This window comes from Coenobita brevimanus, chromosome 59, assembly GCF_032717465.1.
Source record: "Coenobita brevimanus isolate Jiangsu-jjx chromosome 59, ASM3271746v2, whole genome shotgun sequence".
Classification (NCBI taxonomy): Eukaryota; Metazoa; Arthropoda; class Malacostraca; order Decapoda; family Coenobitidae; genus Coenobita; species Coenobita brevimanus.
In genome coordinates, this window is record NC_137012.1 from 1845637 (window position 1) to 1989815 (window position 144179).

The 144179-nt window shown below is 44.6% G+C and overlaps 1 protein-coding gene, 1 non-coding gene and 1 pseudogene across 2 annotated transcripts; 2 read left to right on the top strand and 1 right to left on the bottom strand.

The window, feature by feature from the left end:
* The first annotated feature begins 8432 nt into the window (after positions 1-8432).
* On the top strand, positions 8433-107012 carry LOC145402859 (uncharacterized protein F54F2.9). Its single transcript, XM_080274767.1, has 10 exons — positions 8433-8636; positions 16241-16342; positions 17885-18103; positions 33100-33212; positions 42706-42871; positions 54394-54519; positions 68909-69009; positions 75454-75607; positions 102638-102802; positions 106082-107012. Exons 1-10 carry the CDS (start codon positions 8481-8483, stop codon positions 106358-106360), a joined length of 1581 nt encoding a protein of 526 aa, XP_080130893.1. The 5' UTR covers positions 8433-8480; the 3' UTR covers positions 106361-107012.
* Positions 37241-37359, top strand: LOC145402952 (5S ribosomal RNA). Its single transcript, XR_013897890.1, has one exon. It is a non-coding gene; the product is annotated as a 5S ribosomal RNA (ribosomal RNA).
* On the bottom strand, positions 44306-44424 carry LOC145402984 (5S ribosomal RNA; annotated as a pseudogene).
* Positions 107013-144179: the final 37167 nt, after the last annotated feature.

Sequence of the window (144179 nt, forward strand, 5' to 3'; positions counted from 1 at the left end):
TCTCTCTCTCTCTCCCCTGTTGTCCTCCGCCATCTCCTTCTTGTTCACTTTCTCTCCCTCTTTTTTCCTCCTCCTCCACCTGCTCCTCCTCCTACCCAAACCCCCTCCCTCCCCCTCCCCTCCCCCCTCCCCCACACTGACCACTCGGTACAGCATCGGAAAAGGAATTCTGTTTGCCTCTCCATCCCCTCTCATCCCCTCCCCCACTCTCTAATCCCCCCTCACCCTCCACACTCATTGCCTCTCCACCCCACTCACTCACACTCTGTCACTACCCACACACACTCACTCACTCGCCTCTCTCCCCTCCTTCCATCACCCCCATATCTCCCTCTCACTTTGTTCTCCATCATCTCCATCAATTTATCCCACGTAACACATTATACACATCTCCTTCACACCTTCCTACACATACACACACACACACACAACACACATATACTACTGCATTCACATTTTACACACACACACACACACACACACACACACACACACACACACACACACACACACACACACACACACACACACACACCTCCATCAACCCCACCACTACTTACACACGCACCCCCACACCTATACCCAACCCCACACCTACACTCTCACCCAGACCCATACCACCCCACACCTACACCCACAGCCACACCCACACATACACCCACCCACACATACACCCACCCACATCTATACCCCCACACACCCCACTGCACTGACCCATGTGATAACCATTATAATTCCCTACAGTTGCTCTGAGGGTGTGGGTCTAAAAAAAAAATAAATATATAAAAAAATAGCCATAAAAATATCATATATATATAAATAACCAATAACTAAACTAATAAAAAATACCGTTATGCTGTTTATTGTGGTCAGAACCCAAAGGTGTCCAGTAACTAGATAATGACTATACCTATATCCCATAAAGTAAAAAAAAAAAAATGTTTTCAGAATAGTATGGCGGATCGTAAATGTTATACTATAAGGTCAGATATCAATGTACATGGTAGCTTTCTCTACACTCGCTCTGGAAAATAAACTGTTAGTCTTGTAAAATATATATATATTAAAGGTCTATTTTTCTTTTAAAACTCTCATTGTCTCATAAGTTGCTACTTGAATAAAAATCATCATTAAAAAAAAATCTTGTGAGTTTTATTGGCCTTTGAACCAAGATATTCTGAGAGAGAGAGAGAGAGAGAGAGAGAGAGAGAGAGAGAGAGAGAGAGAGGTTGGGGAGGGAGAATGACAGGGGCAAGGAAACTGAAGTGGAGAGGTGAAACTGGGTTAAGCACGACTGGCTTTCACACCTTGAATTCTAAGCTGTGGTTGTATAAAATCAGATGAGGTTGGAATGAATCTCCTTGGTTTCTAGTTAAATCGACCCTCAGATCTGAATACAACAGGCCATCAACCACACAAGAAGGTGTGGATATGCTAAGACCTCGCACTGGGGCCCGTACTCTCGTCGATTGAGGAAGCTGCCTAACACCTTTTCCTAAGCTATTTATTTTGCTTATTATTCCTTTACTATCCTATTTTGTGTCATTAAGTCATTCATATACAACCATACTCAGCATAAAAACATAAAGATTGATCTGGACTAGCCACATAAAAAATAAATAGCTAAGGAAAAGGTGCTAGGGTGCTTCCTTAATCGACGAGAATACGAGCCTTGGAGAGAGACAGCCCAGGAACAACCCTCTTCCCAGTTCCCTCTGAAGACATTTAACAACTGGCGAGATGCAGTGAAGGTCCCATCTCCTCCAGTGCTGGTTTTCGATGCTTCAGTTTTTCCACTGTGTATTCGTCAGACCTAAGGCAGATGTTTGTGTGTCTGTTTAGTATATTTCACCTTGTTTTCGCTACGATGACGATTTTATTCAGAATTACGGTAAGTGAGGACGCCCTTCATCCATTCGATCGGTGTTGTTATCGCCTGTCTTTACCAGGGCGAGGTGATACAGTTTTTGTCGGCGTGTGTCTGTGTGTCTGCATCTGTTGCCAAAATATCTCGAAAGGTTGTAGATGAGTTTTCACCAAACCTTCAGGGAACAGCAACTGTGTGGATGTGCAGAAGCCTATTGCATTTGGTGAGGGTTTGATCACAGACGACAAAATGCCAACCGCCATATATTTATCACCTTCCGTTAGCAAGGCGAGGAGACGTAGTTTTTGTCGACATGTGTCTGTGTGTATGTATATGTATCTGTTCCCAGCGTATCTCGAAAAGCTAACAACGAATTTTCACCAGACCTTCAGGAAATAGCAACTGTGTGGACGTTCAGACGCCTATTACTTTTGGTGAGGATTTGATCAGAGATAACCAAATGCCAGCCGCCATGTATTTACCCCCGCTAAAGAGGTTATATTTTACACCGCGTTGGTTTCTTTTCTGTGTGTTTTTCTGTTAGCAGGATTACTCAAAAAATTATGAACAGATTTTGATGAAATTTTTTGGAAGGACGCATTAAATAAGTAAATAAATAAAGAATATGCCAGGTGAGTGAAAAATTAATATTCAGCAAGGTTAGACTGGGCTGAGTTAAATTTGGCCTTGATTGGTTAGGTCTGACGGTCTGGGTCTCTGGTAAGAATTTTGTTAATATTAATTGAGACTAAAGTTAGGTTTTAATCCCTACTTTATTCACTTTAACTGGGCGAAGAATTTCCGTGTTTATGTCCAGTAATGAGCTATATGAACAAATTAATCCTAAAATGTGGCATTAGTCACGAAGAAGTGCTATGAAAGTGATGCAGGGCCTTGTCTTATTCCGTCACTGAGCTGAGGGATGTAAGCTGCAAAAGGACGAAACTCTCGGCCTTGTTAAAGTGAATGAACTACAGGCTTGTTTGTCCCCTTTACAATGACGTGGTGCTGGAGGGGACGCCTTCATGTGGTGGTGGCGGCGAAGTGAGCGGATGGGGGACCTGCCTGGTTATACAAACGTCCCTCAGCTCCCTTCCTCCTCCCATATAACAAGGACGGTGGACTACACGAGAGGGACAGCTTCAGCCTGCAGTCCACTGGGTTCACGTTTTCTTTTGAACCCCGGGCTGCTACTACTACTACTTCTACAATGACATTCTTAAATATGGGTTCTTTCTGTTTCCCAGTGATTTTATTCAGCATTTGTGGGGGAGCTCACCATCCACTCACTCGATGCAGTGCTGCTCTCCGGTGTCTAACCTTTCTTCTCTTCCTTCCTTCTTCTTCTGTCTTTATTTCCTTCATTCTTCCCTCTTCTTTATCCGTACGGGTGACTTTACACTCCCTCTTCTGTCTTTCTTTCCTTTTTTCTTTCCTCTTCTTTCTTCCTACAGGTGGCTCTACCCTGAGCGACAAGCCCAATGGTTTCCTGTACACCGGGAAACCATTTACTATGCTGGGTAGTAATCATAGAACCAATTTGGGGGGCTTGGTTGTTTATTGGATAATTAAGGCGCTCCAGTCGGATTGACCTAGAGTAAGTTTATATCCAAGGGGTGGTTGGAATTTATTGCTCACATAATGCCACTCAGGGATGAGTGAGGCTGGTCACTCTTATCTTAAATGTCAGGACCACCTTACTTAGTCCCCGGGCCCCAACGCTCCTCATGAGGCAACACAGGATTGCATGATGGATGAATGGATGGAGAGACTTCATACTTCAGCTACCCCCTCACATCAGAGTGGTTTCCTAAAGCTGCATGATATCCTGTGGAGATGGTGGTAGTAGTGGTCGTAGTAGTGGTAGTAGTAGTGATAGTAGTGGTAGTAGTAGTAGTAATAGTAGCAGCAGCAGCAGTCACAATAGTAGTAGTAGTAGCCTAGTAGTAGTAACCTGAGGCCCATCAGGCCGTGAACCCAGTGGAGTGCAGGAAACAGACACTCCCGCCCACCATCCTCCTTTCGGAAGACGGGGGAAGGGGACGTTTGTGCATCTGGGCAGGTACTCCGTCCGGGTGCATTGGTGTCACTGCGGGAAGGCTGTGAATACGGCGCTAGTCACGAAGAAGAGCCATGGAAAGGACACAGGGCATAGTGAGCCAAGGGTAATGGTCGGCAACAGGACAAAAGCTCTGCCAGGCTAAAGTGCGTGAGTCGTGTATGTGGCTGCCAGGATTGACCTCTTTATCCTGGTGACGTCTTTTATTTATTCATTTATTTATTTATTTATTTATTTACTTATTCTTGGTATCTCCTGATTTTTTTTTTTTTTCATTTTTGGGGAGATCTCTTTATGTGGATGTTAAATGAAAACAATATCTCTTTTTGTCAGTTCAGAAAATATCTCTGGAGGTTATAAATAAATAGATAGATAAATAATTAAATCAGTAAATAAATAAATAGATAAATAAAAACTCTGGAGTCTGCAGGAGTAAAATTTAAAAATCATGGAATTGAAGATGTGAAGAAATGGATATTAAAAGATAAGTGTAAATTTTGCCCCCCATTTATTGCCCCGGCTGGAGCGTAGGAACCCGCGGCTAGTCTGGTTAGTTCGAATTTTCAAGGCTGTGGTGACTAAGACCCAAATTCTTGTCGGTTAAGGGAGCTTCCTAGCACCTTTTCTTAAGAGATTTATTTTGCTTATTACATCTTACTGTCCTATTCTCTGTTATACAAAACCTTCAAACATCGCTATACTCTGCATAAACAACATACAAAAGGATATTAAATAGCCATATCTAAAAATAAATCGCAAAGGAAGAGGTGCTAGAGCGTCTTAACTCGACCACCAGGGCATGTATTCTTGTGGGGTAAGGAGGCAACACGTTTTCCTTTGCGATTTATTTTTGATATGGCTGTTGATATCTTTCTGTAAGTTATCTGTGAAGAGTATGACAAACTGAGAGGGATTTATTTAACACAGAAAAGGATAGTAAGGCGTAATAAGGAAAATAAATCCCTTAGGAAAAGGTATTAGGGAGTTCCTCAGGTAACCGGAAAAAGCGAAAACAGGAAGTGAGGAAAGCAGAGAAGAATATGTTGTTGTTGTTGTTGTTGTTCTTCTTCTTCTTCTTTTTCTTTTTTCTTCTCTCTTCTTTTCTTCTTCTTCTTCATCTTCATCTCCTTTTCATTCTTTTTCTTTTTCTACCTCTTCTTCTTCTTCTTCTCCTTATGGACCCAGGATCGTCTGAAACATGCACCCAGTGGACTACGGGCTTAAGGTGCTATTCTCCTGCCATCCATCAGCGATGCCACCACGTGAAGGCGTCCCTCCTGAAAATAAAGGAAAAACTACCATGCGAGATGTAGAATAAAATAAGAAAGCAAACTAGAGACGAAAAAAGACCAATAAAAAGAGGTAAAATAAATGATGGCATATGGAGAGTGTACGAGAAGTGAGTGAACGGTAGGAAAACTACCTGAGTTATGAGAGAGAGAGAGAGAGAGAGAGAGAGAGAGAGATGCCAAGACTTTTGTCCCTTGTTGCTAAAGGTGTCCTACGCATCGTCCACAAAGGAACAGGGAGGGTGACGCCAGCGGGTAATTCACGCCATCATCAAGCGACTGTATTCAGCTAACGTGGGGGTTTTCCAGGTGGAGGGGTTACGCACGGCCTTCATTAGCCTCTTTTGATGTGTGACGCATTTCATAACCTGAGTAAAATCGTCAGGCGGCATCAAGAATGAAATGTGAATCTGGTGACATATTTACCTCTGTCAGCGAAGTTGGATGGAGGTTAAGTATTCACCCATGTCTGTTTGTGTGCAAGATATCTGAAAAAGTTATTATCGGATATCAATGAAATCCAGTGAATAGATGGGCAGTGGGCCAGGAATGAATTCATTGGTGTTGGCGGGGTTCTGCACTCTCTCTCCAAGATTGTGTAGCAAGTCAGAGTAAGGCCGTAGAATTAACCACCTACTTGAGACCGTAAAAGTATTCGTCTGGAGGGAAAGAAAATTTACAGCAGCAAATAATATTCCACTGGCGTTGGCTGCGGTATGCCCTGCCTAAGTGCTTGCAGTTGAGTTTACTATACCCGCACTCGGAAAGAGATTTAGTGCCGAACTGGTGTGTGTGTGTGTGTGTGTGTGTGTGTGTGTGTGTGTGTGTGTGTGTGTGTGTGTGTGTATTATTTACCCTTCCGTGCAGGCCCCAACTCTCTGGGAAACGATGTCTCAAAAAGCGAAACAAGAATGAGTAGAGTATGGCAGGTAAACATCAACTGGTAAACACAAATTGCATTGACAAAGGTGAGCAACCGTACAAGCCAGCGCGTCTTTTTTTTTTTTTTTTTAAATTTGGGTTCTTTATTTACCATTCAGTACAAGCCCCAACACTCTGGGGAACACTGTCCCTAAAGGCCAAGCAGGGAGGGGTGCATGAGAGAAAAAAGAAAAATCGGTATCTTAGGGCATAGAAGATATATTGAAGTAATTATCATTACAAACACAATAATGAACAAAGACATACAATGGCACATACATGGTACCAAGTTGTTACAGTAATTATCACTGCGTGTTTTGAGATGAGTAAAGTGGTAGCCTGCATAGGTACACACACGTATGTACACCCTCTCAAAATATTTTCGGCACCCTTTGCTCTGATACCCTTTGCAACGATCACTGTTACAGACGGCGTGAATACGTGGTGTGGTTGGTACCTCTGTATCTCTCTCCCTCTCCCACTGGATTTCATCATTAGTCGACGATTTAACACACACCTGCAACACAGGGCCAGAGATAACAACCACGTACCGTAATGCAGGAGCTGATTCAGAATGTCTCGTGTGGTGTGGCATAATGCATCGTGCCATAAGGGTGCCGAAAAATTTTTTATAGCTTGTACATACGTATGCAGAGGGAGGCACCTTTTTTTTTTTTTTTTTTTTTTTTTTTTTTTTTTACCATTCAGTACAAGCCCCAACACTCTGGGGAACACTGCCTCTAAAGGCCAACAGGGAGGGGTGCATGAGGAAAACAAAATCGGTATTAGGGCATAGAAGGTACAGAAGGAATTATCATTACAATCACAATAATGAACAGACATACAATGATACATACATGGGACAAAGTTAAGGCACATCATTTCAAGTTTTATCGTAGTCATTCCTACGCTTCAAGGTATACAGTTTGTGGAAGAGTATGAGAGAAAATGTGCCATTACTTGGGGAAGTAAAGCATATTTCAGGGCGTTCCACTCACATCCTGTCTCACTGCAGCACATGTATTGTAACCTCATCAACTCACATCCTAAAATTTCCCCGGGCCACTTCATGAAATCTGTCTGTTCGGATCTCAGTGACTGTTCGACGTATTCTCGTTGGTGTAATAGATACCGTTGAACTTCATCTTCAGCAATTCATTTTCAGTATCAAACCTTCCTTTCTCTTATATTTGATGTACAGTGCATCAGTGTACTCGTATTATCGACACAGTGTGCATCAGTATCATAGAAGAGGGTTATGAAGACTCACTGTGTAAAATAAATCGCTGAGGAATAGCCGTAATAAAAATCTCTGTGATTTTTTTGCGTTTGGTGCACGTTGCACGTTCTCCCATTTTTATGTACATTTCGTCAATGATACAGTTTTTTATTTTGATTCCAATTTTGAACTTAATTTTTGGGAGAACTTATTTTTTTAAAAGTTAGGGTAGATTAGGTTAAGTTAGTTAATAATACTAATTGGGTTAGTTAATGATAACAAAAAAATATTTAAGGATAAACGAAAAAGATCCAAAATTAGAGTTATGCCGCCTTACGCATTCCATCGATGAACATAAGCATTGGCAGTGGATTGCTCGAGTGGATTTCTTTCAGGAAAGGAACGACATACAATAATTCCATTTTACTTGTAGGGGAAATACTTCGTTTGTAATAGTAAGGTTATTAATCATTCTAACAGCTTTGTTATGAATTTTGTGCAACCTCTTTACATCCATTCCACGTGGGTGAGCAATATTCGAGCTGAGAGAGCACGCAGCGACGGACTTTATCTATCTATCTATCTATAGCCCGACGCCCTAATCCCGCAAAGGGTGGCCACAGACAAAACGCCTCCAAGTCACTCTGTCACCCACCATTTGACTCCCCTCCCCCCAACTCACCCCCCCCTCCCTCATATACAGTACAATATTAATAATCCATTCTTTGAAGCGGTTTTAGCATGTGATCTAACATGAGAGGTCCAGCCGAGGTCATTGTTAAGTGAAACTCGGAGAATTTCAATACTTATAGAGACGAGAATATTAGCAGCACTGAAGGTAATATTTAGGAACCAGGTACGATAACAAAGCATTTAACGATTATTAGGGATCATCTCTAATGACACCTTTAGAGGTATGAGAGATACATTATATAGCAGCTGCAGTGAAAGAGCGCGAGATATTTCTTTGAGGGACATTTTATTTAATACTCTACTACTTACTGTAACGATGTACAACAACTCCCGGCGAAAGTACGAAGACTTGTCCAGATCAAAACACAGCTGGACGATCTCGAGTGCTGACATGAGCTGGGGCTGAATTGTGGAGTGGAATTGTTAAACCAGATGGTCCCTAAAATGGTGCTCCCAACCCGGTATATGCTCTTGTTGGTCGTGCTGGCTGCCCCGGTTGTCAGATGCTGGGACTTGAATGAAATGGAAATGTTTGATCTGGTGGAAGAAATCAACGAAAATTTTTACCAAGTGATGGGAGTCAGTCAGGTAAGTGGAAAGTGTTTATTTATTTATTTATTTTTTTTAGAAAATCGTTTGGTAGTGTTTTTACACTGCCGCATTACGTACTGGACACACCTTACCTGTACATACCTTGCATACTTTACCAGATTAATTCAGTTCACATAAGGATGCCAAGCAGATTGCATTTTTTGATGTCCAAGTGACTCGGAGGATGTGTAGCCAACCTGTACTTGGTACATAGTATGACTCCCTTCAGGTGCTTGCCAAATGGTGTCTCTTACCTTCATAAGCCATTATAGGTACATGTGTAATTCACCGGGTAATTCACCGGGTCGGTCAGGATCACTTGATGGTCGTGATCGTCAGCTTTTACCCTACCAGAAGGGAGCTGAAAGCTCATATAGTCCGATCTAAGGGCAAGGCTGTGACCTTCACACATGCACACACCCATCCCCTTGCTCAAGGGGGACAGTAACCACCCTCTCCATCAGTGAAACTTCGCAACCTGAGCGAGGTGCAAACTCCCGTCCACCAGTTGGCAAGCGGGAACTTTACCACTGCACCAGCGAGGGTGTATGTTTGATGGCATTGTCATACACCAATCATTGGCCATTATCATCAGTCCCGAAGTTTAGGTGCAGTATGAAAAAATCTTACCAGAGCTGAATAAAATCATCTGGCATTAACCTAGTCAGTTTTTGCATTCAGACAACTGTCGAATGCTGGGTTTTCTACTTGCTAACCTAGTTGATATGCTGGTGTCGTGGTGAGATTACAATTTTGTTAAGATTACGTGGTGCTGTTGTGGCCCCTTGTTATTTGGTTGCCTACCCTAACTTAACCAAGTACTGTATGGTATTTTGTGATATTTCCACTTGATTATGACATTACCATGGGTTACAACTAGACATGGACATGATTGTGATTATCAATAAAAAAGTCATAAGCCATGGCAGTGATTATGTAATCTGTCAATCTGTTGCCAGATGCCTTAATCCTGTAAGGGGTGGCCACAAACAAAGCACCTCCATGTCACCCTGTACCCTGCCATTTCACAGCCCTGCTCCCAGCTCACATATACCTCTCCACTCCATCCCTCCATCTTATCCTTGGCCTCTCCCTCCACCTCACTCACATACACTCTCCTCATCAGTCTCTTGCTCTCCATCCTGTCCACATGACCAAAATGCCTCAGTGTGTTTCTTCTAATGCCCCCTATCACATCCACATCCACACCACAATGCTCCTTCACTTCCTCATTTGTCAGTCTTTCTCTCCATGTAACTTAACCCCCTGGGGGTAGGGGGGTTTTCAAGAATACTCCCCCAGTATCCCTGCTTGTCGTAAAAGGCGACTAAAAGGGTTGGCGGAGGGTTAGTGCCCCTCCCCGGAAAACAACTAACTAAAAAAACAAACAAGAAGCCTCGGACAAGGACTGACCAAACGTTGACGACCCAGGACCGGACAAAGGACTTGGTAATGAGTACATGGAATGTAAGAGGAGCGAATGATGAGGTGAAAGAGAGAGAGATTGTCCAGGTGCTTGAGGATGCGAAAGTGGATGTATGTGGAATAACTGAAACAAAATGGAGAGGAGAAAGTGTGAGAGAATGGGAGTATGGATGGGGTATATGTGCAGGAGTAGATGAGAATGAGAGGGCAAAGGAAGGAGTGTGTATAGTTGTGAGTAAAAGATGGAAGAAGAGCATAAGACAGTATGGATCAGTTGGGTCAAGGATTGTGTGGGTAAAGTTGAAAGTTGGAATACAAATGTGGGCGATTGTGTGTGTGTATGCGCCAACGCAAGATCGTGCTAGAAGAGTGAGAGAAGAGTTCTGGACAAATGTGGAAGTGTGCATGGAAAAGTTTGGAAGGAGTGAGAGAGTGTTTTTGATTGGTGATATGAATGGTAAAGTTGGTAATGTGAAGGTGGATGGAATAGTTGGTGAGTGGGGTGTGCCTGCTGAGATAGATGAGAATGGGAGTGCGCTAGTGGACATTTGTGCTGGGAGGGGTTGGTAATAGCCAATACCCTCTTCAGGCATAAAATGATCCACAGGTATACATGGCGAGTGATGAGAAGGGTGGGTGGTGAACTGAATGAAAGGAAGGCAATGATTGATTATGTGTGTGTGGATGAAAGGATGCGAAGATGTGTAAAGGATGCAAGAGTGTATAGAGGTTGGGGGAGTGGACTTTCTGACCACTACTTGGTGGTGGCCAGAATTAGGTTGCAAGTAAGATGGAGGAATAGAAGAAGGGAAAGACGAGAGGAAGGAGTAGTTGCAAGGAGAGTGGAAAGGTTACAAGAGGATGAGAAAAAGGCAGAGTATAAGAGAGAAGTGGAGGAACGATTGGGCAAATATGAATTGGAGCAGATGGGAGACGTGGAAGGTGTGTGTAAGATATTTACAGAAGAAATATGTGCAGCATGTGATGTGGTGTGTGGAAGGAAGAGAAGACGGAGGGGGGTGCAAGGAACAGCGTGGTGGACTGAAGAGGTGAAACAGGCTGTGGCACAAAAGAAGAAAGCATACAATGAATGGATGAGAAATAGGGGCGTGGAAGAAGTTGAGAGGCGGAAGAGAGAGTTATATGTGGAAAGGAAGAGAGAGGTGAAAAGATTAGTAAGAGAGAGTAAGAAGAGAGTGGATGAGGAATTTGGAAGGAATTTGAGTGTAAAGTGGAGGGACTGTAAGAAAATGTTCTGGAGAGAAGTGAAAAGAGTAAGACAGGGTGGAAGTGAAGTTAGCAGGGGAGTGAAAGATAAAAATGGTAGATTACTAGTGGAGAAGGGAGAAAAAGTGAGCAGATGGAGAGAACACTTTAAGGAATTGTTGAACGTGGAGGATGGAAGTAATGCGAGTATAAGTGGCTGGGGAATGGCTGGGAGAAGGAGGGAGGTGAGAAGACAGGAAGAAATCAGTAGGATGGAAGTTGTGGAAGCAATGAAGAAAGTTAAATCGGGGAAAGCCCCAGGAATTGATGGAGTGTGTGGTGAAATGCTGAAGCATGGGGGAGAGATAGTAGTAGAATGGATGTGGAAGATGTGCAGATTGGCCTGGGAGGAAGGTAGAGTCCCAGAGGATTGGAAGTCAGGTATAATTATTCCCTTGTACAAAGGAAAAGGGGAAAAAGAAGTGTGTGGTAATCATAGGGGCATTTGTCTTCTTAGTATAATAGGAAAAGTGTATGGTAGGTTACTTATAGACAGAGTTAGAGAAAGAACAGAGAAATTAGTTGGAGAAGAACAGGGAGGCTTTAGGAAGGGAAGAGGTTGTGTAGATCAGATATTCATTCTTAGATCTTTAGTGGAAAAGTTTCTAGAGAAGGGAAAGAAGTTGTATGCGGCTTTCATGGATTTGGAGAAAGCATATGACAGGGTGGATAGACAAGGATTGTGGAAAGTGTTAAGAATATATGGAGTAGATGGGAAGTTGTTGAATGCTGTGAAGAGTATGTACGATGGTGCGAAGGCTGCAGTGCGTGTGGATGGTGAACTAAGTGAATTTTTCTCTGTGAAAGTTGGTTTGAAACAGGGATGTGTCATGTCTCCATGGTTGTTCAATCTGTACATGGATGGGGTAATAAAAGAGGTACAAGGTAGGGTAGTGGATGTTGGAGTGGCCCTGGTGAGAGAGGATAGTGTTTGGAAACTCCCTGTACTGTTGTTTGCAGATGATACTGTGTTGTTGAGTGAAGACGAAGGGGAGCTGCAAGGCTTGGTGGATGAGTTTGAGAGAGTGTGTAAGAAACGGAACCTAAAGGTGAATGTAGAGAAGAGTAAAGTGATGGTCTTTGAGAGAGGTGAAGTCAGTGAATGTACAGCGAGGTTGGATGGTGAGGAATTGGAAAATGTGAGTACGTTTAAGTATTTGGGTAGTGTGATGAGTAAGGATGGAGGTTTGGAGGGTGAAGTGCTTGAAAGGGTACAGCAGGGAAGAAAGGTTGCTGGTTCCTTAAAAGCAGTGATAAGAAACAGGGAAGTGAGCATGGAAGTAAAAAAGTTACTACATGACAGTATTGTGATACCAACTCTAACGTACGGAAGTGAAGCTTGGACATTGTTGGAAGGACACAAGTCAAGAGTGAGAGCAGTGGAAATGAGTTATTTAAGAGGAGCCTGTGGAGTCACGTGGAGAGACAGGCTGACGAATGAGGATATAAAGGAGCGTTGTGGTGTGGATGTGGATGTGATAGGAAGCGTTGTGAGGAACACACTGAGGTGGTTTGGCCATGTGGAGAGGATGGAGGGTGAAAGATTGACGAAGAGAGTGTATGTGAGTGAGGTGGAGGGTGGAAGAGGGAGGGGGAGACCGAGGATGAGATGGAGGGATGGGGTGGAGAGGTATATGAGAGAGGGGGGTGTGAGTTGGGAGCAGGGCTGTGAAATGGCGGGGGACAGGGCGACTTGGAGGAGATTTGTTTGTGGCCACCCCAAACGGGATTGAGGCGTCTGGCAATAGATAGATAGATAGATAGTAAAACCTAACCTAACCTAACCTCTTTTATACTAACCAAATTAATTTTATGCTAATCTCACCAAACTTATCCTAATCTATCCCTTGTGTGATCATATTTTCTTTCTGTATTTGATGGATACGTGCTCCCTACGTGTCAACAAGTGGGTTGGTGGAAGGTTAGTGCCCCTCCCCGTGAAACAAATAACTCAAGAGTTAAATGGCCACCCCTTACGGGATTATGGCGTCTGGCAGTAGATAGATAGATAGATTTGATGGATCCCCATCATACAGTCCATTTGCTTCATACGCAAGAGTTTGGTTGGTAGAAAGCCTCACTCTGTAGAAATTTCTTGCTTTACAAATAATATACCTCATGAGCAAAATTCTAATTGGTGAGGTGGCAGCCTCAAAAGCCACCCCTTTGGTCCCTAGTTTGTCATTTTGCCTATGTATTATGGGATATTAAACACATGTACACATAAGAAGCATAACCCTCACAGTAATCCTGTACCATAAAACCTGTACAGGAAGGGCTTAGTTGACACTCAGAGATGGATTTCCAAGGCAGGGCGAGGCAGTTACGGTGCCCCGGCCCCATTACCCTCCACACCACCTGGCTTCATCACTCCACCACTGGCATCAACACATTCCACATCAGTCATGAACCCCTCAAAGTCCAAGGCAGACATAACAGATGCATAATCATTATCGTCCTCAGCTGATGTTGAAGGCACTGGATCCTGTTGCAGTGGTGGAGTAAAGGTGGTGATCAGAGTCTGATGCCTTTGGTTTACTTCCTCGGCATGCATGTCTCGATAGTAACAGAGGCTGCTTTCTGCGGCATCCAGAATCTCTTGAGCTCTCACTTTACAGGTTTCGTTCATTGTCATTTGATCTTTAACCCCTAAGTGCCGGGTGATGGTTATATGCATCCCCTCCAAAGGGTGGGGATAGCTTCCCAGCACCTGAGGCAAGCATACTTCAGTCACATATGTGACTGTGCCAGGTGTAGGACAATGTTTTCTTATGTCTCTTGTCTAATTTTGTTCCTGCCTTACATGGACCCTTGGATCATTGGCCCCTCCCAAGCCTCTTTCCAAGAATACTAGTAAAGGGCTCAGTGATAGTGCCTTAAGGCATGCCTTGGATGCAACAGTGTCTAGTTTATCTGGTAGTGGAGTAAGTTATCACGCTAAGAACAAAGTCATAGTCAGTGTCACGGGCAGACGCATGGACGTCCTGCTCTCACGCCACTCTTGTGGTGAAAATGAGTTCTCTTCCTCACCTAATTACTCATCAACGCAACGACCTAGAGACCTGGGGATATTTTCATCCGCAAGAGGAGGAGTTGTTGAGTAAATTGGTCATTCATTTGTTTCCCTAAGTGCTATACTTTCTGAAATATTAAAGTTCGAAAACAAACAGTTTTCAGCTGTCTCCGAAAAATTGCTTGTAGTGAGGTGACGACTTTGGTAAATATTGCCCGGCGTTTGAGGGTTAAATTCATCAAAGGCAGCCAGGATTTTGCCGACATTTCAGATTGGTAGATCCTTACTATCCATGACCATGACTTGTGATGGTGATACAGGTCACTTCCTTGCGTACTTGACAAGGGTTGGTCACGCCCTGTGGCATAACACCAGATTCGACTCAATTTGCTGCCCTGACTTCGTGTTTTCAAAACCAACTTGTGCGCTACTGATTTTTTTTTCACCCTCCATTCCCCATCGCGCTCTAGGCATTTCATGTCGTTAAAACCCATGTATTAAGCATCCATTGGATATGTACTCCTGTACACCTTTACAAAGTCACTGAATCAGTTCAAAAGGAGTTATTTTTTTATTATTTTTTTTTATTTTTAAGAGGTGGTCCTATGTTTCCTTTAGGATTACCCATAGTTTTTATACAGTCCATTGTATTTGTCCAGTACATTAATTTGACTTCAGCTCTCCTACAAACTTTCCTCAAGTCCCACATGGAGATTATCTGTGCATTTGCACCTACATACAGTCTATCCTTGTCTAACACGGTTTTCGCTAACATGAAAATGATCTGACACAGTACAGTTTTCCAGAAGCACTATTGCTTCTAACATGGCCATTAATGAAGCTAACACTGTTATTTGAACTGGGTGGGTGGTGATGAGATGAATCATGGGAGCGTTGCCTTGCCTACGGGGGTCATCTACCTCCCAGCCAATCACCCTTCAGCATTCTCTCTTTTGAACTACCCAGCCAATCAGGACACTTTGCTCCCACCTGCCTCCCCACTCTGCCTGATGATGTGAGAAGTGTTGCAAGTGCTATTGACTTTGAAGGATTTTAACCAGTGTTCTCCCCTCTTCTTCCTCCTCGGCATAGTGTATCTCCTCCTGTCCTCCCATAAGGTAAATAAGATGTGGCATTTAACTGTAACATAACTTCTATAATTTTTTTAACCATATTAACGCTTTCTAGTAGGTTAAAATTGGGGGGTATAACAAAAATTTTGCACCACAAGGAGGGGGGGAAAGTGGACTTTGAGCAGGGGTGCGGAAGGAATCAGGGTTTCAAGAGTCCCTGTAACACGAAATTTCTCTAACACGGTAGGGGTGCGAAAGCAATTAACTGTGTTAGACAAGGACAGACTGTAGATTGTTATGTTATCATTGGTCTGTGAGTGAAGTACACAGTATACCGGTAGTTAGAGATTCAACTTTTGGTTAGTTTTTTACATACGGGTATCAGTTGTGAAATCTGGACTGGCCTACAAATTTACCCTAAATTTAGCTAATATTGTATACATAACCTATAGAATGCGATTGGGTAATGTAGATTGATTATGGCAATGTGCTAGAACACCCAGTTATGTACTGTTTCAGCGAAAACTTCATTGTTGTTTTTATTCAGTTTTGAATTTTTTAAAATTTCTTGGAGAATTATAGTTAGTAGAATGTGAGATGTATCTAGCTGTTGGTAAAAGGAAATCTAGATAGATGTATGGTAGCAGAAAGAAGTTCCTTGTGCAGTACCAGTATTCACATTGAAGAAATGTCAACTCATTTCTTAATAATTAGCAGTGAAAGGGAAATTGTGAATATCTGACAATATTTATTGATGTATCCAGCATTTATTTATGTATTTATTTTTTAGATGTTTCTTTATATGTGGTCATTTTATTTTCCAGGATGCAACACTTCCTGAAATCAAGAAGGCATACCGCAGACTCTCTCTGCAGCTACACCCAGATAAAAATGATGCTGAGGATGCTGAAGTAAAATTTAGACAGGTGAGATGAGTGTCATCTTAAATTCCAGGACCAACTTGCCTAGCCCCGAGCTCCTACGCTCCTCACGGAGCAACTTAGGATTGGATGATGGATGGATGGATGGATGTGAGATGAGTGTCAACCAGGCATTATCATGAAAAAGTGAAATTACCAGTATGCAGAAGATTTATGTTACTTTCTTTTTTTTCTTGATAAGGTACATTTTGGTATTGTTTTAAAAATGCATAGCTATCATTCACTTTTTAAAAACTGTTAACTAAGTTACAGTAGTGCAAATCTTCATGCATTTCATCAGACTAGAGTACAGTATGTACAATCCACTCATGATTCTTGTCATCAGCAGAACAGGAGAGAGCCACATTAATGCTCCTTGATGTCCTTTGGAATGTAAATCAAGTACAGCTTCCCCTCTTTCTCTCCTTCTTCCAAGTTGTATGAGCTTGGCTGCTTATAACAAAGGGGTGGGTTCTATACCAGTAACTATTATGGTTTTGTGAGCACTGTGCTGTATGTGGGAATATGACAACCTCAGTACTTTTGGTGTGAGCAGCCTCTTAACTCTCGACTGCAAGTTCACGGTAAGGCCACATTCACACTAAATGCCTGCTGGTGTGGACAGGAGTTTTGCGTTACTGTAACCTGTACCAGTGAGCCCAATGGAAGCGGGCAGTTATGAGCGAGCAACTTAATTGATTACAACAATGTAGACCTTCCACTTGCAACCACCCGTGCCAGGAAACATTTGGTGTGGACACAGCGTAAGGGAAACTGGAACAAGGACTTATTTTCTTACTCATGTCTCAAGAAAAGTTAAAGTGGTACATTTTAGGCGATTTGTTTGTGGCCACCCCATATGGGATTGAGGCATCTGGCAGTAGGTAGATAGATGGTATTTTATTAAGATCTCATGGGAGAATTTGGCTACATCAGTCTTTGGTGTAGAATACTTATGGTAGAAAATAACCCTGTGTTATTTATTTATTTTTTGTTAGCTGTCTCACCACTCACTGTACTGCCACCCCCGATGTTTTCCATATTTTACCCGTCATATCAGTTGCAAATGCATCCTTTATCAAGCAACATAACTTATCATCATACTGCATCAGTGTTTTCAGTTTTATCCCAGCATATCAGATTTTTTACTTTACCACCTCTGCCTTATTGTTTATGACAGAACTGTAGTACTGTGCATTGCTTTGGTTTGTTTTTCCTAATTTAGAACTGCATTTTCAAGAGTGGTAACTCAGAATGAAGTGCTGGTAAATGAAGAGATGAGTTGATGAGGGGGTTCAAAGACCTTACTGAAGTTGCTGAAAGATAAGTACCAGTAAGTGTGCCAAAGAGTGGCATAGGGAAGGAAGGTGGTATTACTGTGAAGGTTTTGAAGAAGACAGATGACTTAGCTTGGAGGCTCCAAGAGGATTGCATGAGGTTATGTTGGTGCTCATATTAATGTACTGTACAATGTATTTGTGATAAAGCATGTTCAGATGAATATACTTTTTACCAGTTCCAACCCTAAATCATAATCGTGCCCAACAGCTAGTTGCCATCTATGATGTACTAAAAGATGAGGGTCGCCGAGCAAGCTACAATCGAGTGCTGGTGGAAGGTCTACCTGACTGGCGCTCCCCAATCTACTACTACCGAAGAGCCCGCAAGATGTCCCTGTTGGAGATCACCATTATCCTGACAGTAGTGATCTCTGTGACTCAGTACCTCATGGCATGGGGCTCCTATATTGACAAGAAGCACTGCATGGTGAGTTCTGTTTGTACACCTGGATCTCCCTTTTTTGCCTAAATCAGGCAATAGAAAGATGGGAGATAGTTATAATGAGTGTTTCCATGACATGCTTTAATATTCTGGATTGAAATGTTGAATAAATCTTATTCCAGGTTGTAGAAGGTTGGCTTTTCCTGGGAAGTACTGTCATAATATTAGTGTGTGGCAACAACCTTGGTATCAAGGTACACTAACATTGCACTTATTCATGAAATTCATTCATAAATAAATTTTCAGTGCTTAAACTGAGACTCCCACATTATTACGCATCTGGGATGTCTTTTTTTTTTTTTCCCTAGCAGTTTTGGGAAGTAATCAGCTGGTTTTGGAACATGCTTTAGCTTCCAGTCAATGATCTTCTAAGCTGTACATCTAACCCTATCCACTCATACGCTGACGACTCCACCCTTCACCTTTCCATTCGGTTCCCGCAACGCTCATCTCAACAGTTACTTCAACAAGCAAGGGATGAGGCTGTGGCACACCTAATGTCTGATTTGGCTCGTATCTCTGACTGGGGTAAAAATAATATGGTTGTCTTTAATGCATCTAAGACTCAGTTCTTACACCTATCAACCCGACAAAATCTTCCACAGGTATACCCACTAATGTTTAATAATATTCAGCTTAATCCTGCATCATCCTTGAACATGCTTGGGGTTTCATTTACTCGGGACTTATCTTGGAAAGATCATATTACATCTCTTGTAAAATCTGCTTCCAAGAGATTGGGTGTGCTAAGCCGACTCCGCTCTTTCTTTACCCCTGCACAATTGTTGACTCTATACAGGGGTTTTATCCGCCCCTGTGTGAGTACAACTCTCATGTGTGGGGAGGCTCCCCACATACAGCTCTTCTCAATAGGGTGGAGTCAAAGGCTTTTCGTCTCATTAACTCTCCTCCTCTTACTGACTCCCTTCAACCTCTGTCTCTTCGCCGCACTGTTGCATCTTTATCTCTTTTCTATCGCTACTTTAATGATCACTGCTCCTCTGAACTGTCTGCTTGCATTCCTCCACCTCTACGACGGGCGCGTAGCACCCGTCTGGCAGCAAACTCTCATCCTTTTTCTGTCCAACTCTCTAATGCAAGAGTTAACCGTTACTCCCAGTCTTTCATTTATGCAACAGGTCAGCTCTGGAACTGTCTCCCTCTGTGTGTATTTCCTGCTGCCTATGATCTCCAGTCTTTCAAACGCAGTGTGTCCAGGCATCTCAAAATGATTGGATCTTGAATTTGGCTCTATATTGTATTTTGTTTTTCTCTTGGAGGGAACTGTTACTGCGGGCTCATGGCCTTTGGTTCCTTCTTCCTCGCATAAAAAAAAAAAAAAAAAAAAAAAAATGGAAGTATGGTGTCGTTTGATTTGAAGTTGAGAGAGTGAAGGTAGGCTGTGCTGTTTATACTCTGTGGTCATTCCTTGTATGAAGTAATATTCTTCCCTTGAAAATACTTGCACAATACTGAACTGTGTAAATGAATCTTCCTAATGGAAAAAATTATATGTATCCTATTCCTCGCCACATCTCACTGGGAAATATGCAACTTCTTATCTTGACCTGTTCTCTCCAGAGTTAATAGTTCTACTGACAGTCAGACACATGTGGAGCACATGGAAGTATAAGGCTTTATTTTGTGGTTGTTGTTGTTGTTACGCCAGGCTTATCTGAATGTGAGCCTGGTGAACTGCAGGCAATAGTTGCCTTTCTGCTGTGGCTCACTGTCCTCCATTTGGGAGTGGAGATGGAGTTGGGATATCAGTGCCACAGTGTGAAGACATCCCTCACAAGCACCTAATCATAGCACAAACAGATAGATGTTAATTCCCAAAACGTGAAGATGTCTCTCTCCTGAGCTAAATAATATAGCCTATCATTAGCCCGAGTAAAATATAAAAGATGTCCTTGGGACACAGCGATTAAAATACTGGTAGGAAGTCAATATGAGGACCTTACTGCTGTGTTTTGATTCTCCATGGCCATGTGAACTCCACCTTGCACCATTTCCAATAAAAAAGTATTGTGTGCAACACACACCACTTGTCCCTTATATAATTCATGTGTTCCCAGGTGTTGCTGAAGTTTTTCCGCGGTATAGTATGTAAAACCATTCTGCAATTGACCTGGCATGTTTGGGAAATTTATTATGTATTGCTCAAACATGTAGTGTAAGTGGTTAATGGATTTGGAGTTATTAATCATTATTGTTCTAGTGGAGAAGGGAGAAGAAATGAGCAGATGGAGAGAACACTTTAAGGAACTGGTAAACATAGAGAATGAAAGTAACGCGAGTATAAGTAGCTGGGAAATGGCTGGGAGAAGGAGGGAGGTGAGAAGACAGGAAGAAATCAGTAGGATGGAAGGAGCAGTGAAGAAAGTCAATTTGGGGAAAGCTCCAGGAATTGATGGAGTGTTTGGTGAAATGGTGAAGCGTTTGAGAGAGATAGTAGTAGAATGGATATGGAAGATGTGCAGATTGCCCTGGGAGGAAGGTAGAGTCCCAGAGGATTGAAAGTCTATCTATCTATCTATCTGACAGAAATGTGATACCAACTCTACTGTATGGAATTGAAGCTTGGACCTTGGTGGAGGGACTGAAGTCAAGAGTGAGAGCATTGGAAATGAGTTATTTGAGAGGAGCATGTGGAGTCACATGGCGAGACAGACTGACAGATGAGGATGTGAAGGAGCATTGTGATGTGGATGTGATAGGAACCGTTAGGAGAAACACACTGAGGTGGTTTGGCCATGCGGAGAGGATGGAGAGTGAGAGACTGACAAGAAGAGTGTATGTGAGTGAGGTGCAGGGGGGGAGAGGGAGGGGGAGGCCAAGGATGAGATGGAGGAATGGAGTGGAGAGTTATATGAGAGAGGGGCATGTGAGCTGGGAGCAGGGCACTGAAATGGCGAGGGACAGGGCGACATGGAGGCGGTTTGTTTGTGACCACCCCTTACGGGATTACAGTGTCTGTCAATAGATAGATAGATAGGTCTTCAGTGGAAAAGTTTCTAGAGACAGGAAAGACGTTGTATGCGGCCCTCATGGATTTGGAGAAAGAATTTGACCGAGTGGATAGATGCAGAATGGGGAAAATATTAAGAGTGTGTGGAGTAGTTGGGAAGTTGTTGAATACTGTGAACAGTATGTATCAGGATGCCAAGGCTGCAGTGAATGTGGATGGTGAAAATGAGTGAATTATTCTATCTGAATGTTAGATTGAAACAGGGATGTGTCATGTCTCCATGGTTGTTCAAACTGTACATGGATAGGGTTATAAAAGAGGTACCACACAGTGCAGTGGATGTTGCAGTGGCTCCAGTGAGAGAGAGCAGTGTTTGAAAAATTCCTGTACTGTTCTTTCCAGATGATACTGTATTGTTAAGTGAAGACGAAGGGGAACTGCAAGTCTTGGTGAATGAGTTTGGGAGATTGTGTAAGAATTGGAATTTAAAGGTGAATGTAAGGAAGAGTAAAGTTATGGTCTTTGATAGAAATTAAGTCACTGAATGTATGGTGAGGTTGGATGATGAGAAAATGGAAAACGTGAGTGCATTTAAGTACAGTAGGCTTGCACAGTGCGCGAGAGATTGGGCGGTCCACGACCTCGCGCACTGGGAATTCGCGTACTGGGAATACATAATCTTATGGGAATAATTACATATGGGCGGTACCCCCTCATACCTGGACATTTTTTGGCCCTTAGAGACATAATAAAGGTCATATTTTTCAGACATTGTACTAAAGCTATAGCTACAATAACAAAAATATGGGTAGTCACCTTAACAACAGTAGACAACAGGCCTGATGACCTTAAATAATAGGGGTTCCGAGGCGTGGCAACACTTATAGTGCTGCACTCCCCACCGCACCAATGCTTCCCTCCACAGACTCCTCTTGAGCTCCTTCCGCAGGAGCATCAAAGTCACTCACTTCGGCCATAAACCCTTCAAAGTCCAATGCTGACACTTCTGACATTGCATCCTCTTCATCCTCAACAGGAGCAGACGACACGTGACTTGCTGTGTGAGGGGTGGTCGCGCACTAATAGAAAATGGCATTTTTGAGCCACTCCTTGCCTCTGCCTCGCGTTCTGTGCGGTAAACTCGCGCATTCAAGGGTTTTTGGTTATGATTTTTGGTCACTCGCGTACAATGCGAATCGCGCACTGTGATGATGCGCACTGTGCGAACCTACTGTACTTGGGCAGTGTGATGAGTACAGATGGAAGTTCAGAGGATGAAATGCTTGAAAGATTACAGCATGAAAGAAAGGTTGCAGGTTCTTTGAAAGCAGTGATAAGGAATAGGGAAGTGAGCATGGAAGTAAAAAAGTCACTGCATGATGGTATTGTTATACCAGCTGTAACGTATGGAAGTGAAGCTTGGGCCTTGTTGGAAGGACAGAAGGCAAGAGTGACAGCAGTGGCAGTGAGTTATTTGAAAGGAGCATGTGGAGTCATATTGAGAGACAGACTGACAAATGAGGAAGTGGAGGAGCTTTGTGGTGTGGATGTGGATGTGATAGAAAACGTTAGGAGAAACACATTGTGGTGGTTTGGCCATGTGTAGAAGATGGAGAGCGAGAGACTAAGGAGGAGAGTGTATATGAGTGAGGTGGAGGGGGGGGAGAGGGAGGGGGAGGCTGAGGATGAGGTGGAGTGGTATATGAGAGAGGGGTGTGAGCTAGGGGGAGGGCAGTGAAATGGCAGGGGACATGGCAATGTGGAGGCCTCTTTTTTTTTTTTTTTTTTTTTTTTTTTTTTTTTTTTTTTGCCACCCCTGATGCAATTAACCCTTTGAGATTCTGGTGACACAATTTCAAGTCATCATAAGTCCAACCATTGAAATTCTGATGACTCGAACTCGAGTCATACAAAACAATATTTTCTTTTTGCTTGTTTTTCATCTCCTATCTGGCCTTGTTCCACATACAGTATTCTGTTTATCCTTTTCCAACTATTTGTATTTACAGTGATGAGCACATCAGATGGATATGCATGATAAATAGCGTCTTACCATGAATAATATCGGTATTACCAGCGTGGATATTTGCCTGCATGACAGAGAGAGCTCTTACTCTTCTCAGTGAAAACTAACAAAAATTGCCATAACTTATATATCAGTAGACAGAGAATTTACTGTAGACTGACATGGTGCTCTCAGATTTCACATAACTGTAATACTTTTATTTTTTACCAATATTTTTCTACAGAAAGGTGTACGATTTTTCATATTCGGCTAAATTCTACTCGTCCTATTGGCCTTTTAGCTATCGTATTTGCTTTATTCAACCATACTACGATAAAAAGCAAATGTTCAGCTTTAAAACGGTACCATATTCATTACTCTGCCATAAAAAATTAGTGTGCAGTGGCCGATTAAGTACAAATATCACTGCACGACAGTGCACACTATGTGTGCCAGACTGAATCTGGCACAGACACAATCGGCGGAGGGCCGAAAATCTCAAAGGGTTAAGACATCTGGCAATAGGTTGATAGATGGATAGAGAAAAAGGGGAAAAAGAAGTGTGTGGTAATCATATTGAAAAAGTAAATAATATGGATACTTGCTGATAGAGCTTGTTGAAGAACAGGGAGGTTTCAGGAAGGAAAGAAGTTGTGCCGATCAGATATTCATCCTAAGATGTTTAGGGAAAAAGTTTATAGAGAAGGGGAAGAAGTTCTGTTCTGCCTTCGTGGATTTGGAGAAAGCATAAGACAGAGTGGATAGACAAGGAATGTGGAAAATATTAAAATTATATGGAGTAAATGGGAAGGTGTTGAATGCTGTGAAGAGTACAGGTATGTATGAGGGTTCAAGGGCTGCAGTGCATGTGGATGATGAATTGTGTGAATTTTTCTGTCTGAATGTTGGATTGAAACACGGATGTGTCAGGTCTCCGTGTTTGTTTAATTTGTATGTGGCTGGAGCTATAATGGCATGCAAGGGAGGGCAGTGGATGTTGGAATGGCCCTAATGAGATAGGGCTTGGTAAATGAGTTTGGGAGAGTATGTAAGAAATGGAATATAAAGGTAAATGTAGGGAAAAGTAAAGATGTGGTCATCAAGAGAAATGGTCACTGAATGCACAGTGAGGCTGGATAGTGAGGAAATGAAATACAGTAGAACCTCTCTCATTCGGACTATATGGGGGGAAGGGTTGTCCGAATTAGCAGATTGTCCGGACCATCAGGGTAATCTTCAGTTCATACCAAAAATAATCTGCATATGGTATGTTTGTTAATTATTAACATATGGCATTTTTAGAGTTTTTCTTTTATTTTCACCACAGCCACTGTTTGTAATATCAAATTTTAAAGCAAACTGTCTAATTTTATCTTTGTTTTTCTTGATGTCCGACACGGTTTGTTTGGCGATACCAAACTCGTTCACGAGTTTTCCTGGAGGAACACCAGCCTCTAGTTTTTCCATTATTTTCACTTTATCTGCAATACTTAGTGTTACATGCTTCCTTTTAACACCTTTACTCATTACAGAAGCTACACCTGCATTAACCCGTACACCGCGGGCTTGTTTACCAATGACTTGCGTGTGCCGCGGGGTTATTTGGGCTCCGACGGACTCTCAAAAAATATTTGCCAAAAATCAGTTATTAGTCCTAGAATAATAAAATTACATATGCTTATGGCACATACCTTCAGCTTTCTCCTGGAATGATTGTTGAGCCTTCGTCAGTTACCGTAGGACTTGTGGAGACCTCTGAAGTAGGGTAACGAAGTCTCCACTTTACACTTCCCGACAACCCGTAATATGATTACCACAGCCAGATACAAACACTATAAACACTATTCTACAATTTTCAAGTAGTTTGGGATCCATACTAAAAAAAAAAAACACTGTGAAAGCAATGGAAATTATGAGCGCGTCTGATCGTTGCACTGGCACTAGTTCGCTCTTAGTAGTCTGTCATTTATTATTCATAAAACCCCTCACACTTTATATTTCTATTACTATATAACACTTATATATATCTACAGTCTTTATTCATAAGTTTCCTTCAGTAGTATTAGTTTATTGTCACTGTAGGGATTCAATTTCTTTCAGTAAAATACGTAGCATTCACTTTCTCGTCCTGTATACTGGCATTGAGAGTGAATGTCACTTTCATCTTCACTCTCATAACTCATAGCATTCAGACATGCTAGAGTGAAACTTTCACTTTCATTACTCCTAGGGTATATACTCGTATTCTTATAATACTACTCATTTACATTTCTATTTACGTTCTCTATTTTATTTACGTTATTTACATTTCTGTTTTATTTACACTGTGTTGTGCACTGTCACTTGAAATAACTTATAAAACTGTTTTCCATTGTTCACGTATATTTACATTCATTACTTTCACTTGCTGTTTACACATTATTTACAATTCCACTTGCACTGTTTTACTCAATAGAAAGATCGTAGTCACTCTTTTATCAATTGTCAGCCCTTTACCTCTTTCCACACGAGGTTTAGTAGGGGGTAAAGGTCACAGGGCCATTTGCATGGGGGTGAAAAAAGGCCTTGAAGTCAGCAAGAAGAAACATATGTACTCTCACTTTGGAAGTTGAGAGTAACCTGATAACGGAGGGCTAGCGTGGAGGCCTGCTAAGGGGTTATTCAGGGTTACCAATATTACTTCTTGAAACAGCTAAGTCTAGCACTGATATGATTGGCAGGAAATCTAGACAATACTTTATAAATTTGGTAGTTCCAGGTGAATGTAAATATCACTTAGGCTTCTCCCTTCCCTCCTTACATGTATATTTATTTCAAAAATAGATTAGAGGCCTACTTAGGAGATATATTTTCAGAGCTACCAATGTTAGATCTTGAAACATCTTTGTTTAGCACTGATATGATTGGCAGGAAATCTAGACAATACATTATAAATTAGGTAGTTCCAGGTGAATGTAAATATCACTTAGGCTTCTCCCTTCCCTCCTTACATGTATATTTATTACGAAAATAGATTATAGGGCATATTTCAAGGGGAAAAAACAGCGAAAATTAGCGAACGAGTGCACGTGAGGTGTTGTCAGGTGATAATTAGCCAATTCCAGGTGTTTGGCACTCTCACTTACCTTATTTCTTTCTTGTATATATTATTTGGTATAAGAATAGGACATAGGGCTTATTTCCATGGATGAAATCAGTGAAAAATTCCAGGGAAGATTTACTTAGCGTAGCATGGCCGGGCAGGCGAGAGGATAGGGTAATGGAGGGGGGGTAGGGAAGGGAGTCAAGAACGGGGAGAAATGGCTAAATTGTCAACAATGGATGGGAGTACAGATGAGGTTAGGAGTGCTGACTAGTGTTGGACATTGGCAGTACTGATAGATGATACAAGCCCCCACTTGGAAGCCCGGGTGAATTCAAAATAACACAGAATCACAAAAGCGATGCCCCGCGGTATGATCCCTTGCTCCCAAGCGTCACGAAAGTGATGCCCCGCGGTTAAGGGGTTAAGGGGCATGGTAAGGAGGATTAACTTTTGAAATAGAGTAAAAATATAAATGGCTGGTGAACTAGTTGATGGAACGAATGATAGCATGTGTTTAAACAGGCGCCCATGTTGCAACCTAGCGTGATCCGAGACTAAACGAATGACGATCGCTTTCCGCGCCGATACTGAAAATGACTTTAGAATTACTTTCAACATATATTTGGAGCTTATTATTTTTAAATTTTGTCCGAATTAACAGAAATCCGGATCAAAGCGGTCTGGACCAAAGAGGTTCTACTGTATGTGAGTACATATACGTATTTTGGTGGTGTGATGAGTTAGATTTGAAGTTTGGAGGATGAAGTGCTTGAAAGGGTACAGCAGGGAAGAAAGGTTGCTGGTTCATTGCAAGCAATGATAAGAAATAGGGAAGTGAGCATGGAAGTAAAAAAAGTCACTGCATGACGGAATTATGATCCCCACTTTAACGTATGGAGGCAAAGCATGGCCCTTGTTGGAAGGACCTAAGTCAAGGGTGAGAGCAGTGGAAATGTGTTGTTTGAGAGGAGCATGTGGAGTTCAGAGGGACAGACTGACTATTGAGGATGTGAAGGAACATTGTGGTGTGGATGTGGATGTGATAGAAAGTGTTAGGGGAAATACATTGAGGTGGTTTGGGGATGTGGAGAGGATTGAGAGTTAGAGACTGACTAGGAGAGTGTCCCATATTTGAGTGAGGTGTACGGGGGGAGAGGGAGGGAGGGAGAGAGAATTTGAGATGGAGGGAAAGATGAGAGAGGGGGGTGTAAGATGAGGGGAGGGCAGTGGAATGTCAGGGGACAGGGCAATGTGGATGCAATTTGTTTGTGGCCACCCCTTATGGGATTAAGGCTTCTGGCTATATAGATAAATAGACTTAATGGCGGTAGGTTGTGTATGACTTTTTTATATCAATATGGGCTACACTAATGTTGGATAAAGTCTGATTACATCTAACAATCACAAATGTTCCCTAAATAACCATTCAGAATTTGAGGCCTGATTATACAGTGGAATCTCCTAAACCACAGCTTTATTAGACTGAGCACATGCTGCGATTTAAGAAGTCTGTCAGTTAGAAATAGCTAATATTATGGAGGAAATTGATTATTAGTTTGTCACCGCGGAAAATTTTGCCCTCTTACCCCCAAACGTACATCAAACTGGTCACCAGCGAATACTAACAACCTGGAAAAGAAATGAGTAAAACATATTTAATGGAAATGAACAGTATTGTAAGATTCTTACCTAACTCTGACTGACAACAATGCTTGAATGGAGAGGGGAGGGGTTCTGAGGCATGGGACGGATTACGGCCTCTCAGCATGAGACAAGTGCTGCAGCCTCTGTGCCACTTCCTCCTCATCAGTCTCCCCCAGGAACCTCTCAGAGTCCAGTTTGGAAGAAATAGAAGCAGTGTTGTCATTGCCCTCAGCTGCCTCTGTGTTGTCTTGCGAGTTGTTGATTTGTTGAGTTTAATTATCGCCCACCTTGTTGCCTGCCTCTGTGTGTGTGTGTGTGTGTGTGTGTGTGTGTGTGTGTGTGTGTGTATGTATGTATCTATTTCCATTATAACTAATGAATGGCTTGAGCTATCAACATGAAACCTTCTGGATATCAACATATAGCCAAAATCTTGGATGAGTTTGAAAATGGGCACTTGGGGTCAAGCTCAAGGTCACCAAAGTGGTTGCCAAAGATCAGGTAGTTTTTATCACCTGCCTTTAGCATCATTATATCTCATGAATGGCTTGAGCTATCAACATGAAGCCTAAAGGGTATCAAGATATGGCCAAAATCTTGGTCGAGTTAAAAATGGGGGCTCGGGGTCAAGATCAAGGTCACCAAAATGGCTGCCAAAGGTTAACTAATTTTTATTGCCTGCCTTTAGCATCCTTATATCTCTTGAACGGCTTGAGCTATCAACATGTTACCTCTAGGGTATCAAGATTTGGCCAAAATCGTGGACGAGTTCAAAACTGGGCACTCAGGGTCAAGGTCAAGGTCACCTAAATTGCGGCTAAAGGTCAACTAGTGTTTATCGCTCACCTTTAGCACCGTTATATCTCATGAACAGCTTGAGCTGTCAACATGAAATCCTCAGGGTATCAAGATATGGCCAAAATCTTGGACTTGGCCAACAGCATACTCTGGCGGGCGAGTAGCATTCGGTACCCGAATGCTTTTGTTTCATTCTTTACCAAATGGTTATAGCCTTCCCATATTTTTTATTGAACTGAGTCTTTCGCAGGTTACTTATTATTCCTGGATTACCACAACTACTGGGCATTTTTATAAACTTACCTCTGAAAGCTATAAATGAAGATTCAGAATGTGATACACTGATGCATCCAGTTGGAACAGTGGTTGGTAAACAGCGCGGCCAGTTGGAGAGATTGTCAGTAAACACTGCCAATGGCGACCTTCCCACATCCTTGAATACCCCAAAATGTTGGTATATTTTGTTTTTTTCTACTCACTTCTTGCAGTCACAATTCAACAGTTAACTATCTCTGTTACATATTTACCAAAATTACGTAACTTGAGATTGTGAGTTTGTTATTAATATAAAAGTGGAATCACCACACCTGTTTGGTAAAGAATTACTCTGACCTTTGTTCTTTACCAAATGGGTGTGGCCTTTCAATATTTTCTATTGAAATGAGTCTTTCACAAGTTACTTGTTTTTATTCCTTAATTACCACTGCTACTGGCCATTTTTATAAACCTACCTCTGAAAGCTATAAGTGAGGATTAAAATTTTTTTTTAATGTAAGGAAAAAGAAACCAAAGGCCAGGATCCCACAAATTGTTTCCTCCAAGAAAAAAACAAAAACAAGATAGCTGAGCACCGAATTAAAGATCCGTTCATTTCGAGATGCCAGGACACACTGCGGTTGAAAGGCTGGAGATCATAGGCAGTAAGAAATACAGACAGAGGGAGACAGTTCCTGAGTTGGCTTGTTGCATACATGAAGGACTGGGAGTAATGGTTAACTCTTGCATTAGAGAGTTGGAGAGAAAAGGGATGAGAGTTTGTTGCAAGATGGTTGCTATGCTCCTTCTTTAGTGGTGGAGGGATGCAAGCAGACAGTTCAGGGGAGCAGTGACCATTGAAGTAGCAATAAAGAAAAGATAAAGATGCATAGTGTGGCAAAGAGACGGAGGTTGAAGGGAGCCAGTAAGAGGAAGAGAGTTAATTAGATGAAAAGCCTTTGACTCTGCCTTGTTGAGAAGAGCTGTATGTGGGGAGCCTCCCCACATGTGAAAGTTGTACTCTACACGAGCAAGTAAAACCCGTGTACAGTACAGTGCTCGTCAGAAGTATGGGGCGCCCTGCGTCCCTCCTGAGAAACAAACCTTTCAACATTGAAAAAACATATAAATAATGCATTTTATTTACCTTTAGTGCTTCGTAGGGTAGCCTTTACGTTTCTTCACGGACCTGAGACGTCTTGGAAGTGAAAGGGCGAGGCTCCTGAGGTGCTGGAGGGGTATTTTGTCCCAGGAGTCACGAATGGCGGCTTCCAGCTTAGGCAGAGAGCTCACGTCCTTCCCTTGGAGACTCTTCTTTACGAGGTACCAGAGGTTTTCAATCGGGTTGAGGTCTGGGCTATTTCCTGGCCAGTCTGTCATGAATGATACCTCGCAGTCACGAAGCCAATTGGTGACCGATTTGGCCTTGTGAGCAGGTGCACCGTCCTGCTGAAACACTCGTGCACCTGTTAGCTCGAAGGAGTCTGGTAAATGATCACACAGAAGCTCCAGGTAAACATCCTGATTCACTCTGAGGTTCTTGGGAAGTACAACAAGCTTCCCCAAACCCTTCCCTGAAAAACAACCCCATACCATGAGTGAATCAGGATGTTTAACTGTGCTTTCTACATACCGTGGGTCAAGTGGGTCACTACCTTTGCATGCTCCTCTGTTACAGGTAACACTAAACGTTGCCTCATCAGACCACAACACTGACAACCATTGCTCCTCACCCCAATTTAGATATTTATTAGCAAAGGCAAGCCTACGAATTCTCTGGCTGCTAGAGAGAAGAGGCTTTTTCACAGGCCTGTGACTTGTGTAACCAAGCTCATGCACCCTACGAGACACTGTTCTCACTGACACCTCACCAAACACTTCTGGGTTGCTCTCCTTAATTTTCCTTGCACTCACACAAGGATTAAACTCCACTGCACGTTTTAAAACATTAACAGACCTTGGGGAAGTTTTCCTAGGCCTACCAGACCTCGGTTTCTTTGTGGGAACTTCACCACTGTTTTCCTCCCGAAACCGCGCACACCAACGACGCACTGTCGATCGTCCCACACCAACCAATTCACTAATTTCCTTTGTCTGGTGGCCTGCCTCCTTTAGAGCAATGATCTGGGATATGATTTCACTCGATAGTTCACGGATAGGTGCCATAACAAAGTTTTGAAGGCCAAAACACTGCGGGACACTCGGTAAAAAATGGCGCAATTTGAGAGGGACACTCGGCGGAGTTCCTCTCTCTCAGGCAGCCCGTGGGCAACTGAGGCGGGAACCAACCAGCGCGTCAGAAGGCCTCAGGCTACCGTGACGTCATGCTCGGAGCTCAAACTTGTGGCTCAATTCTTACCCCCAAAAATGGGGTGATTCTTTTTGGGCCATAAGTATTGCGCGCCCGGCGGACATCGCTGAATACTTCTGACGAGCACTGTATAAAGTCAACAACTGTGCAGGGGTAAAAAGTCACGGGGTCGGCTTAGCACACCTAATCTCTTCAAAGCAGATTATACAAGAGATGTAATATGTTCCAGCCAAGATAATTCCCAAGAGAGTGAAACCCCAAGCACAGGTATGTTTAAAGATGGTGCAGGATTGAGCTGGTATTGTTAAAAATTAGTGGATACTCCTGTGGAAGACTTTGCTAGGTTGACAGATGTAAGAACTGAGTTTTTGATTCATTAAAAACAACAAGATTGCTTTTACCCCAATCAGAGATATGAGCCACGTCAGAGATTAGGTGTGTCATAGCCTCATCCCTTGTTTGTTGAAGTAACTGCTGAGATGGACGCTGTGGGAAGGAATGGAAAGGTGGTGGGTGGAGTCATCAGTGTATGAGTGGATTGGGTTAGATTTACAGCTTAGAAGGTCAGTGATGAATAATAGGAAGAGAGTTGATGATAAGACAGAGCCCTGAGAAACATCACAATTGATAGCTCTAAGAGAAGAACAGTGGCTGTCTACAACAGCAGGTATAGAATAACCAGAAAGGAAACTAGAGTTGAAGGCAGAGGTAGAATGCGTAATACATTGATGCATCGAGTTGGAGCAGTGGTTGGTAAACAACATGGCCAGTTGGAGAGATCGTCTTCGTTAAGTTCGTAATGGTGGGCAACTTTGGCTTTCTTCTTACCACTGTCAATCCTCCTTATTACATCAGACTTTTGGGTGTAGGTTATCTTTAGCTTCTTCTTCGTCCTCTTCCTCGAAGAAATTGTAGGATTAGGGTTACACTGTAACTACACTCTAACAACGGAGTGAGCTGGGCATCAAGCGAGTGTGTCCTTCATGCTTTGCATGAGAGAGAAGTGCTATGATTGGCTTACAGTATATGTTGTGCATGAAGATAATTGGTTTAGTAATTTCCATGCTTGACTACGATTGGTTTACGTCCGCTCTTTCTTTACCCCTGCACAATTGTTGACTCTATACAGGGATTTTATCCGCCCCTGTGTGGAGTACAACTCTCATGTGTGGGGAGGCTCCCCACATACAGCTCTTCTCAATAGGGTGGAGTCAAAGGCTTTTCGTCTCATTAACTCTCCTCCTCTTACTGACTCCCTTCAACCTCTGACTCTTCGCCGCACTGTTGCATCTTTATCTCTTTTCTATCGCTACTTTAATGGTCACTGCTCCTCTGTACTGTCTGCTCGCATTCCTCCACCTATACGACGGGTGCATAGCACCTGTCTGGCAGCAAACTCTCATCCCTTTTCTGTCCAACTCTCTAATGCAAGAGTTAACTGTTACTCCCAGTCTTTCATTTATGCAACAGGTCAGCTCTGGAACTGTCTCCCTCTGTCTGTATTTCCTGCTGCCTATGATCTCCAGTCTTTCAAACGCAGTGTGTCCAGGCATCTCAAAATGATTGGATCTTGAATTTGGCTCTATATTGTATTTTGTTTTTCTCTTGGAAGGAACTGTTACTGCGGGCTCATGGCCTTTGGTTCCTTCTTCCTCGCATAAGCTAGACTCGAGGGCTTGAGGTAATGGTGGCGTGCATTGTGCAAGGCATCAGAAAAGCGTTGCTTTTGAGGCTGCCTTCACAAATTTCGTGTAAGTTCCGCAAGTTATGGATATTGCAAACTGTTGCATGATGTTGCTGTGTATTATGCATCCTCCATTTAGGATTGCACAAGTTAGGAGATTCCACTGTACATATGTAATTACATGGCTATCAGTGTAACCAGTTTTGATCACTGTTTTGTGTCTGGTAGGAGGAGAGCCTTGTCAAAAAATACAAGATAAAGGATAAGAAAAAGAAGAAGCCAGAAGACCAGGAGAACATACTGTTAATGGAAGAGGCCCTCTCAAAAATACCCAAGCCAAGGTAACTCATATGTTTTAATAGTGTAAGTAATTTTTGTAATGTTGCCTTTTGTATGTTTATTTTTGCTGATAACCCTTTTAATTGGATAATGTATCATTTTGTATTAGTCATGCTGTCTCCAGATGATTTATTCAGTCTAGGAAAGGTCTTTCATACTGAAGATGTTAATTAAGGTTATACAGTGTGTCAATCCTCCAATTTGAAAAGTTTCTTTGGAGATGAGTAAAATCATCTTGGGGTAGGAACAACAGAATGTAGAGTGTCATTAGATTGAAGAGGTTTTGTTTTACTTAGTTGAATACATAAGTCTATCTATCTATCTATCTATTGCCAGACGCCTCAATCCCGTTTGGGGTGGCCACAAACAAATCGCCTCCAAGTCGCCCTGTCCCCTGCCATTTCACTCCCCTGCTCCCAACTCACACCCCCCTCTCTCATATACCTCTCCACCCCATCTCTCCATCTCATCCTCGGCCTCCCCCTCCCTCTTTCCCCCTCCACCTCACTCACATACACTCTCTTCGTCAGTCTTTCACCCTCCATCCTCTCCACATGGCCAAACCACCTCAGTGTGTTTCTCATAATGCTTCCTATCACATCCACATCAACACCACAACGCTCCTTTATATCCTCATTCGTCAGCCTGTCTCTCCATGTGACTCCACAGGCTCCTCTTAAATAACTCATTTCCACGGCTCTCACTCTTGACTTGTGTCCTTCCAACAACGTCCAAGCTTCACTTCTGTACGTTAGAGTTGGTATCACAATACTGTCATGTAGAACTTTTTCACTTCCATGCTCACTTCCCTGTTCCTTATCACTGCTTTCAAAGAACCAGCAACCTTTCTTCCCTGCTGTACCCTTTCAAGCACTTCACCCTCCAAACCTCCATCCTTACTCATCACACTACCCAAGTACTTAAACGTACTCACATTTTCCAATTCCTCACCATCCAACCTCGCTGTACATTCACTGACTTCACCTCTCTCAAAGACCATCACTTTACTCTTCCCTACATTCACCTTTAGATTCCGTTTCTTACACACTCTCTCAAACTCATCCACCAAGCTTTGCAGCTCCCCTTCGTCTTCACTCAACAACACGGTATCATCTGCAAACAACAGTACAGGGAGTTTCCAAACACTATCCTCTCTCACCAGGGCCACTCCAACATCCACCACCCTACCTTGTACCTCCTTTATAACCCCATCCATGTACAGATTGAACAACCATGGAGACATGACACATCCCTATTTCAACCCAACTTTCAAAGAGAAAAATTCACTTAGTTCACCATCCACACGCACTGCAGCCTTCGCACCATCGTACATACTCTTCACAGCATTCAACAACTTCCCATCTATTCCATATATTCTTAACACTTTCCACAATCCTAGTCTATCCACCCTGTCATATGCTTTCTCCAAATCCATGAAAGCCTCATACAACTTCTTTCCCTTCTCTAGAAACTTTTCCACTATAGATCTGAGAATGAATATCTGATCTACACAACCTCTTCCCTTCCTAAAGCCTCCCTGTTCTTCTCCAACTAATTTCTCTGTTCTTTCTCTAACTCTGTCAATAAGTATCCTACCATATACTTTTCCTATTATACTAAGAAGACAAATGCCCCTATGATTACCACACACTTCTTTTTCCCCTTTTCCTTTGTACAAGGGAATAATTATACCTGACTTCCAATCCTCCGGGACTCTACCTTCCTCCCAGGCCAACCTGCACATCTTCCACATCCATTCTACTACTATCTCTCCCCCATGCTTCAGCATTTCACCACACACTCCATCAATTCCTGGGGCTTTCCCTGCTTTAACTTTCTTCATTGCTTCCACAACTTCTATCCTACTGATTTCTTCCTGTCTTCTCTCCTCCCTCCTTCCAGCCATTCCCCAGCCACTTATACTCGCATTACTTCCATCCTCCACGTTCAACAATTCCTTAAAGTGTTCTCTCCATCTGCTCACTTTTTCTCCCTTCTCCACTAGTAATCTACCATTTTTATCTTTCACTCCCCTGCTAACTCCACTTCCACCCTGTCTTACTCTTTTCACCTCTTTCCAGAACATATTCTTACAGTCCCTCCACTTTACACTCAAATTCCTTCCAAATTCCTCATCCACTCTCTTCTTACTCTCTCTTACTAATCTTTTCACCTCTCTCTTTCTTTCTACATATAACTCTCTCTTCCGCCTCTCAACTTCTTCCATGCCCCTATTTCTCATCCATTCATTGTATGCTTTCTTCTTTTGTGCCACAGCCCGTTTCACCTCTTCAGTCCACCACGCTGTTCCTTGCACCCCCCTCCGTCTTCTCTTCCTTCCACACACCACATCACATGCTGCACATATTTCTTCTGTAAATATTCTACACACACCTTCCACGTCCCCCATCTGCTCCAACTCATATTTGCCCAATCGTTCCTGCTGCTGTTTAAATTTTCACTGATATATGATACGCAGAAAGTTGCTTACCTTACAGTACCAAATATTTGAAGAAAATTGGTTCTGTGAAACATATCCTTGACATGTAACAAGGACTGCTTGTACTGTTAATGTTACACATTTAAAGTACAGTAAGACTGTGCTTTAATGATCTCATTTATACCAGATTTCGGATATATTGGACCCCTTTACTGTACTGGACAACTTTTGTTACACAGTAGAGTCACGATTAAAGGCAGAGGAAAGCAACGATCTTATTGTAACTTGGGCAATTAGTTTCTCCCATAATTATTCAGTAGCACAGTAATATCATTCAGTTGTGTGGGAAGAGCTGTGTGGGAAGTGGGCACATGCAGGTATTGGATCTCCAGATGGCTGCATTTGTTTACAACTTGTGTGTTGTGCTTTTGTCGGTCGCTGGTTGGCGTCTTTGACCCAACCCAACTGATGTGATCCACGTCCCATACCTGCCGCTGCCTGCCTCAGTTGTTGTGTTGATGGTTGTGGTGATTAGAAGCATTTATTTACTTATTTCCTTGCTCCTCATTTCATATCAGAACTGGCAGTACTCGGTTCCAAACTAACTTTAGTTATGCCTAAGTACCCTGAAAGTGTTGTGGACACAAGAAAAGCATTTACAGTAATCACTCGATTATCCGGACAATCCATATTTGGACATGCTTCATATATGGACATTAGGCCCTGGACCGATTATTTCTATATCTGGATTTATTTGTCCGTATCCAAACACAAAAGTTCTGACATTGGCAGCTGGGCAGTTGACAGGTTCAAAAAATTGGTTAGGTGGCACACCAGCCTCTCTGTTCACACGTGGGTAATAGACCGAAACCCACAAGCTGAGCCCAAATGGCTGTCTGGACCCCTACCGAATTGTCAAAGTCCCTTGGCGACCCAGTTCACTCGGATGCTACCGGCTGCTTGTGGGTGATGGACCCAGACCCACAGGCTGAGCCAAATGGCTGTCCATATCCCTACCAAATGGTCAGAATCCCCTGGCCACTCAGATCACTTGGATACTAACAGCCGCACCTGAGTAATACAGACTGCAACCCACAAGCTGACTGAAAACACCCATCTGGCTCCTCACCAAACAGTCAGATTCCCCTGGCTGGCCAAATCAGTGTGAACGTACTAGTCTCGTGTGAGTAACACAGAGCTTAACCCACCAGCAGAGTAAAAGTGCTCATCTTTCCGCTCACCGAATGGTTAAAGTCCCCAAGCAGCTCTTGCTTCCCTGATCCCCCTGTCCCTCTGTCCTCCCCCACCCTAGTGTTGCTTGTCTGGCCTCCTACCCTCCCTGCATCGCCACCGTGAGTTATTAGTTTTTTGACGATATATTTGAATACTATTTGTTGTGTTGAAATTTCGAAAACACCAGAAGAAAGCTCATGCAATTCTGCATCCAGACATTTGCATAGCTCATGCACAGTGTGGGCAAAATTTTCTGCTGGATATTGGGGAGTTATGTGAAGGTATTTTTTTTACTCTTGAACAAGGTTATTCTCACTGCATATTTCTACTTTTACTCATCATTTTTTTTGTGTTTTAGCCAACGGCCATACCACATTGAGTACACCGCTTCCCGTCTGATCAGCGAAGTTAAGCAACGTTGGGTCTGGTTAGTACTTGGATGGGTGACCGCCTGGGAACACCAGATGCTGTTGGCATAACGTTCTCCCTGTGTGTCAAGTGGGGTTGATGGAGAATTAGTGCCCCTCCCTGTAAAACAATTAACTCTAAGCCCTTGGCCACCCAGTTTGGGATACATGGCGTCTGGCAATGAATGAATGATGAATTAGCTTACCTTATATTATAAACACCACTGAAGTTGATGGTATGCAGTTTATACCAGTATAACCAATTGCCGGGGACATATTTGGCTGTGGAAAAATTTTCCTTTGTGCCTTGGAAGCAGTCATCACTCTGTTGTTGTCCCAGAAACTTCTTGAAAACTTACGGTTCCCGAGAAGGTAAAAAATATTTATTGCAACCGTTGTCGTCATAGATTTTTTTGTGGACTTTTGTTGTTTATGCATTGCATTCTAGGATTATACTGGATATTCCCTTTTGTGTTTTGATGTCTAAGTACAGTTGAAAGACCAGAGAACACTGCCAAAATTAGGAGGGGCACTGTACATTATAGGTGGGATATTTGTGGATTTTTGTTGTTTATGCATTGTTTTCTGAGTGTCTAGCATTACACTGGATATTCCCATGTGTGTTTTGATGTCTAAGTTCACTTGAATGGCTGGAGAACACTGCCAAAATTAGGAGGGGTACTGTACATATGAGTTGGGTATAAGTAGGGTAATGGTACAGTAGAAGTTATTGCTCCATATCTGGCTTTTGCCCGTATCCGGACATGCCTTTGGCTCAATTATGTCGGATAATCGAGGGATTAATGTATTCCCAAGGAAAAAGTAAAATTATTGGACGAAGTGGGATGTGGTCTGGGAGCTTAAATGTGAACAAGAATAACATTCTGACAGTCAGATAAAATGATTGTCAGATACAATGAGTCGGATGCATTTACGATGTGGATAGTTTCTGTGTTGGAGAATGATAAAATAATAAAAAAATGTTAAAGATGAGGGAGCAACGTTGGGTCTGGTTAGTACTTGGATGGGTGACCGCCTGGGAACACCAGATGCTGTTGGCATAACATTCTCCCTACGTGTCAAGTGGGGTTGGTGGAGGATTAGTGCCCCTCCCTGTAAAACAATTAACTCTAAGCCCTTGGCCACCCCGTTTGGGATACATGGCGTCAGGCAATGAATGAACGAGGGACCAATAAAGTTTATGTTTTCGCATTTAGTGCATCCATCCATCCATCATCCAATCCTACGTCGCCCCAAGAGGAGCTTAGGAGCCTGGGGCTAGGCAGTTGGTCCTGACCTTTAAGATGAGAGTGACCAGCTTCACTCATCCCTGAGTGACATTACGTGAGCAATAAACCCCAACCATCCCTTGGATATAAACCCACACTGGTTTAATCCGATTGGAGCACCTTAATTACCCACTAAACCACCAGGCACCATAATTTGGTTATGTCATTACCACCCAGCATAGTAAATGGTTTCCTGGTGTACAGGGAACCATTTGGCTTCGTCACTCAGTGTAGAGTCACCCATAGGCAGAAGGAAGAAGAGAGAATGAAGGAAAGAGAGACAGAAGAGGGATTGTAAAGTCACCTGTAGGCAGAAGAAAGAGGAAAGAATGAAAGAAAGAAAGATGGAAGAAGAAGGAAGGAAGAGAGGAAAGTTCAGACACCCAAAGCAGCACTGCATTGAGTGAGTGGATGGTGAGTGCCCCCACCTGCCACATTTGGAGCCTTTATAACAAAATGAAATTCAAGTGCCCCTGAGTCCGATGTAGCAGATCTCTATCCATCATCCTATGCAGTACAGTATAATGAACTATCATATGTATACCATCTGCCAATTTCTTCAGATAATCCTCTAAAAACAAAACAAAAAACAAAATGAATCATACTGTACTCACCTGGTGTTGGCATCGATGGAGGATAAATACGCACAGATAAGTCCTTACTATACAGTAATCAGAGCACTGAGGAGTCACAAGATTAGTCACAGCACTACACAGTGAGTGAGTCATGGGAGGCCACAGATTAAGTCACAGCACTATTGTTTAGCCACTGTGTGGGTCACAAGATCAGAATGCGCAGATACATCCTCACTGTACGGCGTCCACAGGAGAGACTGAGAAAGCGGCGGTAGGCCTGGCGTGCCAGGTCGGCTGCTCCTGCAACGTATTGTGATTGGGTCACGCTTTGCAAAGTCTGCCCTTGTGCTGACTGGGTCCCATGTCTGAACCAGATGATGCACCTCTCTACCAGAAAGTGCATACTACTGCTAGTTACTGTACTTCCTATTTCTTAACCAAATATTCCTTAACTTCGCTGGAAATTGTTTCAGTAAAGCTAGGTGAAAAATGCCAGATATTGTGTTGGGCTGGATATTGCAGCGACAGATAATTGAGAGTTTATTGCAATTTACTCGCTGTTTTACTAAAACATGGTTAAATTTCACAGTCATATCATCTTTAATTCATTACCCAAGTCAAAGCATTAGTATAAACTTTGTTGTTTTTTCCTTTTCATCATCCAGACCTCCTTTCCCACCCTAGGGCGGCAGGGTGAGGAGTAGCAGCATCCAGACAGCCCAAGTTTGCCCACTCCAATGGACCATGTTTCCATTCACTCATCATTCAAGCCCCCAGAATCCTGGCTCTATTTGCTATGCCAAAAACTTTCACCACATTCTGCAGCCTCACATAAACGTATCCGATAGAGTCAGTGCGAATGCTGTCATGTTGAAAAGGGGTGCCATATCCCTGATCATGCATTTCTTCTAACAACATTCATCTAGCCAGCTCGATCTCTTGTCAGTCCCCCAGCCTCACCGACTTCGATACATCTCTTCCTCACACACTCATTCACCATATCCCTCCACCGTCTCCTTGGCCTGCCTTGCCTCCTCCCTCCTTCAGATTCGTTCAGATATACCTTTTTCACCACTCTATTGTTATCCATTCTCTCCACATGACCATTCCATCTCAGTACACTCTCTTCGGTTGTGGTGTCCTTAGACCTCCTCACTCCGCATCTGTCATGAATCACATTATTTTGAAACCTGTCCACTCTCTGTACCCCACTTACATTCCCCAGCAGTCCCATCTCCACTGCTGTCACTTTTGACTCTTCATTTTCATGCAACACCATAGTCTCACATCTATATGTTAAAGCTGGCACTGACACTCCTTCATGAAAGCCTCGTGCAGTGGCACCACTTAAGCCTCTGTTTCTTAGCAAGGCCTTCATAGCACCAGCTACCATCCTTCCTTGTGTCACTCAACTTTCCACTTCTTTTGCACATTTTCCTCTCTTTTCTGTCACTGTACTCATGTATTTGAACTCTCACCAATTCCAGTCCCTCTCCATTCATTGTAACACCACACTAGGAGTCACCTTCTCTCTCGATTACCATCACTTTACTCTTTTCTGCATTTACTCTCAAGGGACGACACTCACAGACATCAGCAAAACTCTACACTCATCTACCAAGCTCTTGTCCGGTATTTGCGAGTAGCACAACAAATTAGAGATATTCCATCAATTACCATTCATTACCAATGCCATCCCTCTATCCGTTACTCATGTTTTTTACTTCGCTCGTCACCCCATCCACATCTATATTCAACAACCTTGGGGGCATCACATGACCTTTTTGCACGTCCACATTGATCGTGAACTATTCACGTAGATGCCCATTTACCCATACACAAGTCTCACTACCGTCAAGAAACTCTTGACGGCACCTAGCAGCTTACCATCAACACCGTACATGTGCAAAACCTTCCTCAGTCATTCTATGTCTACATTGTCTAATGCTTTTTCCAGATCCATAAATGTCATAAACACCTTATAGTTTTTCTCACAAGCCTTCTCCACTATCTGTCTCACTGCAAGTATTTGATCCACACATCCTCTGCCACTCCTAAAGCCACCCTGTTGATCACTCACTAGGACTTTTGATAGCTGTCTTACTTTCTCTATAATGATTCCTTCATATACCTTCTGTACAACACTCAATAAACTTGTGTCACAATACTTGCACTCACTTTGCTCACCTTTATTTTTGTACAGGGTACTATCACAGCCTTTTTCCACTCTGCTGGCACAGTTTCACTCATCCATGCCTCCTTACATATCTCCAACAAGCACTTCATTATGCTCTTTCCACCACACTAAATCATCTCTGCATACACCTCATCAGCCCCAGCTGCATTCCATTTTTTAGCCGCTTCAGAGCATTCTTCACCTGTGCAAATGTCACGTTTCCTGGCACTGCACTCTTTCTCTGCACACCCTTAAAACCAGTCATGTTTACAGCTGCTCTGCTCTCTCCATTTCCATTCATCAGGCTTTCAAAATAATCTTTACATCTGGTCCTTACTTCATCCCTGTGGGTTAATAATCAACCACTTAACATCCTTCACACTTTCACATTTCTTTCCGCCCTCACTTCTACATTTCTGCACGATTTCCAGGATAACCTCCTATTTTCAGAGTAGTTTGCATTTATTTTTCTTCCTAGCTCATCATTTACCTCCTCCTTTTTCCTCTTCGGTAGTCTCTTTACGTGCTTCTTGCTCTCAGTATATTCAGTTTTTATTTCATTTGAACCCCTCTTCTATAACCACTCTAGCCACTTCATCCCCTTTTCCTCCACTGCTCTTTTAACCTCTTCACCACACCATGCCATACCTTTCTTCTTTCTTGTTACCCATGCCACACCACTTACTGCCTAAGCATTCCTAACTAAGCAGTCCCTGTATGCATTCCACAGGCGGTCCAGATCCATTTCATTCCAATTCACTGATTTCAACTCCTCCCCTACTTTGGTTCTGTATTCATCTACCACTTCTTTGATCCTCAGCTCCTAGACTTTCATTTACTTTGTACTATTGCACCATGTTCAAGCCCATGCTTTATCATGACAGCTGAATAACTTATTCATTTTGCAGTTTTGTTTGTTACTTCATATTGCTCTGTATAAGCAGATATTTCAGGCTATAAATTTTATTGCATAATGGATAGGATATACAAAGATCATAGCTCATGGAATACGGTACACCCTCTCAAATCCAAAAATATAACTTCCCAAAACTGCCTCTTTCCAAAGTATATTTTGATGAAGTAAATGGGTGTTGATATCATCTGTCCTCGCACAGTGTACAAAGGTCTTGTTATTCATGACTAATTGATTGTGGACCCCACCGTCCTCATGAGACTCGCAAACTTAAGAAACTTGAACAGCTAATTCTTTGAGGGAAAAGCCGGCAGGTTCTGGGTTCTGAGAGTATCTACTCCCACAGCTATTAACCCCCCCTTCCTACTTAGCCATCCCTTAAGTTCTGACACTTTTGGCCATTTCATATATCAGTAAAAACAGCATTAGTTTAAGAAGATTTTGATTATTTCCATTTTGCAGCTGGTGGAACATCCTGCCAATTCAGCTGGTGAAACTCTTGGTGTTCCTGGTGACGGGTGGCCCAGGCTTGATAAAGGAAGCGTTGGCACACATCAGGGAAGAGAGAGAGCGCAAGCAGAGGGAGAAGGAAGAACAGGAGGAGGAAGAAAAGAGAAGACAAGAGGAGGTAAGGATGAAGAGAAGAGGAGGAGGAAAGGAGGAGACAAGAAGAGGTGAGGACAAAGAGAAGAGGAGGTGAGAAAGAGATGGTAGAAGAAGAGGTAAGAGTAAAGAGGAGGAACATGACAAGGAGGAGGAGGAAAAGAGAAGTCAAGAAGAGGTAAGGATGGAAGTAAAGTAAGTGTTAGAATAAGGGGTTGAAGCAGGTTGATAGAAGAAAAGAAAAGAAAGAAAATGGTGTATGTGACATAGAGAAAGATCAGCAAGAGGAGACGTGACAAAGAAAGTGAAAGTGGACTGGAGAAAGAAGAATTGGGGAAAGAACTCAGTTCTGAGATAAAAACAAAAAGTATGGTGTGCATGGTAATAAAACCTCATTTTAGCAGACCATCAGTGTTTTGAACTTTGTTAAAAACTACCTTACAGTAATAGATACCTTAAACCGATCAGTATACTGTATGATATCTTTCAGTTTCATTCCTAGGAATATGTTTGGAATGTGGAGAGTGGACAGGATAAGGAATAATGTGATATATTTATGTGGAGTAAGGAAGTTTGTGGACACAAGTGATATGGTGTTCTGAGATGGTATGGTTGTGTGGAAAGAATGGGTGTAAATAGGATGGTGAAAAGGATTATTTCAGAGTTTGAAGGTGGAAAGAGGCATGGCAGGCCAAGAAGGTAGACAGATATGGCAAATGGTTATTCTAGAAGGTGAGTTGATGAAACTTGGGTAATGCCTGAATTGAGCTGTATGGAAAAGTATATGATAAAGGTCTGGCACCCCTGTTTTTTTTTTTTCCTGTTGAAGTGGTAATTGTCAGATTGCTTCAAGCTGATAGGAAATGTAAAGTGCTTAAGTGTGTATGTTTATGCCTGTGAGATGTAGTTTAGTGAATAATTAATGCCCTTCAATCAGGTTGAGCCAGTGCAGGTTTATATCCAAGGGGTGGTTGGAGTTCATTGCTCATGTAATGCCACTCAGGGATGGATGAGGCTGGTCACTTTCATTTTAAATGTCAGGACCAACTTGCCTAGCCCCAGACTTCTGTGCTCCTCATGGGGCAACATAGAATTGGATGATGGATTGATGGATGGAGTGAATGAGTGTGGCCCATTTCATTGTGCATAATTTTGTTAGTCGTTCATTTATCAGGCTCTTTTCTTGCTCGCAAAGTCTTACCTCCCCTCATGCTTAGGTGGGAAAAGGGGTCTGGCTGATGATGGTGATGATAATGATGATTTATTGATTTTGTCTAGTTGATACTTTAATATCACGGTATTTTGTGGGTGTCTTTGTTTTACATGATACCCACTTGAGTACTTATTCATTCATTGCCAGATGCCATGTATCCCAAACGGGGTGGCCAAGGGCTTAGAGTTAATTGTTTTTACAGGGAGGGGCACTAATCCTCCACCAACCCCACTTGACACGTAGGGATGCCAACAGGATCTGGTGTTCCCAGGCAGTCACCCATCCAAGTACTAACCAGACCCAACGTTGCTTAACTTCGCTGATCGCATGGGAAGCGGTGTACTCAACGTGGTATGGCCGTTTTACTTACAAAAGTTTAAAATATTGTAATAAAAATGTTAACATCCCATGACCCTTGTCATTAGGTCTAATGATGGAATGGGGAGTTCTAAAATGTTGCACATAAAAATGTGGATTCTAACCCTGGTGCTGTTGTTCATACTGAGACTGCAGTTTCCTTGCACATTCAGCAGCTGATGTTCTCTTAGTTCCACTTTGATGGTTAACATGAGATATTGCAGTTTGCTTGGGTTCTTCTTCCATCTTCGGCTCTCTCATGATCTTGCGAGAGAAACTTAGATTTAAAAACAGATTGTTGCAAGCCCAAAACTCAGACTTTACTTGTAGGAAGTTAATTTGGAGACTGTCCACTGCTGATGGTCCTACCTAAGAAAACATAGTTTCCTATTCTTTCTTAGGTCACACTGTTTAAATCTGCTCACACTGAAAGGAGTGGCTGCTTCCCGTTTTCTACAAGTGGAATAGAGATTGTCTTGCACATGGAGGATGAAATAAGGGAATCTGCAATGCACTTTCTGTAAAGAGCAGCCATAACCCTGACCACTCTGGGGGGTGGTCACCAGACCCTCTGAAACATTTTTACTGAACACAAGAAGTAACGTAACCATCCTCAGTTCTCACTCTCGGATTATTCCTCCTGCTACCACTTATTACACCTTTGTGGTGGTGTAGGTGGCATCCAGTTTTACTAAGGATGCCACAAAAATTATTATACATGTATTTTTATTTATTATTTTTTATTCAGTGCGCCAGTTTGACACTGAGGGTTAGGATTCTTTTTGTGACTATACACAGTGCTTAGTTCGGTAGCAACCAGGGGCCCACAGGGGAGGAGCTAAAACACTCTAAACAGTGACAGAGGAGATAATGAGCTGCATAACATGATGGAATGAGAAGATTAGCAATATACAGTAATCACTCAAATATCCGGACGCCCAATATCCGAACATCCCCACTATCTGGACATAAGAATGTTTCATACTGTACCTTTTTCCATACAATACTTACCTCATTTCACTCTTTAATGTCCTTTATTGGTGTGAGTAGGGTGTTAGGAGCTATGCATGTGCAGTAGGAAGGTGTTTTTCTGAGTTAGGCAAGGTTAGGGTCCATAAGTACCAGTCCAGGAGCCAGTCACCAGAATGTTTATTATTGTATGAACCTACTTCTAAACCCTCTTTTTATGTTTCTTTTGCATTTATTTCAGTCATTTATTTGCCTTATTGATGTGATTTGGGTGTTAAATAGGTGCTATGCATGTCCAGAGGGAGTTGTATAGGTGCTTCTCTGAGTTAGGGTCCATAAGTACAAGTCCATAAGCTGGGGCCCAATATCCGGACAGAACCAATATCCGGACCTACCTATGGCTCTATTACGTCGGATATTGGAGTGATTACTGTACTGTATGATCACCCGATTAAACGGATGCTCTGTATACGGACATTCTCTGTATCCGAACGTTAGGCCTTGGCTTAATATGTCCATATCTGGATTTCTTTGTCTGGTTGGGCAGCTGGCCAGCCTCTCTGACAGTGCACGGTTAATAGACTGCAATCCACCAGCTGAGCAAAAATGGCCATGCGCTTCCTCACCGAATGGTTAAAGTACCCTGGGGGCCCAAATCACGCGTCCACTTTTGGCTGGGTATGAGTAATACAGACCCTAACCCACAAGCTGAGCAAAAATGGCTGTCCGCCTTTCTGCCGAATGATCAAAGTTGCCTGGCTGGCCCCCCGAGCCGAGCTGTGTGCTGTTAAAAGAACGTAACCCTCCAGCTGAGCAAAAATGGCTGTCCACCTCCCTATGAGCTCATAGTTGCCTGGCTGGCCAGTAGGGATATGGCAATGCTGTGTTCAGTGGCGGGTACTGCACGTCCCAACTCATTTTCCAGTTCCAACGGTAGGAGGAGGAAGAGGAGTTTTCCGATGTTTATTGAGTGAATAAATGGGCAATACCAGTGATTAAATTTAGATACGCTACTGATTAGAGATGTGCCAATACCAAGATATTGGCCGATACCGATACCGATACCAATACTCCGATACTAACTAATGACCGATACTTTGCCGATACTGATACTGATTCTTTTTTATTTTGATTTTATTTGATTGGAAGTCAGGTATAATTATTCCCTTATACAAAGGAAAAGGGGAAAAAGAAGTGTGTGGTAATCATAGGGGCATTTGTCTTCTTAGTATAATAGGAAAAGTGTATGGTAGGATACTTATTGACAGAGTTAGAGAAAGAACAGAGAAATTAGTTGGAGAAGAACAGGGAGGCTTTAGGAAGGGAAGAGGTTGTGTAGATCAGATATTCATTCTTAGATCTTTAGTGGAAAAGTTTCTAGAGAAGGGAAAGAAGTTGTATGCGGCTTTCATGGATTTGGAGAAAGCTTATGACAGGGTGGATAGACAAGGATTGTGGAAAGTATTAAGAATATATGGAGTAGATTGAAAGTTGTTGAATGCTGTGAAGAGTATGTATGATGGTGCTAAGGCTGCAGTGCGTGTGGATGGTGAACTAAGTGAATTTTTCTCTTTGGAGGTTGGGTTGAAACAGGGATGTGTCATGTCTCCATGGTTGTTCAATCTGTTCATGGATGGGGTAATAGAAGGGGTACAAGGTAGGGTAGTGGATGTTGGAGTGGCCCTGGTGAGAGAGGATAGTGTTTGGAAACTCCCTGTACTGTTGTTTGCAGATGATACTGTGTTGTTGAGTGAAGACGAAGGGGAGCTGCAAGGCTTGGTGGATGAGTTTGGGAGAGTGTGCAAGAAACGGAATCTAAAGGTGAATGTAGGGAAGAGTAAAGTGATGGTCTTTGAGAGAGGTGAAGTCAGTGAATGTACAGCGAGGTTGGATGGTGAGGAATTGGAAAATGTGAGTACGTTTACTTAAACGTACTCACATTTTCCAAGTACTTACTTGGGTAGTGTGATGAGTAAGGATGGAGGTTTGGAGGGTGAAGTGCTTGAAAGGGTACAGCAGGGAAGAAAGGTTGCTGGTTCTTTGAAAGCAGTGATAAGAAACAGGGAAGTGAGCATGGAAGTGAAAAAGTTACTACATGACAGTATTGTGATACCAACTCTAACGTATAGAAGTGAAGCTTGGACGTTGTTGGAAGGACACAAGTCAAGAGTGAGAGCAGTGGAAATGAGTTATTTAAGAGGGGCCTGTGGAATCACATGGAGAGACAGGCTGATGAATGAGGATATAAAGGAGCGTTGTGGTGTGGATGTGGATGTGGATGTGATAGGAAGTGTTATGAAGAACACACTGAGGTGGTTTGGCCATGTGGAGAGGATGGAGGGTGAAAGACTGACGAAGAGAGTGTATGTGACTGAGGTGGAGGGGAGAAGAGGGAGGGGGAGGCCGAGGATGAGATAGAGGGATGGAGTGGAGAGGTATATGAGAGAGGGGGGTGTGAGTTGGGAGCAGGGCAGTGTAATGGCAGGGGACAGGACGACGTGGAGGCGATTTGTTTGTGGCCACCCCAAACGGGATTGAGGCGTCTGGCAATAGATAGATAGATTTTATTCTGATTTATGTAATGCCGGTAACGTGAGTGTTGTTAATGCAGCAGCAGTATAGTAATCGATATATAATATTAATATATGATAATGTTACATCATACATGTAATTATAATGTAATATAATATCATAACCATCTGTTTTTCAGTGTCATGGAACATGAGTGTCTTGAATCACATTATAAACCAGAAAAGTATCGAAGTATCGGCCATATTTTTACCTTCTGATACCGATACTGATATTACAAAAAAAAAGACCGATACTGCCGATACCGATATCGGTATATCCCTAATACCGATTACTTTGTTGGCCAGCATCAGTGGTATCGATTATCGATACCAGTATCTAGGTAGTTTCATATTTAATACCTTTTCAGTCTGATGAATTATCTAAGAATTTGATAAAATTACTCACAACAGGCTCAGTCCGCGTTAAAATAATTATATTTTAGGGGAATATGAACACCAGAACTGCCTTTCAATGTGCTAATAATCTTAAAATCATTACTTCCTATTGAAATAGTATTTTTGAAAATATATTTTCAGTTAATTGGAAAGTCAATTTTAGTACTCATAATAATCGATACCTAGCCATCAGTATCGCTACTTGCAGATAAACAGTATCGAAAGTACAGTAAAAGTCCTTTAATCCGAACACTGATAATCCGAAAATCCCATCCATCCATCCATCCATCTTCCAATCCTACGTTGCCCCATGAGGAGCATAGGAGCCCGGGGCTAGGCAGTTGGTCCTGACATTTAAGATGAGAGTGACCAACCTCACTCATCCCTGAGTGGCATTACGTGAGCAATAACAGTAATCTGAATTTTTGAAGAAGGCTGAGAAAAACTCCTAAAGTAAAAAAATAAAAATAAATAAAAAAATTTAAATTTGGCGCCAAATGCACCTAAATGCCTAGTGATGTGGTCATGGATCAGATAGTGCATGGACTGGTAACTCCTCATAAACAACTGACCACTTCTGGATGTGTACCTTAGGTTTAAGGAATTTTCCACAGTAATACATATTGCTTTTACAATACGTGCATATTAATATTAACGCCTGACTTACTCTCTCTAAATGGATTTACCTGCCTACAGCTGCTGTTTTCAACACTATGCATTACTGGTGAGTTAAACGGTTTCGGGACAATTTTCCGTCAAGTCAATTCGCTGTCACAACGGTAACAAGATAATTCGCCGTCAGTACAATTCGCACCCTGGACGATTGCCCGTCATTCTATAAAAATACTTATTATTGAGTAATTGATACTTTAATAACTAATTTTCAGGGGGATCTGTCAAAGTCTGTGTTCATTCAGTAGCGTAGGCTTTGGATATCATTTGTAAGTTGCACTTTTAGACAATAATTAACTTGTTTCTACCTCGCTGTAGTTGACTTTGAATTATGTTCTATCGTCACCCATAGCTGTCTTCATTAACTTCCATTGGTACTACATCCTGGGTATATTTTAAAATGAATTGAAGAGGTACAAGTACATTATTCAAAAACTAGTGTACTTGCTAAATAAACTGATATGTAAATAAATGACAGGGAATCGTCCTGACAGCAAAAGTCCTGAGGAGGAATCGTCCATATTTTGACAGCAAATTGTCTGACCCTCAGAACCAGTTAAACAACCCATAACATCTCTTTAATTTACCAGTTACAGTTTGTGTCTTCAGTAATACATTATTAAGTAAAAAATTTGTGTAATACGTAATGTAGTAATGCAGTATTAAGTAAAAAATTTGTGTAATACGTAATGTCAATATGTACCATGTTGTATTATGAATGAATGAAAAGTGATCCATTCAGTAAAATTTCAGTTTAAACGTGAATTGTCTTAAGGGTCCCACCCAAAAATCCAAAAAAATCTGATGATCCGTATGATTCTCGGTCCAATGCTGTTCAGATTAACCCCTAAAACGCGGATTGTCGCATTTGCGACGGTCGGCCCAAAGGGCAGAACGGCGGGTCGTCGCGTTTGCGATTTAAGTTAATTTTGAATAACCGCGGGCAAGCATGCTCCAGCTGGTATTGTCTATCAGTCCCGCCACCTGTGAGCTACGTTTAGCACACTTGACCTTTGTACTACTGACCTCGGTTGTTGCCAAGTCTCATTTTTTTTACCCACCGACGCACCGATGCATGGCCCTCCCTCGTCGTGCGATATGGCAACGCGCGGACGGCAGATACGTGTCAATCTGCGCCGTCATCTCGCAAGCACTTTTTGCTATTGGGAAACGCTTGTTTCCCCAGTTGTCACACTGTCATTTTTTCGCGCGGTTTGCCCCAGATTAGCGTCAGTCCACGCAAATCTGCCACGGTGACACCATGTCAAACTCGAGCTCTTCTGGTTCTGTGCCTTCTAGCCCTCCGAAAAAGGGTTTTGTGACCTCAACCCCCTTCAAAACTTTACCAGTGACTACCAAGGGGCTAAGTGACTCTGCAATAGCCTCAGAACTGTTGAAAGCCTCAATGGACTATGGCAGTGACGTGGGTGTTTGGTTGAGCCTGGCTGAATCAGAGACACAATCTAGTGCTGATTCAGGCCCTGAAGTGATTCTTTCTGTGCCGGAGGAGACTGTGTCTGTGCCCAGCACCTCAACAGGGAAGGCCCCGGTGAAAAGGGGCCTCGAATATGGGAAGGGGGAAAAAAGGAAGAGGAGCGGAGACCTCAGTGCACCGCCATTGTCCCCTACGCCACGTCACGCCACCGCAAGCCCGCCACGTACTCCCAGCCCTGTTCTCTCGTCCTCCTTGTCTGCTGTCCTGTCTCCTGAGTCGTCGGAGTCTCCTTCACCACCGAGAAAGGGAAGTAAACGAGCAATTTTACGTTTGAGAGGTTATCGTAGGCCTAGTGTTCGTGTAAGTAAAGTTAAGTCCCCTAGGCTAACTCGCACTAGGCAACTCAGGAGTCACGCCACCGCGGGTGACCTTGACCCAAGTGATAATGTCCCTCCCACCACCACCACCACCACCACCACCACAACACCAACACGGCCTGGGATAGCCTCTCCCTTACCTACTATTGCCCAGCCTGCCTCACCCACTCCCACACGACCTGCCTCACCCCCCGCCGCCCCAAGCACCTCCCAGCCTAGGCAGGGAACGCTAGATGCTTTCGTGTGGTCAGAGGGATCAGATTTTGTGCCTGAGGATCTGCCCTTTGACGACAGTGAGTGTGGACTTCAGGCTGACTTCCCTGTGGACGACGATGGTGAATGCGTTGACTACCTGTTGGCCTTCCTTGACGACGAGGTTATGGAGCACATCTGTACCGAGACAAACAGGTACGAGGGGCAATGTGCGCCAGTTCGCGAAGGAGAAGGTGAGGCGGCCACGCCATCCACGTCGCGGATGGCATCATGGGTGCCTCTTACGATCCGCGAGCTTTCTGTATTTATTGGATTGATGTTGCTAATGCCGCACAACTGGAAACATAAGTTAGAAGAATACTGGACTTCCGACAAGCTGTGCCCAACACCCATATTCAATAAATACATGAGCCGCGATCGTTTTAGGCAGCTGATGACTTATCTTCACTTCGCGAACAATGATGAGCCTTCCCAAACTGACCCATTATGGAAAGTGAGGGGAATCCTGAACATGATCAAAGATAAGTTTACGAGGTTCTTGCGCCCGTTCAAGAAAGTCGTGATTGACGAGTCTTTGGTATTGTTCAGGGGCCATCTTCGGTTCGTCCAGTACATTCCAAGCAAACGCCACCGCTTTGGAATCAAGTTTTTCGTGCTGTGCGACTACAAGACGGGGTTCATCCTTGACTTCGTCATTTACACCGCCAGCAATGTCGATTTGGATAAGACTGACCCCCTTGGATTCTCTGGTTCTGTGGTGAAAGTGCTTTTGGAAAAGTACTTTGGCGAGAATCATGTCCTGTATACGGACAATTACTATACCGCTCCAAAACTCGCCAAGTACCTTTCTGAACACGGCGTCGGCTCCTGTGGCACTGTCAGAAGTAAAAGGGCACATTACCCTGCCTTCCCCGAGGCTGAAAAGTCAAAGCGGGGAGACGTGCACCTGAAGAAATCTGACAAGATGCTTGCGATCAGGTGGCATGATAAGAGAGTCGTGAACATGCTCACCACAGTACACAAGAGTGAAATGCTGGCAACAGGGAAGGTCGACAGAAGGACTGGCGAGCCTGTGATGAAGCCTGATGCTGTCATTGACTATAACGTCAATATGCGGCTGGTGGACAAGTCTGATATGATGATTGGAGAGATTGACTGTCTGAGGAAAAATCGTCGTTGGTACGGGAAGGTGTTCTTGCACTTGATTGATATGTGCATGTTGAACGCCTTCATCCTGTATAAAATCAAGAACAGGAAGCCAGCCAACTACTCTCTCAGATGATTTTCCAAGACTTGTGTCTACCAGCTGCTTCAGCGTTACGGCCAGGTGCTTTCTACAGGTCCAAACGCCACCCTCACACACCTCCAGACCGCCTACAGTGTATGGCCTACCTTCAACGACACCGCCTGGAGCCACTGCCAGCCACTGCAAAGAGGGGGAAAGCACTGAGGAGGTGTCATGTGTGCAGCCACACTACCAGGCAGGAAAGAACTTTTAGGCACACCTCCTTGCAGTGCAAAGAGTGCAAAGTTCCCCTCTGTGCTTACCCGTGTTTCTTTGACTACCACAGCCTAAGTAGATTTTGAAAATTCATTCATTCATTCATTGCCAGACGCCATGTATCCCAGACGGGGTGGCCAATGGCTTAGAGTTAATTGTTTTACAGGGAGGGACACTAATCCTCCACCAACCCCACTTGACACGTAGGGATGCCAACAGCATCTGGTGTTCCCAGGCGGTCACCCATCCAAGTACTAACCAGACCCAGTTTTCTTTTACGTGCTGACAGTGACAGCCTGATGAGTGTAAATTAGTGTATGTACTTGTAAAAGCACTGACAGTTACAGTGTTTTTTGGTGTAAATAATTGTACATAGTAATAATATAAGTATTGCGAGTGACAGTCACTCCAGTGTAAAAAGATGAAAGCATATTTTCCTATTCTATGTTCTGACAGTGACAGTTTTTTGTGTATAAAATATTATTTTTATAACACTGGACAGTGACACTGATGAATAAGGCAAAAAAAAAAACAGATACAGTGAAAGTGAGCGATAGAAATGAAGTGCGAGTGGCCGACAGGAGCGAGAATAAAGTGCCTGCCGTAAGGCTGAATAAACTTGCGCCACGGTGGTCTTCCTCAGTCCCAATCCACAATACTGGCAGTGACATTGATTTTTATGGCCGTAATAGTGACAGGCAAACGTTTGCGAAGTCCTATGATGGAAAAAAAAGGAGTATACGTGTTTTTTGCCGAGAAAAGGCAAATGTGACAATATTGACGGGAAGATCGCCACCGCGCTGCATGTCGGCCGTGCGCTCCGTCCATTTTAGCCTTATTTTCAGTTCTTATTTACAAATACGGATTCCAAACAACCTGTACGTTGTTGTATAAAGTGTACTGTGACAGATTGAGGCTGTGGTAGAAAGAAAACCGGGTTTCTGGAGGTGTGAGAGTGAAGACTTTGTTACCCAACTTTGCAAGTCTTCACAAGTCCTTTGGTAGTCAACGAAGGCTCAACATGTGGCTCAGGAGATAGCTGAATGTAAGTAATATATGCCATAAAAATTTTAAAGCTCTAGGGTTAATCTATGATTTTTGGCAAATATTTTTCCACAGGTACTCAGGCCCCGCTACAACCCCGCCACAGCGGGGGGATTGCCCGTACACAGCCGCGTTTTAGGGGTTAATGGACGTTTACTATATTGATATTTTGGTATCGATATAGCCACCACTAGTGATTACGTTTACCACTAGACCACACGGGATTACTGTACACCAGCTGGAGGCTAATGGGTTACGATGCCTTTCTGCCGTTCATTGGGTGGTAAGTACTGTACAGTACAGTACTTTATTAAAATATTTTTTTCAACTTTCATTATCTTCGTTTATTTATTCGTGGATTTTTGTTCTTTATGCATTGTTTTTTTAGTGTCTAACATTATATTGGATATTCCCATGTGTATTTTGATGTCTAAATAACTGAAAGACCAAAGAACATTGCCACAATTAAGAGGGATACTGTATGTATAGGTAGGGTATATATGGATTTTTATTACTTATGCATTGTTTTCTAAGTATCTAGCATTATATTGGATATTCCCATGTGTGTTTCAGTTTCTAAATAACTGAAAGACTGAAGAACACTGCCACCCTTAGGAGGGACATTGTACATATAGGTAGGTTATTGGTAGGTAGGGTCTTGCTCCCTATCCAGATTTTTTCCATATCCAGACGTACTGATGGCTATGTTACATCGAGTAATCGAGGGATTACTCTATATATGTACACAATACACACATACATCCGTGCACTATTATTATTTGTACAATATTTTCTTGCAGGAGGAGAAACGAAAAGAGAAAAAAGCTAACAGAAAGGAAAATCGAAAGAGGATAAACATGCTGCCAGATTTCTCTAATGGTGACTGTATCCTAGAAGCAGTGGATGGACCAAACTCAGAAGGACAGGTGAGCATAATGTACTCGTAATGATGTAATGAATTTCATACCCTTAAAGCGACGTATTATGTCACTGTACAAGCTTCACCTGATGAAATGTTATGGTTCGTTTTCGTTCGTTTTCGTTCGTTTTTAAAGGCTCCAACATGCTTGCATGTGTCGGCCTTGGTCACCTAATGGCGGCTCTCCATGCTGCACGATCCATTGCAGCCTCCCTGTTCAGTCCCTTAACCCTAAGGTCACACTTAATGACCTCGTCCCATGTCTTTCTCGGTCTACCCCTCATAACCCCACCCCCAATATTAACACTTCTCACCTTCCTCACCCAACTATCATCCCCCATCCTCTCCACATGTCCAAACCACCTCAATCTACCTCTCCTCATCACAACACCAATACACTCCAGTCCCATCCTACCTCTCAACTCTTCCATTGTAAACCCAGCCCCTCCAGGCCTTGGACGCAGGGACGCACTGCACATCCACCTAATCATTGTCATTTCTGTACGTCTGAGCCGGCGAATGTCTTCCTCCTTCACTGCCCAGGTCTCACTGCCATACAGCATTACACTCCTAACACACGCTGCATACAAAGACCCCTTAGCACGTAGGGAGAGCCCCGTCAATGTCAGGAGAGGCAAGAGCTCCCTGAACTTCTTCCAACCACTTCTCACCCTAGCCACAGAGTTAGCTCCAGCCCCACCTCCAGCACACAACATGTCTCCTAAATAACAAAACTCTTCCACACACTCAAGAGATTCACCAGCAAGTTCAATTCTTTCACGTCTGACGATCTCCACCTGCTCACCCCGGCACGCCGTACACATAAAATCAGCATTATCTCGCAGTCTACCTCTGATACCACTACATCTCTTATGCATCCATTTATCACACACACCGCACAAGATGGAATTACTTCCCACGCCCTTGTGGCAAACTGCACATGGCCACTCTCCCTCGTCTTTGACAGTACCGCCACCAACCCTAGATATCATCACTTTTGTTTTATCTGCATTTACCCTTAAACCCTTTTGCCCCATACCATCTCTCCACCTCCTAAACCTTTCCTCCGCCTCCCTTTCATTCTCTGCAATCAACACCAAATCATCAGCATACAACAACTCCCACGGGAGTCCGTTTCTAAAGTCACGTGAAAGGGCTTCAAGTACCACGATAAACAACATGGGACTCAAGACTGACCCCTGATGCACACCAACATTCACGGAAAACTCATCACTCAAATCTCCATTCACTCTCACCTGGGTGTGAGCACCCACATACATGGCCATAACCACCCTAACCAGCCACTCCTCCAAGCCAAGCTTTCTCATTGCCCACTTCACCACCTCTCTAGGGACTCTGTCAAAGGCCTTTTCCAAATCAACAAAAACAAAATAAAGATCCCTTCTCCTACCAATATATTTTTCCTGAAGCTGTCGAACAATGAATATGGCATCAGTGGTCCCCCTACCTGGCATAAACCCAAACTGCATCTCATCAATATTCACTCTTTCTCTAATCATACCTTCTAAAACTCTCTCCATTACCTTCATTATCTGATCTAAAAGCTTTATACCTCTATAATTCCCTCTTTCCAGGGCATCACCCTTCCCTTTATACACATTTACAATTACACTCTTCAGCCAATCATCTGGGACAACACACTCATAAATAATCCTATTTATCAGGTCAGTGACTAAACTCACCCCTATATCGCCTGAGGCCTTCAACATTTCGGCAGTCAACCCAGACACACCTGCTGCCTTCCCCACCCTCATCCTGCCTATTGCCTCACTCACAGTAGCAGTATTCCATCATAAAAAGCTGACATCCTAATAACGATCCTCTGTATTAGCAGGCATCCCTAATGCAGTGCACTAAAGGAAAGTTCTGTGATACACATTCCTCCACCACTGCAAACCCTTGAATTTAGGACAGGTGCTAGCCATTCAGTAGGCAGACACTTGGCTCTATGATAACTATGTGTGAAAGGGGGGGGGGAGGGGGAGGAGAAGTTAGGAGTCAACAGTTCCTCTAACCCTCCTGCCCCCATAATTCCACCCTCGCACATACTGACAGAGAGGCGAATGTCAGACCACTAGTTTCATCAGGCTACCCTCTCCCCATCTCACCTCCCACCTTTCATTCACTCATATACGAGGTCTGTCCATAAACAAACAAAACTTTTTAAATAGCACATCAATTAGCTGGCATGGTATGATCAGGGCAGGAGTGCTGTGTAGTGGTGACTTAAACTTTAGTCTAACACTAGGTGCATCATGCCATGTCGATTAGTCGTAGAGGTACAGTCATACCTTCTGAGGTACGTAATTCCAAGTTGCGCATTTCTAAGAAATGCAATAAAAAATGGCAGACAGTATCGTATTTCACGCATCAGATATCGTAATTCACGCATTAACATCACCCAAAAAAAGAAAGAAAAAAAAAATACATATCATGTCCTTCACTGTATGTGACATCATCATTGGCCACATGATAAAACTCGTTTCTCATTTGTGGAGTACTAGAATTAGTTTCTTATTAGTTCGTTTCTCATTGGTGGAGCATTACAACTTGTTTGTTAGCTCATTTCTCATTTGTGGAGCATTACAACTTGTTTGTTAGCTCCTTTCTCATTGGTGAAGGGAGCATGCCAACTCAGATGTCAGCTTATTTCTCATAGGTGGAGCTTAGTCCCATTTCACCACAGTACCCCTCATTCTTGTACGACATTCCTTACACGTTGGCTGTGCTTTTTTCATGGCGCTATGGCTTCCCTAGGCCCCTCAACAAGCTCCACAGCAGGCCTTTCATGATCCAAGGGAGGAGTTAAAGCCAAGAATTATGCATTTACATTTGCATAAAAGCTAGAACTCGTCAAGGAAGTGAATGGAGGCGCTAAAAAGGGCGCAGTAGGACAGAAACATGGCATGAATGGGTCCAGCATCGTAAGCATTTATAGGCAATGTGAAGTTATTTTGCAGCATATGAAGTTAGAGAAGTCGGAAGGGTCAGCTGTTAAAAAAAAGATGCAAAAATATTGCTTTAGTAAAGACTGAACAACTGGTTTTGTGCTACATAGAAAGACAAGTAAAGAGAAGTTTACCAGTAAATTCCAGTGACATGATCAACATGCCACTAGAATTCTAAGAAGCAGTCATCAAGAGGATGGGGGATCGAAAAACCAGTGAGTTTCATTGCATCACAAGGATAGTTTCATTCATTTAAGATTCGTAGCAAGATCAAGAATATTGGTGTTCATGGAGAATCTGCAGGTGCTGATCATGTAGCTGCAGAGGACTATCCAGAGGGAAACAGCAATCATTCTGGCTGATCCTTCCCTATGCCTGATTTTTGCACACATTTTGCATCCACCCACCTCCAACTCAATACCTCAGCTACTTCCCCTGCTCTTCCCCTTAACCCCTTGATGCCGGGCTAACTTCAGGCTAAATATTTCCCGCACATCCTCTCAGCACTGGAATTTTCCACAAAATAGCTTTATGTCTAACATTCATATCTCAGAAACTATAGCAGTTTGGAAATTAAATTAAGGACCATATTACTCATCACTCTTCTGCTTGCGAATGAAATCATTCCCAGGTTTGTAGGTGCTCGCATTGATGAGTAAGGATATGAAAAATGCATCTTTTGCTGCAGGAAGCAGGATGTATTCATGTGTGTGTGCACGGCCGTGACTTTGGCTGCTCTCTTAACGTGATAACTTCTCCACTACTAGATAAACTAGACACAGTGGCATCTAAGGCACACCCCATGACACTATAACTGAGTCCTTTCCTAGGGTCCTTGAAAAGAGACTTGGCAGGGGTGGATGGGGCAAGGTGTCCACATGAGGCGGGAATGGAATCGGACGAGTTGTTTGAGAAAACCATCTTCTACACCTGGCAAATTCACAGAGACGACTGAGGTACGCTTGGGTGAGGTGGCAAGACTCAGTTCCTACTCTTTGGTGATGAGATCAAGTGGCGACCACTTCAAACTGCAGCATGAAAACAGGTGCAGTCCCAACCGACATCCGGCACTGGTGCTCTCCAATTTCTTGACAGATCTGACTGACCCCTGGCGGTAAGGGGTTAAATTTCCCACATTCCCTGATACCAGTCTAATCCCCTTGGGTGATTTAGTTCCTCAGGCTTGCTTTGAATTTCTTTCTTTGTTGTCATAATTGGCAAACTAGATAATGGGAAGAGAGATACCACAGGCCCCACCCACCCGCACAGTCCCAGGTCCAGGCCTGGGCTGTGGCAGTGGCTTTGGGGCACCCTCCCAGGACAGCTAAAGGGACACCCTCCAAGTGTACTTTGGCACCATAACTGACCTACCATTACACACCCATTGATAGGGCAGCCTCCTGGGGCACTGCTCCTAGGTTCGGGCCCCTCTCAATTGGGTGGAAGCAGCAGCCATGGAACCGCAGTGCCCTGTGCCCTCTAGCATAGTTTCAAGCCCCATCCCATCCCGGCCCCAAAATTAATGCTGGGTGAGCCCTCATCACGCCTCCCCTCAATAGGTCTGCCACTAGGTAGTGAGGGCAAAGTTTTCTGGATGCATGCCCATGCTGGCGTCAACCCCTGAGACGTAGCAAGGTATGTTGTGTAATATGTTGAGTGCATGTGGTGTAACGTTTGAGATAGTTAGAGGAAGTGTTTGTGAGAGTATGCTGGTCTACCCTTCATGCTAGTGTCGCATTGAAAAGGTCAGCAAAAGGGAATGGTCTGATATTCTGGTAGCTAGTGAAATGGGAGCTCCAGCTCTCCTTATCACTAGCATTCCCATTCCCCTTGGGAGTACCACCCTGATTGGTTGGTGCTGCATTGCACACGTGGAACAAACTTGTGATATATGATGCCCTCCCAGTAAATAAAGACAATCAGCACACTGTCACATATGAGTGATTGACATATTTTTTTTGGTTGCAGTGACAGTGTTCCAACCCACTGTGATGGCTGCCTTTTTATTTCAACATTGTAGTCGTACACCCACATTTGATCACGTGTTGTGACATTTTCAGAAAGTTTTCATCAGCATTCGAACATTCAAACATCACTTGACTGACTGTGACCCAGTTCTCTATTTGCACATCAGTTAGTAGCTGCAGCATAAATTTTGCTGGAACACCATGTATCTTCAGTTTTTCAGTTAATATCGTGTGGTACAAACTTTTACAGATGTCTGGTTCTTTGGAAACTTCACGGACAGTCAGGAGACGATTTACACCGATCACAACTTGAGGTTTCTCAACATAATTGTTGCTTGTTGATGTAGAAGGCTGTATCCAGATTTGGGATAGTTTTCAGTGGATGTTCCTCCTGATGTGAGCTGCTGGAACCACTCATGACATTGCGTATGGCTCAAACAATCCTCCTCGTAAGCCAGTTGCAATATCTGAAAAGTCTCTGTAAAACCTTTTCCCAATTTAAAACAGAATTTCACTCAAACACATTGCTCTTCATTGTCCACTTTGCAGGAAATTGCCAAGTGTACAAGGGCATGGGAAGTAATTCTATCTTGTGCATTGTTTGTGACAAGTGGGTGCATAAGAGATGTAGTGATATCAGAGGTAGACTGTGAGATAATGCTGATTTCATGTGTTTGATGTGCTGGGGAGTGCATTTGGAGATTGTCAGGCATGATAGAATTGATCTTGATGTGAGTCTGTTGAGTGTGTGGAAGAATTTCGTTACTTGGGAGACGTGTAATGTGCTGGAGGTAAGGCTGGAGCAAGCCCTGTGGCAGTATAGGAAGAGCATATTCACAGGCTCAAACGTACAGAATGACAGTGAATACGTGGATGTGTAGTTGTGCTTGAATGCGAGGCCTGGGTGGGGCTAGGTGTACAGTCGCCCTAAGAGGTGACGGCAGAGTATCCAGAGGTTTGCGGTCAGTGATAATGTAGATACTCTTCCTTAAATCTTTACAAGGAGAAACCTGTTATGTAAAATTGTTACAGAAAACAATAAGTACAGTAAATGCAAAAAAAACGTTATATTTCAAAATTTTAGGAATCAATTCATTAGTTATGATAATAGAAAATCCTAAATGGAAGTAATTGAAATTTCAGAAATATCGCTCAGAGACAGTCAGGAATAATTTGTGGTGTTCATATCTAATATGTTAACACAATAATTTTTTAGGAGCATAAGACTAAAAAGAAATGTGCTTTAATAATCAATTAAAATCAGTTATTATTATTTATAAAATAGTTCTTGTTACAGTACTAAGGGATAATTTAAAATAATTTATTTCCATTTTTGTTGTCTTCATGGACGATGACATAAAGCAGGAAAGCGGCTTAAGTTAGTTGGCTGTTTTAAATGATTTGATCAACATGCACGGAAGGAAACAAATTTTTACTCAGAGACATGCAGTTATTACACTGCATTTGGCCAGTTTTTCATTATTAAGAAAATTCTCTTGAAGTTTTAATATAAGCCAGTGGACTATCAGTGAATGAAAATTAAGGAAGACCTCGAAAATTTGCCGAGAGTCAGAGCTCCTTGGATAATGACAAACTTGTGTCCTAGCTTAATATCCTCAGTGTCTAAACAATTGGCAAGAGAAATAAAACGCAGATGTTCATAAACAAGTCACTGAGTTCAACACTTTCATTTTTAATTAAGCAGGACACAGAGGTTTAATTTAAAAAAAGAATACTAGAGATAGAGCAAAAAGTATGTGCTTTTGCCTTGCAAGAGTATAAGCTCATGCTTTCATCCTCTTCATTGCCTAGTGTATGCGAATAGGGTAAAACCTGTCATATTTTCTTACAGCTTATAATAATTTTGCATCAGGTAGGAATAAAATCGCTATAAGCGAGGGGAAGACAAGGAATAAAAAGCAAAATGGTATTGCTGCTACCTCAGGTAGGGTATCATTACTAAGATAAACTTCATTGTACTGCATCCGTATTGTTGCTGCATCACACCACAGCAATTGAAAATAAGGTGGTGTGTTGCAGTTAACTGGTTGTCAAAACTAGAGCATTCTGTATTTGAAATCCTGGGAAGCAAATACATTAGGAAAGGGGGTTACGCTGCACTCCATGCGCGGAGTAATACTTTACACATTTGTTCAGTTCAGGAGACATATATCTGAGTGTTAACTTCTAATATATCACTACTTCATGTTATTCATTTTACGTAATTCTTAGCGTGATATGATAAATATTTTATTTTATGTGACGTAATGGAGGCACGGAAGTTATACCATATATTCACCAAGTTTTCATTGAACGTATATCAGTACAGTGACCGAAGCACTCTGAAACTCTGCCATCACTTCTTGGGGCGACTGTACAATGGAAGAGTTAAGAGGAAGAATGGGACTGGAGTGTATTGGTGTTGTGATAAGGAGAGGTAGGTTAAGGTGGTTTGGACATGTGGAGAGGTTGGGGGATGACATTTGGGTGCAGAAAGTAAGAAATGTAAACGTTGGGGGTAGGGTTGCAAGAGGCAGACCGAAAAAGACCTGGGACGAGGTCATAGAGTGTGACCTCATAGATATGGGGCTGAAAAGGGAGGCTGCCAGAGATCAAGCAGCATGGAAAGCTGCTATTGGGTGACCACGCCTGACGCATCCAAGCATGGTGGAGCCGTTATAAACAAAACAAAATGAAACTAAACACGCATTCACTCAAGCGAATGTACCTTGACAACTAAGTGATGTTACGTGATGCAGCTAGTGTTAGACTAAAGTTCAAAGTCGCTGCCACACAGTGCTCCTATTGTCATCTCGTTATTCCGGCTAGTTAGTGTGCACTTTATGAAGTTGATTTACCGTATTTCGCGGCATATTAGATGCTGCAGTGTGAAAGACGCACCCTAATTCTGGAAGGGCAAGAAAGAAAAAAAAAGTGAGTTTTACGCCAGGTACCCCTTTTATGGATAAGGGCTAAGGCGTTGCCCCTGGGTAGAGGACTTTGGTTTGGAGCGTGTAGCATTTTATGACCGGATGCCCTTCCTGACGTCTACCAATGACCCTTGGGTGGATTCGATCCTCCGACCCTTCGGTCAGAGCGGAGCGCTTTAACCAGTTCTGAGAAAAAAAGTATGTCGACCAAGACTACAGAAGGGTTGCTTGGTATGAGTTTTCATCACTCAAATACACACTTACCTTTCAGAATCTCTATTCAGTACACTATATCTATCTTTGGTTTCTTTTTTTATGTAAAGAAGGGTACAAGACAACAAAACAAACAAACAACCCTTTCCTTACAAAATGTTACTGCATTCCATGACACTATCTTAACACTTTATGAAATCCATCTTTCAGAATCTCTCTTCAATACTGTATATGTGTTTGGTTCCTTTATTTTTATGTAAAAGAAGGGTACAAGACAAGAAAACAAATAAACAACCCCTTCTTTACAAAAGTTACTTCGTACCGTGACGCCATCTTAACACAATGTTTATGAAGTCCAAACTGTCTGATTCCTTTTGTACAATAATTTGAGATGTAATGTTCATCTCCATTAAAGTACAATAAATATGTATCAGTATATAGAGATAAGTATTTTTTTTCGTGAAATGAACTTAAAACAACAAAACTCAATAAAACCCGTTCTTTCATTTATTAGTAATGCTGCTGTCGGGTGTCTGCACTTTCCTCTCCTCCATCCTTCTTTCCCCCCATCTTCTTCTGTCTTTCTTTCCTTCAGTCTTTCCTCATTTTTCTGCCTATGGGTGACTTTACACTCTCTTCTGTCTTTCTTTCCTTCACTCTTTCCTCTTCCTTCTGCCTGTGGATGACTCTACACTGAGTGACAAGCCAAATGGTTTCCTGTTCACCAGGAAACCATATACTATGCTGGGTGGTAACCATATAACCAAATTTTGGCACCTGGTGGTTTAATGGGTAATTATTGTGCTCCAATCAGATTGAGCCAGTGAAGGTTTATATCCAAGGGATGGTTGGGGTTTATTGCTCACGTAATGCCACTCAGGGATGTTAGAGGTTGGTCACTCTCATCTTAAACGTCAGGACCATCTGCCTTACCTCAGGCTCCTACACTCCTCATGAGGTAACGTAGGATTGGATGATGGATGAAGAAAATACATAGGCCATTAAATGAGGGAATACACTTTACCTCCAAATCAAATGCCTGCATGTACTAAATATTACAATCACAGACAACACAAACAGATTTTCAAAAATCAGTTACAAGGAACGTTTACAGCATTTTATTTACCCCCTAAGTACCCCGTACTAGTCAGATTCGTGCCCCACACCTCCGGTGTTATGGTATTTTCCCACACTTGATCTCGATTCAGTGTGATGTGAGACTGTTGTAACTTCCCCCTGATGTCTCATTACCTACAGACAACACATTCACTTCCTAAACTGAAAAAGTATCCTTAAACAATCCAAATGAAATATGACACGAGTCTTTTCTGCTCAGCAAACTTGCTCCTGAACACAGCTACGTTGCCATCACTAATGATGCATTCACTAACGTGAAATAATGATAATAATAATAATGATGATAATAATAGTGATTATGATAAAAAAATAAATGTAGCACTTGTATATACACACTAAACAAAAAGCAGATTAAAATGTTTTACAACTAAAGTTTAGTATGGCGAGGCATACGGCTGTCTCTACCCTTTTCTCAATAACACTCCCTCGCTGACAGTGCCGCTTGCCTTGCAACATCAAAAATTAAAAAAGCATTCTTAATTGTTCACAGTTCACTAAAAACAGTCATTCACCTCAAAACATATCAAATTTAGTGAAAACATTTAAACATCCATTGTTATGCTTTTGTAACACTGCTGTCTCCCAGTTTCTGTATCATTGTATGGTAAGTGACAGCTCTAAGGATAGTGCAAGAGAAATGCAACCCCATCATCAAATATCAGAACATAATTCTGCACTGGCGGTGCCAAGGTGATGATCAGATAGAGAACTAGATAAATAAAATTATAGATAGATAGGTACCAAGACATTCATTTTACCACCCAACTCTCCTACACACAATACTGTACTTACTAAACGTTATATCAAAATCCTACGTCCCTACCTCCATTTTCTGCCAGTTTCAGCCAAAAGGTAAGGTAAGCAAGGAAGAACCTTCTTTCTTATCCTGTTTTATTCTAACAGTTTAGTCAAAGAGGCTGCCAAACACGAGCTAACCAGCCTATTGCAATTATTCTCGTATTATAACTAACACAAACGTTTTTATTGACTACAAGTGATTAGCGAAATTTTTCAAATTAGGGGCAATTGATTCAGCCCATAGGAAGCCCTTCAGTGCATGATGTTTCCTGAACTGAATAAAACCATCTGGCGAGCATGAATAAAGTACCCTACAAAATACATTACTGGGTTGAAGGGCTATGATAAAGCAGTTTATCACTGTGTCCCTACCTTTTTTTTTTTTTTTTTTTACGTGTCCGACTCTGGGCATAGGCTTCACAGCCTGCTCTCAAGGCCCAGCAGTCCTCCTACATACCATACACCTCTACATGTCACCACTTCGGCGCTGACACCCACCGTCCATATTGAATACATGCTAGGGCTGTCTCATACAGGACTGGTGTATTGGTATTAGCGGGGGTATTTTTACGATATGTCGGCGGGTCTACTGGTAGATCAGTAAAGCCTGATTTAATGCAATTCAGATCTGAACTTCTCCCACTCCTCCCTTATTAAGTACACCCACTCTACCCTCACACCCACACCCACACATACACACATTGGGTTGCATTCACCGTCACCGATTACGATGGCTTTGCTAGTGCAGCAGTGAGGCAGAGGGCGAACAGATTGATCACCCCGATCAGCAGTGAACTGATGCAGAGAGAGTGAATGGGATCGATGGCTCTTATCACTTTGTCAGCTGTGAATACAACAAAAATGGCAGCTGCTGCATTGAATGCCCATTTTGCACAGCTAATTTCAAATATTGTACAAAGGAAAAGGGGAATAAGAAGTGTGTGGTAACCATAGGGGCATTTGTCTTCTTAGTATAATAGGAAAAGTGTATAGTAGGGTACTTATTGACAAAGTTAGAGAAAGAACAGAGAAATTAGTTGGAGAAGAACAGGGAGGCTTTAGGAAGGGAAGAGGTTGTGTAGATCAGATATTCATTCTCAGATCCTTAGTGGAAAAGTTTCTAGAGAAGGGAAAGAAGTTGTATGCGGCATTCATGGATTTGGAGAAAGCATATGACAGGGTGGATAGACAAGGATTGTGGAAAGTGTTAAGAATATATGGAGTAGATGGAAAGTTGTTGAATGCTGTGAAGAGTATGTACGATGGTGCGAAGGCTGCAGTGCGTGTGGATGGTGAACTAAGTGAATTTTTCTCTTTGAAGGTTGGGTTGAAACAGGGATGTGTCATGTCTCCATGGTTGTTCAATCTGTACATAGATGGGGTAATAAAAGAGGTACAAGGTAGGGTAGTGGATGTTGGAGTGACCATGGTGAGAGAGGATGGTGTTTGGAAACTCCCTGTACTGTTGTTTGCAGATGATACTGTGTTGTTGAGTGAAGACGAAGGAGAGCTGCAAGGCTTGGTGGATGAGTTTGGGAGAGTGTGTAAGAAATGGAATCTAAAGGTGAATGTAGGGAAGAGTAAAGTGATGGTCTTTGAGAGAGGTGAAGTCAGTGAATGTACAACGAGGTTGGATGGTGAGGAATTGGAAAATGTGAGTACGTTTAAGTACTTGGGTAGTGTGATGAGTAAGGATGGAGGTTTGGAGGGTGAAGTGCTTGAAAGGGTACAGCAGGGAAGAAAGGTTGCTGGTTCCTTGAAAGCAGTGATAAGAAACAGGGAAGTGAGCATGGAAGTGAAAAAGTTACTACATGACAGTATTGTGATACCACCTCTAACGTACGGAAGTGAAGCTTGGACATTGTTGGAAGGACACAAGTCAAGAGTGAGAGCAGTGGAAATGAGTTATTTAAGAGGAGCCTGTGGAGTCACATGGAGAGACAGGCTGACAAATGAGGATATAAAGGAGCGTTGTGGTGTTGATGTGGATGTGATAGGAAGCGTTATGAGGAACACACTGAGGTGGTTTGGCCATGTGGAGAGGATGGAGGGTGAAAGACTGACGAAGAGAGTGTATGTGAGTGAGGTGGAGGGGGAAAGAGGGAGGGGGAGGCCGAGGATGAGATGGAGGGATGGGGTGGAGAGGTATATGAGAGAGGGGGGTGTGAGCTGGGAGCAGGGGAGTGAAATGGCGGGGGACAGGGCGACTTGGAGGCGATTTGTTTGTGGCCACCCCAAACGGGATTGAGGCGTCTGGCAATAGATAGATATATAGTTTTATCTGCTCAGTAAATTTTATCCCATTTTCATAACATAGTACTGTAAGTAGTTGATCCCTGATTCAACACTGCTAAAGTACACCTGTCACTGCTGAAAAACACAGTGTAGCTGTAATATCAGGCAGTACTATTTGTTACAATCGTTTTTCCTGTTTTTCTCGACCAGTAATATGAGACTGTTTCCTTTTACAATACTCTAGTCTTGAATGAAACAAATTACCCGTGAGAGAAGCCAGCCAAACATGGGGTGATTGAATTTCCATATGGGACAAACATCATTTATAATGACTCAGCAGTCTCGCAAGCCAACCTCTTTCCAGTATGATTGCCTTGCTAGTTAGTGAGTGGATGGCAAGTGAAGTGATCATGATTGCCTTTCAGAAGGTTAGCAGGCAGTTCACCTGTGATCACGTTAACTTCCAAGTGGGTGAACGCTAGGCACCAAACTGCTAAACTGCCAAAATGCCGTAATTCCAGGAAGTATTATTTAATGTTGCTACTGTTTTTCCATTTTTCACCAACAGTAATATACGACTGTTTCTTTCCATGATATTTTTGTATCAAATGAAACAAAATATCAGTAAGGGAAGCCAACCTAACAAGGGTTATTGAATTTCCGCATGGGACAGACGTTTGTTATAATGACTCGGCAGTCATGCTAGCCAACATTTCCAATATGATTCCCTTGCTAGTTAGTCAGTGGATGGCAGGTGAAGTGATCATGATTGCCTTTCTAAAGGTTAGCAGGGAGTTCACCAGTGATCATGTTAGCCTGCTAAAGTAGAGTGTATGCTAGATGCTAAATTGCTAAACTGCTATACCACTAAACCCTTAGACTGTCAGATGGCCAGTCATAAACAAGCCCTGAGTCTTCTGTTCTTGAACTTGGGTGTTTCTAATTGTAAATTCTGAGTACATAGACAAGTGAATGTAACTTTTTACAATAAATCAAAAGTCTTTATACACTAGAAAATACTTGTTACTGCCAAGCAGTGAGCTGATCATCTGTATAAGAGATGCTTCTAGTGGAGCCAAGCGAACCTGTCTTAGTCTGGCCTCCAGGACGCATGGGGATACTTGAAGTGTGTCTTTCACCCCACGAAATATGGTATTTTTGGACAGACTTCATACCTCTAACCCCATCTCTCCATCACATCTTTGGTCTCCCCTTCCCTGTCCCTGCCTCCATCTTTTTCATAACATTTTCCTTGTAATTCTTGTGTAATCCATTCTGTCCACATGGTTAAACCACATCAGGGACCTATAATGCTTCCAGCATATCCACATCAACATCACAGTGCTCTTTGATTTCCTCATTCATCTCTCTCCCTCTCTCCATGTAATTCAAGATGCTTCTCTCAGGTAACTTATTTCCACCCTTGTCACTCCTATGTTCTTCCAACAGAGTCCAAACTTCACTTTTATATATTAGAGTAGGAATCACACTACTCTCATGCAGTACCTTCTTTACTTCCATTTTCACTTCCCTCTTCCATATGTCTGCAGTCAGTGAACTTGCAGCTTTTCATCCCTGCTGTACCCTTTAATGCACTTCATCCTTTAAACTTTTGTCCGTGCTCATCACAGTGCAGATTCACAGTACTGTTTGTATAGAAAAATTTTCGATATACTGTACTGGAGCACAGGTCTTATATATAATGAGGACTAACTGTATGACTTTAATTTCGTAATATGGTAATGTAAATGTAAGTATAAGTGCAATTGATTTTGGACTTTGATATTGTGTAGTTTTGGCTAAGATCCTTTGCCTGAGAGACAATTTTTTGGATAGTTATCAACCTCATAGCCACTTATCAACCTCATGGTATTACAATTGTACTGATTTCAAGGATATCCAGCCACCAACTTCCTTGAAAAATAAGGTTTTGCCATTTACAAAAATACTTGTTCTCTCCAAATGATTGCCATACATTTGTTGACAGTTTAGTCAGTATGGTACCTGTTTTTATAGTGTGGATTTAACATTTGTGTATAAGTTTAATGCATGTAGTTTGTCATTTTAATATTGTTTTGATTATATTCTTGCTGTATAGCAGCTGCAGCTCTATTCATAATACCGATAATGAGACATTGAACCCCCAGACAGTGAGACATGCCAAGCCAGCAGCACCATCCATCCCAGTCATCACTGGTGGGCCATGGACAGATGAAGATTTTAGTGAGCTTTCACGACTTATGGCCAAGTAAGCTGCTGGTATATTCCCCTGTTATCTAAAAAATATGATGAATGTTTGTTGTGGTCAGAATCTGCTACCACTGCAGCAAATGCTAATACCTGGGAAAAATTTAGGAAACTGCTATCTCATGTGAGTTATACAGGGTCCTCCCATCGTTTAAAAAAGTTTAAGCTGTACCTCATGTGACATCACTTCAAAGTTAAGCTGTACACAACTTCATTACCTCCAGCCAGACTGGTTTTTATAAGGCAGTTTATCTCCCCTGAATCATTGTTTATGACTTCATATGAGGCCTGAAACATAGCCCATTCAGACATCTTTGTGCCTCACATCAGATGTGCAGTGCTGCAAGGGTAAAGAATGTGATGTAATGAAGTATGAGCAACCTGAGAGGGATAATGAAGAGAGGGATAAATGTATCAAAATGAGAACTGTTATATAGATGTGTAATGAGTTATAGAGTGATAACTGATAAGTGACCCAGTGAAGAATGTAGTGGTAGATTATTGGTAGGTTAGAAATTTGGGGACACTCACCTTCCACTCAGTCGATGTAGTGCTGCTCTCATGTGACTCCCTTTTCCTCTCTTCCTTCCTTCTTTCCTTCGATCCTCTTCTGTCTTTCTGTCATTCTTTCCCCATCCTTCTGTCTATGGGTGACTCTACACTGAGTGACAAGCCAAGTGGTTTCCTGTACACCAGGAAACCATTTACTATGCTGGGCGGTAATCATATAACCACATTACGGTGCCTGGTGGTTTAGTGGGTAATTAAGGCACTCCACTCGATTGAGCCTGTGCAGATTTATATCCAAGGGATGGTTGTGGTTTATTGCTCACGTAATGACACTTAGGGATGAGTGAGGCTGACCACTCTCAACCTAAATGTCAGGACCAACTTGCCTAACTCCATACTCCTACGCTTTGCATGGGACAACGCAGGATTGGATGCTGCTGCTGCTGCTGATGATGATGATAGAAATATTAGTAAGCTTCCATTTGCAGGTAGACTAAGTTCAATGGGATGTGGAGAGACTGTATTTGTAGTTGTCCATGTTGGTTCCACTGCATGACGGAACTTTCTCTTCCAAGAGAGGGTAATAACTAGAAAGAACTCTTTTCCATGTTGGCAATGTTTGAATGGGGAAGGGATGTCTGTAGGAAGAGTGATACCTGTGAAAGTAAGTATTGTAATGATTGTGTTTGTCAGAGCCTGTGCTACTGTACATATGTCATCAGTAGAACCACGAGGGTGCAGGCATATTCAGGCACATGAAAAAGACATACCCCCTGACCCCTGCACCGCTTTAAAGTCTGCTGCGGTTAGAGCTTATTCCCTGGATGTGGGACACACTCATCGTCAGATAAGTACACAGCTACTGAGACATTGCAGCTTTGTGGACTCTAGAGGAAAGTAGTTGAAGAAGTTGATTAATATGAATGTGGATTTTTAACCCCTCAAGACCAATGCCACACAATCGTGCTTTTGTGTAATTTGACACGCCATCCTATCCCGCACGATCGATAAAGACACACAAAAAACTGGGGGAGGGTAACTCTGCCCCTCTGGTGACATATATAGGATCAGACCAATGAGAGCTAGAGTGTCTGGGGTGGTATGGCATGATTGGCCCCCTAAGGTGGGGGCGGAGGAACCCCACCACCACCGTCACTTTACCTCCCTCAGCCCCATTGCATCATCTCCACATTGTCCCTTCCCAACCAACCATACCCCAACATACCCCCCACAGCGGTGTGTGTGCATAGCAGTTAAAAAAAAAAAAAAGAAATCCTAGTTTTATTTAACTTTCAAGTAATTTTCCCTTCTCCCTTCTCCCCAATCCCTCCATCCTCCTCCCCCCTCCAGACATGACACACTCCACCTCCACTTTTCGCCTGGCTTGTTTTGTTGCTGTGGACGTATACCACACTGACATTTCATGCCTAGGGAACGCTTCACATTGACATTAGTTTTGTACAGTATATATAATTATTTACCGTAAATAATGCATTTTCTGTACATTTTCTGTTTTCGCCCATGGGGGATTGTTAACTTTTTTTCATCTTCGACGGGTGATTATGCGATAACTATTTGGTCAATCTGGCTGAAACATACATTTTCGGTTGTGTAAATTTAATCTCTTGAAATGTGAAAGAAAAATTTTTACCTTGGTGAAAGTAAAAAAATCGACCTTGTTTTGCGCCTGGAGGAACAAACCTGCTGAGCGAATTGCGTACTTTAGGGGTTAAAAAATGGGTGTGGGGGACTGTCTTAGGAAAACATTGGAGTTAGTTGCTGAGACAGCCTACATGTCAGGGGAGTGAAGGAGTTAATTGCAGAACAGGCCATAGAAAAAGGCAACATATAACAAGGACTCCTCCTCCTTCTCAGTCTGCCTTTGATCATGTTGTGTTGTTGTTGTGGCATCATGGACATCTGAACATGAACCTGGTGGACTGCAGGTTGACATTGCCCATTTTCTGTAATCAGTCATCCTCCTTTCTTGGAGAGGAGCTTTTGTATAACTGGGCAGTGCCACCACCTGAAGGTGTTCCTCTCCAGCACCTCTTGGATCATACTTTCATAGAATCTGTCCCCAGGGATAGTGTGTTCAGCCTCTTCAGAACTTTTTCATTTTATTCTTGCTACCTCCAGACAGTTTTATTTAGCTGTGGAAACATCATACTGAACAAGTTAATGAAAGCTGTATATATCTATCTATCTATCTATTGCCAGACGCCTCAATCCCGTTTGGGGTGGCCACAAACAAATCGCCTCCAAGTCGCCCTGTCCCCCGCCATTTCACTGCCCTGCTCCCAACTCACACCCCCCTCTCTCATATAGCTCTCCACCCCATCCCTCCATCTCATCCTCGGCCTCCCCCTCCCTCTTCCCCCCTCCACCTCACTCACATACACTCTCTTCGTCAGTCTTTCACCCTCCATCCTCTCCACATGGCCAAACCACCTCAGTGTGTTCCTCATAACGCTTCCTATCACATCCACATCCACACCACAACGCTCCTTTATATCCTCATTCATCAGCCTGTCTCTCCACGTGACTCCACAGGCTCCTCTTAAATAACCTATTTCCACTGCTCTCACTCTTGACTTGTGTATATAACTTGCAGTAAAAAAAGAAAATAACAAATAAAAAAGTCTCCTAGTTTTATTTAACTTGCAAGTAATTTCTTGTGCTCATCATTTTAATTCAGGCTGTATCCAACCCCTCCATTTCAAAAACCACACCTAAGCTGAGCAAAATCATTTGAAGGTAACAAGAAGAAAAATCTCAAATCAGATGTAGAGGGATAACAGGGTGGGCAGTGTATGAAGAAAGATGGAGGAAAGATAATGGTGAACAGTGAGGATATTAACCCCTAAAAGATGGGCATCGGAATGGAGCTCAGGACGGGCATAATTGGTGGTTGTAATATGGTGAGGGGTTTGTGGAGGGTGGTGGTTGTGTGTGTAGGGGGTTGTGAGGGGGTGGTGGGGGGATGGCAGGGGGGCAGGATGGAGGGTGGGGGTAGGGGTGGGTGGGGGATGGTGTGTGAGTGTGGTTCTTGGGGGAGGTGGGGTGTGGGGGTCGGGGGGTGATGAGTTGGTGGGAAGTGGGAGGTGAGGAGGGGGGTGGGGAGGGAAAAGGGTGGGGGTTGGAGGGGTGGGGTGGTTGGGGTGTGGAGGGTGGGGGTGGTGGGGGATGGGGTGTGTGGGAAGTAGGGGTTAAGGGTTTAGGTTGATGGGGGTAGGGGGTGGGGGTGGTGGGAGGGATGGTGGGGGTGGGGGGGTTGTAGGGGGCTTGGGGCATGAGGGGTGGGGTGGGAAGGGTGGGATTAGTGGGAGGGTGGGGTTAGGGGTGGATGGGGGCAGTGGGGGGAGTTGGGAGACTATGGGAGTTTGAGGATGGGGTGGTGGGGATGGCAGGGGGGCAGGATGGAGGGTGGGGGTAGGGGTGGGTGGGGGATGGTGTGTGAGTGTGGTGATAGGAGGGTAGGGTCAATGGCGGGGGTTTGGGGGGGCGTGACCGCATATGCAGACACCCATCTTTTTGGCCGTAGTACCCTTGGACAGCACATGCATCTTTCAGGGGTTAAAGATGTCTGGAGAGAGCATTATAACTGGTTGCTGAATGAGGAGAGTTCCTGGAACAGGGAAGGTTTGGAGTCAGCGGATCCAGTGTTTGGCTTATGGCCTTTGATTGATGCTACTACTGTGAGAAGGGCAATAGGGAGGATGCGGTTTGGGAGAGTGGTGGGTGTCTTTGGGTTAGCTGCTGAAATGCTGAAGGCCTCAAGAGCGGAGTTAGATACTGGTTTGATAAATACGATTATATGTGAGTCTCATCTCAGATGATTGGCTGAGGAGTATGATTCTAAATGTGCACGGGGGGAAAGACGATGCCCTGCAAAGAGGAAATTATAGAGCCAGGATTCTGTGGGCTTGAATGATGAGTGAATGGGAGTGTGGCCCATTGGATTGGGCATATTTAGGCTGTCTGGATGTTCCTACTCCACACCCTGCCCTAGGGTGGGAAAGGAGGTCTGGATGATAATGATGATGATGATGATGATAAAACTTTTGGATCAGATAATGAAAGTAATGGAGAAAGTTCTCGGAGGTATGATTACAGAAATGGTGAATATTGATGAAATGCAGTTTGGGTTTATGCAAGACTGAGGGATGCCATGTTCATTGTTTGACAGCTTCAGGAAAGATATGTAAGAGAGAAGAGAGGTCTATACGTTGTTTTTGTTTATGAAGAGGGTCTTTGACAGAGTCCCTGGGGAGGTGGTGAAGTGGGCAGTGACAAGGTTTGAGATTGGGTTGTGTCTGGTCAGAATGGTTGTGGCTGTGTGTGTGGGTGCTTGCACTGAGGTGGGAGTGAATGGAGATTTAAGTGAGGAATTTTCTGTGAATGTTGGCATGCATCAGGGGTCAGTCTTGGGCCTCCTGTTGTTTGTCATAGTGCTTGAAGCCCTCTCGCATGACTACAGAAGTCAACCTCCATGGGAGATGTTGTATGCTGATGATTTGGTGTTGCTTGCAGAGAATGAAAGGGAGGCGAAGGAAAGACTTAGGAAGTGGAGTGATGGTATAGGGCACAAGGGATTGAGAGTAAATGCAGAGAAAATAAAAGTGATGGTATCTAGGGCTGGTGACAGTTCAGTAAAAGAAGAGGGAGAATGGCCATGCTTGGTTTGCCTCAGTGGTGTGGGAAGTAATTTCATCTGGTGCAGTATTTGTCATAAGTGGGTGCACAAGAAGTGTGATGGTATTGGTGGTCGTCTGCGAGATGATGATGAATTCGCGTGTACAGTGTGTTGGGAAGAGCATGTGGAGATTGTCGGGTGTGAAAGGATTGATCTTGCTGGTGAGTCTCTTGAGTGTGTAATAGAATTTGGTTACTTGAGAGACATGTTATGTGTTGGTGGTGGTGCTGGAGCTGGATCTGTGGCTGGGGTGAGGAGTAATTGGAGGAAGTTCAGAGAGCTGTTGCCTTTCCTGACTTTGAGAGGGCTTTTCCTCCTTACTGAAGGATCTTTGTTTGCAGCATGTGTTAGGAGTGTGATGCTGTATGGTAGTGAGACCTAGGCAGTTAAAGAAGAGGATATTCCTAGACTCAAGCATGTGGAGGTGACAATGGTTAGGTAGATGTGTGGTGCAACCATGAATGCTTGGCCTGGGGGTGCAAGGCTTGTGATGGAAGAGCTGAGAGGAAGGATGGGACTGGAGTGTATTGGTGCTATGATGAGGAGGGGCACCTTGAGATGGTTTGGGCATGTGGAGAGGATAGGGGATGACAGTTAGGTGCAAAAAATGAGAAGTATGAATGTTTGGAGTAGGGTTGTGAGAGGCAGACTGAAAAAGGCCTGGGACGAGGTCATAGAGTATGACCTCAGATAAGGGACTGAATAGGGAAGCTGTCAGAGATTGAGCCGAATGGAGAGCCACCATTAGGTGCCCAAGACTGAGGCATACAAGCATGTTGGAGCCTTTATAAATGAAATGAAGGGAAACATCTTTAGGGTGAGATTGATTAACCCTTTAGACTGAAGGCTTCATTTATATTTTATTCTAGCTACCAAGAAATAATTGTATTCAGCTTTGGAGAGATTTTCTAGTTTGGAGAGGTTTGATGTAACCATCTTAAAATCCTTCAATAGCAGAGGCCTCTAAGTTGAATCAAAGCATCTGGATGTAGCAAAAAAAAAAAAAAAAAAAGTTCATTTTATTCAAAGAACATTGTTTCATTTAATTAAATTTTGAAAGACCGTACTGTACCTGCATATGTCAGCCTTGCTTACCAGATAGCAGCTGTCCATATTACATAATTTCTGTCAGCATTTGTGTTCAACCCTGAGCCTGAGTGTGTTTTGTTGGGCCTCATCCCAAGCCTTTACACTCGTATATCTTTTCACCCAGTTTTCATCTTTATTGCTATTTGTCAGGTACCCCGGTGGAACTGTAGACCGATGGGAGAAGATTGCAGAGCTGATGAACAGAACTGTGTATGAGGTGACCAGAATGTCCAACAAGGTCAAGGCAGAGCTGGCAGTTAGACGCACAGAAACAGAAAGTGAAGATGCTTTGCCTGAAGTAAAAGTAAGTATCACCTTCATCATCATCATCATCATAATTATCATCTCAGTTTTTTAACTCCTTCAGTCTGGTGATGTAATTTTTTATCATTCTTGCCTCGTGGTTTAGTGGGTTAACCCTTACACCACGGGCTTGTTTTGCTTTGACTTGCGGCTCCCGCGGGCATATTCGCGCTCCGACAGACTCTCTAAAAATATTTGCCAAAAATCAGTTATTAGTCCTAGAATATTAAAATCACATATACTTATGGCACATACCTTCAGCTTTCTCCTTGGGTGTTTGTTGAGCCTTCGTCGAGTACCGTAGGGCTTGTAGAGACCTCTGAAGTTGGGTAATGAAGTCTCCACTTTACACTTCCCGACAACTCGTAATATGATTACCACAGCCTGATATTATCACTAGAAACACTAATCTATGATTCTTAAATAGTGTGGAATCCATACTCCCCCCAAAAAACACTGTGAAAGCAATGAAAATTACGAGGGCGTATGACCATCCCACTTCCGATCGTTCGCCGCTAGTGTTGTCTGTTATTCATAAAAACACTCACAGTTTATATTTCTGTTATGATATACAGTACCCTCGCGTCCAGCACGGTAATATTGTCATGCATGAATCACGTGTTGGACCAAAAACGTGTTGGACTAACAATAGAGCTTATGGGGAAAAATGAATTATGTCAGCAACCCTCGGAAAAGTCACCCTAAATACCTACCATATACCTATACATATATTGGTACTGTTGTAATGATAATAAATGGTACTGTGCTATGAATGATAACTAACCTTTTAGGATAGTGTTGGTGGGCTTGCTGGGAATGGAAAGTGGTATCCAAGGCTGTATGTAGTCCTACTCGGTCCCCGGAGGATGGCTGCTGGCGTCACTAGCGGGTAATGGCTGTTGCTCCTCCTCAACCTCCCTCATAAATCCTTGAAATCACACTTAGAATCACTATCTTCGTCCACAGCCATGGAAGGTCCTGCTTCTGCCTGTCCTAGCACTGTAATCCTCAGCAAAGTGCATGCTTCTCACACTGTTGCCAGAGCCCCGTCTCGTGACTGTGGAAAGTGATCGCTGTCGCTGACTCGGTAGAGAATAAGGAGAAGCAACTTTGTTTATAAACTGGTACGCATGCCGATGACAAGGGTTTCAAAACGATTGATATTTATTCTAAAATATTAATATGTATTCAGTGTCAGGCTAAATGTTCAATGCTGTAGTACGATACATTCTCTGTCGAGTCGCCTGGGTTTTGGTCACGCTGTTTTGCCTGTCGTATGCTCGGCAGGAATCCATCCAGATGAATTCCAAATGCCCGTGGTATCGTCGGCAATTTTACCACGTTACCGTTCCGATTTACCATCGTATCCTCGGCAAACCTGGTATGAAGTGCTGTGTGATAGCCTTCGGCTGCCAGGATCTTGTCTTAGTTTTTTATGATCACGTTGGCTTCATTCATGTCGTAGGCCTTGGCAATGTCAACTTTCCTCTCCCCTTCCTTCTTCCTCTCGATGCTTTCTAGCTTGGTGGCCTGAGGGAGGTGCCGACGCTTCTTGGGGTTCTCAGAAGGCTTCCTAGGCATCGTGAGCAGGGTAAAATGCAGTAACAAGGGCAGAAAATGCAGCAAGAAAAAAGCACCTTCCAATGCAATTATGCGACTGAGTGGCGCTGTGACGGGAGAAATTTAAACAAAACATCACGTGACACCAGAAGCGTTTTTAATTGGGCGGCATCACGATCACGTCACGATAGGGGCGGGGAAGGCAACTTGATCAGAAGTTTTCATTGGCTATCATCATCATGGGAATGTCCAGCATGACCGTGTTGGACCAGGGGTGATCGTGCTAGAGTGAACTCTGCGGATTTCACCCACTTCTCAGAGCTCTGTGCGTGTTATGCTAACACACTCTTGTTGCAGTAATTAAATCGTATTAAATAATACTAATTAATTGCTCTCCGTGCTGGACCCGAATCGTGCTGGACTAACGCGCGTTGGACGCGAGGGTACTGTAACACTTACATATATCTACAGTCTTTATCCATAAGTTTCCTTCAGTAATAGTAGTTTATTGTCACTGTAGGGATTCAATTTCTTTCAGTAAAATACGTAGCATCCACTTTCTCGTCCTGTATACTAGCATTGAGAGTGAATGTCACTTTCACCTTCACTCGCGTAACTCATAGTATTCATACATGCTAGAGTGAAACTTTCACTTTCATTACTCCTAGTATATATACAGTAATCACTCCAATATCCGACGTAATAGAGCCATAGGTAGGTCCGGATATTGGTTCTGTCCGGATATTGGGCCCCAGCTTATGGACTTGTACTTATGGACCCTAACTCAGAGAAACACCTATACAACTCCCTCTGGACATGCATAGCACCTATTTAAGACCCAAATCACACCAATAAGGCAAATAAATGACTGAAATAAATGCAAAAGAAACATAAAATGAGAGTTTAGAAGTATGTTCATACATTAATAAACATTCTGGTACTTATGGACCCTAACCTAGCCTAACTCAGAAAAACACATTCCTGCTGCACATGCATAGCTACTAACACCCTGTTCACACCAATAAAGGACATTAAACAGTGAAATGAGGTAAGAATAGTATGGAAAAAAGTACAGTATGAAACATTCTGCCTACTTACAGCAAGTCCCTGGCCACCTCGATGAATAACCGCCTCCTCTTGGACTCTGACAGTAAGAAGGATTTCCTGAAGCACTTGCAGTACACTGTTCCTGAAGTCTTGCACTGAACTTAGTCAGTCACACACAGAAGTCCGTTCTCTTCACAGTGTGCACTCTTGTCTAAATAATGCTCCATTGTAACTTACTAAGTGTTGCACTTTAACTTTTCCCATTCATATAATTTTCCAAAGCCAAAACAAACAAGTCTATTTACGTTAAACTTTTTTTCTATTGAGTCTTTTCTCTCTCAACTTTAAATCCTTAACACAACACACTGTTTTTTTCACTGCACAACACTCTAAATTCCCGTGTGGTCTAATGGAGTTCTTGCTGTTTATTCACTGTCAGAGTCCGAGAGTATCACTGGCAGGCGACCTAGGGGTGCATCGCTGGGTCGTGGTGATGGTGTACCCACTGCAGATGACTCTGAAGACAGCCACAAACTCACGTCGAGCGGTGACTCCACCGTGGCTGATGTGCTGGGCTGTGGCTTGGAGCATGAGGGCCTGTCTTGGGGAGGCAATGGAGTGGAGCCAGGGCTGGGCACAGCGGGGGTCACGGGCCTTAAAAAACTGTCAATGGTTGATTGACGCAATGACCGACGATTCTGACGATTGATGATGCGCTGCCTGAAAGCACGCACTTCCTCCACGAGTCCCAAGGGCCCCATCTCCCTGTCGCAGTCCGGGTGTTCCAGGTAGTCTAGGACGAACTCTAGATGTTCCCGGAGTGCGCTCAGCTTGGGGATGGCTGGAGTAGTGTCTTGCTGAGAGGAATCCGCATCATCGTCGCCTTCATCGTTGGAATCTTCAAGTTTGGTACTGACACCTGCAACCGAAGACGCGATCTCGATATCAGACAACGTCTGATGCCCAGGATCGCCCTCGTCGTCATCCAACCACTCACAAACATCGTCCACATCTACATCGTCGCCATGCGTACGTAGCCGTGCATGGAAGTCATCCACGTCAAATCCTAGAAAATCGTACTCCACATCCGTTCCGAGAAGCAGACGAGACCAACCATTTTCCAGAGTCTTCACAGGGACTTCCTTCCATGCACTAGCCCAGTTGTACAACGCAGACTTGATGTTGTAGCGGCGAAGGTTTTCCAAATTTCGCTTGCCTCGTGTGTCCCGTCCCTCCCTGCGCTCGTCCTCGTCCTCGAGAACAACCATCACCTCGTCCAGGAACTTCCGACGGTATAGGTGCTTTGTTGCCACGATCACTCCTTGGTCCATTGGTTGGATGAGAGCAGTCGTATTAGGTGGCAGAAACATGCACCTAATACGGCCATTTTCAGCAACCAAGTCCTTGTCGCACGGGTGGGTAGGTGCATTGTTGAGGAGAAGGAGGACCTTTACCTGGTCGCGCGGGATTCCCAGTGTCTTCGTCTGGTAATGGATGACCTCCTTGACGAAGTGGCGGTGAAACCAGTCTTTGAAGATCACAGCTGTGAACCATGCCTTCAAAGAATGGTACCAGACGACAGGAAGGACATCCATCACCTCACGAAGGCACCGAGGCTGCTTTGCGCGGCCAACAACAACGGGCTTAAGCCGGTGCATGCCGTTAGCACTGGCACAACACAAAGCAGATATCCGTTCCTTGGAGAGCTTGCGGCCAGGTACACGCTTCTCCGTCTCCTCGGCTAGAGTGTTCATTGGCAGCAAGCGATAGAATAGGCCAGTTTCGTAAGCGTTGTAGACTTGACCGAGAGTTAGGCCCTCCCTGTCGATCAAGCCCTTCACCTTGTGCCAAAACTCGTCAACTCCATCCTCGTTAGCGTCCAATGCTTCACCATGTGCTTTATGGTTGGTAAGGCCATGCCGCAACTTGAACGCGAAGAGCCAACCCTCGGATGCCTTGAAGTCTAGGGCGTCGTGAAGCCTTGCGAACTTCTCAGCAGCAGCCTTCAGCTGCGTTCCATGTACCATCACACCAGCAGCACGTTGTTGTCGATACCAAATCAACGTGGATCGGTCGATTTCTGCAAACTTGGGGGTAAACATAACCTTCCTTTCCACGTTGCGTTTGCTTCTCGACGAGAAGTCAGCTGTGTACTGCGTGAGTTTGTCTCGGGATCTCTTGATATCGAACAAAGGAGACCGGGCCAGGTTAAACTCGTGGAGAATGCGGGAAGAAGACCACCCCGCATCTACTTTCTCCAGTATCTCCCGCATCTTCTCCAGAGTCAACACCACTCTCTTCCTTTTCTCAGGTGGCAGGGCCATCATCACACACACTAAGAGGAGGCCCGAGAGCAGCAGGAGGCCCTGCAGCAGGTAAGGCACCACCACAAAAGCGATCACGTGGGCAGCCATAACGACGAGCGTGCACTCGCGGTGAGAGACAGGCGGAAAGTGGGGAGGATGCAGCGGCGCTCTATCGGACGTCGGAGGAATGGCGCACCACAACAATGCTCTCCCGCGCCGCGCGCGGCAAGTTCAAATTACGGGCGGGAAAAAATCGTTTTTATTTTTTTATTTTTTTGGGTTTTCAGACCATTTTGGGAATATTGGATCCCAGGACGATTATGTCCGGGTAGTGGGGATGTTCGGTTTTTGGGTGTCCAGATATTAGAGTGATTACTGTACTTGTATTCTTATAATACCACTCATTTACATTTCTATTTACGTTCTCTACTTTATTGACATTATTTACAATTCTATTTTATTTACACAGTGTTATGCACTGTCACTTGAAGTAACTTATAAAATCCACCGTTCACTTATATTGACATTCATTGCTTTCTTGCTGTTTACACATTATTTACACTTTATTTACAATTCCACTTGCACTGTTTTACTCAGTAAAAAGATCATAGTCACTCTTTATCAATTGTCAGCCCATTACCTCTTTCCACTCGAGGTTTAGTAGGGGGTAAAGGTCACAGGGCCCTTTGCATGGGGCTATAAAGCGACGGAAGTTAGCAGGAGCAAATCAGACATACTCCCACTTTCAAAGACGACAGTGAACTGATAGTGGTGGCCTCCTGCCGCCTGGCTAGGGTAGGTCCAATACAGTACTACCAACTTCAGCCCTATGAGACCTGCTAATATATAGCAATGACATGATTGGCAGGAAACCAAGACAATACATAATAAATTAGGTAGTTCCAGGTGAATGTAAATATCACTTAGGCTTCTCCCATCCCTCCTTATATGTATATTTATTACGAAAATAGATTATACGGCATATTTCAAGGGGAAATAAACAGCGAAAATTAGCGAATGAGTGCACGTGAGGTATTGTCAGGTGATAATTAGCCAATTCCAGGTGTATGGCACTATCACTTACCTTATTTCTTTTTTGTATATATTATTTGGTATAAGAGTAGGGCATAGGGCTTATTTCAATGGATGAAATCAGTGGAAAATTCCATGGAAGATTTACTTAGCGTAGAATACAGTGTGGTGGCCTGCAATAATTAGGTAGTTCCAGGTGAATGTAAATATCACTTAGGCTTCTCCCTTCCTTTCTTATATATATTTTTATTACGAAAATAGATTATACAGCATATTTCAAGGGGAAATAAACAGCGAAAATTAGCGAACGAGTGCACGTGAGTTGTTGTCAGGTGATAATTAGCCAGTTCTAGGTGTATGGCACTCTCACTTACCTTATTTCTTTCTTGTATATAATATTTGGTATAAGAATAGGGCATAGGGCTTATTTCAATGGATGAAATCAGTGAAAAATTGCAGGGAAGATTTACTTAGCATAGCACGGCTGGGCAGGTGAGAGGATAGGGTAATGGAGGGGAGGTTGGGAGGGGAGTCAAGAACGGGGAGAAATGGCTAAATTGTCAACAATGGATGGGAGTACAGATGAGATTAGGAGTGCTGACTATAGTCGGCCTTGCGCCCGTTTGCGTCTGTGGTGTGGCCCGCACCTGTGTACAATGGTGCCACGTTTCCCCAACTTGCGATGTGAAACGGAAGCTATTTATGTACAAGGCATCACAAATTCCATAAATTCAGATGAATAAAACTTACACTTGTGTATTTTGATGGATGAATCAACATTAATCTTATTATGCATAAAATATTTATACAGTAACACAGAAACATGGCATACATATTGTACAGTGTTGCTAAAAAAAATAGCATTCACTTTTAATGTTTTTTAGCGTAGTTTTAGGGTGGTTAATAATATTACAGTTATGGATATAATAGAATGAGCCTGAAAAAAGAAGAAATATACCAATATCCAAAGTAAAAGAAATAATTCATATAATTCTTGTGAGTGGCAGCACTGACACACCCCGTCTGGCTTAAGGTAAAGTACGTACCTCCATAGACCCAAGCATAGCTTGTACAGGTGTTGCTTGGGAAAAATGCTCACATTTACTGGCTTTTACCATAATTTTAAGGGCGAGGAATAATCACATTTATTATCATAAGCTAATATGTAGGACAAAATAGTAGGCATATGCCAATACCGAAGTAAAAAAAAAAAAAAAAAACTATTCACTCGCGAGCGGCAACACTTCCACACCCAGTCGGTGGCCTTGACAGATAGCTTCCCTACAGAGAGAGAGAGAGAGAGAGAGAGAGAGAGAGAGAGGCAGGAGAGGGGCATGCATTGAATGCATTGTCGGCATCACTAATTATAACAAAACCAAATTAACAAATGAAAGCACAATTATACATAACTTATAAAAGAATCAAAAGTACTCAGGGTGGCTCACATTTCCCGCCAGGAGAGAGAGAGAGAGAGGTCTGTCACTGCCTTATTTGTATTCATTTGTTCCTTTGTACATACTGCACACACTGATATACATTGTTCCTATTGATGCACATATATCTATACACGTAATTTCTCTCTCTCTCTCTCTCTTCTAATACTGACCACGTGGTAGGTGAATCCAGCCCCCCCTTCCCCTTCCCTCCCTTCTTAATCCCTCCTGGGTGTCTCAGGTCAAATCCCCCTTCACACTTCCCCTCCCCCCTGGACCACCACCCCAACAAACCCACATCCACACTCCCACCCACACCTACACCCACACCCCACTACGTCGGGGTGTATGAATCAGTAACGTAACAAACCTCTCAGCAGACAGTAACTTTGACACTCCATCTACTACTTAATGTAACAAAACCAAATTAACAAATGAAAGCACAATTATAAATAACTTATAAAAGAATCAAAAGTACTCAGGGTGGCTCACATTTCCCGCCAGGAGAGAGAGAGAGAGAGAGAGAGAGAGAGAGATAACGGTATAGAAAACGTGGCAACACTGTACACAGGTGCGGGCCACACCACAGCCGCAAACGTGCGCGAGTCCTACTATAGTGTTGGACATTGGCTGTACTGATAGATGATACAAGCCACCACTTCAAAGCCCGGGCGAATTCAAAATAACACAGAATCACAAAAGTGTCGCCCCGCGGTATGATCCCTTGCTCCCAAGCGTCACGAAAGTGACACCCCACAGTTAAGGGGTTAAGGCACTGTGCCTGGATTGAGCCTGTAAGGGTTTACATCCGAAGGCTACCTGAGGTTTACTGCTCACATAATGCTACCCAGGGGAGAATGAAGCTGCTAACCCACACCTTAAATGCCAGGCATGAGTGACCCAACCCTGGGCTCCTGTGCTCCTGATGGGTCAAAATGGATTGGATGTTTGTTAGGTAGAATCCCTGTATTATAGCTTCCATTAACTAACTGATTTTATCCAGTCTTGGGAAGAATTCTTTTTGTGAAGGAGTTAATGAAGGCTGTGTCTAATCCCTTTAGGCTGAACTGAGTCGAATCACCTGAATATAGTAAGACTAGAATTAAATCATGTAACTGGAGTCAAGAGGTTAATTGATCATTACTTTCAGTTACTAAAGTTACTGCTCTAATGAGAGAGGGCAGTGTTTGGAAACACCCTGTACTGTTGTTTGCAGATGATACTGTGTTGTTAAGTGAAGACGAAGGGGAGCTGTAAGGCTTGGTGGATGAGTTTGGGAGTGTGTGTAAGAAATGGAATTTAAAGGTGAATGTAGGGAAGAGTAAAGTTATGGTCTTCAAGAGAGGTGAAGCCAGTGAATGTACAGTGAGATTGGATGATGAGGAAATGGAAAATGTGAGTACGTTTAAGTACTTGGGTAGTGTGATGAGTAAGGATGGAAGTTTGGAGGGTGAAGTGCTTGAAAGGGTACAACAAGGAAGAAATGTTGCTGGTTCCTTGAAGGCGTGATAAGAAACAGGGAAGTGAGCATGGAAGTGAAAAAGTTATTACATGACAGTATTGTGATACCAACTCTGACATATGGAAGTGAAGCTTGGACGTTGTTGGAGGGACACAAATCAAGAGTGAGAGCAGTGGAAATGAGTTATTTGAGAGGAGCCCGTGGAGTCACATAGAGAGACAGACTGACAAATGAGGAGGTGAAGGAGTGTTGTGGTGTGGATGTGGATGTGATAGGAAGCATTAGGAGAAACACATTGAGGTGGTTTGGCCATGTGGAGAGGATGGGGAGTGAGAGACTGACGAGGAGAGTGTATGTGAGTAAGGTGGAGGGAGAGGGAGTGAGGGGAAGGCCAAGGATGAGATGGAGGGATGGAGTGGAGAGGTATATGAAAAAGGTGGGTGTGAATTGGGAGCAGGGCTGTGAAATGGAGGGGGACAGGGTGACGTGGAGGCAATTTGTTTGTGGCCACCTTGTACAGGGGATTAAGGCGTCTGGCAATAGATAGATAGATAGATAGATAGACCAAAGTTAGAACGTTGATCAGTTTTTATGAGCAACATTTCTGTCATGTTAATATTATCTCTGTCATCAGAACTGCATTTCAGATTGTTTGTAGTAGAGATAGTTGAGGGGTGACCAGTGCCCACAAGAATTACCCAGTACTGCTCATTATTATTACTGGTCCTGATTTTCATTCTTTTGATGCTTGCATTACTTAGCTCTTTGGCAGAAAAAGACAGCACTTTGGGTCTACATCCTTTCTCTATCATTTCTACATGACTGTCACTATTTTTTAGTGTCAGTCTCTTGTTTCAGCTCAGGATAAAAATGGAAGGAAGGAAAGACAGAATAATAAAGATATAGCATCAGTCCAGAAAATGGCTATATGGCACAAAGGTAGAAGGTAGCAGTGTTGGTTGAGTCGGCATTGATGAATACGGCAGTGGCAGAGCTGATGTTGATAGAGTCAACATTAACAGACTCAGTGTTGATAGATTCAGCATTGATAGTCAGCACTGATAGTTGGCATTGGCAGGATTGGCATTGATACTCAGTATTGGCAAAGTCGATGTCAATAGAATTGCCTTTGATAGATTTGGCGTTTTCAAAGCATTTTTAAAGTATGCAGGAGACCTTATCTAGAAGGCACTGGGATTCCCCCCTCCCACCCCCACCCCTCCCTTTTAATTGCCTCTTATGACACACAGAGAATATGACGGCATTGTTCTACTTCCCCTGTACTCAGGGGATCTCCCTCCCCCAGGGGAATATCAGAGACAGAGAGGTGGCAGCTTTAGGCCAAGTTAAAGTGAAAATAGTTTGACATGAATTTCTGTGTGTTGGTAGTCTTGATTAGGTGCTCAAAATCCCTGGTGATATGCAATTTTGGGGGGTCAGTTAACCCCACTTCTCCTCTTTGTCAGCATCTAGCTGCTGTGTCTTGCTGAAAAAAGCCTTATAAAGACAAAGACTCTAGTTTTAATGCTTTGTGCCCTACAGTTAATTCAGCAAGATTACAAATCATACTTGAATTCATAGCAGAGTCCAGGGAAATCAGAGGAGGTTAAGCTCTTGGGTGGACACTGCAACTGTTCCACCAACAGTGCACAGTACCAACATGTATAGGCTTCCTATCAGACCCAGACTATTTATGTGAAGCCTACTAATGTAATGCTTGTTAGGGACCAGCTGGCTACCCAGCAGCAGTCATGTAGTGATTCCATCAGTTTTTTATAGTTCCTGATGCTTCTGTCCAAGGACTGAGATTTCAAGGCATATTTGTGTATGTTTGTAGTGTAGTGGTAGGTGGAAGAGGAGAGATATTGAGCCTTTTTTTTTTTTTTTTTTTTTTAAATGCGAGGAAGAAGGAACCAAAGGCCATGAGCCCGCAGTAACAGTTCCCTCCAAGAGAAAAACAAAATACAATAGAGAGCCAAATTCAAGATCCGATCATTTTGAGATACTTGGACACACTGCGTTTGAAAGACTGGAGATCATCGGCAGCAGGAAATACAGACAGAGGGAGACAGTTCCAGAGCTGACCTGTTGCATAAATGAAAGACTGGGAGTAACGGTTAACTCTTGCATTAGAGAGTTGGACAGAAAAGGGATGAGAGTTTGCTGCCAGACGGGTGCTACGCGCCCGTCGTAGAGGTGGAGGAATACAAGCAGACAGTTCAGAGGAGCAGTGATCATTAAGGTAGCGATAGAAAAGAGATAAAGATGCAACAGTGCGGCGAAGAGACAGAGGTTGAAGGGAGTCAGTAAGAGGAGGAGAGTTAATGAGACGAAAAGCCTTTGACTCCACCCTATTGAGAAGAGCTGTATGTGGGGAGCCTCCCCACACATGAGAGTTGTTCATTTTTTCTTTTTTTGTCCATCCATCCATCCATCATCCAATCCTACGTTGCCCTATGAGGAGCGAAGGAGCCCAGGGCTAGGCAAGTTGGTCCTGACATTTAAGATTGAGAGTGACCAGCCTCACTCATCCCAGATTGGCATTACATGAACAATACACCCCAACCAAAAAGTGATGATATCTAGGGTTGGTGGCTGTACTGTCAAAGACGAGGGAGAGTGGCCATGTGCAGTTTGCCACAAGGGCGTGGGAAGTAATTCCATCTTGTGCGGTGTTTGTGATAATATAGGACTACATAATAGATAGATAGATAAATAGATAGATAGAGAGACAGATAGAAGCAGGAGGTCAAATGATGAGAAGGTGTTGTGTCTGCGAGAATCTAGCAGCGCTAAACATGCTTACACGGAGGAAAGCTGACGACAGCGGCCAGTAAGGAGATGATGCAGTTAGCTGTCAGCAGTCCTCTCGTGAGAAAGATCTGTTGCCATGAGGAACATACGTGACACACCCCTACTACACCAGATTTTAGAAAAGAGAGTTTAGAAGGAGACAAGCGACCCTAGAGAGAGGTCGAGACGGAGATTAGCCTTAGAACAAAAAGAGAGAGAGATAGCGAGACAGGGAGGTAGCTACCCGGGACTTATACTCTTATACCTGTTTAATATTTCCAAGACAAATAAAAATAGTCCCATACTATTCTTTACCTCTCCTGTCACTACATGACATCTGGTGGGGAAACTACTACAAGATATAAAAGCCGCTCGACCACAAGTCTAAAATATACTTCTCTACAAGTAACTACAAAGTCTTTATGACATTTGGTAGCAGCGAACGTATACGAACCTCGTCTACGAATCAACATTAAATTCCTACAAAAAATCAAGATTGAAAACAACCAACAATATCAGCTCCTGACAGTATTCTCTCCGTCCTGCCCCCTCCGTCTCCCAGATCATTACGCTGATGCAGAGGTCAAGAGATCACTTGACGCCTTGCACGTAGCTTAACGACAAACCAGCAAATCTGCGGACATCGTCTCCGAATTAAAAGCAAATTTCTACAAAAGCAACCGAGACTACAAGATTAGCTTCAGTTCTACAAAGTCTTTATGACAATAAATGGGTGCATAAGAGATGGTATCAGAGATAGACTGCGAGATAATGCTGATTCTATGTGTACGGTGTGTTGGGGTGAGCAGGTGGAGATTGTTAGACGTAAAAGAATTGAACTTGTTAGTGAATCTCTTGAGTGTGTGGAAGGGTTTTGTTATTTGGGAGACATGTTGTGTGCAGGAGGTGGGGCTGGAGCTAGCTTTGTGGCTAGAGTGAGAAGTGGTTGGAAGAAGTTCAGGGGGCTCTTGCCTCTCCTGACATTGGGAGGACTCTCCCTACGTGCTAAGGGGTCTTTGTATGGAGCATGTGTTAGGAGTGTAATGCTGTATGGTACTGAGACCTGGGCAGTGAAGGAGGAAGATATTCGCCGGCTCAGACGTACAGAAATGACAGTGATTAGGTGGATGTGCAGTTCGTCCCTGCGTCCAAGGCGTGGAGGGGCTGGGTTTACGATGGAAGAGTTGAGAGGTAGGATGGGACTGGAGTGTATTGGTGTTGTGATGAGGAGAGGTAGATTGAGATGGTTTGGACATGTGGAGAGGATGGGGGATGATAATTGGGTGAGGAAGGTGAGAAGTGTTAATATTGGGGGTGGGGCTATGAGGGGTAGACCGAGAAAGACATGGGACGAGGTCATTAAGTGTGACCTCAGAGTTAAGGGACTGAACAGGGAGGCTGCAATGGATCGTGCAGCATGGAGAGCCGCCATTAGGTGACCAAGGCTGACACATGCAAGCATGTTGGAACCTTTAAAAACGAAAATGAAACGGCTCAGTCCGATTGGAGTGCCTTAATTACACACTATCCACCAGGTGCCATAAGTTGGTTATATGGTTACCACCCGGCATAGTAAATGGTTTCCTGGTGTAAAGGAATCCATTTGGCTTGTCACGTAGTGTAGAGTTACCCATAGGCAGAAGGAAGAGGAAAGAATGAAGGAAAGATAGATAGAAGAGGGAGTGTAAAGTCACCCATAGGTAGAAGGACGAGGAAAGAATGAAGTAAAGAACGACGGAAGAGAAAGGAAAGAAAGTAGGAAGGAGGAAAGGAAAGGACAGACACCCGAGAGCAGCACTACATCGAGTGAGTGGATGGTGAGCTCCCCCACCTACCACTAGTGCGGGTATATCTGTATCAGTCTGCATTAGGTCTGCTGCTGGATCGGAACTTCTTTCTAGGGGAAGAATGATAGCCAGAAGTATCTTTTCCCATGCTTGCTAAGTGTGAATGAAGATGTAGTTTCTGTTAGAAGAGTTGTTATTGTTGTTGCTTCACCTTGGTCTGCCTGGCTAAGCAGACTTATTGACCACATGCAGGCAGCCACCTTCCTCTGGCGAAGAGCGCATTCCACATGGCGAGGTGCAGGGGGGAGGGGGGGGGGGAAAGAGGCTTAGCCCCAAAGATGAGCTGAGGATAGGAGCTAAGGATAAGTAGCAGTTTTAGCCCAGACTTTGATCACCTGGTAAATGTGGTTGAGTTCCCTTCCAAGGAATGCTTGAGCCCACATCGCTTTCACAGTAGTACCTCCAGGGATGATGATAACCGTCCAGCCGATCATGGCGGTACTCCCGAGGAGGAAGGGGATGCTGGTTATAGGGAGAGGTGGAGCTTCTGTTTCACTGGCTGTTAGGACATCCTGACCATTCCCCTTTTCTGACCTCTTCAGTGTGGCACTAACATGGAGAATAGGCCAGGATACTCTCTCAAACACTTTTCTCTAATTATCTGATGCTTTTCTGTACATGCACTTCAAATACCACACAACAAACCCCACTATATCACAGGTTGACACTAACAAGGGCATCTATCTATCTATCTATCTATCTATATACCTAGGCTGCTTCCCCCAAGGAAAGGGAGGTAGCCGAGACAGGACGACACACTCCCCATTTACTTATCCATTCAAACAAATTCATTCGCATCTTAGCCCCAAGGGGAGAACGGACAGATCCTCACCGCACCACACCGCACAAGGGTCAACTGCGCAATGCAATCAGTGACATCCGCAGCAGGGCCCGACAGCAGAGCTGGTTTACCCCTGCCACATCATAACAGACCCATCCCCTTACCCGCACCTGACCTGGCTAGCTGATCCGATCAAATGCGGGAGAATATCCCCTCAGGGCTGCGTCATCACTTATTCATTCACAATTTCTCTCCATTTATTTCTGTCACGCACAGCCACTCTTCCTTGCTCAACAGACATCCCTCTCACATCCAGTGCTCTCTTCACACTGTCCATCCATCCTATTCGTGGTCTTCCTCTCAGCCTTACACCTCTCACATCAGATCTAGTTATCTTTTTCACCAATCACTCATTATCTATTCTCTCCATATGCCCAAACCATCCCAACACCCTCTGCCTAACTCTACCAGCCATCTCCCGAACAACTCCAGTTCTCCTTCGCGCTTCATCATTTTGCACTCGATCCATACGCATCACTCCACACATACTCCTCAGACACCTCATCTCCATTACATTCAAACTTTTCCTCTCTGCTACACCCATATTCCATGTTTCAGCCCCGTATAATGCAGTCGGTACCACAACACCCTCATACAACCTTCTCTTTACATCCATTCTAAGCGAACGACATTTAAACACTTTTTTCATTCCTCCCAGCACCTTTCCTGCTTCATTTATTGTAAACTTCACTTCTGCATCTATTCTTCCATCCACAGCAACATGTGTCCCTAGATATTTAAAACACTCTACCTCCTCAAGCAACTCGCCATTCAAAGCTATATTCATCCTCCTACCATCTACCAACCTCATACACTTCATCACTTTACTCTTATTCTCATTTACTTTCAATTTCCTCCTTTCACACACCCTTCCAAACTCCTCTACCAACTGTCTCAATCTCTCCTCTGAATCAGCCACCAGTGCAGTATCATCAGCAAACAGCAGCTGCTTCAGATTCCACTCTCCACCATCAACATTCACCAGACTCAGACCTCCACCTAAAACTCTTGCATTCACCTCCCTTACAACACCATCCATGTAAATATTAAACAACCAAGGCAACATCACACATCCCTGTCGCAGCCCCACTCTCACAGGAAACCAGTCACTCACAGCATTTCCCACTCTTACACACGCTCTACTATTTACATAAAAACTTTTCACCCCTTTTAGTAACCTACCATCAAGACCATACAATCTTAAAACAGTCCACAAAGCCTCCCTATCAATTCTATCATATGCTTTCTCTAAATCCATAAATGCCCAAAACACATCCTTGCCTTTCGCTAAATACTTTTCACACACTTGTCTCACAGCAAACACCTGATCCACGCATCCCCTCCCCCTCCTAAAGCCACACTGCTCATCACCAATCACTCCCTCTGTACCCTCTCTAACTCTCATAATTAACACTCTACCATAAACCTTACCTACAACACTCAACAGACTTATACCCCTAAAGCTAGTACATTCATACTTATCACCCTTGCCTTTATACAACGGGACCACACAAGCACTTGCCCAGTCAATTGGCACCATACCTTTCACAAAGCACACATTCAGCAATCTTACTAACCACTCAACAATGGTCACTTCACCACTTTTCAGGCATTCAACAGCACACCCATCCATACCTGCAGTTTTCCCTGTTTTCATCTCCTTTACTGCCTTCTCCACTTCCTCCTTCGTGATCAAAGAATCATTCAACTCTCCCTACACATTTATTCCTTGCACCCTTCCATCTGCCACAATCTCAGCCACCCTTTCCTCCTCTACATTTAACAATCTTTCAAAATACTCTGCCCATCTCTTCCTTACTGCATCCATCTCAATTAACATCTTTCCATCCTCTGCTTTTACTCGTTCTTCCTTCCCAGACTCTCCCTTTCGCACCCTTTTCACCTCCTTCCAAAACATTTTCTTATTCTGTTGAAAATTCTCTGTAAGCCGCCTACCCCGCCTCTCATCTGCTGCCACTTTAGCATCACGCACAGCCCTTCTCGCCCTATTCCTCTTTTCCTTATACCTTTCATATGACCTCTCATCCTTCCTCTGCAGCCACACTTCATATGCACGTCTCTTCTCAGCCACAGCCATACTTACTTCCTCGCACCACCATTCACTTCCTTTTCTTACACCACCACCCACACGTCTCACACCACACACCTCTTCTGCATGCCCCACCACAACACTCTTAAACAACTGCCATTCCTCCTCCACACTGCCATTTTCCTGATCTTTCAGTGCGTTCCACTCATCTTTCAGTTTCTCCTGATACTCTATCTTTTTCTCTCTTTTATCCAACTCACTCACTTTCAAAACCTCCCTGTCACACCTAACCCTCCTAGCTCTCACCCATCTCTTACCTACTCTTAACTTTCCCTCCACCAGATAGTGGTCAGACATACCTCCACCCTCCCCTCTCAGAACTCTCACATCCAACAATCTTCCTATTACATTCCTGGACACAACCACATAGTCCATCAAAGCTCTATCAACAACCCTTCCACCCTCCTGTCTCACCCATGTATACTTATAAATATCTTTCTTCTCAAACAGTGTATTTCCAATCACCATCTCTCGCTCAACACACATCGCTATCATTCATTCCCCATTTGCATTTCTTCCAGGCACACCATGCATACCAACTACACCTTCAACTGCTACATTTCCCACTCTAGCATTCAGATCTCCCATCATTACCACATCCACATTCGCTCCAAAACTCTGCAGACACTCATCAACATCATTCCGGAAAGACTCCCTCTCTTCTTCATCCCTTTCATTACCAGGCCCATATGCACTCACAAACCCACAACTCACGTTCAAATTTTGCTTTCACCCACATCAGTCTCGATGACACCTCCTTCCATTCAGTCACACACTGCTGTACTTCCGGACTCACTAACAAGGCCACACCTTCTCTTGCCCTTCCTCTATCAACACCTGACAATCTTCCATTCATACTTCCAAACATAGCCTCACCCTTCCCTTTCATCTTCGTTTCACTCAAAGCTAACACATCCAACTTTCTTCTCACAAACATTCTTCCAATCTCCTCCCTTTTAGCCTCAATTGTACTACATCCACGCACATTCATAGACCCAGTCTTCAGGGTACAGGGATAACTCCATCCCCCATCCCTTTCTCTGGCCTGTCTCTTTTTAGGAACTAAAAAACAGAGGAGGGGGTCCCTAGTCCCCTCACCCCACCCCTTTTAGTCGCCTTTTACGACACGCAGGGAATACGGTGGCAGTATTCTTCCTAACACAACCTGGCCGCAGAGTAGTAGTACCACCCCATAGTGCGGCCAGATTGTGTCCCCCCCGCCACAGGGGGGGCATGCGACCAGAAAACTTCACCTCTGCTACCTAGTGGTGGACCTGAGGAGTAGGTGTGGCACGGGCTCTGTCAGCATAGTTTTTAGGACTGGGATGGGATGGGGCATGGATCTGTGCCAGTGGGTACAGGGCATTGGAGTTCCCAGGCTGCTGCTTCCGCCCAATAGAGGGGGCCCAAACCTGGGAGTAGCACCCCAGGAAGCTGCCTTTTCAATGGGTGCATAATGGCAGGGCAGTTGCAGTGGCACGGCATGCCTGGAGAGTGTCCCTGTATCTGTCCTGGTGGGGTGCCCTGAGGCCACTGTCACAGTCACTGGCCATGGCTGGTGGGCTATGGGTCCCAGGTCCCATGCTTTGACTTGGGACTATGCAGCTGGGTGGGGCCTGTGATCTGTCACCTTTATTTTACCAGCTTATGGTAGGTGGGGGCACTCACAGTTCAGTCACTTGAAAAAATGCTGCGCTTGGGTGACTGCTTTTCCCCTCTTCCTTCCTTCTTTCCTCCCTTCCTCTTTTGTCTTTCTCCTTCTGACTCAACACTGAGTGACAAGCCAAATGGTTTACTGTTCACCAGGAAACCATTTACTTTGCTGGGTGTTAACCATGTAACCAAATTATGGCACCTAGTGGTTTAGTGGGTAATTACACCCACTGCAAATTGACTTAGGACCTACACACAGAATTGCTATGGGAGAGTTGTCTGTCTTTGGTTTTGTGTTTCCACCTCTACCAAGTGAATTTTGGGGGCAAGAAGTAACTGGCAACTCTTCTGGTGTTGGCGAGAGGTGGTGAAACACTCAGCATGTCAGTGCTTGCCCAGAAGTGAGAGTGGGAGTATATGTTCCCATTGCACCAATCTTGCACCTCCTCCTTTTTTTGTATGCATTACTGTTTGCCCTGTTATTTTCCTAAAGTCGAGTTGTCATGCCTGGAAAGTACTGCTCAGGGGATGAGAGGGTCCGTATCATTGCATGGAGGCAGGATAATTTCCCTATCAACACACTTTGTGAACGTATTGCTTGCACAAAGTCAACCATCGTGAAGATTCTTTCTGCAGCATGCGGCCTGCCACCTGATGTTATACCAGAGCACAAGCATGGTGGTGGAAAGAAGAGGATGACTTCCAGAGGTACAGATATGCTTCTGAAGAGGGAAGTACAGTAATCAAGAATCCTCGACTGACAGCAGCAGAATTGAATAGAATAGAATGCATCCCCATCTGTTACAAGATGTCTCAATACGAACTATCCAACACCGTTTGCAGAAAGAGCTGGGTTTGCCAAGCTGCACTGCAGCCAAGAAACTGTTTCTCACTGACCGAATGAAGAAGCAGTGCATTCAGTTTGCCAAGAAGTATGCACATTGGACATCGGATGAGTGGAGAAAAGCTATGTTTTCCGATAAAAGCTCATTTCACGTATTCCAGGTGCGTTCTGCCAATGTTAGTCGTCCTGCCTCCCGTAGTTGATGTGACCCTGCTTACATGGTGCTGACTGTTAAGCACCCACAATCAGTAATGGTATGGGGGTGTTTCTCAGGTGAAATGGGAAGGGGAGGCCTCTACTTTCTTCCTAAGAACTTGATGATGAATGGTGGCCAGTACATTCAAGTTCTGAAAGATCATTTGTTAAACTTTTTTGTTATTCATGGGTGCGACTTTTTCATGCATGATTCAGCTCCATGTCACAAGTCAAGAAAGGTAACAAAATGGCTTCAGGATAATCGGATTGAGGTCCTTGACTGGCCTGGCAACAGTCCGGATCTTAATCTGATAGAAAACTGCTGGGCAAAGAAGAAAATCATGGCAGAGAAGAAGTCACCCACTCTGGACAACCTCAAGACTGAACTGACAAATGTTTGGTGCAAAGAAATGTCCTTAGATTACTTTAGAGATCTAAATGATTCCATGCCAAAATTCTTCCAACTGGTCCTGAAAAACAAGGGAAACATGATTTCATATTAATGAATGTCATTTCATTAACAAACATTGTGATATACTGTGATTTCTGTGTTTTTTAATACTTTATGGGGGGAGGTCCTCAGTCAATTCGCGGTAGCTGTAAAGTGCTCCAGTCGGATTGAGTCAGGGCAGGTTTATATCCAAGGGGTAGTTGGGGTTTATTGCTTACATAATGCCACTCATGGATGAGTGAGGCAGGTCACTCTCATCTTAAATGCCAGGACCAACTTGCCTAGCCCTGGGCTCCTACGCTCCTCATGGGGCAACGTAGGATTGGATGATGGATGGATGGATGGATGGATAATAATAATAGTAATAATAATAATAATAGTAATATTAAAACTAATAGTTGGTGGGGGCACACACCATCCAGTCACTCGATGTAGTGGTGCTCTCGGGTGCCTGCCCTTTCCTCTCTTTATTCTTTCCAGCCTTTCTCGTCTGTCTTTCTTTCCTTCATTCTCTCTCCTTCTTTCTGTCTACGGGTGACTGTACACGGAGTGACAAGCCAAATTATAAACTGTACACCAGGAAACCATTTACGATGCTGGATGGTAACCATATAAGCAGATTCTGGCGCCTGGTGGTTTAGTAGGCAGTTAAAGCATTGTAGTCAGATTGAGTCAGTGCAGGTTTATATCCAAGTGGCAATTGGGGTTTATTGCCACTCAAGGATGAAGGAGGCTGGTCACTCTCATCTTAAATGACAGGACTAACTTGCCTAGCCCCAGGCTCCTATGCTCCTCGTGGGGCAACATAGGATTAGATGATGCGTGGATGGATGGATAATAATAATAATAATAATAATAAATATAATAAAAATCTTATCCAACTTAATTTATTTCTTGTATCACCATTACTAAAAAGTAGAGTATGTGTGGAGTGACGCGTATGGATCGGGTGCGAAATGATGAAGTGCGAAGGAGAACTGGAGTTGTTTGGGAGATGGCTGGTAGAGTTGAGCAGAGGGTGTTGCAATGGTTTGGGCATATGGAGAGAATGGATAATGAGCAATTGGTGAAAAAGATAACTAGATCTGATGTGAGAGGTGTAAGGCTGAGAGGAAGACCACGAATAGGATGGATGGACAGTGTGAAGAGAGCGCTGGATGCGAGAGGGATGTCTGTTGAGCAAGGAAGAGTGGCTGTGCGTGACAGAAATAAATGGAGAGAAATTGTGAATGAATAAGTGATGACGCAGCCCTGAGGGGATATTCTCCCGCATTTGGTCTGATCAGCTAGTCAGGTCAGGTGCGGGTAAGGGGATGGGTCTGTTATGATGTGGCAGGGGTAAACCAGTTCTGCTGTCGGGCCCTGCTGCGGATGTCACTGATTGCATTGCCCAGTTGACCCTTGTGCGGTGTGGTGCGGTGAGGATCTGTCCGTTCTCCCCTTTGGGGCTAAGATGCGAATGAATGTGTTTGAATGGATGAGTAAATGGAGAGTGAGTCGTCCTGTCTCGGCTACCTCCCTTTCCTTGGGGGAAGCAGCCTAGGTATATAGATAGATAGAGCATGATGCTGTACACTAAACCCTCGGCTATCATGGGTTCTGCTATAGCATATCTCGCTATCGCGCCTATATAAAAAAAACTACCCAAATACCTTTATCTATCTATCTGTTGCCAGACACCTCAATCCTGTTTGGGGTGGCCACAAACAAATTGCCTCCAAGTCGCCCTGTCCCCCGCCATTTCACTGCCCTGCTCCCAACTCACACCCCCCTCTCTCATATACCTCTCCACCCCATCCCTCCATCTCATCCTCGGCCTCCCCCTCCCTCTTCCCCCCTCCACCTCACTCACATACACTCTCTTCGTCAGTCTTTCACCCTCCATCCTCTCCACATGGCCAAACCACCTCAGTGTGTTCCTCATAACGCTTCCTATCACATCCACATCCACACCACAATGCTCCTTTATATCCTCATTCATCAGCCTGTTTCTCCATGTGACTTCACAGGCTCCTCTTAAATAACTCATTTCCACTGCTCTCACTCTTGACTTGTGTCCTTCCAACAACGTCCAAGTTTTTCACTTCCGTACGTTAGAGTTGGTATCACAATACTGTCATGTAGTAACTTTTTCACGTCCATGCTCACTTCCCTGTTTCTTATCACTGCTTTCAAAGAACCAGCAACCTTTCTTCCCTGCTGTACCCTTTCAAGCACTTCACCCTCCAAACCTCCATCCTTACTCATCACACTACCCACGTACTTAAACGTACTCACATTTTCCAATTCCTCCCCATCCAACCTCGCTGTACATTCACTGACTTCACCTCTCTCAGTACCTTTATCATGCACTAAATGCCTGCTATCGCGCACCGCAAATGTTCGAAAAATTTTAAAAGGCCAGGCTCCAGTGCTCCGCCCAACCAACAAAAGCTTCATTCCGTGATTGGTTGTGTGACATCAGCGCCAGCCAAGCGCTGATTGGCCGCCCGACCGAGTCTCCTGCCCTCCAAACCATTCAAGTGCGCGCCCTCAGACCGTAAACAGTGATAGCGAGAACAATAACCTTTTTATGATATGACCATGGCCAACGTACCCCCTCCCCGTCCCCCTACCATCACCCAACATAATGCTGCGGCACCTGGCAGGGAAATAAAGAAGAGGAAGATCCTAAGTTATGCAGATAAACTGGAAATGTGAAACTTACAGAGAATGGTGAGATCAAGCGAAGTGTGGGAAAGAAACATAACATCAGTGAATCAACTGTGAGGGGTATTTATAAGAATCATGATCACCTCAATGTTGCTTAACTTCGCTGATCGGACGGGAAGCAGTGTACTCAACGTGGTATGGCCGTTAACATTGGGTCTGGTTAGTACTTGGATGGGTGACCGCCTGGGAACACCAGATGCTGTTGGCATAACTCCCTATGTGTCAAGTGGGATTGGTGGAGGATTAGTGCCCCTCCGTTTTCGTTTTCGTTTTTAAAGGCTCCAACATGCTTGCATGTGTCGGCCTTGGTCACCTAATGGCGGCTCTCCATGCTGCACGATCCATTGCAGCCTCCCTGTTCAGTCCCTTAACCCTAAGGTCACACTTAATGACCTCGTCCCATGTCTTTCTCGGTCTACCCCTCATAACCCCACCCCCAATATTAACACTTCTCACCTTCCTCACCCAACTATCATCCCCCATCCTCTCCACATGTCCAAACCACCTCAATCTACCTCTCCTCATCACAACACCAATACACTCCAGTCCCATCCTACCTCTCAACTCTTCCATTGTAAACCCAGCCCCTCCAGGCCTTGGACGCAGGGACGCACTGCACATCCACCTAATCATTGTCATTTCTGTACGTCTGAGCCAGCGAATGTCTTCCTCCTTCACTGCCCAGGTCTCACTGCCATACAGCATTACACTCCTAACACACGCTGCATACAAAGACCCCTTAGCACGTAGGGAGAGCCCCCTCAATGTCAGGAGAGGCAAGAGAGCTCCCTGAACTTCTTCCAACCACTTCTCACCTAGCCACAGAGCTAGCTCCAGCCCCACCTCCAGCACACAACATGTCTCCTAAATAACAAAACTCTTCCACACACTCAAGAGATTCACCAGCAAGTTCAATTCTTTCACGTCTGACGATCTCCACCTGCTCACCCCGGCACGCCGCACACATAAAATCAGCATTATCTCGCAGTCTACCTCTGATACCACTACATCTCTTATGCACCCATTTATCACACACACCGCACAAGATGGAATTACTTCCACGCCCTTGTGGCAAACTGCACATGGCCACTCTCCCTCGTCTTTGACAGTACCGCCACCAACCCTAGATATCATCACTTTTGTTTTATCTGCATTTACCCTTAAACCCTTTTGCCCCATACCATCTCTCCACTTCCTAAACCTTTCCTCCGCCTCCCTTTCATTCTCTGCAATCAACACCAAATCATCAGCATACAACAACTCCCACAGGAGTCCGTTTCTAAAGTCACGTGAAAGGGCTTCAAGTACCATGATAAACAACATGGGACTCAAGACTGACCCCTGATGCACACCAACATTCACGGAAAACTCATCACTCAAATCTCCATTCACTCTCACCTGGGTGTGAGCACCCACATACATGGCCATAACCACCCTAACCAGCCACTCCTCCAAGCCAAGCTTTCTCATTGCCCACTTCACCACCTCTCTAGGGACTCTGTCAAAGGCCTTTTCGAAATCAACAAAAACAAAATAAAGATCCCTTCTCCTACCAATATATTTTTCCTGAAGCTGTCGAACAATGAATATGGCATCAGTGGTCCCCCTACCTGGCATAAACCCAAACTGCATCTCATCAATATTCACTCTTTCTCTAATGATACCTTCTAAAACTCTCTCCATTACCTTCATTATCTGATCTAAAAGCTTTATACCTCTGTAATTCCCTCTTTCCAGGGCATCACCCTTCCCTTTATACACATTTACAATTACACTCTTCAGCCAATCATCTGGGACAACACACTCATAAATAATCCTATTTATCAGGTCAGTGACTAAACTCACCCCTATATCGCCTGAGGCCTTCAACATTTCAGCAGTCAACCCAGACACACCTGCTGCCTTCCCCACCCTCATCCTGCCTATTGCCTCACTCACAGTAGCAGTATCAATCAAAGGCCAAGGGCCAGACACTGGATCTGCTGGCTCCAAACCTTCCCTGTCCCAGTCAAACTCCTCATTCAACAACCGATTATAATGCTCTCTCCATGCATCTTTAATATCCTCACTGTTCACCACTACCCTTCCTTCATCATTCTTCACACACTGCTCACCTATGATATCCCGATTATCCTCTTCACCTGACCTGCCACCCTAAATATATTTTTCCTTTCCCCATGATTTAGGTTATCAAGTAATTGTCTCTGTGACTCAGACTTTGCCCTGTATACCTCTCTCCTAGCCCTACGCTTGGCAGCCAAATATTCCTCTTTGCTACCACCCTTCTTCCATTCCCGGAAAAGCCTTCTTTTTCTCCTTAATTGCAGCTTCTACACCCTCATCCCACCACCAAGTTACTTTATGTCTTGGTGGTCCTCTTGTCCAGCCGCATGTTACATCAGTAACTCTCAAGAAATTGTTCTTGAGGGCTCTGTACCGTTCATTAACGCCTCTGTCTACAGCTCCCTGTTCAGCCACCACTCTCCTCAACTCGCTATAGAAGGCATCCCTTACTACTTGGTTTTCCAGCTTCCATATTTTCCTCCTAGGTACATAAGTCCTCTTTTTCATCACTTGTTCTTTAAGCACCATATCACAAATCAGTAGTTTGTGCCGCTGCACACACTCCTCACTTCCTATAACTTTAACATCCCTCACTAACCTCCTATCGGCCCTCCTAACCAGAAAATAATCTATTTGACTGCTATTTCCCCCAGACTCATACGTAATTAACCTACTGTCTCTTTTCCTAAAATATGTGTTGCACACAATCATGTCCGTTGCCTCCCCAAACTCGAGTATCCTTTCCCCTTCTGCATTCCTTAGACCATATGCACATCCCCCATGCACTCCTTCATAACCTTGGGCTGCTTCACCTACATGACCATTTAAGTCCCCTCCCAAAATCACTATCTCATCATCCCGCATACCACCCACTACACGTATTAAATCATCCCAAAATCTATCTTTCTCTGATTCATCCAATCCTGCCTGTGGAGCATATGCCGATATAATCACAGCTATCTTTCTTCCCAACAGAATTTTCACAACCAATATCCTATTGCTTACTCTCAAAACATTCATAACATATTCCACCCATTTCTCCGCAACCATCACATCAACACCTCCATATCCGTCTGTCCTCCCCTGCCAAAACAACTTATAGCAACAGTCCTTCCCAACAATCTTTCTGGCTGATCCACCCCTGTACCGGACTTCCTGCAAACACGCCACGTCCACCCACCTCCTACTGAATGCCTCAACGACTTCCCCTGCTCTTCCCCTCAAACTTCCCACATTCCATGAACCCACCCTCATCCCCATGGGTGATTTACTGTCCTCAGGCTTGCTTTGAAACCTTTTTTGTTTTGTCATCTTCAGTATTACAATTAACCCTAAGCCCTTGGCCACCCCTTTTGGGATACATGGCGTCTGGCAATGAATGAATGAATGAATGAATGATCACATCATAAAACATGCTCATTTTTAGACTATTATATATTAATATGTGGTACAAAAAAGGTATTTTAGGGGTAAATATTGAGGTCATGGCACCAATTAGAATTATTACCACAAGTTCTTCAATTCGGCTATCACAGTTTTGGCTATAGCGCAGCCATAGCAGGACCAATTGGGATTGATAGCTGAGGGTTGAGTGTAACAGATACATCAAGTTCTCTATGAGAAGCATGATGCTACAGTACCCAAACTCCATAATAGTGTAGTCATTCATTTTTTTTAGGCCATCCTCCCTGTCGTGGGTAATAGCTTTCATAATCTTCATCCCAATCCTTACTCTCGTATGAAGATGGAAGATAGGATACAGAAACAAGGAAAGATAAATAAAGAAGTGGGAAAACTATTGACAACATGCCAAGTGAAATGGGACAGACAGTCATATTTTACACATTCAGTACTTCAGACTTTTGGAATCCTGTCTCCATCTCACAAGCATAACCATCAGCATTCAGTATACAGTAAATCCTCATTTTTCGCTGCTTGGATGTTCCGCCAAAACTATGTGAAATACGAAACGTTGAAGTGTGAAGTTAAGAATCAATGGGAAAAATGGAGGAGCATTCCGGTGGGACATGTACCAACCCTATGAGAAAGTACTATAACACCAAACAGGCCCTACCTAAAATTAAATGAAGAGTGTATACTAGTGCTAAAACAGCATAACACAGTAAACATGTACCTGAAAAGACATTAAAGCTGTTATAAAGAGCTGCAGCATCAAAAATCCTTACCAGAAATAAAGTGAAGACTAGCTTGAGTGGCAAGTGAAGGTGTGTTGAGGGTAGATGGGCTAGTTACTAGGTGACATGGGCCTCTTTGGGGAAGCCCCATCACCTATGCCGAAACCCTCAAAGTCAGACTCAGGTTCCAGCACCTCTACTTCCTCTCTGTCCACTTCTCCTCCTTCATCCACCCCTGCTGGCACATCCAAGTCTTTCAGAATAGCAGCCACATTCTGTCTCTCATGAAAATATTGTGTGATCCAGGCTTGTCTCTGCTTCTGTATGTTTCTGTTGTAGTTGTCAGCTACCAGCTTGGGGCATCGAAGTGCAGGGAAATTCGTGAATTGTGAGACAACTCGGAAACTTTTCTCGCGCAAAAAACTAGGCATCGAAGTAAAATGCGTCGAAAAAAGAGGATTTACTGTATTTATATTTTTTTACAGTATATCGATGTGCATCTTGTACATGCAAGTGTTCACGGTTAACACATCTTTATTTTCACAGGTTAAAGTTAAGACCAAAGCTGAGAAAACTGATCTTTCAGCTGGCAGTGATGAAGTCTGGAGCCCAATACAGCAAAAGGCACTAGAAAAGGCCCTGAAGCAATATCCTAAAGGAACAGACCAACGCTGGGACAAGATTGCAAGAGCTGTGCCAGACAAATCTAAGGTACTATATCGTTGTGATTATTATTTGTGTTGTACTGTAACACCTATATTGGGTTCTGGCTTCTCTGACTTATAAACTTTTTTGTGATGGCTTCTGACCACGGTTGAACAACATTAAAACATCATCAACCCATATTTGTGTACAGGTAACTACTTCCCTTGACTTGGTAACACCAGCACTGCAAGTGAGAATTGACACTTCTCTTGACACCAGCAGCTGACAGAGGCATGACATGTGACTTGGTTCAACATACCCTGCTGTTTTTATTTCATTTCATTTTTGAAGGCTCCAACATGCCTGCATGCATCGACCCTGGTCTCCTGATGGCAGCTGTCCATGCTGCTCAATCTCTAGCAACTTCCCTATTCATTCCCTTATCCCTGAGGTCACACTTAATGACCTCGTCCCAGGTCTTTTTCGGTCTGCCTCTTGCAACCCTACCCCTAACATTATTACTTCTCACTTTCTGCACCCAGTTATCATCCCCGGTCCTCTACACATGCCCAAACCACCTGAATCTCTCCTTATCACAACACCAATACACTCCAGTCTCAACTTACCTCTCAATTCTTCCATCGTAAACTTAGCCTCCCCAGGCCTCACACACAGGGACACACTGCACATCCACCTGATCATTGAAATTTCTGTACTTTCTATCCTGCAAATGTCCTCTTTACTGTCCAGGTCTTGCTGCCATACAGCATTACACTCCCAACTCATGCCGTATACAAAGATCCCTTTCCATTGAAGGAGGGCCCTCTCAGTGTCAGGAGAGGCAACAGCTCTCTGAACTTCTTCCAACCACTCCTCAGTCTAGCCACAGAGCTAACTACAGTCATGCCTTCAGCACATAACATGTCTCCCAGATAACAAATCTCTTCCACACACTCCAGAGACTCACCAGCATGGTCAGTCATTTGATGCCTGGCAATCTCCACATGCTCTCCCCGACACACCATACACGTGAAATCAGCATTATCTCACAGTCTACCTGTAATACCACTACATCTCTTATGCACCCGTATATCACAAACACTGCACAAGATGGAATTACTTCCCACGCCCTTGTGGCAGATTGCACATGACCACTCTCCCACTTCTTTGACAGTACAGCCACCAGCCCTAGATACCATCACTTGTGTTTTATCCGCATTTTCTCTTAAGCCCTTGTCCCCCATACCATCTCTCCACTTTCTAAATCTTTCTTCCGCCTCCCTTTCATTCTCAGCAATCAACACCAAATCGTCAGCATACATCTCCCAATTGAGTCCATTTCTGAAGTCATGTGAGAGGGCTTCAGGTACCATGATAACCAACAAGGGGCTCAGAACTGACCCCTGGTGCACTCCAACATTCGCAGAAAACACATCACTCAAATCTCCATTCACCCTTATCTAGGTGCAGCCACCCACATGCATGGCCATAACGACCCCAGTCAACCACTCCTTGATCCCAAGCTTTCTCATTGTCCACTTCACCACCTCTCTAGGGACTCTGTCAAAGGCCTTCTCCAAATCAACAAAACTGAAGTACAGTTCCCTTTCGGGGCTGTTCAGCCAGACTGCCTAGGGAACAACTACTACTACTACAGTTCCCTTTTCTTTCCTATATATTTTTCCTGAAGCTGCCAAACAATGAATATGACATCAATGGTCCCTTTGCCTGGCATAAACCCAAACTGCATCTTATCAGTATTCACTCTTTCTCCAACCATACCTTCTAGAACACTCTCCATTACCTTCATTATCTGGTCTTAAAACTTTATGCCTCTATAATTACCTCTTTCCAGGGCATCACTGCTTCCCCTATTACTCATTTACAGTTACACTCTTCAGCCATTCATCTGAAACAACACACTCATATGCAATTGTGTTTATCAAGTCAGTGGCTAACCCCACTCCTATATCTCCTGAGGCTTTTAGCATTTCAGCAGTCAACCCAGAACACACCTGCTGCCTTTCTTACTTGCATCCTGCCTGTTGCCCTGCTCACAGTAACAGCGTCAGTCAAAGGCCAAGGGCCTGTCCCAGTCAAATTCTTCATTCAACAACAAGCTGTAATGCTCTCTTCATGCATCTTTAATATTCCCACTGTTCACCACTACTCTTCCTTCATCATTCATCACACAGTGCTCACCTATGATGTCCCTGCTGTCCCTCCTGATTTGCCATCTTAAATATCATATTCTTCCTTTCCACACGATTTACGTTGTCAAGTAAAAGTCTCTGTGACCCAGACTTTGCCCTGTAGACCTCTTTTCTAGCCCTGTGCTTAGCAGCCAAGTATTCGTTTTTGTTACCATCTTTCTTCCATTCCTGGAAAAGCCTTCTTGTCTCCTTAACTGCACCTTCTACGCCCTCATCCCACCACCATGTTACTGTACCGGTACTGTATGCTTTGGGGGTCCACTTGTCCATCCACACACTCAGTCAGTAACTCTCAAGAGGTTGCTCTTGAGGGCTCTGTACCGTTCATTAACACTTCTGTCAATGTCTCCCTGTTCAGCCACCTCATCTTGCTATAGCTGAAGACATTCCTTACTGCTTAGTTTTTCAGCTTCCATATTTTCGTCCTAGGTGCATAGGTCCTCTTTTTCATCCCACTCCTTATGCATCATGTCACATACCAATAACTTGTGTGCTGTACACACTCCTCACCCCCCATAACTTTAACATCCCTCACTAACCTCCTATCAGCCCTCCTGACCAGGAAATTGACTATTTGGCTGCGATTTCCCTGAAATGCGTAGGCAGTCAACTTACTTTCTCTTTTCCATAAATGTGTGTTGCACACAGTCATGTTCATTTCCTCTCCAAACTCGGGTATCCTTTTCCTTTCCTCATTTTTTATGTCATATTATTCAGAATTATATTTTAAAGAATCTAAGCATAGGCATTCTTACATTGAAAATTACAGCATTGAACGTTGGCTAATTAAGGTTTACTGCCAGTTGTTGTCCAGAATAGTGTTACCGTATAATTGATATTTAAACCTTATATATCTTCTGAAATGTGATGTCTGGGTTAAATTGTATTAGGATAGAGTAAGGTCTGGTACAATCATACAGGTAATCCTGTGACCTTCCTATGTATGTGTTGTCTCGTGTTTTGCCCCAGCTAATGTCAGATGATATTATTTAGTTGAGTATTCTGTTCTGTTTAACATGAGATTATTCTTTTCAGCTGAGTGAGTCATAAGAGCCTGAGCCTTATTGTACAGTAGTTGATATACTGTATACAGTACACTTTATACAATTTGAATGATTCCCTCCCCCCCCAGGAGGATTGCATGATGCGGTTCAAGTACCTTGCAGAAAAGATAAGGAAGAAGAAGTTGGAAGAGCAAGGTAAGCAAGATGAACCAGAAACATATGAAGAACAAGAGCTTGAAAAAAGCAGTGAAAAATCTAACCATCAGCAGAGGTCCGAAGACGCAAGTAGTGGTAGTGAAAAGCAGGACAGCGATGTCGAGAGTAAACAGGAAGATGATGCAAACGGAGCTGAGGAGGAGGAGGAGGAGAGAGAGGAGATGGAGGAAGAGGAGGAGGGGGAAAACTAGTTTGAGGAGTGGGCCTTATTTTATAGTGGACTTCCATTTATCCATACACATTTACTCCTGAGGTCTTTTAGGCTGCTTAATTCTGGATAATCAGGTGTTGCAGTATGGTGTCACATTTGGAATTCATGCACAAACAACCTTTTTGTAATAAGTGATAAAATTTTAGAGGAAAGGTTTAAAAAAGTTCCCTGGAAACTTATGTTTGAAAAATCAGCATGAAGATATGCACTAGAATATGTGAAGATTGGTAAAAACAGTAACAGCTAATCCTTTGTTATCTCTGTGGGAGGGTGTGGAAGGGGCTTGAGGGTAGGTTACTATGGTCCATATCTTTTAAACTGTAGGAGATCACCCTATGTCCCTGGCAGTGTTATACTTGATGAAAAAACCTCCAGCCACATCTTGGATTCATACCACAGCACATTTTTGCAAGGCTTCAATTTAATAGAGTGCTGCTGCTGGACTTCAGAGATAGATATTTTTACCGTACTATACAAGGGTATGATGCATGGTAAATTTTGTGAATAGTTGGAATCCAACTGGACTAGACTGTGTAAGCTGTGTTAAGATGCTCAGATTTACTTCATCATTATCATTATCATCATCATCATCGTCCCCACCTTATTTCCCACCTAAGGATGGGGTGAGGTAGATTCAATCGTAAATTTTCCATAGCATGTTATTTGATATAGTAATTTATTTTATTTCTTATTCAGTATTCAGTGTTCCTCATTGATCAACATTTGCAGTTACCTATGACTAAAACAGAACTTTTTGTATACTTTGTTATGTTTTTTTTTCTTCTTCTCTATCTGTCTGTTCTTTGAGATGATGGGAGACTGCATCCAGGGTTGTTGCATTAGGCAAACTCTGTTCAACTATAAAGAAAACTCTTCACATTTATTTTGCATGACCTGAATCCCTTTAGTCTGATGACATACTTTATATTTTGTTGCTGCTACATTTTGATGAGTGAATTCAGCATAGGGTAGGCATTTCATATGGATGGGATATTTACAATATAGCTTTGATTAACTCCATCACCATGAGAAGTTCTTCCAAAACTGAAAAAACTGTGTGGAGATGGCCAGAATATAATAATGAAATCTGAAATTGGAGGGGTTATAGTCGCGGCGCACGACTCTTGAGGTTGTTATTATCATGCCCTGGCAACCTACCACTCAAAAGTGCGTCTGATTTCGTGTATACTATGAGACGCATGTGACTCGTTTATAATATGTTCGTGTATAATAATACTCGTGTATAATATATTCATTCATATTAATATGATTTCTTGTATAATATGATACGAAATCGGACGCACTTTTGAATTATAGGATGCCAGGGTATGATAATGACGACCTCAGAGTCGTGCACCGTGACTTTAGTAACTTTGATGATGATATTGCATGTGATTAAAAATTGTTCAGATATGAAAAGTTGTTGTCCAAGCTGTCTGTTGAATTCAGGGATGCATGACTGAATCTCACAAAATAATTTTTGTATTCAAGAAAGATTTAAGTTTATTGTTAATGATACTTACTTTTCATAAGTGTGTGCTGTCATGTACTACTGTATTTTGATTTACCCAGTATATGTTTACATCGTTTAGGTTCCTGGTAAAATAACTAACATAATATATTTGACAGCAGCATATATGAAACTCTGCAGTCCAATGAAACATTTGACATATTATTATTGGTATTGGTATCTCCATGCAATTTCATTCAGTTCAAAAGAAACTCTTGGAATGGGGGTGGGGGAAGGTCACATATAGCCGTTATTACCCCCAACCGCTGTTAGGGTGCTCTGATCTGAGTAAAATCATTTGGCTGCAGCAAGAATAAAATAAAAATCACGTTCCTGGGTTGGAAAGGTCTAAGTCTGTTATAGCTCTCTAGTCGGTGATGATTAATGTGTTTTGGTGTGTGACAAGTTTCTTTCGTTCATTGCATTATAAAAACTGGTAAAGACTGTGGGGGCATTTAGCATATCCCAGCTTCTTACTGTGTACTCGACCACCCCACTCAGATAATTAATTGAACTTAGTTCTACCTTTTATAAATAAATATAAACCTGTATAGTCTCTTTAGAACTCAAAGAAACACAAATGTAATAAAGAAAATATTGCCAAGACCATAAGCACAAATACAGGTACTCCCATTTTCACTGCAATTACCCATGATACTGTATGTCAGTGCTGGAAGGAATTGGATTGGTAGCCAGTTTGTTTCTAGTAACCATTACAGGCAGAGAATGTGTTGGAGCTAAAAAAATAAATAAATAAATAAAAAATAATAATAATGGTAGACAGAATTGAGACATATAAATAGTTCCTCTTGCTGAACAGGTTAATGGAGAATTCCTCTAATCCCTTTAGTGAGAAATGTCACTCCTAAACTAAAATCATCAGGCAGCAGCCACAACAATTTTTAAAAGTGTCACCTTCCCCTCGCCTCCCCTCCCCTCTCCTCTCCTCTCCTCTTCTCTCCACCAGTGGCCTTAATTCAAACCAGTTTTACCCAGGGCTGCTTACATTTGTGTTCCTTTATATGAGGCGCTTGGAAGTAGGATTTATTGACCAAGTAAATGTTAAGATTGAGGTAAAAGTTTTCACCTGATTTTTTCTGTACATACTTCAATCACCAGGTATACAGTTTTTTGGTAACCTGGAATTGAGACTGGTAATTTAACATGCAAAAACATTCTGCATATCATCCAGCCAACCTCTTGCAACAATAAGCCCATAGCTGGTGGTTGGTTGCTTGACCAACTTGACTCTGAGCTCCTTATCAGTGCAGTTGAATGAGTGGAAACGTATTTTGAGTGGAAAACATATTTATTTTAATAGTGGGGAATATGTTGTTAATAACCATTGAAGAAGTATACAGACATTTAAAATCCACGACAAATTACATGCAGTTTATCAAAGTTTTACAACATTATTCCAAATTGTATAGCTGGTGTACAGGTTATCCGGAGGGTAAATTAAGAGGACGGAAAGGATAAATCAGTAGTTTATTTAGTAAAAATGTACTGTATAGTTTTGTACAGAGCAGTTGTCAACATGGTAAGACGTTTGGCTTTCTGACCTCCTTCCTTTATTCTGACCAGAGGATTATTTTTATACTTTGTGCACTGATTAGGCCAAAGAAATTTGAAGGCTTGTATTTTTATGAAACTTGATTGAAGCTGCCTACTCTGAATGGAGCCTTTGAGACAATACTGTATACTGTAGATACAAGGTGAGCAAACAAATACTGTACAATGTTACTGTTCTTTAAAATTCATAATACATATTATGCCATCTTAAACACAGTCATGACAATTAAATGTACAGTCATGAGCAGAAGTTTGCAGACACTTCTCTGCCAGTAATGGCTTGAGTTATTTGAACAATTTTTATGATAAATGTGTAATATAAAAGAATATATGAAAGAAGGATAATCTGTCAGTTGGTGAGGAATGAGAAATATGGGAAGGCACAGTGCTGATGGCATTGTCAGTGATCTTTTGCTCATGGCTGTACAAAATCTTTTTCTTAATTTCTGTGTAAACATATATTTTTGAAAACAGACTGCAGTACTGTAGTTAAAGATCAAAATTGGTTTTATGGCAATTTATAAATAATAAATGCTGGGTTTCTTTAGACTGGCAAGTTTTAAAGTAAAACCATGTGTTTAGTGGTGAGAGATGGGTGTTTTGCTTAAATTACCAAGGTCGTGGAAGGTAGTTCCAGAGTAATAATTGTCCAGGCTTGGCACACTTCATTGGCAAATAAATCTGGCTAAACACTATAGATGGGTTAGTTCCTTCCGGAGTAGCCAAGTACTGGCACTTTAGCAAGCTGCTATTAGCATGTGGAACTGGACTGTTTGTTTCCCAGCATAACCATGTGGAACTGTCATAGTGTGATGCAGTGTCAGAATGTGAGGAGGTTGAATAACCTGGTTTTCTGAAGAGCCCCATTTTGGGGCATAGAAATTTCAAGATAAGTAAATTGGGGTGAAGACCTTCTTCTTCACCCTTCTTGACAACAGAGTCTGTAAGTACTTATGAACAGTTTCTAATGACTTGACTTTAGGCATGTTTGCACAGAAGAAAGTGTCAGCCATGCTCGTACAGTCCCCTATTTGCCATGGACTTCCTCCAAGGTCATGAGAAGGCCATTGGAGAGTCTTGACTGGGTTGTGTTGAAGTTGCTGGCTTTTGGACTGTGCGGACTAGAAGCACACATGGTTGCTCCATCTGACATGGTTTTTGTACGTCCTCCTCCTCCTCACCTGACACTGGGACCAGTGCCTGAAGCAGTCAAGCATGCTTCCATGGCCATCAGCTGTGTCTAGGACTGACCGCTATACCCCTCAGAAGGTGGGTAGCTCTTAGTTAGGACATGCATGCTATCCTCAAGAACATCTATCAGCATATCTGCACCTGACGGAAAGAAGGGAGGCTTGAGAATGAAGGGCCATAACTGTTGCCAGCTATTTGGGCTTAATGATGATCACTCCCCAGAAGACAGCTACACAAGGATCCACAAATCAGAAAGGACTAAAGGCAAATCCTACTTTAACTGGTTGGTTAGTGTGCCAAGGCCATTTGCTGTGGAAAGTAGGAAGAGTCAGGGGACTATGATAGATAAGGCACTCTGAACTGTTACCACGAAATCTCATCAGCCATACTTGCCAAGCTTATGGCGCAAGGGGGATGGAGACGGGGATGGGGATGGGGGGGTGGAGGGTTAGGAGACAATTTTGGTATGCTTGCTGAAGTTTGGCAACTCTTGGATGGAACAATGATGACAGGAATAGATGCGATTGGTACTGTCTAAAGTATGATGAGAAAGCTAGGGGGCAGGGAAAAAAAAAAAAATAAGTTCCATTCCCCCAGATTCAAGCAGATCCCTCGTACAGCCGGTCCGGTTAAAAGACGAACCCTGATGATCAGACCCACAGAGGAACACTTAACCCGTTAACTGCACATGGCAGTTTTTTGGAGGTGTCCGTGATGCGCAGACTATCTATCTATCTATCTATTGCCAGACGCGTCAATCCCGTTTGGGGTGGCCACAAACAAATCGCCTCCAAGTCGCTCTGTCCCCCGCCATTTTACTGCCCTGCTCCCAACTCGCACCCCCCTCTCTCATATACCTCTCCACCCCATCCCTCCATCTCATCCGCGGCCTCCCCCTCCCTCTTCCCCCCTCCACCTCACTCACATACACTCTCTTCGTCAGTCTTTCACCCTCCATCCTCTCCACATGGCCAAACCACCTCAGTGTGTTCCTCATAACGCTTCCTATCACATCCACATCCACACCACAACGCTTCTTTATATCCTCATTCGTCATCCTCTCTCTCCACGTGACTTCACAGGCTCCTCTTAAATAACTCATTTCCACTGCTCTCACTCTTGACTTGTGTCCTTCCAACAATGTCCAAGCTTCACTTCCGTACGTTAGAGTTGGTATCACAATACTGTCATGTAGTAACTTTTTCACTTCCATGCTCACTTCCCTGTTTCTTATCACTGCTTTCAAAGAACCAGCAACCTTTCTTCCCTGCTGTACTCTTTCAAGCACTTCACCCTGCAAACCTCCATCCTTACTCATCACACTACCCAAGTACTTAAACGTACTCACATTTTCCAATTCCTCACCATCCAACCTCGCTGTACATTCACTAACTTCACCTCTCTCAAAGACCATCACTTTACTCTTCCCTACATTCACCTTTAGATTCCGTTTCTTACACACACTCTCAAACTCATCCACCAAGCCTTGCAGCTCCCCTTCGTCTTCACTCAACAACACAGTATCATCTGCAAACAACAGTACAGGGAGTTTCCAAACACTATCCTCTCTCACCAGGGCCACTCCAACATCCACTACCCTACCTTGTACCTCTTTTATTACCCCATCCATGTACAGATTGAACAACCATGGAGACATGACACATCCCTGTTTCAAACCAACTTTCAAAGAGAAAAATTCACTTAGTTCACCATCCACATGCACTGCAGCCTTCGCACCATCGTACATACTCTTCACAGCATTCAACAACTTCCCATCTACTCCATATATTCTTAACACTTTCCACAATCCTTGTCTATCCACCCTGTCATATGCTTTCTCCAAATCCATTAAAACCGCATACAACTTGTTTCCCTTCTCTAGAAACTTTTCCACTAAAGATCTAAGAATGAATATCTGATCTACACAACCTCTTCCCTTCCTAAAGCCTCCCTGTTCTTCTCCAACTAATTTCTCTGTTCTTTCTCTAACTCTGTCTATAAGTATCCTACCATACACTTTTCCTATTATACTAAGAAGACAAATGCCCCTATGATTACCACACACTTCTTTTTCCCCTTTTCCTTTGTACAAGGGAATAATTATACCTGACTTCCAATCCTCCGGGACTCTACCTTCCTCCCAGGCCAATCTGCACATCTTCCACATCCATTCTACTACTATCTCTCCCCCATGCTTCAGCATTTCACCACACACTCCATCAATTCCTGGGGCTTTCCCTGATTTAACTTTCTTCATTGCTTCCACAACTTCCATCCTACTGATTTCTTCCTGTCTTCTCACCTCCCTCCTTCTCCCAGCCATTCCCCAGCCACTTATACTCGCATTACTTCCATCCTCTATGTTCAACAATTCCTTAAAGTGTTCTCTCCATCTGCTCACTTTTTCTCCCTTCTCCACTAGTAATCTACCATTTTTATCTTTCACTTCCCTGCTAACTTCACTTCCACCCTGTCTTACTCTTTTCACTTCTCTCCAGAACATTTTCTTACAGTCCCTCCACTTTACACTCAAATTCCTTCCAAATTCCTCATCCACTCTCTTCTTACTCTCTCTTACTAATCTTTTCACCTCTCTCTTTCTTTCCACATATAACTCTCTCTTCCGCCTCTCAACTTCTTCCACGCCCCTATTTCTCATCCATTCATTGTATGCTTTCTTCTTTTGTGCCACAGCCTGTTTCACCTCTTCAGTCCACCACGCTGTTCCTTGCACCCCCCTCCGTCGTCTCTTCCTTCCACACACGACATCATATGCTGCACATATTTCTTCTGTAAATATCTTACACTCACCTTCCACGTCTCCCATCTGCTCCAATTCATATTTGCCCAATCGTTCCTCCACTTCTCCCTTATACTCTGCCTTTTTCTCATCCTCTTGTAATTTTTCCACTCTCCTTGCAAATACTCCTTCCTCTCGTCTTTCCCTTCTTCTATTCCTCCATCTTACTTGCATTCTAATTCTGGCCACCACCAAGTAGTGGTCAGAAAGTCCACTCCCCCAACCTCTATACACTCTTGCATCCTTTACACATCTTCGCATCCTTTCATCCACACACACATAATCAATCATTGCCTTCCTTTCATTCAGTTCACCACCCACCCTTCTCATCACCCGCCATGTATACCTGTGGATCATTTTATGCCTGAAGAGGGTATTGGCTATCACCAACCCCCTCCTAGCACAAATGTCCACTAACGCACTCCCATTCTCATCTATCTCAGCAGGCACACCCCACTCACCAACTATTCCATCCACCTTCACATTCCCAACTTTACCATTCGTATCACCAATCAAAAACACTCTCTCATTCCTTCCAAACTTTTCCATGCACGCTTCCACATTTGTCCAGAACTCTTCTCTCACTCTTCTAGAACGATCTTGCGTTGGTGCATACACACACACAATCGCCCACATTTGTATTCCAACTTTCAACTTTACCCACACAATCCTTGACTCAACTGATCCATACTGTCTTATGCTCCTCTTCCATCTTTTACTCACAACTATACATACTCCTTCCTTTGCCCTCTCATTCTTACCTACTCCTGCACATATACCCCATCCATACTCCCATTCTCTCACACTTTCTCCTCTCCATTATGTTTCAGTTATTCCACATACATCCACTTTCGCACCCTCAAGCACCTGGACAATCTCTCTCTCTTTTACCTCATCATTCGCTCCTCTTACATTCCATGTACTCATTACCAAGTCCTTTGTCCGGTCCTGGGTCGTCATCGTTTGGTCAGTCCTTGTCCGAGGCTTCTTGTTTGTTTTTTTAGTTAGTTGTTTTCCGGGGAGGGGCACTAACCCTCCGCCAACCCTTTTAGTCGCCTTTTACGACAAGCAGGGATACTGGGGGAGTAGTCTTGAAAACCCCCCTACCCCCAGGGGAGTAGACATAGGGGTAAAAATGAAATTTCTCAAAGGCCAAATTTTGTCCTAGGAATTGAGAGAACACATGCCAAAGTATATGGTAACGAAATATTAGCTCAATATTTACCTTGCTAAAGCCATGGATGAACATCGAAGTGTCTGATTCCCTATTGGAATGTATGGTTTTCGTTTTCTTTTTCGGTTTTGGTTTTGAAGGCTCAAACATGCTTGCATGGGTCGACTTTAGTCATCATGGCACTATATTCGTAATTCACCTGCTCAGCCATGACTGTATTGAGCAGTCGCACTCGGAACAGCCCAGGCTGTGTAGAGCAGTTAACGGGTTAAGAGTTCCCCCTTAAGCTTCTTCAGTTTCAAGGGAGAAGCTTTATTTTCTAAAAGAGCCATGATGGAATGAAAGATCTTGGGAGGAAGCAGAAGGAATGTTCTGATCTGAGGAAGAGGGTGTGATAGTGGGAATCTATGAGGGCATAAAAGACTGTGCCTGTTGCTGAAACATTGAAAATCAAGTTGCGTGTAAGTGATCAGGAGCCTGAGGGGCTATGGCTAATGTTAAATAGGCTGAAACTGCCAAATGAGTCAAATGTAAAGCCAGGGTTAAGGAGTACTGCAGGTGTGTCCAGCCCAACAAGACTATCATGGTGTATTTCTGTGCATATGGGCTATAGGCAACTTGGGCCTTGGGTCACAGGCCATAGGCCATAGACTGGTGTGTGGAGGCCTCGGTTCATGAGGACCATGGGACATGATGGCCAGGCAAGGTGAAGACTCAACACAAGAAGGCAGCCAAGAGCTAAGTGACTAGACATATCAAGGGGCAAGTCAGGATAGGACGGAAGCCATGATGTGTCTAGGGCATTAGAGATGAGGCAGTCAAAATGTAAGGAAGCAGCTAAGAATACCAAGCATAGAAGCAAGTAGAATAGAAAGAAGTGGGCGGGAAATGCAAGGCAGTTAGGAGGTAACCTGTGAATTCAGAGCTCACAGGTGACACAAGAGTGACCCTTAAGTACAAGAGGCAAGCCAGGGAGGCGAGGCATCTACCCAAGAACAGGGGATGCAGATGTGCTGGGGAAACTTATTTACCCAAAGTGTTAACTGGTAACTCATCAAACTGAAGTATCACAGAGACAACGTGAGAGGTGACCAGGATGCAGGGAGGGGCACCGGCCAACGGGAAATAGGAATCCAGACCATCCTCAAGCAGAAAGCAGTGGTGCAACTAGTCTGACCTAACTCAGGCATCTGGGAAGGCTACAGAGACAATCCAATATCCCAGGACAGGACAGGAAAGAAATACCATAACAACCACTGACTAGAACCTGGAAAGGCCAGAAGCCAGTGGAAGGCTAAGTATCAGCTCCAAAGAGTGCAAACCCGGACAGATGTGGGGCCCAAATGCCAGCACAAGCAGAACACAAATCCTGATGACAAAGATGAAAATAGACTAACATGATATAGCATATTATACGTGAAATAGTATATATATAGAAGAAAACTATGCGACGAAGGCTATGCACAGTCGACTTGGCCTTGCCTAAAAAGGCACAATGAGAATCCAGGAAGAAGAAAAAAACTTCCAGTGTCATCAGAAGATCACGAAAGAATTGAGACCACAAGAGACCTTGCAAAAGAATGGAAGTGTTGCACTACAAAACACAACTGGCAAGTGGCAACAGGTGTGTGGCGGGGAGAGACGACTAAAAAGTGAGCTTGTTTACAGTTAAACAAAAGCACATCACCAAATATGTGCACTGGAATGCTTCGAGTGCCAGTACTAGGCTACTCTGGGAGGAAATAATCCATCTGTAGTGCCTAGCCAGATTTCTTTGCCAATTGAGTTTGTTCTATCTATCTATTGTCAGACGCCATAATCCCATAATGGGTGGCCGTTAGTCTTTGAGTTAGTTGTTTTACGGGGAGGGGCACTAACCCTCTGCTAACCCATTTGCTGACACGTAGGGAACACGTATGGGTTGGTTATATGGTTACCACCCAGCGTTGTAAATGGTTTCCTGGCTTACGGGAAACCACTAGGCTTGTCACTCAATGTAAAGCCACCTTAAAAGGAAAGAAGAGTAATAAAAAGTGACAGGAAAGATGAGAGAAATAGGAAGAGAGGAGGACAGACACCGAAAAATAATGATAAAGGTGAAGGAAGAAGTAGGTAGCACTACATCAAGTGAGTGGATGATGGTGAGAACTAGGAAACGAGGAGGGCAGACACGGAAAAAGAATGATAAAGGTGAAGGAAGAAGTAGGCAACACTACACCAAGTGAGTGGATGATGGTCGCCACCTTGGAATCACATCCATTAATCCCTCCCTGAAGTACTCGGCCACCTCCGATAATTTGCTCAGTTGCCGCTGTGTTGGTCTCGTTATTACCGTCTATGGTGTTTCTTTAGCTTTCTCATAATTATTTACACAGCGCGGTAGGTTCCTCGTGCTCCATCACCTGTATGGTTTTGCTGAGTGACATGTCTTGGTGCTGTGGAGGAGCCAAATAATGTCACTCATCATATCATCAGTCAAACCTTGCCCCAGTGTTCTTTTGGCCCTTTGCACTGGTACCCTACAGTAAGTGCGCACCAGTGAAGGTTATTGCCAGGACTGACGTGTGCACGAGTACTTAGCGTTACCCTCGTTGGATGGCTGCCACAGACACTGGCCCTCGCTGACACTTTATTATCATATCCTCTCCGTGGCAACACTTCCAAAATGGCTGGAGTGTCGCAACATGAGCACTGACCCCTTGCTGTGGTGGTAGGTGAACCTCTAGGTCACCCCAGTCCTCTGTGTTCAACCCAGCCACCTCCAGCCCCGTGTGTGCATTGCTTTACATGGCCGTGCACAGTAAACACCTTGAATGTTGGAATGATCTAACTGAATGGCTACATCAGACTGGTTGTGTTTGGTGGGAACAAAATCACTTTTACCGTTGTGTGGCATCTTCAGTATAAGTGCAATGTCCAGGCCAGCTGTACAATCCTATCATCGCTTCGTTTTTCGTCTCGTTTCGTTTATAAACGCTCCAACCTGTTTGCATGCATCGGCCTTGGTCACCTACTGGCGGCTCTTCATGATGCTCGATCTCTGGCAGCCTTCCTATTCAGTCTCTTATCCATGAGGTCACACCCAAGGACTTCGTCCCGGGTTTTTTTCGGTCTGTTTCTCGCATCCTTAACTCTAATGTTCATACTTCTCATTTTCTGCACCCAACTGTCATCCTCCATCCTCTCCACATGCCCAAACCATCTGAATCTACCCCTCCTCATTACAAAACCAATACACCCCAGTCCCATCCTTCCTCCCAAACCATCTCAATCTACCCCTCCTCATCACAACACCAGTACACTCCAGTCACAGTCTTCCTCGCAAACCATGTCAATCTACCCCTCCTCATCACAACACCAGTACACTCCAGTCCCATCCTTCCTCCCAAACCATTTCAATCTAACCCTCCTTATCACAACACCAATACACTCCAGTCACATTCTTCCTCTCAACTTATCCATCATAAACCTAGCCCCCTCCCTCCCAGGCCTCACACTCAGGGACTCACTGCACATCCACCTACTCATTATCGTTTCTGTACATTTGAGCCTGCGGACATCCTCATCCTTTGCTGCGCAGGTCTCACTGCCCTACAGTATTACACTCCTAACACATGCTGCATACAAAGATCCCTTAGCACGGAGGGAGAGTCCTCTCAATGTCAGGAGAGGCAACAGCTCCCTGAACTTCTTCCAACCACTCCTCACTCTAGCCACAGAGCTGCTCCAGCCCCACCTCCAGCACATAACATGTCTCTCAAATAAAACTCTTCCACACACTCAAGAGACGCACCAGAAAGATCAATCCTTTCACGCCTGACAGTATCCACAAAATGACAATAATAATAATCATCCTCATCCTCATCCGGACCTCCTTTCCCACCCTAGGGCAGGGTGAGATGCAGCAACGTCCAGACAACCTAAGTTTGCCCAGTTCATTGGACCGCGCATCCATTCACTCATCATTCAAGCCCACGGAATTGTGGCTCTATCCGATAGGCCAAAACAAATTTCACCACGTTCTGTAGCTTCACATATACCTATCTGACAGTCAGTCCGAACGCTGTCACGTTAAGAAGGGGTTCCAAATCCTTGATCATGCACTTCTCACAACATTCATCCAGCCAGCTCGATCTCTTGTCAGGCCCTTGGGCTCACCGACTTCCAAACCTCTCTTCCTCACACACTCATCCACCATATCCCTCCACCTTCTCCTTGGCCTACCTCGCCTCCTCCCTCCTTCAAATTCGCCCAGATATACTTTTTTCACCACTCTATTGTTATCCATTCTCTCCACATGACCATACCATCTCAGTAGCCTGCACTCTCTTCGATTCTGGTGTCCACAGACTTCCTCACTTCACATCTTTCACGAATCACATTATTTCGTTTCCTATCCACTCTCTGTATTCCACATACATTCCTCAGCAGTCCCATCTCCACTGCTTTCACTCTTGACTTTTCATTTTCATGCCACACCGTACTCTCACATCCACATGCTAAAGTTGGCACTAACACTCCTTCTTGCATGCCTCGTGCAGCTGCAACACTCAAGCCTCTGTTTCTTAACACGGCCTTCATAGCACCAGCTACTTTCCTTCTTTGTGTCACTCTACTTTCCACTTCTTTTACACATTTTCCTCTCTTTTCTATCACTGTACCCAGGTATTTTAACTCTCACCAGTTCCAGTCTCTCTCCGACTCGTGTAGATGATCGTACTGGTAACTTTTCGGCCATTGACCTATCTTTGGCCTCCCCTGGTATACATCAAGATCTCTCATGAGACCCTTACGACGACTCCTTGGGATGTGATCATTTACCCATCTGTCTTTCTTATACACGCGACATCATTTCGGACCCTCCACCTCCAAAATTTAACTATAAGAAAGCAGATTGGGGATCCTTCTCAAGGATCGCCAATTTAGATATATCTGGGGAGACCATAGATGTTAAGGTCGAAAATATAACTACTTCCATATTACACGCAGCTGAGGCTGCTATTCCCAAGACTTCTACAGTTCATGCGAAGCATAGAGCACATTGGTGGACGCCGGATTGCCGACAAGCATTAAGAAAACGCAATAGGAGATACAGGATTTTTGATAGTCAGCCCACTGAGGAAAATTTTATTGCATACAAACAGGCACGGGCTGAGGCAAGAAGAATAATAAGAAGGGGCAAACGTGACTCCTGGCGGTCCTTTGTGTCCACGGTGACTCGTACAACACCATTACATAAAGTCTGATCCACTATAAGATTATTAAATAATAAACGCCCATACTTCCCTGTGACCACCTTGCAGGTGAATAACACCACCTATGACGAGCCCGTGGATGTTGCTAACATCCTCGCCAGGAGTTTTTCTCATGTAAGTAGCTCAGCCAATTATGACCCGCGTTTTCAACATCATAAACGCATGGCTGAGCTACAGATATTAGACTTTGCCACAGAAGACGTAGACTCCCCGTACAACCAAGAGTTTAGGCTAGATGAACTGCTCCTTGCCCTTAAATCATGTAAAGACACCAGCCCTGGACCAGACACCATCACGTACGGTATGATCCAGCATCTTAATCAGGACAACCTGATTAAGATGTTAGCATTGTACAATGAGATTTGGGCGTCTCGAACGTTCCCAAACTCATGGTACTTTGCGCACGTCATACCGATACCCAAAGAGGCTGGTCGTCTTATGAATCCCACTTCATTTCGTCCTATTGTGTTGACTTCTTGTCTATGTAAGGTCATGGAACGTATGGTTAACAATAGGCTTCTTTTTGTTTTAGAGTCGAAGAATTTGTTAAATGATCAGCAATGTGGCTTCCGTAAATACAGAAGTTCACTAGATCATTTAATGAATTTGGAGCATTGTATTGCAGAGGCATTTGCCAATAAAGAATTCATGATAGGAGTGTTCTTGGACATCCATAAAGCCTATGACATGACCTGGCGACACGGTATACTAATGAAGCTCTATGCTTATGGTTTAAGAGGAAATTTGCCTATTTTTATTTCAAATTTCTTAAGGGACATAACTTTCTCTGACAAATTGCTCCGTAACGTAACATCGGATATATTTATCCAGGAAAACGGGGTGCCACAGGGAAGTGTGCTTAGTCCTACTTTATTTAGTATTATGATCAATGATATTCTGTCATCAGCTCCCATCCCGAGGAATCTTAAATACTCGCTCTATGCTGACGATTGTGCAATATGGCACTCTTCCCGTAATGCACAATTTTCGGCTGGGCGGATTCAAGCAGCTCTTGACTTCGTCCACCAATGGGCCTTGCAGTGGGGATTTAAGTTTTCCGTACGTAAGTGTGCCGCTATAGTCTTCACTAATCGTAACGTACCTAATTTGTGCTTAACTTTGGATAATCAGGCGGTACCTTTTCAAAATTCTGTAAAATTTTTAGGAATACATTTTGATCGTAGAATGAATTTTAAACTTCACGTTAATACTTTGCTTGCTCGTTGTGATAAACCGTTAAATGTCCTCAAGTACCTAGCGGGTACTACCTGGGGTGCCGACAGAAAATCTTTATTAATGGTGTATAAGTCCCTTATTCGATCGAAGCTAGACTATGGCGCACAGGTGTATGGCTCGGCATCCGATGCCACGCTGAAAGGATTGGATGTGTTACAGAATAAATTTTTGCGAATGTGTCTTGGAGCCGTCCGGTGTACCCGTGTGGCTCGTATGGAAGTGGAGGCGAATGTGCCTCCCTTTCCGTATTCGCCGTGACCACTTGGCCTTGTCCTACGGCGTAAGGACGTTCAGGAAAAGTAATATCGGCAATGTGGCCTATACCCCCCTGCGTCAATACCACCACCTTCTGCGGGGGGTGCGTCGGTCACTTGGCGTTCGCCTTCACTTACTAACTCAGGAGCTTGATGTGGACCCCAGTGACTGTGACAAGTTGGTGTTTAAAAAGATAGCGCCTTGGGAGCCACCCGGCTTTACAGTCGATGTCTCATGGCTCCCAGCACCAAAGGCCAAGGCGCCGGAGGCGGAGGTCCACCACTTGTTTCGTAACATCATTGTTCGTCACTTGGGGTCCCATCAATTGTACACCGACGGCTCCAAGTCGAGTGAATGTGTGGGTGCAAGTGTGTGGTCGACTGAATGTGCCCTCAGGTATCGGTTGCCAACTCATACATCTGTGTTTACCTCCGAACTTTTTGCTATTGACAAAGCCATAGACTATGCTCTCAATTCTAGGCATGACTCATTTGTCATATTTTCAGATTCAAAATCAGCCCTTCAGGCAATTGCATCTTGTACTACGGACTCTCACGAGATCCAGGGCCGCATCGTTAATAAGTTGCATTCATGCAACAAGTCATTCACGCTGATCTGGGTGCCTGGTCATTGTCGTATCTACGGCAATGAGCAGGCTGACTTACTTGCAAAGTCGGCTGTAGAGCTCGAGGAGACTTGGGACGTTCCTCGTGATCTACGGTCGAGTCTCTCTCTCGGAAAGAAATCAATAAATCTTCTGTGGCAAGGTCAGTGGACCAGACTAAATATTCCAACTTGTAAGCCGTACCTGGGCTACTGGGACACCGCCAACCGCCCCAGTCGCCTGGAAGAAAAAGTGTTGGCACGGTTACGTCTCAATGCCACCATTTTAACACATATGAAACCTTATATGGAAAGACGCTTCCCACCGCACTGTGACATCTGTGATGCGGTGTTATCTATCAGTCATATCATCCTGCGCTGTCGGCGATTTATTCGTGAACGTGCTTCACTTATAAATTACTGCGGCGCAGCAGACGTTCTCTTCACCCTTTCCACCATCCTGGGTGATGGGGACATTGTTATGACTGATAAATTGATGGCTTTCTTGAGAGAGACCGGACTGATCAGAGTGATGTGACTTTTTTACTGTGTGGTTACGGTTTTTATCAACGGTAAATATGTATATATTGTAATATTAATTAGGGTTGACAGTTGACATATTTTAAATAGTTCCTCCTCCCACTGATCTATTTCTAATATAGATGTCCCCTACATTAAGCCAAGTTCCTCGGCTAACAGTCACCAGCTGATGAGTGCAAGTGTGCAATATAGGAAGGTATTGGGCACTTGCAGTCGATGGTGGTCTGCTGGGCGAGGTTCTTCACTTTTTGTACAAATTATGTAAATACATTATACTATCTTGCCTAAGTTATTCTAATGAGGGCCGACAGCTGACGTATATGAAAATGTTCCTGACTCGTCTGGTTCCCTTTCATATATTGATGTCCCCTATATTAGGTTGTGCCTCGACTGACAGTCACCAGGTGATGAGTGCAGGTATGTCATGTAGAAAGGCATATATCTGCAGTTGATGGTGTTCTCTTGGTCGAGGCTTTTTTAACATTAGTGTAGGTCTAGTAATTCGGCTCTTAGGATTTAGTATAGGTTAGCGATTTGTCTGTTAGGTGGTTAGTTTTAGGATATTTAGATTGGGTATTTTTGATTATAAGTAATATAAGGTTAAAATATAAAAAAAATAAATAAAAATAATAAAAATAAAACTACAAAAAAAATAATAAAATAAAAATTATTATATATATATGTACGTGTGCATGAAAGTGTGTATGTTCATATGCATGGATGTGTGTATGTATGTATGTATGTATATATATATATATATGTTCGTATATATATGTATATATATGTCAATATATATACATATATATATTTTGCCTTAATGACCAGGGGCTCCGGCCCCAATGGTCGATAGGCAAAAAAAAAAAAAAAAAAAAAAAAAAAAAAGTCTCTCTCCATTCACTGTAAAATCACACTGGGAGTCACCTTCTCTCTCATTAACCATCACTTTACCCTTTTTTACATTTACTCTCAGGGCACGACGCTCACAGACATCAGCAAAACTCTGCACTACTCTACCAAGTTCTTGTCCAGTATTTGCAAACAGTACTGCATTATCAGCATACATCAAAATTGAGATATTCCACCGATCACCATTCATTACCAACGCCATCCCTCTCTCCATTACTCGTGTTTTTACTTCACTCATCACCCCATCCATATATATATTGAACAACCATGCGGACATCACACAACCTTGCCGCACGCCCACACCGATCTTGAACCATTCACTTAGATGCCCATTTACCCTTACACATGCTTCACTACCATCATAAAAATTATAATAATAGTAATAATAATAATAATGACGATGATGATGATGATATTGATGATGATGATGATGATGATGATTTTTTTGACAGATAGACGTATGGAACTGCAGGAAATCCACATCAAGCCATGAGGAATGCCGGGGGAAAGCCAGTCAGCCAGACAGTCAGTAAGCCAGTCAGCCATCACTTACCTGCATTAAAAGCTAAGTAATATTTCGCCTGTTAGATTAGATTAGATAGATAGATAGATAGATAGATAGATAGATGGATGGAGGATGGATAGACGGATGACAGATTGACAGGTAGATGGATACATAGATAGATGGATGAAGGGATGAGTGGATAGATAGATGGACAGGCAGATAGATAGACATATAGATGGATGGATGGATAGATAGAAAGATAGGAAAATTCACACTGCCACACTTCACTCTAACACACATACTACACTTCATACTGACACACACACACACACACACACACACACACACACACACACACACACACACACACACACACACACACACACAGTCCCCTTCCCTACACTCTCGTATACATAATCTCTCTCTCTCTCTCTCTCTCTCTCTCTCTCTCTCTCTCTCTCTCTCTCTCTAACGTGCCGTATTGTATGAAAACGTAGAGCTTTAAGATAACGTATATACACCTACATACGTACGTACATACACACGCACACACTACATACACACACACGCACACACTTCATACACACCCACACACTTCATACACACACGCACACTACATACACACACGCACACGTTTCATACATATACGCACGCTTCATACATACACACACGCACACACTTCACACACACACACACACACACACACACACACACACACACACACACACACACACACACACACACCTACATACATATACCCCAAATGTGCACACACTACATACATATGTACATTCATACACGCACACATATCACGAAGCATACACTTACATACACACGCATAGACACCTACAGTACACATATACGTCAAACACACGCACATACACACCTACACATGTACGTCTCATACACACGCACACACGTCATACGTATAAGACTGTTTACACTTACATACATATGTACGTCAGATATACACACATGACACACGCACACGTCACACTGATAAGATTGTACACACACACACACACACACACACACACACACACACACACACACACAATACTCTCTAATGTAACATGCTGGTGGGGAAATGTGTGTATGTAACTGTGGTGGTGTGGGAGGTTGCCATGGTAACACAGGCACCTCCCACAATGTCAAGCAAACTCTTCCTTAACAATATATTTTTGGATAGGGCTGGTTAACATCTTTTTGTACGTCATTTATGCAGAGTATGGCAAAGTCTGAAGGATTTATACAGTCAAATTGGAGAGCAAGTGTAATAAGCAAAATAAATCGCCAAGGAGGAGGTGCTAGGGAGTTATAGAATGAATTTATAGCTGTAATTTTTATCAGAGCGTTCCATTATGCTGTATGTACTGCTTATCAGACTTAACATGGCAGAGATCTTATAATTGCTGTTTATTTCTCATAGCATAATTACAGGCAGAAGGAGACAATACCACAACTCTTCATCCCTCGCATAGCATTTTTTCGTGACTAGCATCATATTGTATCGTCAGGCTCTTGTTACAGCTCAGCATTCAAGATGGAGAGATGGCAATTTTAGGCCAAGTTAAAGTGAAATTCTGTATCCATTCCATATCACCTTTTCGTGACTATACCGGTCTTCCTCTAACACGGGCCGGTTTTCCATCCTTGTGTAGGTCATTTTACTCATTTCACGTAGTCCAGCACCAGGAAATGGCAATGGTATGGCTCTACATCCTTTATATAGCACTTCTTCGTGACTAGTATCATGTTTTGGTGTTCATCTATTGCTAGAACTCAGGATTCAAAATGGAGAGATGGCAATTTTAGGTCCAGTTAGGGAAAAGAGAGTATAGTACTATATTCTAGTGTTAATGTATCCTTACAGCTCAGCATTTACGGTGAGAAGATGACAATATTAGGCAAAGTGAAAGTTAATAGAGTATGGTAAACATCTAAGAATAATTTCTGACTTTGTTTACAACGGTCCCTGATGCTTCCTCTACGAAGGTTTTCCCTTATGCACTCAGGCTCCTAAGACCCATTCCCAGCTGAATAAAATCGTCTGGAACCTAATAAAAAAGTACTAGAGTTGTCACGATCATTGGAGGGTTAATAATTACAGCATGAACGCTCTCAGACACTTATAAATAACTCCCAGGTGAATAATAGCCTCTTGTATAAGCTGGAATAAAATATTAGAGTTACCCCGAAGATAAGAGGGTCTCCGTGCCCTCTAGTTGTTGTAAAAGTAGTTGGGTAAAGTTTCACACAAGTTTCTGGGCTGAACAAGCATGGCATTCCATTGGTCAGTCAGTGGCAGCGGGACGGTTAGAGGGTGAAGGCTGCGTCTGCTCCGTCTCCTGATGTAAGTGTTAAAGTTTACTGTTTTGGTGTTAAATTTTGCTGTTTTTGCCGTTAAGATGATTCAGATAGGACACAGAGGTATCTTGCTACCAACCAGAAAGTGTAATAGGTCAAACAGATTCAACAGATGAGGGCAATAGACGTCGTCGATGGTGTGTAGGCTTCTCTTGCTGCAAGTGTTGGGTTTTGCTGTTTTTGCAATTAAGGTGACTAAATTAGGACACGGGAATATCTTACGGTCAGCCAGGAAGCGTTGTAGGCCAAAGAAATTGTAGAAAGTAAGGGAAATGGGTGTAATTTTAATAGTCGTGTATCAGTCACCTAGAGCTATAGCCCTAATTGTCTATTCATCTATAGCCAGACACCTTAATCCCGTAAGGGGTGGCCACAAAAAAATCGCCTCCACGTCGCCCTGTACCTTGCCATTTCGCTGCCCTTCCCCCATCTTACACCCGCCTCTCTCGTATACATCTCTACTCCATCTCTCCATCTCATCCCCTTCACTATGGTCATTTTATTATAACTTGACCTAAAATTGCAATTTCTTCATCTCGAATGTAGAGTTGTAACAACAGAATATTATACTAGTCACGAAAAAGTGCTGTGTCAAAGACGCAACTGAGACACGTGAAAAGCTGCAAATGGACGAAAATTTGGGCCAAGTTAAGGTGAAAGGAGTAGAGTACAGAATCCTCCTTGATAACATAAAAGTTTCCAGATTATAAAGAACTAGAAAAAATCATTATCATCATCATCATCATCTAAATCACCACACCACCACCACCACAACCAACATAATAGCCATCATTATCATCGTCGTCATCATTGTCATCGTCACCATCATCTATCTGCTACTACATCTACTGCCAGACGCCTAAGTCATCATCATCATCATTAAATTTTTCCATACCTTCACTCTTACAAACATGTAGACAGCTTGAGTTACACACTGATATACGCACACAGTAAATACGCACACAGCACGCACACAAGTACGCACGCACTGAGAACGCTCACAATAAACACGCACACATTGAATACGCACACACTGAACACGCACGCACTCAAAACGCACCCACTCAACATGCACGCACTTAACACGCACAATTTGACCACGTACACACTTAGCACGTACACACTGATGCACGCACACGCTGCGGCATGTACGCACTATATACGCACACACGGAACAGGCACACACTAATGCACGCACGTATTCATTCACGTATTCCTCCACCTCTACGACGGGCGCGTAGCACCCGTCTATACCTCATACCAATTAATCTGGCCAGGCATGTATGGCAACACTGTTCCCGCCGAGATTCTGATTGGCTGGAGGTGTTTGTTCGATTTCGTTGTTGCTTAAACCGATACTCTCTTTATTATTAGATATGATACTGAGTTTGTCGACGATACAATCGTCAAAAGCAATAAGAAATCCGATATACTGTATATTTAACAACAATGAACTTTTCGTAGGAAGATAGAGACATGAGTCAACAAAGTGTTATAATAGTCCAAGTCAAGGTCAGCATTCTAACAATATCTTTAAATCTCCGACACTACGTAATATAACAAAATCAAGAAACCTACTTAATCTAAGCGTTGGTATAATACATTCAAGTTTTATGATTAGTCCGTACTGTGACAATAGAGGAGATATAATGAAGTAGTTTTCCTTTAGCCTACTTTGATTTTCGCAATTTTTTCAAACCTCCCTTCCCGCAGAACTCGTCTTTTCATTAGAATTTTTAATTATTCAGAGTTGTGGCACGATTTAAGGGTACGGACTGATCTTAAAATTTAAACGTGTTATATTAACGCTTAGATTAAGCAGGTTTCCTTAATTTTCTGTTATATTACGTAGTGTCGGAGATTTAAAGGAATTGTTCGAATGCTGACCTTGACTTGGAGTGGTATAACACTTTGTTGACTCATATCTCTATCTTCCTACGAAAACTTCATTGTTGTTAAGTATACATCGGATTTCGTATTGCTTTTGACGATTGAGTTGTCGACAAACTCAGTATCACATCTCATAATAAAGAAGGTATCGGTTTAAGCAACAACGAAATCGAACAAACACCTCCAGCCAATCAGAATCTCGGCGGGAACAGTGTTGCCATACATGCCTGGCCAGATTAATTGGTAAGAGGTATAGCAACAAACTCTCTTCCCTTTTCTGTCCAACTCTCTAATGCAAGAGTTAACCGTTACTTCCAGTCCTTCATTTATGCAACAGGTCAGCTCTGGAACTGTCTTCTTCTGTCTGTATTTCCTACTTCCTATGATCTCCAGTCTTTCAAACGCAGTGTGTCCAGGCATCTCGAAATGATTGGATCTTGAATTTGACTCTCTCTTGTATCTTGTTATTCTCTTGGAAGGAACAGTTTGCGGGCTCGTGGCCTTTGGTTCCTTCTTCCTAGCAAAAAAGAAAAAAAAACTGATACAAGCACTGATCAGAGCACGCACGCACACGCACATTAATACACATACACATTGATACACACAGGCACTGCTACACACAGGCACTGCTACACACAGGCACTGCTACACACAGGCACTGCTACACACAGACACTGATACACACAGGCACTGATACACGCACACTCAGATATGAGCACATAGATACACGCACACAATGATGCACACACACACACACACACACACACACACCCACACATATATATATATATATATATATATATATATAATATAATATATATATATATAATATAATATATATATATAATATAATATATATATATATAATATAATATATATATATATATAATATAATAATATATATATATAATACATATATAACATATATATAATATAATATATATATATATATAATTTAATATTGATAAACAGTATAATATACTATATGTATAATATAATATATATATAATATAATGTATATAAAATAATATATATACATAATTTATTATAAATATAATAAATATATAATATATATATATATATATATATATATATATATATATATATATATATATATATATATATATATATATATATATATATATATATATATATATATATATATATATATATATATATACTGATGCATGGGCTCAATGATGCTCGGACATTTTAACACACACACAGATACACACACACACACAAACAGCCGCTACTCAGGTGGTGCGTCATTTTTATCTGACGTGTAGGAGTGCGCGGATAGACAGTCAGACAGGATATATATATATATATATATATATATATATATATATATATATATATATATATATATATATATATATATATATATATATGAAAGAGAATGGGGGGGTGAGGGGCATGAGGTAAGTCAGGCAGGCAGGAGGAGGGTAGACTGTTGTTTTTCGTGTTCCTCCTCCAAATTCCCATATTCGTCAACGCAATAGGATGGCCGGGGATACTGTGGAGATGGGAGGCAAAAGTGGCAGAAGATAAATTATATAAAATGGTGATCCCTGAACCTCATCTGTATCGAATCGTTCGTGTCGTATCTTTTTAAAGGATCTAACACGCCTGCATGAGTCGTCGGCCTTGGTCACCTAATGCCAGCTCTTCACACTGTTCGATCTTTTGCAGCCTCCCTTTTCACCCCCATATCCCTAAGGTCACACATTATGACCTCGTCCCAGGCTTTTCTCGGTACCTCTCGCAGCCCTACCCCCCGACCTTCACACTTCTCTCTCCGCACCCAACTGCTATCCTCCATCCTCTCCACATGTCCAAACCATCCTAATCTATCCCTCCTCATCACAACACCAGTACACTCCTGTCCCATCTTTTCTCTCAACTCGTCAATAGTAAACCTAGCCCCCTCACACACACACTCCCAGGTCTCGCATTCAAGGAGGCACTTAACATCCATCTAATCATTGTCATTTCTGTGCGAAATGTGTTTACGTAAACCTTGGTTAGGTAAAGATTCGTTTATTCCTCTGAACCAGAGTGACATCATTCTTATTTTATTCTCATTGTTATCAAGCGATTTTGTTTAGCTTACGAGCAGTCTATGGTATTAAATATTTTATTAGTTCTGTGTCTGACTCCTTCATTTTGAAACGTCTACCCTAAGCTGAATAAAATCATCAGGCTGTTGCAAGAATATAATGAACGACGTTTCCTGGCTGAATGGGTTAGCACTAACATGATCATTTGCCCCAACATTACCTCATTTCTTTACCGTTCTCGATAACTGAAATTTGGTAGTCATGGTCGGTGATAGGATGGGGCTTTGACCATAATGGCTTTCAGGTTGGCTCTCATGACTGTACCGTTCACATATTTGCATAATGATTGTGATTTACACCCTTCCTTGATCAGGGCATACTATCTGACGTCGTGAGTTGTTGTAGTCGTGAAATACAAGGAGGGAAAGTGAAGATTGTCTTTACCCCCTCCCCCCCAACAAATTAGTAAAAAAAAAAAAATCGTGTACTCTATTAGATGACGTGGATGTGGACGTATTATAACTACATACACGGTACAGCAATTCCACTATGACACGAGCTGTTGACTACTGTCGCTCTTCGGTGACAGTCCGTACTAAAAAAAATGAGTTCATTATTCACACACTCGTCGGACAAGGCAGATGATACAATAATCCTGGTTAACAGCTGTTTATTTCAAAGGTGCCCTGAGGTTTATGAACAGTCCCAACAACTCCCTGCAAATTGAATATCCAATAAATAATATCTGTTAAATACCATTGCTAAATTTACCAACATTTACAAAAAACCACACTGATATATTTCCAGAGGTATACTTGTGTGTCTTGGCGTCGTAGCAGTGGGTAATTGTACACACCTTCTCTAAACTCCCACCCTCTCTATGCCCGCTACTCCAGTCCCCCTTCCCTACCCCCTCACCTCTTCCCTACCCTCTCACCTCTTCCCTACCCCCTCACCTCTTCCCTACCCCCTCACCTCTTCCCTACCCCCTCACCTCTTCCCTACCCGCCCACCTCTTCCCTACCCCCCTCACCTCTTCCCTCTACCCCCTCGCCTCTTCCCTACCCCCTAACCTCTTCCCTACCCCTCATTTCTTCCCTCTACCCCCCTCCCCTCTTCCCTACCCCCTCATTTTTTCCCTACCCCCTCATCTTTTCCCTACCCCCTCATCTTTTCCCTACCCCCTCATCTTTTCCTTGCCCCCTCATCTCTTCCATACCCTCTCACCATTTCCCTACCCCCTCCCCTCTTCCCTACCCCCTCCCCTCTTCCCTACCCCGTCACCTCTTCCTTCTACCCCCCCTTCCATCTCCCTGCTACCAGTCAAACATCCCCTACGCTCTCACCTCTGCTCTCTGCCTGTCAGGTTGAATTTTTCCATTGACACGAAGAAAGAAGAGGATTTTCGCACGACCAAGCAGGCAGAGGATATTTACACGGCCAGGCAAGCAAAGGATATTAACACCGACACGACAGACGACAGGAGTGGGAAATAATAGCTTTCTTCACTAGTAAAAGGTATTTGCACCATTTTAAAACTTTTTTGAAATCTGAAATATTTTTTTCTGAGCTTTTCTCACATCGTACATGTCATGCATTTTATTTATTGTTAAAAGATGTTTGAGTGATTTTTCACACACACACACACGACAAATTCTCTCTCTCTCTCTCTCCCTCGCAGATATATTTTGCATGTACGAGAGCACTGATAACTGTGTGGTGGTTGTGATGGTGGTGATGACAGCTGTGTTAGTGGTGGTGGTGTGTTGTGATGGTGGTGGTAGTACGTGGCTGTGGTAGGGGTGATAGTGTTATCCTGGTGGTGGTATGGTGATGGAGTGTGGTTGTGGTGGTGGTGTTGGTAATGTGGCTATGGTGATGGTACAGTATGGCTGTGAAGAACTTAAAGGAAGGATGTGTGGAATGGGAAGGAATTGGGTGACAAGTTGGGGTTAAAAGACATTGACTTAAATTTCAATACAATGTTGGTGTTATGGAAAATAAATCTCAGGGGAATGCGCTACGGAGCCTCCTATGCCACCCAGAATACAGGACATAGGCTCAACAGTAGCATATAGTGCGTACTTTGGCCTAATTGATATTTGCTCCACAGAAAACAACGGAAACGCCAGAGGACGAGATGTCAACCCTGGCCAGCAAGATGGCAACTGCAGGCGAGGGGGAGGGCGAAGCTGCAGCCCCATAAGTCAAGGTTGCAACCTCAGAAGACATGGCAACCTCAGAAGAAGGGATGGCAACTACGGAAGAAATGGCAGCTGTAGACGACGAGACGGCCACCTGAGAACATGGCAAACCCTGGAGAGGAACTGGTGCTCCAGAGAAGCCATCTGCGTGTTGTAGCTTGTAGTGATAGGTGATCTGGTAGGGAGGGTAGCAGCAGCTGTGGCGGCACCTGTATAGCGTTACTCTGGTAGGCATTGCACTCCTTAGGCACCTTTAATGTTCCTGTATTTCCCCAGGCGATGCAGAGACGGCTGCGAGGGAGAGACGAGACGGCCGAGAGACCAGGGGAAACCGGAGAGCCTGCAGGGAGATTGGAGCGCCGGACAGGACAGGTGACAGGTTGTATTTTTCTTTGTATTTTCCTTTAGGGTGTGTGTGTGTGTGTGTGTGTGTGTGTGTGTGTGTGTGTGTGTGTGTGTGTGTGTGTGTGTGTGTGTGCGCGCGTGTGCGTGTGCGTGTGTGTGTGTGTGCGCGTGTACGTGTGCGTGTGTGCGTGTGTGTGTGTGCGTGTGTGTGTGTGTGTTTAGTTCCCAGCATACTAGGCTGGGTGTGGCAGGTAGGTGGGTCTGGGGAGGGAGGTGGGGTGGGGGGAGGCGGGAAAGGGGGGACTTCCTTCCACTTCCATCTTCCCCTCCGTCTGTCCTGTCTGCCTGTCCTCAGCGCAGCCGAACGTGCTGGGATGGTGTGTGTCTGTCTGTTAGTGTCTGTCTGCTTTAGTGCTTCTTTCTCTTCCCCACCTTTACTTTTTTATGCGCTTTTTCTTTTTCTGTCGTTCTAGAGTGAGCGTGATGGAGAGAGGGTAGAGGGGCGAGTAGGAGGGAGGGAGCGAGTTGGAGATAGACATAGGACCTACTACATAATATTAATTGCTAAAGGTATCTTGGCCATATTTAACTGATATACTTTGATAATACTTGAAACATTTGCTCTAGTCCAATACTTTTGTGATATACTTTGAATTACTTTGATATATAAAATCATCTGCCAGAGTAACCTAACAGCTGCTGCCACTGCTACTTGTATACTTTGTAAATGTATTGTAATTGTAAACTCTTCTAAAACACTAAAGATAATAAAAGATTTCAGCTGTATATCAACTTTACTTTGCCCTTTATGGTATTACAAATGACTAAAATACAATATCACAGAAAAAGTAAAGTATGCAAAGAAAGCATACAATGATATACTCTAGTTCCCAAAGACATGGAACAGAGTACACAGTAGACTCCAGCACAACTTGCTGGTATAAACTCTTGGGTATAAAAACCCACAATTCAACTTTAATACCAGTTCCACGATCTCGAAAAATCCTAAGTCCAAAAAGAACTCCAATTTGGACTTGGGATTTTTTCGAGTGACTGGATCTGGTATAAGTCTTAAGGGCACCAAAACTCTTACTTCGGACTTAGACTTTATACCCACCAAAGAAGTGGGTATAAAGTCTAGGGATATAAAAGCCCTACTTCAACTTAGAAACGGTGACCAGAAGGGGGTGGGGGGTACAACTTACTTTACCTTAAAAAACTCTACGGATGTAAAAACCCATGGTTTAAAAAAAAAAAAAAAAAAAAAAAAAAAAAAAAAAATACGGATGTAAAACCCCTATTTCGACTTGGAACATTTGCTGGAGTTTGGTATAAAATCTACGGATGAAAAAATCCTTAATTCAACTTGGAATCTGACGGAGTTGTAAAAACTCTACGGAAGTAAAACCTCTATTTCAACATAGACTATTTTAGAACTATTGTGTAAAATCTACGGATGCAAAACCCTTATTTCGGACTTTGTGCAGACCCCTTCCCCAGGTACAGCAAAACCAGTACTTTGGTCAACTATGGTTTATTGATGGGTAACTACAGTATTTGTACAAGATTGACTAGCTTCATTACTTAGTGCAATTAGCACTGCCTTGACTAGCATTAATAGCCTTATTTCGGCTGTTTATAATCCTCCAGAGTTACTTCCTCTGGGCCCGCAGTTTATTCATGTTACTGCCAGACTGTTTTATACTCTGGTGCTGCAGCTCCTGTACACTGGCCCTCCAGGTCATCTCGCTGGTTGGTAGTTCTCATAGTACTTCTTACCTTAGTGTTCTCCATTCAGGTTTTTTCCCATGTGTACTTAAGGTATCTTGATAAGGAAACCTGCAATGAGTGTACTGCAGACACACTGCATGTAAGTCTGACCAGCTATTGTATCCAGTGTAGGTAATGGTGTTCTTTACCCATGTCCTATTTCAGAGTAGATCCAGATACTCCTATGTATCCCTTCACTAGTGCTGTTATCAAAGCCTTCTTGCCATCCTGTCAGTGAAAGTTCTAAGTCTATTGTGCAGTCAGGTTTGCCCCTTCGTTAAAGTCCAAATGGAATACTGAAGTGGGTATACTGCACCTTTATCTGAGTTCATCAAGCCAGATCTAAAGACTATCAGTTCTCAAAGCAGCCAAGTTAAAGTTTGAAGGCTTGAATGCCATAGGTAATGCTAAGTTAAAGTATGAAGGCTTGAATGCCATGGGTAGTGCTAAGTTAATGTATGAAGGCTTAAATGCCATAGGTAGTGCTAAGTCAATATGAATGCCTGAATGCCATAGGTAGTGCTAAGTTAAATATACGAAAGCTTAAATGCCATAGGTAGTGCTAAGTTAAAAGCATGAAGGCTTGAATGCCATAGGTAGTGCCAAGTTAATATGAAGGCTTGAATGCCATAGGTAATGAAGGGAGGTGTGACTCACTGGGTACCGAGTCACTATCCTTTGGTCCTATTCACCCCTATTTAGTAACCCATGTGGTAGGTAAGGTCCAGGGATAATAGGTAAAGTATATGGATCTCCTCTAATGGCTTGAATAAAATTACTATTATTTACTGCATGGTCAGTTACAGTATTTGTGCATGGTTGTGTCCTATTCAGATTAAATTTTCAAAGTAAAACATCAGTGGGAATTAAGCTATGTCTCTAGATCCTAACTCTTCAGTTCATATCACATCGTTGTTTGTTGTCAGCCTAAGTAGTTATTTAACAGCACCAGTCCAGTCCTTTATTCCGGCAATCTTTACAAGGTGTTTTCCTCTTTAGGATAAAAAGCGTCAGCAACCGTAGTCCTAACTAGTTGGTTCATTATTTCCAAGTGTCATTTATCCGATACAAATTCTTGTGTTTCCTCCAAGACCAAGGATCTTTCTGGCCAGGACAGGTTTCTCATCAGGTGAAAGGCGAAGAGAGGCAGTGTGTGGAGGTCCAGTTTTATTGTACCCATGTCATATATAATCTGGCCAAAGTTCTTCAAAGTCTTATAATCCAGGACTTAAATGGGCCTCTCTCTCGGCAGGGTGGCGAATTCTGATCGGCTGAATGGCGAAGAGGCGAGGAGTGGAGATGTGGATGGAGTGGCGAGAAGTATGGCCTCTAGAATGTCTGTCTGGCTGCTGTCTTCCCACGTGACCACACCTGCGGAAGAAAGTCTGAGGAGATCATACTGCACAGGTACAGAGTTTGTTTTTAGTTATAATGTTTCCATCAGTGTCTGCTTCCTCCGCCCGTACTGAAGCCAACTGGTGTTTAATATTCACGGAGAAAGTGTTTAAACTGTGGGAAATTTTCAGAGTAAAAGGAAAGAATCAGTTATAATAGTCCTAGAGAGGGCCCTGGGGTGTGGTGAGGGAGGGGATGGGGTGGGGGGTTAGGGAGGGGTGTAGTAAGGGGTGGTGGTGTGAGGGTGGGGTGGTGGTGTGAGGGTGGGGTGGGGTGGGGTGAGGGGGCTGGAGGTGTGAGGGGGGTGGTGGTGTGAGGGGGGTGGTGGTGTGAGGGGGGTGGTGGTGTGAGGGGGGTGGTGGTGTGAGGGGGGTGGTGGTGTGAGGGGGGTGGTGGTGTGAGGGGGGTGGTGGTGTGAGGGGGGTGGTGGTGTGAGGGGGGGGTGGGGTGAGGGGGGTGGGGTGAGGGGGGAGTGGGGTGGGGGGAGGGGGGATGGGTGGGTGAGGGGTGGGGTGGGAGGGTGAGGGGTGGGATGGGTGGGTGAGGGGTGGGGTGGGAGGGTGAAGGGTGGGGTGGGAGGGTGGGGGGAGGGGAGGGAGGATGAAGAAAAGGGGAGGGAGGTGCAAGGGGTGGAGGAGTAGGAAGGAGCCAGCAGCTAGACGAAAGTGGGAGAAGGGGAATAGGGAATAGAGCATATCCCTTCCAGTACTCAGTAATACACAGTCCAACCCATCCACTGTACCCAATCCAGTCCATCCCATCCCCACGATATTCAACTCAACTCAACCCAACCCCACCCCACGATATTCAACCCAACCCAACCCCACGACATCCAACCCAACCCAACCCCACGACATCCATCCCAACCCAACCCCACGACATCCAACCCAACCCAACCCAACCCCACGACATCCAACCCAACCCAACCCAACCCCACGACATCCAACCCAACCCAACCCAACCCCGACATCCATCCCAACCCAACCCCACGACATCCATCCCAACCCAACCCCACGACATCCATCCCAACCCAACCCCACGACATCCATCCCAACCCAACCCCACGACATCCATCCCAACCCAACCCCACGACATCCATCCCAACCCAACCCCACGACATCCATCCCAACCCAACCCCACGACACCCAACCCAACCCAACCCCACGACATTCAACCCAACCCAACCCCACGACATTCAACCAAACCCAACCCCACGACATTCAACCCAACCCAACCCCACGACATTCAACCCAACCCAACCCCACGACATCCAACCCAACCCAACCCCACGACATCCAACCCAACCCAACCCCACGACATCCAACCCAACCCAACCCCACGACATCCAACCCAATCCAACTCTACGACATCCAACCCAATCCAACTCTACGACATCCGACCCAACCCAACCCCACGACATCCAACCCAGCCTAAGCCAACCCTCCACAACATCCAATTCTTCCTTCAGTATAAAGCCCTTTCAACCAACCCCACCTTATATAACCATTCCAACCCCACAATATCCACACCAACCCCACATCAAAGAGTTGTCAGGTATAAGGACAGAGGTAATTGAATTATGATAAAAGATTTCCAGATTTTATTAAACAAAAGTAGGTTTTATTTTGAGCTGGCTTCATCAGTAAGAGTTGTCAGCGATCAGGAAGGCTTTGGTGGGTAGGTGGTGGGTAGGTGGGTGGGTGGTAAGTGGGTGGGTGGTGGGTGGTAGGTGGGTGGGTGGTAGGTGGGTGGGTGGTAGGTGGGTGGGTGGTAGGTGGGTGGGTGGTAGGTGGGTGGGTGGTAGGTGGGTGGGTGGTAAGTGGGTGGGTGGTAAGTGGGTGGGTGGCAAGTGGGTGGGTGGCAAGTGGGTGGGTGGCAAGTGGGTGGGTGGTAAGTGGGTGGGTGGTGGGTGGTAGGTGGTAAGTGGGTGGGTGGTGGGTGGGTGGGTGGTAGGTGGGTGGGTGGCAGGAAGGTGGCAAGTGGGTGGGTGGCAGGAAGGTGGCAAGTGGGTGGGTGGCAGGAAGGTGGCAAGTGGGTGGGTGGCAGGAAGGTGGCAAGTGGGTGGGTGGCAGGAAGGTGGCAAGTGGGTGGGTGGCGGGTGGGTGGCGGGTGGGTGGCAAGTGGGTGGCAGGAAGGTGGCAAGTGGGTGGCAGGAAGGTGGCAGGAAGGTGGCAAGTGGGTGGCAGGAAGGTGGCAAGTGGGTGGCAGATGGCAAATGGGTGGTAGACGACAAGTGGGCAGCACGTGGATGGCAGGTGGTAAGTGGATGGCAGGTAGTGGTGGGTGGGTGGTGGGTGGATGGCAGGTAGTGGTGGGTGGGTGGTGGGTGGGTGGCAGGTAGTGGTGGGTGGGTGGTGGGTGGCAGGTAGTGGTGGGTGGGTGGCAGGTAGTGGTGGGTGGGTGGCAGGTAGTGGTGGGTGGGTGGCAGGTAGTGGTGGGTGGGTGGTGGGTGGGTGGCAGGTAGTGGTGGGTGGGTGGTGGGTGGGTGGCAGGTAGTGGTGGGTGGGTGGTGGCAGGAAGTGGTGGGTGGGTGGTGGGTGGCAGGCAGGTAGTGGTGGGTGGGTGGTGGGTGGCAGGCAGGTAGTGGTGGGTGGGTGGTGGGTGGCAGGCAGGTAGTGGTGGGTGGGTGGTGGGTGGCAGGCAGGTAGTGGTGGGTGGGTGGTGGGTGGCAGGCAGGTAGTGGTGGGTGGGTGGTGGGTGGCAGGCAGGTAGTGGTGGGTGGGTGGTGGGTGGCAGGCAGGTGGTGGTGGGTGGGTGGTGGGTGGCAGGCAGGTAGTGGTGGGTGGGTGGTGGGTGGCAGGCAGGTAGTGGTGGGTGGCAGGTAGTGGTGGGTGGGTGGGTGGCAGGTAGTGGTGGGTGGGTGGGTGGCAGGTAGTGGTGGGTGGGCGGGTGGCAGGTAGTGGAGGGTGGTCGGGTGGCAGGCAGTGTGGTGGGTGGGCGGGTGGCAGGTAGTGGTGGGTGGGCGGGTGGCAGGTAGTGGTGGGTGGGAGGGTGGCAGGGAGTGCTGGGTGGGAGGGTGGGTGGCAGGTCGTGGTGGGTGGGTGGGTGGGTGGCAGGTAGTGGTGGGTGGGTGGGTGGGTGGTGGGGGGTGGCAGGTGGTAGGTGGGTGGCAGGGGGTGGCTGGTGGCGGGTGGCAGGTGGCGGGTGAGTGGCAGGTGGCGGGTGAGTGGCAGGTGGCAGGTGGCGGGTGAGTGGCAGGTAGTGGCGGGTGAGTGGGTGGCAGGTGGTGAGTGGGTGGCAGGTGGTGAGTGGGTGGCAGGTGGTGAGTGGGTGGCAGGTGGCGGGTGGGTGGCAGGTGGTGAGTGGGTGGCAGGTGGCGGGTGGGTGGCAGGTGGCGGGTGGGTGGCAGGTGGGTGGCAGGTGGGTGGCAGGTGGCAGGTGGGTGGCAGGTGGGTGGCAGGTGGCGGGTGGCGGGTGAGTGGGTGGCGGGTAGTGGTGAGCGGGTGGCAGGTGGCAGGTAGTGGTGAGTGGGTGGCGGGTAGTGGTGAGTGGGTGGCGGGTAGTGGTGAGTGGGTGGCGGGTAGTGGTGAGTGGGTGGCGGGTAGTGGTGAGTGGGTGGCAGGTGGCAGGTAGTGGTGAGTGGGTGGCAGGTGGATGGGTGGCAGGTGGATGGGTGGCAGGTGGATGGGTGGCAGGTGGATGGGTGGCAGGTGGATGGGTGGCAGGTGGATGGGTGGCAGCTGGATGGGTGGCAGCTGGATGGGTGGCAGGTGGATGGGTGGCAGGTGGATGGGTGGCAGGTGGATGGGTGGCAGGTGGATGGGTGGCAGGTGGATGGGTGGCAGCTGGATGGGTGGCAGCTGGATGGGTGGCAGGTGGGTGGCAGGTGGGTGGCAGGTGGGTGGCAGGTGGGTGGCAGGTGGATGGGTGGCAGGTGGATGGGTGGCAGGTGGATGGGTGGGTGGGTGGCAGGTAGTGGTGGGTGGGTGGGTGGCAGGTAGTGGTGGGTGGGTGGGTGGCAGGTAGTGGTGGGTGGGTGGGTGGCAGGTAGTGGTGGGTGGGTGGGTGGCAGGTAGTGGTGGGTGGGTGGGTGGCAGGTAGTGGTGGCGGTGGGTGGCAGGTGGCAGGTAGTGGTGGGTGGGTGGGTGGCAGGTGGCAGGTAGTGGTGGGTGGGTGGGTGGCAGGTGGCAGGTAGTGGTGGGTGGGTGGGTGGCAGGTGGCAGGTAGTGGTGGGTGGGTGGCAGGTGGCAGGTAGTGGTGGGTGGGTGGGTGGCAGGTGGCAGGTAGTGGTGGGTGGGTGGGTGGGAGGAGGGTGGCAGGGAGTGGTGGGTGGGCAGGTGGCAGGTGGTAGTGGTGGGTGGCAGGTGGCAGGTAGTGGTGGGTGGCAGGTGGCAGGTAGTGGTGGGTGGGTGGCTGGAAGGTGGCTGGTTGTGGTGGGTGGGTGGCAGGTGGCAGGTGGGTGACAGGTGGCAGGTAGTGGTGGGTGGGTGGGTGGCAGGTGGCAGGTAGTGGTGGGTGGGTGGGTGGCAGGTAGTGGTGGGTGGGTGGGTGGGTGGGTGGCAGGTGGCAGGTAGTGGTGGGTGGGTGGCAGGTGGGTGGGTGGGTGGGTGGCTGGGGGGGGGGTGGGTGGCAGGGGGGTGGGTGGGTGGATGGAGGGTGGGTGGGTGGGTGGCAGGTGGTGGGTGGGTGGCAGGTGGGTGGGTGGGTGGCAGGTGGCAGGTAGTGGTGGGTTGGGTGGCAGGTGGCAGGTAGTGGTGGGTGGGTGGCAGGTGGCAGGTAGTGGTGGGTGGGTGGCAGGTGGCAGGTAGTGGTGGGTGGGTGGCAGGTGGCAGGTAGTGGTGGGTGGGTGGCAGGTGGCAGGTAGTGGTGGGTGGGTGGCAGGTGGCAGGTAGTGGTGGGTGGCAGGTGGCAGGTAGTGGTGGGTGGGTGGGTGGCAGGTGGCAGGTAGTGGTGGGTGGGTGGGTGGCAGGTGGCAGGTAGTGGTGGGTGGGTGGGTGGCAGGTGGCAGGTCGAGGGGGGTGGGGGGGTGGCAGGTGGCAGGTAGTGGTGGGTGGGTGGCAGGTGGCAGGTAGTGGTGGGTGGGTGGGTGGCAGGTGGCAGGTAGTGGTGGGTGGGTGGGTGGAAGGTGGGTGGTAGTGGCAGGTGGGTGGGTGGGTGGCAGGTGGCAGGTAGTGGTGGGTGGGTGGGTGGGTGGCAGGTGGCAGGTAGTGGTGGGTGGGTGGGTGGCAGGTGGCAGGTAGTGGTGGGTGGGTGGGTGGCAGGTAGTGGTGGGTGGGTGGGTGGCAGGTAGTGGTGGGTGGGTGGGTGGCAGGTAGTGGTGGGTGGGTGGGTGGGTGGCAGGTGGGTGGGTGGGTGGCAGGTGGGTGGGTGGGTGGCAGGTGGCAGGTAGTGGTGGGTGGGTGGCAGGTGGCAGGTAGTGGTGGGTGGGTGGCAGGTGGCAGGTAGTGGTGGGTGGGTGGCAGGTGGCAGGTAGTGGTGGGTGGGTGGCAGGTGGCAGGTAGTGGTGGGTGGGTGGCAGGTGGCAGGTAGTGGTGGGTGGGTGGGTGGCAGGTGGCAGGTAGTGGTGGGTGGGTGGGTGGCAGGTGGCAGGTAGTGGTGGGTGGGTGGGTGGCAGGTGGCAGGTAGTGGTGGGTGGGTGGGTGGCAGGTGGCAGGTAGTGGTGGGTGGGTGGGTGGGTGGCAGGTGGCAGGTAGTGGTGGGTGGGTGGCAGGTGGCAGGTAGTGGTGGGTGGGTGGGTGGCAGGTGGCAGGTAGTGGTGGGTGGGTGGGTGGCAGGTGGCAGGTAGTGGTGGGTGGGTGGGTGGCTGGTGGCAGGTAGTGGTGGGTTGGTGGGTGGCAGGTGGCAGGTAGTGGTGGGTGGGTGGATGGCAGGTGGCAGGTAGTGGTGGGTGGGTGGATGGCAGGTGGCAGGTAGTGGTGGGTGGGTGGATGGCAGGTGGCAGGTAGTGGTGGGTGGGTGGCAGGTGGCAGGTAGTGGTGGGTGGGTGGGTGGCAGGTGGCAGGTAGTGGTGGGTGGGTGGGTGGGGGGGGGCCGGTCGTGGGGGGTGGGTGGCTGGCAGGTGGCAGGTAGTGGTGGGTTGGTGGGTGGCAGGTGGCAGGTAGTGGTGGGTGGGTGGATGGCAGGTGGCAGGTAGTGGTGGGTGGGTGGATGGCAGGTGGCAGGTAGTGGTGGGTGGGTGGCAGGTGGGTGGCAGGTGGTGGCGGGTGGGTGGCAGGTGGTGGTGGGTGGGTGGCGGGTGAGTGGCAGGTGGCGGGTGAGTGGCTGGTGGCGGGTGAGTGGCAGGTGGCAGGTGGCGGGTGAGTGGCTGGTGGCGGGTGAGTGGCAGGTGGCAGGTGGCGGGTGAGTGGCAGGTGGCAGGTGGCGGGTGAGTGGCAGGTGGCAGGTGGCGGGTGAGTGGCAGGTAGTGGCGGGTGAGTGGGTGGCGGGTGAGTGGGTGGCAGGTGGCGGGTGGGTGGCAGGTGGCAGGTGGGTGGCAGGTGGCAGGTGGCGTGTGGCGGGTGAGTGGGTGGCGTGTGGCGGGTGAGTGGGTGGCGTGTGGCGGGTGAGTGGGTGGCGTGTGGCGGGTGAGTGGGTGGCGTGTGGCGGGTGGCGGGTGAGTGGGTGGCGGGTGAGTGGGTGGCGGGTGGCGGGTGAGTGGGTGGGTGGTAGGTGGGTGGCGGGTGGGTGGGTGGCGGGTGAGTGGGTGGCGGGTGGCGGGTGAGTGGGTGGCGGGTGAGTGGGTGGCGGGTGAGTGGGTGGCGGGTGAGTGGGTGGCGGGTGAGTGGGTGGCGGGTGAGTGGGTGGCGGGTGGCGGGTGAGTGGGTGGCGGGTGAGTGGCAGGTGGCAGGTAGTGGCGGGTGAGTGGCAGGTGGCAGGTAGTGGTGAGTGGGTGGCAGGTGGCAGGTAGTGGTGAGTGGGTGGCAGGTGGCAGGTAGTGGTGAGTGGGTGGCAGGTGGCAGGTAGTGGTGAGTGGGTGGCAGGTGGCAGATAGTGGTGAGTGGGTGGCAGGTGGCAGATAGTGGTGAGTGGGTGGCAGGTGGATGGGTGGCAGGTGGATGGGTGGCAGGTGGATGGGTGGCAGGTGGCAGGTGGATGGCAGGTGGCAGGTGGGTGGCATGTAAGGTGGGTGGGTGGCAGGTGGCAGGTGGGTGGGTGGGTGGGTGGGTGGTAGGTGGTGGATGGGTGGTAAGTGGGTGGTAGGTGGGTGGGTGGGTGGTAGGTGGGTGGGTGGGTGGATGGTGGGTGGGTGGTAGGTGGGTGGGTGGGTGGTGGGTGGGTGGTTGGGTGGTGGGTGGGTGGTAGGTGGGTGGTTGGGTGGTAGGTGGGTGGTTGGGTGGTAGGTGGGTGGGTGGGTGGTAGGTGGGTGGGTGGGTGGGTAGGTGGGTGGGTGGTGGTTGGGTGGGTGGTAGGTGGGTGGGTGGTAGGTGGGTGGGTGGTAGGTGGGTGGGTGGTTGGTTGGGTGGTTGGTAGGTGGGTGGTTGGTTGGGTGGTTGGTAGGTGGGTGGGTGGGTGGGTGGGAGGGTGGGTGGGAGGTGGGTGGGTGGTGGGTGGGTGGTAGGTGGGTGGTGGTGGTTGGGTGGTAGGTGGGTGGTTGGGTGGTAGGTGGGTGGGTGGGTGGTAGGTGGGTGGGTGGTTGGTTGGGTGGGTGGTAGGTGGGTGGGTGGTAGGTGGGTGGGTGGTTGGTTGGGTGGTTGGTAGGTGGGTAGGTGGGTGGGTGGGTGGGTGGGTGGGTGGTAGGTTGTGGGTGGGTGGTAGGTGGTAGGTAGGTGGTAGGTGGCAGGTAGGTGGTAGGTAGGACGTAGGTGGTAGGTAGGTGGTAGGTGGCAGGTAGGTGGTAGGTAGGAGGTAGGTGGTAGGTAGGTGGTAGGTAGGTGGTAGGTAGCAGGTAGGTGGTAGGTAGCAGGTAGGTGGTAGGTAGCAGGTAGGTGGTAGGTAGCAGGTAGGTGGCAGGTAACCAGTAGGTAGCAGGTAGGTGGCAGGTAGGTGGCAGGTAGGTGGCAGGTAGGTGGCAGGTAGCCGGTAGGTAGGTGGCAGGTAGGTGGCAGGTAGCCGGTAGGTGGCAGGTAGGTGGTAGGTGGCAGGTAGGTGGTAGCTGGCAGGTAGGTGGCAGGTGGGAGATGGGTGGCAGGTGGTAGATGGGTGGCAGGTAGATGGCAGGTGGTAGATGGGTGGCAGGTGGTAGATGGGTGGCAGGTGGTAGATGGGTGGCAGGTAGATGGGTGGCAGGTAGATGGGTGGCAGGTAGATGGCAGGTGGTAGATGGGTGGCAGGTAGATGGCAGGTGGTAGATGAGTGGCAG

What these genes read in the sequence shown, in the direction of transcription:
- LOC145402859 (XM_080274767.1), top strand. Translation starts at nt 8,481, where the DNA reads ATGGTCCCTAAAATGGTGCTCCCAACCCGGTATATGCTCTTGTTGGTC. An exon ending in TCAAAAATACCCAAGCCAAG is followed by an intron (nt 33,213 to 42,705) that starts GTAACTCATATG and finishes TCCATTTTGCAG; the next exon opens with CTGGTGGAACATCCTGCCAA. An exon ending in GACCAAACTCAGAAGGACAG is followed by an intron (nt 54,520 to 68,908) that starts GTGAGCATAATG and finishes TTGAACCCCCAG; the next exon opens with ACAGTGAGACATGCCAAGCC.